The 118,908-nt window shown below is 45.7% G+C and overlaps 1 protein-coding gene and 1 non-coding gene across 2 annotated transcripts; one reads left to right on the top strand and one right to left on the bottom strand.

Annotated features, from left to right (window-relative positions):
• The first annotated feature begins 2,309 nt into the window (after positions 1-2,309).
• On the top strand, positions 2,310-113,674 carry GLG1 (golgi glycoprotein 1). The gene is made up of 26 exons (XM_049786335.1): positions 2,310-2,836; positions 51,092-51,124; positions 60,507-60,593; positions 64,026-64,241; positions 68,270-68,473; positions 69,332-69,403; positions 71,776-71,959; positions 75,631-75,845; positions 78,825-78,946; positions 80,992-81,093; positions 82,815-82,968; positions 85,817-85,954; positions 88,334-88,420; positions 90,108-90,170; positions 91,001-91,114; positions 92,237-92,325; positions 95,496-95,613; positions 96,929-97,021; positions 103,347-103,484; positions 104,580-104,703; positions 105,306-105,448; positions 107,265-107,366; positions 108,552-108,659; positions 108,956-109,076; positions 110,313-110,419; positions 112,569-113,674. The coding sequence occupies exons 1-26, from the start codon at positions 2,339-2,341 to the stop codon at positions 112,734-112,736; spliced, it is 3,600 nt and encodes a 1,199-aa protein (XP_049642292.1). The 5' UTR covers positions 2,310-2,338; the 3' UTR covers positions 112,737-113,674.
• LOC126029178 (U6 spliceosomal RNA) lies at positions 47,153-47,255 on the bottom strand. The gene has a single exon (XR_007502829.1). It is a non-coding gene; the product is annotated as a U6 spliceosomal RNA (small nuclear RNA).
• Positions 113,675-118,908: the final 5,234 nt, after the last annotated feature.

The following is a 118,908-nucleotide window of genomic DNA, read 5'->3' as shown; positions in this document are numbered from 1 at the left end:
CGGCTCCTATAAATGTTTTAATTAACATTTTCACTTACTATATAGTATTTTTTTGGTTTTTGGGCACACCCAGCAGTGCTTGGGTTACTTCCTGGTCTGCCCTCAGAAATCACTCCTGGCAGACACGGGGAACCATATAGGATGCCAGGATTTGAACCCCGTCCATCCTTAATTAGCTGCATGCAAAACAAACGCCCTACTGTTGTTTTGGGGTCACACCCATCGGTGCTCGGATTACTCCCGGCTCTGCGCTCAGAAATCACTCCTGGCAGATTGGGGTGGGGGTCATAATATGGGATGCCGGTACCACAATCCGTCCTGGATCAGCTGCATGCAAGGCAAATGCCCTACTGCTGTACTATCTCTCCCTCCTCCCAATCCTGTTTTTAAAAATTACTAGCTCTGGGGCTGGAGAGGTAGCATGGAAGTAGGGCATTTGCCTTTCATGCAGTAGGTCATTGGTTCAAAACCCGGCCTCCCATATAGTCCCCTGAGCCTGCCAGGAGCGATTTCTGAGCCTGGAGCCAGGAGTAATCCCTGAGCGCTTCTGGGTGTAACCCCCACCCCTCCAAAAAAAATTACTAGCTCTTAGCTAGAATGATAGTATACCAGGTAAGGTGCTTGCTTTGCATTCTGCTGACTTGGGTTTGATTCCTAGCACCACAGATGGTTCCCAGAGTACTCTCAGAAGTGATTTCACAGCAGGTATTTCCCTCAAACAATAATAAAAATTAATGGTTCCTAGCGATTTTTTTTCTCCTTTTTTTGGGGGAGGGGGCCCACACTCGGCAGAGCTCAGGGGTTACTCCTGGCTGTCTGCTCAGAAATAGCTCCTGGCAGGCACGGGGGACCATATGGGACACCGGGATTCGAAACAACCACCTTTGGTCCAGGATTGGCTGCTTGCAAGGCAAATGCCGCTGTGCTCTCTCTCCGGGCCCTCCTAGCGATTTTTTAATAACTTCTGGTGATGTTTCTAACCTGCCTGAGATTTTACTTATGCCCTGATTGTAAGCATCCAGTTAGTCAACACGAACAGATACAACTAAGACACCTAGCTATGTCTTAGATCAGAAATAATACTTAACTTTCTCTCTTATACACATACCTTTTTTTCCCCTGTATGTACCTACAATGAAGTTTATCTTCATATATTTATTTTGGTGTTGGGGGTCACAACCCGCCATGCTCAGGGAACACTCCTAGTGGTGCTGGGGGGGGGGGGGGGAGGGCACAATTATTTATGATGCTGGATGGTGAGAGGGAGTTTGCATGGTGAGGCACTACATAGCCTTGGAGTACTACTGCTGAATGTGGCTCCAAACCAAAAGCCCAAGCAAAACCAAGTTCTATTTATAAATTCAGCACAATAATTAACATCCCTCCCTCACTTTCTCCTTTGCTGTAGGTTGGCGAGAGAAGCCAAGAATCACACCCAAGCAACTTAACCTTCTTAGAGGGTTTGATTCCAGGCATTACATATTGTCCCCTAGGCACCACCAGCAGTGAGCTTTGAGCACCGCCAGGGTGTGACCCCAAAACCCAGCAAAAACCATGAACAAAAAAATACACATATTTAACATCAAAAATAGGAATTTTTTTTTAACTATCCCTGGTAGGCCAGCACTTGATCTTCACAATTAACAACACGCTCCATCAGGCTCTTCTTTTTCAGCAAGGACCACAAGCAGAGCAGGCTCAGAGAACTTCAAAGATTTGCCTGCTGGGCCCTTTAACGTCGAAGCGCCTTTATTTCGTCTTGGATTCCGCGTTGCGAACCTTTCCCTCATTCTACGTTCCGGGGAAGCGCGTGGAATGTCCGAGGCGGACGGGAAAGGAAGGCCAAGAGCGAGAGCGAAGCGATCGGGTCTGTATTTGTTAGATTTCAGTAGCCAACCTGCTCTTGTCAAGCCCCCTCGGTACCAATAAAGTTTCGCTTGTTTGTTTCCACTCGAGTCGCCGAACGCATGACGCGCCGTGTCGGCCATCTTGGTTGTGGCACCCGGGAGTTCCTTTTCTCTAGGTTCCCGCGATGCCGAAGAAAAGAATCGGGTACAAGTCGCCTTCGGTCGGGTCATTTACATACTTATGAATATTCATTTATTTTAAAAGGCGTACCGGCGAGTCTGTGATCGAAGCGCCGCGCGTGCCCGCTGAGGTCGAAGGCAGGCGTGGGGCAGCTCTAAGAAAGCGCGGCCTCGTCCCTGTCCACCGGGCGCCGCGCTTCCGCTCGCGGCTCCCGCGCCGGCGGCCGAGGGGGCGTGGCCCGGGGCGCGGCCCGCCCCCTCATTTAAATACGCCGCGCCGGCGGGTGCGTCGAGCTCGCCGCGGACCCAAGATGGCGGCGTGTGGACGTGTCCGGAGGATGTTCCGCTGGTCGGCGGCGCTGCAGCTGCTGCTCCTGCTCCTCGCCGCGGCCGGGGCCCGGAAACTCCAAGACCAAGGCCCGGGCCTGGCGGGAAACCATGTGTCCTTCGGAGGGCCCGGGGGAGGCGACGGGCCGGCGGCTCAGCAGCTGCTCCACGTCCCCCAGTCCTCGCAGCAGCAGCAGCAGCAGCAGCAGCAGCAGCAGCTCCAGCAGCAACCACAGCAGCAGCAGCAGCAGCAACAGCAACAGCAGCAGGCGCTCCAGCAGCAGCAGCAACTGGGTCCTCAAGCGCCCCAGCCGCCTTTCCCGGCGGGTGGGCCCGTGGGCCGGCGGGGCGCAGCGGGGGCCGGCGGGGGCTGGAAGCTGGCGGAGGAAGAGTTCTGCAGGGAGGACGTGACCCGCGTGTGTCCCCGGCACACCTGGAGCAACAACCTGGCGGTGCTCGAGTGTCTGCAGGACGTGCGGGAGGTGAGGCCGGGGCGGGCCGCGCGCGGGGCCTGCTGCGGGCGCCGCGGGTGTCTGTCTGTCACACGCCGGGCCTCCGGAGCTGGTGCACGCACACGCGCATTTGCACACGCACATTTGCACATTCACATGCAAATGCCCACACACGCACTTACACACACACACGCACTTCCACGCACATGCACGGCGGCTGCTTGTCTCTCTTTCAATCTCTCAATCTCTCTGTCTCTATCTCTCTCTCTCTTGCCCTGCCCTGGCTCCCCAAAACGAGAACCGCACCCGCGCCTTCTTCCTCCTCTTCCTGCGCGCTTTTCCCCAACGCGGGGGGTGCCTGGGACCGAGCCCCCCCATCTCCGGGTCGCATTGCGATGGGCCCCGGCCTCCCAGCAGGTTTCTCTTTTCTTTCGGATCTTTTGTGTGATGCTCCGAGCACTCTTGGTTTCCTCTTTTTTTTTTTTTATCTGCTTCTGTTTCCCCCTCCGCATCTATATTATTACTCCGTCTGGGATCTTATCTGTAGCCATTTCTCCCCCACCCCTTAACAAAAAATGGGGTTGGGGGGGTAAAGCCAACGCGAAACCTCCGCGTTCTATAAGCCGGTTAAGAATGAGCAAAGGCAAAGGTGGGGGGTTGTTTGGGGAAGTCGGATTGTGTTCACGTGTATATTGTCTGCGAGCAAGCCCGTCGTTCTGCCTGTCTCGCAACTCCCCTATCCCCCATCTTTTGTGGGTTATTATCTATGATTTGTAGATTATCTGTGATTTCTGCAGGTGTCGCGTGGTTGATGATCGCTTGCTTCCCCCCCCCCCCCAGCCCGCTCTTGACTTTTGGATCTATTGGGCACTTATTTCAAGCTGAAACAAGCTGTTCCAGTGCTTTGAGAGTTCCAGAAGCTACAAAGTTGGGGCCGCATTTCACGCGGGGACAACACATGCAGTATTTATGGTTGGCCAAGTTCGTGGAGACGTTTGGCTTCCTGATGTCCGAGCCCCGATGTTCACAGTTGCACTCAGTGAAGGCAGGATGTGATGTTTGAATGCCCTGCCTTCTAAGCGACTGAGGCTTCCTTTCCCCACATTTAATTGAGCAAAACTTCCGTTTAGCCATTCCCAAAAGTTTAGATAGGAGCCTGGCAGTGTGCCCCCCTTTTGAGGGATTTATTTTGAAGATTTAGGTTTATAGGATTAGGCCCAGAGGTTGACAAGTGCATGGAAGCTGCTGTTGGGTGAGCTTTTGTGTGAGTAAGTTGTAGCAGAATTGTCTAAGGTGTCGCTATGGGAATGCCACTGGTTGGTAGAAAATTGCGACCCTCACTGTGGTATATTTTCTTTACTTGTGTTCAAAGTAACTCACAAGAGGAAAAAATGGGAGGTGGAGTGAAGAAAGCAAGTTTCTAGAACTACCAGGAATGCTAGGCCTTGGAGACTTCTCATGTACAACTTGAGGACTTGGAAGATACAGATAATGCCTTGTTATTTTTTATTCGGCAGTTAACTCCTCTAGTAGGTACAGCCAAGACCCTTAACTTTGTTGGATTTTTTGGGGGGGGGGGCAATTTTCTTTTTTTAGTCTTGGAGGATATATCATTGATGTTGTTCCCTCAAAGGAGGAGCCTAATGTTGGTGACTAGATACTTTATTAGTGGTTTGTGGTAGGAACTGAACGTTATTATGGAAAATGGTAGAATGTGGCCCCTTGGAGGAGTACTGTCTCTGTGTGCATCTTCTGGCGCAGTCTTCCTTGTCTTTATGTAGAACTGTAGGGCCCATCTGTAATCCATAAAGAATGTAGATTTCCGGGCCAGAGAGGTGGCGCTAGAGGTAAGGTGTCTGCCTTACAAGCACTAGCCAAGGACGGACCAAGGTTCGATCCCCTGGCGTCCCATTTGGTCCCCCCAAACCAGGGGCGATTTCTGAGCGCTTAGCCAGGAGTAACCCCTGAGCATCAAACGGTTGTGGTCCAAAAAAAAAAAAAAAAAAGAATGTAGATCTCACCAGTTGAACTTCTGCTGAGTTTAGTAGTTTAGGTAATATCCTTCTTGCATTAATCACATAAAGAACCAGGTTTGAAAAAACAGTCCCAGATCTGCTTTTTTTTTTCTTTTTTTTATTCCTTTTTTTGGTGGGAGGGCACACCATGCAAGTTCCCTGGAACCTAGGGACCCCGTCGACCACATGCAAGGCAAAAATGCCTTACCACTGTGCTCTCTCTCCAGCCCCTATTCTTTTGACTTTTAGGAGCCTCAGTGGAGGGTCCTGAACAAGAGCATTTGCCTTGCACGTGGCATACTTGGGTTCCAACCCTGCCATCACATATGGTCACCCTGAGTCTTATAAGGAGTGGTCCCTGGGCACAGAGCCATGAGTCAGTCTTGACAACACTACTAGGTATGGCCCCCAAACCACCACCCCTCCCCTTCACACATATACCCATACACACACCCCCCAAAAGAAAGTCTCATCAAAGATACTGTTTCAGTAACTGACACTATTTTTATGTGGTTATTGAAAAGTGAGTAACATGAAAAGTTATATTTCTGGAGGTAGGTTTTTTTTTGGGGGGGGGGTCACACCCAGCAGAGCTCAGGGGTTACTCCTGGCTCTATGCTCAGAAATCGCTCCAGGCAGGATCAGGGGAACCACATGGGATGCTGGGATTCGCACCACCGTCCTTCTGCTTGAAAGGCAAAAAATGCCTTACTTCCATGCTATCTCTCTGGCCCCAGGACTTTTATTTATAGATTTTGTTTTATTTTGTTTTTGACCACGCCTGGTGGTGCTTAAAAGGCGCTGTGATGGCAGGTATAAAACCCTGGGCTTCAGCCCATTATATTTCTCTGGCTTAAACTAGAGCTATTTTTAAACTACCTTTTTTCTTTCCTTTAACAACGATAAAAGGAAGCGTGTTCCATTTACTTTGAGAATTAGTCATCTCATCTGATATACATGGTTCAAGGGCATAATTTAGATCAGTAAACCAGCTAGGCATATTTGGAAGTTAAACTTTGTACTTACTGTTGACAAAGTACAATTAGTTGATAGAAAAGTGGACATATGCTGCTCCATTTTCATTTTGGGTTGTGCTGGGTAGTGCTCAGGGCTGCTACTCCTGGCTCTGTGCTTATGAAATGGTCAGGGGACTTTATCTGGTGCCAGGGATCCATCTGAGTGCAACGCCATGCCTTTCCCCACTGTACTGTCTTTTCAGCCTCATATGCACCACTTTGGATATGTGCTTGGGGAAGAATTCTCTCTTTAAACTTGGCGTTAGGGTTTTATTTTGTTTCTTTTAGAGCTATACCTGGTGGTATTCAGGCCTTACTCATGGCTCTGCACGAAGGAATCACTTCTGGCAGACTGGGAATGGAACCCTGGTTGACCACATGTAAGGCAGGTGTCCTACCTGCTCCAGCCACTTGACATAAGACTTAGGAAAAGTAGGGGGCAGAAGTGATAGCACTGCAATAAGGCGTTTGCCTTGCATTCGGCCAACACAGGACGGACCCTGGTTCAAAATCTGGCATCTCATTTGGTTCCCCTAGCCTGCCATGAGCTTCTTCAAAGTGAATCAGTAGTAACTCCTGAGTGCCACTGCAGGGTGTGACCAAAAAAAAATTAGGAAAAGCAAAGAATATATTTAGTTTTTGCTGTAGTTACTTGGGGGAGGGGGGGAACGGGGCCAATACCTACCAGTGCTCAGGGCTTATTCCTGCAGACTCAGAGGACCATACTGGTGCTGGGGATCAAACCCAGGTCAGTTGTGTTCAAGATAAATGCCTTACCCACTGTACCATCATTCCACTCCCCAATTTATTTTAAGGTTATTTATGGTCACCTTTAGTGATTTTAACTTTATAGCAAGACATTTAAATTGGAATTTAGGGGCTGGAGAGACAACTGCAAAACTGCTTTGATGTGGGACAGCTAGGGTAGATCCCTTGCACATGTAGTCTCCTATGTCAAGTGACCCTGAACCATGAACTGAGAGTAGCCTCTAGCACTGCCCAGGATGGCCCAGTCTCACACAACTGCTGGTAAATATAGTAAAACTGCACTTAGAGATGAGTTCAGTCTTTCCTTAGTCATTTTGGTTTTATTTAGTTAAGATTCTTTTCTCTTTTAAAACCCTCTCAGATGAATCTATTTCGTGTGTGTGTATGTGCCTTCGTGCCTGTGTATATTTGGGGGTGTGGCACACCCTGCAGTGCTCCTGGTTCTGCACTCAGAGATCACTCTGGGCAGGATTCAGGGGACCATATGCAGTGCCAGGAATTGAACTGCCATATGCAAGGCAAGCGTCTTACCTGTTGTACTATCTGTCGGAATCTCTTGTTTTAGTCAAATAACAGACCCAGTTGAGTTAGTAAAAGTTAAATCCTAAGTGACGTAGAAAGTGGTGTAGAGCTAGTATTCAGTAGAAGTTCACTTTGATTTCAGAGAATATAATTTTCACACCAGGGAGATAGCTCAAGGGCTGCATGGGGCCCGCATGTGTTGCATGTGGGAAGCTCAGGTTTCATTCTGACGAAAATATGGTCCCCGAAACACCCTTCAGAGCCAAACTTGAGCATCCTCCAGTTTTCCTCATAGAAAACAGTCTTTTCACTGCACGTTTATAATTGCAGCTACTGAGATGAGTGTTTGACTGTGGAGAACGCCAGGGGTTCCTGAATGAGAAGGGTCATACGGGAATAGAAGCCAGCCTATTTTTAGGTTTTGGTTTTGAGCCATACCTAGCAGTGCTCAGGGGTCACTCCTGGTAGGGAGTTGGGGGTACCTATGGGATGCTGGGGATTGAGCCCAAGGCAGCCGCACATAAGGCTCTGGCTCCAGAAAGCCAACCTTTATTACTACTGCCTGGAACTGTGGCAGCAACACCTCCTGTACCCTGAGGAATTAGATTTCCCAGGCAGACAACAGATCAGCATTATCAGACACTGCTAATTTTATTATTAGTTTCCGTCCATCTTGAACCGAATTTCTGCTTAATGAAAAGACTTTCAAATCCCATCTTATCTTAACCTTGATTATATTAGCATTAGTGTAAGGCTTGGGATTTATTTCCCTGTTTGTGTTGAAGCTGCCGAAGAGCACAGAGCGTGAACTAGGCACCGTGAGCTGCTACTGCTATTAGCTAATTGTGTGACTATAGTCAAGGCATTTCACTTAACACCCTAAGTCAGTTCCTTTGGGTGTTAAAGGAGCTGTTTGGGCCATTTCTAAGTACCGTTTCTAAGATTCCCTTTACTTACCACGTCTCAGTGGTTTTCTGAATGTTTTCTGTATGTGTGTATTGATAAGCTTCTAGGATTTATATATGTAACCATCTCCTGATGCCTTATTCATTGAGGGGGATAATTATAAGAATAATGTAAAACAGCAGTGAATTCAAACGTCGTTTGGTTTTAGGATACTTGGTGATCATGTGAGTCCTAGGGAATTTCTTCCTGTGCTAACTCTGTGGGTGGAAATAGTCTGACCACACAATCAAGGCCTTATCGATCTCTGTTTCGCACCTGTCATTCCAAGGAACCCTAGTCTGCCACCACTGCTTGCAGATAGATGGCTTGATAAATAAGCTAGTAATCAAAAACATTTATGTATGGGAATGTTAGTAACTTGGTGTTACATAGTAAGTATAATTCCCTTTTTTTTTTTTTTTTTGGTGTGGGAGGGTTTTAATTTAGAGCTGTGTCTGATGATCAGTGTTTGCTGGTGGCTGTTCCCAGCTCAAGTGTTCAGGGTTGCTGGGATCAAACATGGGCCTCAACCCTTTGACATTAACTCCTTGGCTCTGTCCTTCTAATACACATTGACCCAGGGCTCAATAGGTGGTACTGATGGTAAGGCATTTGCCTTGCTTGTTGTTGGCTATGTTCGATCCCTGGCTTTGCATGTGGTCCCTAAGATTTAATTAGCTCCTCTCAGAGCCTCAGAGCTCAGGGGCTCAACCCTCCTTCCAAGTAACAGTAAATAAAAGTAAACTAAGCACATAGCTTTTTGTTTTGTTTTGTTTTTTTTGGGGGGGGCACACTCGTTTGATGCTCAGGGGTTACTCCTGGCTAAGTGCTCAGAAATTGCTCCTGTCTACCATATGGGGGAGGGGGGATCGAACCGCGGTCCTTCCTTGGCTAGCGCTTGCAAGGCAGACACCTTACCTCTAGCGCCACCTCTCTGGCCCCTCATAGCTTTTAAAGTATAGGATATGCAATATTCATGAACATCTCCAGAAATCACGCTTCCTGCCAGTGGCACATACTTTGCTTTGTTTTGTGGACACATGTGAAGTTGCTTGGGTTATTTCAGGCTCTGGATGTAGGAGTGACCCGAGCTATGCTCAGGGGACCCTGTGTGGTGCTGTGCATTTTGGAGCCAGATTTGGCGGAAGGCAAGATAGCACCTTAACCCCTGTAGTATCTTTCTGGCCCCAGATCATGTTTTGAGGATTTCAGAATTGGATTACCTCTTTCTTACAAGTCTTTTGTTCTGCTATTCTGATATACAGTGACTCAGTGAGAATTGTAGGAATAAATTTTGTGAGCTGATCATAAAACGGGTGAAAGTGGAGACGTTTTGAGACGTTCTGAGAGCTGGACTCATTGGAATGGAGAGTTTTGAGATTTTTTTTCAGAGTTCAGATTGAGTCTGTCTATGCTAGTTTTCTGAGAAATGCCTTAAAATGGGATGTTTTAATCCAGGTGAAGTAAAATTATCCTGATCAACAGTTAACTTGTAAAATAGCATTATCATTTATGGCAAACATTTTTTTGTTTTGTTTTGTTTTTAGAGCTACACCCAGAGGTGCTCAGGGATTAATCTTGGCTTTGCACTCAGGGATCATTCTTATGGTACTCTGGGGAACCATATGGGATGCTGGGGATTGAACTGGGGTCAATGCCTTACGTGCTGAATCATCTCTCTGACCAGATAATAGCATTATTGAGGATTTTCTGTGTATCTTGTCCTCAGAGATGTGATGTTTTCTGGGCATTTATATTTACTATTATCAATAAGGAGACTGAAGTTAATTAACACAGGCTGGGAAGTGGTAGAATTTAACTGAAATCAAAGGTTTGAGTCCAGTTGTGGAATCATTTCTGTCCTCCCCCACTCTTCCAGTATGGCCATCAGCAGCTCCCGTCTGTGTAGTGATTAAGCAGTTAAAACATGTATTGTCAGGGTGACAGTCCAGGGGGTAAGATCTGCCTTCTGTGTAGCTGAACCCTTACAGATCCCTGGCACAGCATTTGGTCCCCTGTATGCATCAAGACAAGAGCGACCCCTTAGCACCACCAAATGTGGCCTGAAAACTGGAAAGAAAAATAAAAAAGACAAACAGTTATAGTCCGAATTAAGATGTTCTAAGGGCCAGAGAGTATAAGCGAGTAAGGAACTTGCCTTGCACACGGCTGACCCAGATTCTATCCCTGGCACAGCACCACATATGGTTTCCTGAGTGCAATGCCACAAGTATGCCTGGGTATAGCCCCCAAACAAAACAAAGTACAACAGAAAAATGCCCATAAATGCAGCACTTGATTTCAAAGACATGTACGGGAAGAATGTAAAATACTTTAGTTTTTATATTGAGATCATTTGGGTTAAATACCTTAAAATTAGTTTCCCGATTTTATTATTTGTTTCTTTCCTTTGTTGTGCTGATGGTAGTAGTGTGCACACCCCCCTGACCCCACACGTACTTGGCCTTGGTATGGTTCCCACACGTGGCTTTTGTCATGCCAAAGAGGACGACAGTTGCAGCATCAAGGTCTAAACTGCAGAGCATGGGGTTAGAGAGAGTGCAGTGTGTCAGGTGCTCGCTTGGCAAGTGGCAACAGGTATGATCCATGACACCCCATATGATCCCCCGAATCTGCCAGGAATGATCCCTGAGTGCAGAGCCAGGAGTAAGCCCTGAGCAGTGATGGGTGTGACCCCCACAAATTTAAAAAAAAATTCTAAGTTGGTTTTACACTTGGAGTATGAGGCTAAGCCAGGTATCAGATTTTAACCTTCCACCATGTGGCAGGTATTTTGTGCTACAGAACCATTCCTGGGCCCCAATTTTGTGTGTTTCATTTTGGAAAGGGGCTAACAACTAGTGATGCTCTGCCCCCCAGACCTGAGGACCCAGTGCTAAGTGCCACCCGTGTCATACTGTTCAAGTCCTAGCAGTTGGGTTGTTGAGCAATGTCCTGGTACCTTCATAGTCAAGCCTGCTGGCGCTCAGGGTGCCGTGCAGTGCCAAAGGGCTCCAGCCCTTTTTAAAGATATTTTAATGCATGTGCTAGGAAACACAAAATTTGTGGCTCACATTCTATTTTTGTGGGTCAACACTGGTCTACAAAAAGAAAAAATATTGTGTTTATAAAATCTCATAATACTGGGATCAGAGTGATAGCACAGCGGCAGTGTGTTTGCCTTGCACACGCTGACCCAGGACAGATCTGGGTTCAATCCCTGGCATCCCATATGGTCCCCTAAGGAACAATTTCTGAGCATGTAGCCAGGAGTAACCCCTGAGCATCACCAGGTGTGACCCAAAAACCAAAAAAATAAAAAAAAATAAAAACTCTTAATACAGAATTATACTGTAGGAAGTAACATAAGAAAAGAATAAATCCGATGCTCTGGGAATAAGGTAGAGGAAATGGTTGGGAAGATCAGAAGCAACTTTCTAATACTTTTCATTATTTTAGTAGTTCATATCGAGACATTCTTCATTTAACTGCCTGAAAATGCCTCCTTGATCTGACTAATGGATGGATCTTATCTTCCACACTCCTGTGAATATATTGGAAAGGTTTTTATAGCTCCTTCAACTTAAGGGTAACAATGGTCTTATAAAATGAGAAGTCAGTAAATGATTTTTTTTTTGGTTGAATTAGATAAATTTGGAACTTTCAAGAAAGAATTTCAAATGATGGCTTTCAGAACTGTGCCAGTACTAACCCTTGTATCTGCATTAAAATAGAGTGTGGAGGAGAAAGAAGTGTGGACTGGAATCTAAAAACAATGAATTAGGAGAAGCAGGCATCTATTTTCATTCAGTCTTAATAATATTATTGCTATTAGAAAATGCAGTTCAATCTGGGATTTAAAGTACTTGCAAATGCTCCTGTTAAATAAGTCTTTAAGAGGGAATCTTTTTTTTTTTTTTTTTTTTTTTTGTTTTGTTTTTTTGGGCCACACCCGGCAGTGCTCAGGGGTTACTCCTGGCTGTCTGCTCAGAAATAGCTCCTGGCAGGCACGGGGGACCATATGGGACACCGGGATTCGAACCAACCACCTTTGGTCCTGGATCGGCTGCTTGCAAGGCAAACGCCGCTGTGCTATCTCTGCGGGCCCTAAGAGGGAATCTTAATGAAAATGGATACTGACTTGAATTTCTTTGTTTGTACCCTAGAAAAATCAAACAAATCCTTTAAATGTTTTTATATACCTTTTAAAAATAGCATGGGAGGAGCTAGAGTGATAGCACAGTGGGTAGGGCGTTTGCCTTGCACATGGCCACCCCTGGTTTGATCCCTAGCATCCCATATAGTCCCCCCAAGTCTTTTAGGGTAATTTTTGAGTATAGAGAAAGGAATAACCCCTGAGAACGCCAGGTGTAGCCCCAAAACAAAACAAACAGCAACATCAACAGCTTGCGATGTATATTTAAAAGTGTAAGAAAAATGGTGTGAAGTAAGATGATAGGTAAGAAAGGGCCCTTTGATTCCCCTCACCCACAGCACATGTTCCTAGGTATAGTCTCAAGCACAGAGGCGAGTAGCCCACAACACCTGCAGGTATGCCCCAAAATCAAAAAGATAAAAGAGGGGCCGGGCGGTGGCCCTGGAGGTAAGGTGCCTGCCTTGCCTGCGCTAGCCTAGGACGGACCGCGGTTCGATCCCCCGGCGTCCCATATGGTCCCCCAAGCCAGGAGCGACTTCTGAGCGCATAGCTAGGAGTAACCCCTGAGCGTCACCGGGTGTGGCCCAAAAACCAAAAAAAAAAAAGATAAAAGAAAAGAAAAGAAATCATACTTAAAGAAAGGTGTTTTGGTATCCAGGAAGGTCTTATGGTTTAACTTTAAGCCTTGAAGTCAGAGAATTCCCAGTTTCCAGTATTGGCATATGCCCAACCCAGGTTCAATCCCTGGCATCACTTGGCTTCCTGGGCACTGCTGGGTGGAACCTTGATGCCCCCAATTCCCAGCACCACTGAGTGTGGCTCACACCCTGAGTGTTATGTTGTATGGTGTAGAGATCATTTATTAAATTACCCACACATGATCTTTGCCTTCCCTTTGCCTTTGTTGTTGCAGATAAAGCCTTTATGTAAGAGAAATGTGAGATCTGACTGACTAATGTTTTATACCGTTTTTTAAAGTTTTCTTGGTTTTTTGAGTCCTGCCCAGCAGGATCACTTCTGGTAGGCTTGGGACAACCATATGAGATGCCTGGAATCAAACCTAGGTTGACTACATGTAAGGCAAATACCCTCCCCACTGTGCTCTTGCTCCAGTGCCTACCCCTTTTGTTCCTTTAATTCTTTTTATTCTTTTAATTCTTTCAAGACTCCTTCAAGAAAACTTTAGGTGAACTTAATTGAAGAGTAAGGGCAAAAACATTTGTAGTCTTTACTGGCTATTTAAAAAAATGTGTGTATGTTGAGATTATAAAGAGTGCAAAGGGATAAATTCTGTGGGTAAAAGGAATTCAGTTTACCAAGTGTTCTCTAGTTTACTTGGCCTAAATGATGTCTAAATTTGGAATATACTGCTACATTCTTCATATAAGAGGAGAAAATAGTTCTTATATTATGTAGGCCTTATAACTTAAGGCAGATTCTCCCTCTGGAGAATAGAATAAGAACCAGAGCCATTGTATCAGCAGAAAACAGAAGGCATTGATTATATCTTTTTTGCTCTTTATAAAATCAGAGAACTAAAAAAGATAACGGAAAGCTGACAACTTTTCAGGGAAAATTATGCTTTTTTTGTGTCTGTTTTATGTTTTGAGGCCACTCGTTGTGGTGCTCAGGGCTTATTACTGACTGCATTGAGGGGTCATTCCGGTAGACCTGGGGGAATCATATGAGGTGTCAGGAATCAAACTTGGGTTGACTGTGAGCAAACAAGTCAAGCACTCTACCTGCTGCTGTACTGTTGCTCCAGTCCCAAGGGGGAAATTATTAGGTGAAGGCTCTTTTTTTTTTTTTTGTTTTTGGGTCACATACCCGGCGGTGCTGCTGTCTGCTGGCTGTCTGCTCAGAAATAGCTCCTGGCAGGCACAGGGGACCATATGGGACACGGGGATTCGAACCAACCACCTTAGGTTCTGGATCAGCTGCTTGCAAGGCAAACACCGCTGTGCTATCTCTCCGGGCCCCAGGTGAAGGCTCTTATACTGAAAAGGTTGTACCATTTATCTAAGTGGTTAATACATAGTTAATGCATCATACTTATATTAAGGAAGTGCAAAATATTTTCAATATCTAAGCTTTTCTGAAGAGTTAATTTTGTATAGTTAGAAAGTTTTCACAATATTATCATAAAACTGATTTTACAAATATAAATTAAGTGTATAGATAGAAGCTCTTGTATTTCTTGATATGTTTTGTTTTTGTTTTCTTTTTTTTTTTTTTAATATAAATTTTTATTTTGATCTGTTTTTGTTTTCTTTTTTGGGCCGTACCTGGTGTTACTCAGGGCTTACACCGATCTGTGTGCTCAAGGATCACTCCTGGCACAAGGGACATAAAAGGTACTGAGGATTGAATGTGGGTTGACCATATGCAAGGCAAGCACTCAACCTATTGTACTATCACTCTGGCCCTCTCATATTTTTTAAATTTTCTTATTTTTATTTTTTTGGGGGTGGGGTTTGGGTCACATGCAGCGGCACTCGGGTTACTCCTGGCTCTGAGCTCAGAATTCACTCCTGGCAGGCTTAGGACCACATGGGATGCCGGGATGCTGGCAAACCGGGGTCTGTCCTGTGTTGGATGCATGCAAGGCAATGCCTTACCACTGTCCTATTGCTCCAGCCCCTTTTTTAAATTTTTAAATTTTTCTTTGTTTTTGGGCTACACCTGCCTTTCCACTCAGGATTCACTCCTGGAATCACTCCTGTATAGTGGTGTACTTTGAGAGACCTTTTTTTTGTGTGTGTTGGGCCACCCACACAGTGGTGCTTAGAGCTACTCCTGACTCTGAGTCCTTCCTGGCAGTGCTCAGTAGACTACTCAGTGTTGGATCTCAGATCCAGGGTCAGCCACATGTGAGGTAAATTGCCTCATCCAGTGTTGTCTTTTTTGTTTTTTGTTTTAGTTTTTGGGTCACACCCAGCAGCGCTCAGGAGTTACTCCTGGCTCTACGATCAGAAATTGCTCCTGGCAGGCTCGGGGGACCATATGGGATGCGGGATTCAAACCACCGTCCTTCTTTGCATGCAAGGCAAATGCACTACCTCCATTCTCTCTCTCCGGCCCCCAGTGTTGTCTGTTTTGCCCAGAAGATAAAATTAAACCTGGCATTTGGCAGTTATCTGGCTTTTTGTAAACAGAGGAAGACTAACAAGGCATAAGGACATACAATAGTAAAGTAAATCCTTAACAATAAATAGTAAATAATAGTAAAAAATATTTTTTATTCACTCATTTATTTTTTGCATTTGGGGATTGAACTGAGGGCCTAATACATATGAAAACTGCACTCTACTACTCAACTATATCCTGGTACTTTTTCTTTTCAGCTTGTTTTCTCTGTGCCACACCAGGCTGTACTTTGACTCCTGGCTCAGTGCACAGTGCTCACACATGGTGGGGCTTGAAGGGCCATATATGGTGCCGGGAATGGAACCTGCGTCTAAAGCAAATGCCTTACCTGCTGGGCTATCTCTCTAGCACGCACACCCCACTTCTGAAATGAGGATAAAGAAAGGTCTTCTTTTTTCCAGTGCCCAATGCTGACAAAAGTACTTGAACACGAGAGTTCCTAAGGTGTAATTTCATCATTGGTCTGAGGGTCAGCACATCCTGTAACTGGATTGAAACAAGTAATTTTGGAACTAAGCAATTTAGGAACTAAAAAGATTTCCTCTCAGCCAACATGTTATTTAGGGGAAAATGAGCTGCCACAGCACACCCAAAAATATCGGTGGCTGAACACAGGAGAAGTTGTGGGGTACTCCCTGCCATCTGGTCATCTGACCCTGTCTACCTCCCACCCTTCAATTTTTATGGCTCCACTTCCCGGGGCTTTGGTGGGTTCTGCTATCTCTCAGGACTAGTCAGGAGCTTGATTGCTTTGTGCTTTTTTGAAGAAGTCTTCTCTTCCTCTGTCCCATCCTCTGGTGTTTATTTTCTTACTGGAATTGCTCATCTCTCTAATCTATTGCTTTCAAAGCCTTCCCAGTATGCATACCCATTCTTTGCTTTGGTTCGGTAGTTTGTTGGGTAAGTCTCTGTCCATATGGCAGTGTGCCAGTGTGTCAGCCCCCACACTGCCAGCTACAAAGTTCTGAAGCAGGGAGCAGCACTGACTGCTTAGCACATGGCCAGCCCGCTCTCCCTGTGATGTGATGTGAGGTAAGGCTGCTCAGATCCAGGAACTTGTTTTCAAGAGGGGGCTCTTATTACTTTGCTTGTTGTTTGGGGAGCTCCAGTCTCTTAAGTGTAGAATCTGTGTACTTAATCAGTCTCCCACCCCTTTTTTTTTTAGTTAGAGTCAGTTCCTCCATTTCTCATGCAGATTGCTTATTCAGTAATTATCTAGTCAGTCTGGATAGAGCCCCTTGTGTCCGTACCAGGGATCTTTAGCTTGAATGTAGGAGCATGATGGGTTTATATCCAGCATGTTGAGGCCAGCAGAGCTGAGGTCCTCAGGGCTGACTATTGGTGTGAGTGATTCCAGGAATAGAACCTGGGGCTCCTGCTAGCTTCAGCCTATTAAGGTGGAAGAGTGCCGACTCTTGAACACTTTTATGCAGATTGGTTTAATGAACTTCTTTTTTCTTATTTGTGAAAACTAGCCCAGGTAAGGAACAAAGAGGAAGTAAGATATAATCCAACACCTTGGATGGGCCTAGCAGACTGCATGCTGATGTTCAAGATAAACATTAGATTAGAGACTGTCATTGTCATGGCCCTGTACTGTTTGGCTAAGCTCCAGCACCTTGTTATATCAGTCTGCTTCCAACTTATATCCGGGGTCATGACTCAGTACCATTTAAAAACGAATTCTGAGTTAATGCCATTGTGTCATTCTTTTATCCTTTCTCCTTTCTTTTTATTTTAGGCAAATTGCCTAAAATCAATGGATTTACTATAACACTGAAGATAAGACACAAAAGGATTGGGGTACTATTTAGTTTCCTTTGGAGAAGAAAAAATGGAATCCTTTAAAATTTTTGCAGTAATGTCATTGTCATATCCCCTCATCTATCCTGGGCTTTTTTTTTTTTTTTTTTTTTTTTTACTTTAAGTTTAGATACAGTATGAGGACAGATTGTTTCATAAAGTTACAAGGAAAGTATAGATATTTTTGTTTTATATTGCTTTTAATTTTTAACAGGTTTGGATATTAAGGGTTTAAAAGTTATTTTGAATCTCAAAATGAGTCCAGTTTAATTCTACATTTAGTGCTACATTTAGCAGGGCTATTCGATGATCTTTCTCTCTGCCTCTTTGTAAGATTCTCAGGTCAAATTTACCAGTAATTGTAGTCTATTACCTGTCTGCCTATATACCTACTTAGTAATGTTTTTTGAGTTCAGTAGTGTTCTTTTTTTGTTTGTTTGTTTTTTGTTTTGCTTTTTTGGGCCACATCCAGTGATGATCAGGGGTTACTCCTGATTATGCAACTCAGAAATTGCTCCTAGCTTGGGGGGCCATATTAGTCGCCAAGGGATCAAACTGTAGTTCGTCCTAGATTTGTTAGCACATGCAATTTTTTATTTTATTTATTTTATTTTATTTTATTTTATTTTATTTTATTTTATTTTATTTTATTGTGGTGGAGATCATAACCCACCAATGTTCAGGGACTGCTGCTCCTGATTTTTTCTCAGGATGCTTTTAGCCAGTGCTCAGGGGACTATCTGCAGTGCTAAGGATTGAACTAATATTGACTGTGTACTTATTTTCTGGCCCTAGATTTGTTTATAGGGAAATAGAAAATCACCAAAGGTCTTTAGGTAGAAGAGTGACCCAATATGGTAAAATAGTTAAGGTCATTAATCTTGGATGATACAGATTAAATGAAAGTTTGAAGGACGTCATTGCAGGTACTGCCTTTGTAATGAAATCCAGTGAACTTGAGGCTAGAAATAGTGGAGATAGGAGTGGATAATGGGAGACTAGGAAAGACAGAAAACATTCTTGTTCATTTATTTGACAAATTTGGACCAGTTAGCCCTGTGCCCCACATTCGATAATCAGGTTAATGAGGATGTCATGATTTTCCCTCATTCAGTTCCCACAAGTTTTGAGAAGGGATAGCTCAGGGCCTCCTATCTGAGAGGGCATGTACTCTGTCAATGAGCCACATCTGGCTTTGTACGCCGCCAATCCCAGTTCGATTTCCAGCACCTCATGTAGTTCTCCAAACAGAGCACATGGCCAGGAGTAACTGACCCCATTTTTTTTGAGGAGGAGGAGGAATGGGGGGGGGGGTCACACCCAGCAACACTCAGTGGTTATTCCAATCAGTTCCCAGCGGTCCTTGGGGGACCTCATGGGTTGCTGGAAATTAAACCCACGGCGGACACCTGCAAAGCAAGTGCCCTACCTGCTGCATTATTTCTCCAGGCCCATCCTCATGTCAATCTCAAACTTCTGAAATAGACCAGGAAAAAAAAAAGCACAATCCAAATCTAGGTTCTACAGAAACTATTTTGTTTTACAAAAAAATTATGGTATGCTTTTTATTTATTTATTTATTTGCCACATCCAGCTATGTTCAGGGTTTACCCCTGCTCTTCTTTATTTTTTGGGTGGGGAGGGAGTCACACCCGCCAGTGCTCAGGGATTACTCCTGGCTGTCTGCTCAGAAATAGCTCCTGGCAGGCATGGGGGACCATATGGGACACCGGGATTCGAACCAACCACCTTAGGTCTTGTCTGGATCAGCTGCTTGCAAGGCAAACACTGCTGTGCTATCTCTCCAGGCCCAACCCTGCTCTTTTTAATCCAGCACAGAGATCACTCCTTAATGGCTTGGGAGACCATATACTATGTATGTCCCCAAGCATTGCCAAAAGTGACCAATGAGCACAGAGCTACTTCTAGCTCTGCCAGGTGTCATTCTAGCTCATTCTCCCTCCATACACACACAAATGTTTTTCCTCAGTTGTTAACCTCAACTATATTATTCTACATACTCTAGTACTATCACCTCCTTTGAAATTTCCCTTTCCATGGCTCCCACAGTTAAAATTGCCCTTCTTGGCTTCATCACTGCATTCTCCTAATCTTTGAATTCTCAACCACTCCTTCTATTCCCTGTCATTCTCCCAACAAGCCTCTTTCCAACCCTCAATTACGACTCAGTCCTCAGAATTATCCTCTCCCGATGACACATTCTTTAAGAGAGCTCCACCTTTATCATTCCTCTGAAATTGGATGACCCTAAAATTTAAGCTTTAGTTAAAGATTTCGGTCTAAATCTACATCCTCTTGAGGGCTAGAGAGAAAGTACAGGGGATAAGACACTTGCCTTGCACATAGATTAGCTTGGTTAGATCCCTAGCATAGTGGTTGTGACCCAGCACCACCCTTTCACCCCTGGCAAAGACAAAGTAGAAAAGCACAAATTTACATCCTCTTGCTGGAATCTGTTTGAAATCATTTCAAATTCACCACAAGCATATGTGTGTGTGTGTGTGTAATTTTTACATTTCAATCAATTAAATCAATTCAATTTTGATTATCGCTAATTTTGCTCTGATTAAGGAAATTTCTTTAGTTTTTAGTAAAACTATACTAGCTAGAGAGCTAGTCTAGTGGTATAGTGTAAGACATTTGCTTTGTATGTGCCTGACCCAGGTTTGATCCTGGGCATCACATATGGTTCCTTGCCAGGAGTGATCTGAGTACTGCCGGATATGGGAATGGGGGCGGGAGGAGGAAGAGAAGAAAGCAAAGAAGAAAAGAAGAGAGATAGTATGGGATGAGGTGCTTGCCTTGGGTTAAGGTGCTTGCTTTATACGCAGTGATCCCTAGCACCACTAATAGTCTCCTGAGCTCTTCTAGGAGAAATCCCTGAAAACAGAGCTAGGTGCAAACTCTGAGCACAATGGGTGTGTTGTTTCCCCCCTACCACTCCAAAGGGCATCATCAAAGATTTCAATCTATTTTGCCTCAGAAAAGATGGTTTGTGGGGCCAGAGTGGTGGCTCAAGTGATAAGGCCTTGCCCTTGCAACCCTAGGATGGACCACGGTTCGATCCCTCGTTGTCCCATATGGTCCCCCAAGCCAGGATCGATTTCTGAGCGCATAGCCAGGAGTAACCCCTGAGAGTCACCTGTGTGGCCCAAAAAATATAATAAAAGAAAAGCTGGTTTATAAAAATGGAGGGGGACATACCCTCTGGTGAGTGTTCAGAGAACTTTGAAAAGCAGGGAATTGAATCTAGGGACTCTGTTTTTGTTTGTTTGTTTGGGGGCCACAACCAACCATGCTCAGGGGTTACTTCTGGCTCTGTGCTCAGAAATTGTTCCTGGTAGGCTTGGGGGACCATATGGGATGCAGGGAATTCGAACCGAGGTCCGTCCTGATTGGGCTGTGTGCAAGGCAAACTTTGCCCTACATTCCTTTTTTTTTTTTTTTTTTTTGGTTTTTGGGCCATGTCCAGTGGGACTCAGGTTCTTTGCTCAGAAATTGCCCCTGGCAGGCTTGGGGGACCACATGGGATGCCAGGAATCAAACCAAGGTCCATTCCAGGTCAGCTATGTACAAGGCAAACGCCCTACCACTGTGCTATCACTCTGGCCTCTGTAACTTTATTAAAGAGTTTTACGACTATATCAGTTCTTGGGAGAGTTATTAAATCTGGTTTAATTTGGGGTCCAGAATAGTGAAGATTGTTCTGTTTTATTTTTTTCTCTTCCTCAGAATCTTTTCATCATGAACTGAAATTTTAGCAGCAGAAATAGAGATGTTTAACCTTAATTGCCACAATAATCATGAATCAGTTTATAAAATTGTCACCATGCTGATTAATAACGCAAGGTGGTTTTTCAGTAGAACTAAACACTAGGGCTTTGTGCTCTGGATAATGTTTAGTAGGCTGGAAGGCCTCTAGGAGGAAAAAAATTCCAGAGTGGTTTAAGTGTTGTTTTGGAATAAATCCAAACAGTTGGGGAGAAATCATTGTAAGTAGCTATGGCGAAGGTTTTTGGCTTGGGTCAGGGAGATAGCTCAAAGGATTGGAGCACATGCTTTGCTTTGTATGCAGGAGGCCTGGGTTCGATTGCTGGTACTTCATGATCCCCTGAGTCCTGCTGAGAGTTATCTGCAAGCAACACTTGGCAGTATGACCCACAAACAAAAGCCCATACCGGAAAAAAAATAGAAAGAATTGTGGCTTTGAAACTGCACAGTGGCAGGATCTCAGAAAGCAAATATACTTGATCCAGCTAAGAAGTTTTCCAAGTAGTCTTCATTAGTATTGCATCAAATTTTCTCACTGTGTACACACAGTTGACCCCTTGGGCTCTGAGTGAATGTACATGATTGCTGGCAGTCACAAGGTGTTATATTGGTAGTTCAAACCAGTGCTAAATAAAGATACCAGGGCCTGGGGCTGGGGAGATAGTGTACCAGGTAGGGCACTTACCTTGCACAAGACTGACCCACCAACCAGGTGTGGTGCTAAAACCAAACAATTTTTTTTAAATTACTGAAGAAGATTCAGCTATTCTATAAAATTATGCTTTGAACTTTTATTGTGGGATAGGTGGCCACATTTCGTGGTGCTGGGGGGGGGGGTTTACTCCTGGCTCTGCACTCAGGAATCACTTCTGACAGGCTATTGAGATAACTATGGGGATCGCTATGGGAATCGATTGGTCACATAAAAGGCAAACGCCCTATCTGCTGTGCTATCGCTCCAGTCCCATATGCTAATAACTTTAAATGGAGACCTTGAGTTTTGTAAGTAGTATGTGCATTTGATTTCTCCAACATTGGTCTGCTTATTGCTATTCAGTATTTCTGGACAATGTTGAACTTTGTAGTTTAGGGTCCCAGACCATTTATCCTCATAAATGGTCTCATAAAGAGTTGACTTTCAGCAAACACAAATTTCACATACATATCTATTTCAACAAGTTAAAGATTACTGAAATTCCATATTATCCTGGAGAAAAACATCAAAGGTCTTTTCTTAATCTTGTTTTAACCGAAGGATTCAAGATTATCTATGAAAGTGGTATTTGGAAGGAATTTTAAACAGACAAACAAAGCCAGTATCTCTAGATTAGATAACTTTCTTGTGTTTATGCAACAGTATAGAATAGGAATACATCTTGAAAATGTTCCTGTGGAGCCAGAGTAATAGTACAAAGAACAGAGCATTTGCCTTGCATGTAGCAAACCCAGGTTCAATCCCCTGCACCCCATATAATGTGGCCCCCCAAAAGCCAATAAAGCAAGAACACATTAGAATATATCCTGTTTAATAAAGTAATATAGACACCTGGTTTTAATATACAGTTTTAAAAGTCAAAATACTACTTTTTTGGGTGGGGAGGGGTCACATCTGGCAGCGCTCAGGGGTTACTCCTGGCTCTGTGCTCAGAAATCTCTCCTGGCAGGCTCAGGGGACCATATGGGGTGCCAGAGATAGAACTCAGATTGTCTGCATGCAAGGCAACCGTCCTACTGTTGTGCTATCACTCTGGCCCCAAAAGTCAAAAGTATTTCTGTGTGTATAATGGAATGTTATAATATCTTATTTTTGTTTTGTTTTGGGGCCACACCCAGTGATGCTCAGGGGTGTTACTCCTGGCCATATGCTCAGAAATCGCTCCTGGAAAACGCCCTACTACTGTGCTATTGCTCCGGCCGCAATATAATCTTCTATTTTAACTCTCCTTGTTTTCAGCTCTTTTAGCTTTTTATTCTTTTTGGGTGGAGGGCCCACACCTGGTGATATTCAAAGGTTATTCCTGGCTTTGTACTCATGAATCACTCCTGGCAGTGCTCAGGGGACCATATTGGCTCCCAGGACTCTGTATGCAAGGCAAGAGCCCTACCTGCTGTATTATCATTCCAATCCCATAGTATAGGGGTGGCGAACAGGATTTTTACCCTCACTCAAAATGGCAAAATCCAAAATGTGTTTAATATATTATTGTTAAAATTATATGCTTTCGTGTGAGTGTCTGTTTTGGCAGGTCACTGCGTGGTGTGGCTCTCTGACTCACAGTTTAAAATTTTGGCTCTTTGTGTCGAACTTGTTCGCCACCTCCGCCATAGTATCTTATTTAAAAATATAATATGTATGTTGTACTCTTGTTTTGAAAATATATATTAGATCTTATCTATTGATTTTTTTTGACATTGATTTCTTACAGTGATTTGCAGTTAATCCTCACAGAACACACTTGACAATAGTCACTCTAAAAGTGAACTTCATAGAGCTAGTAACTCTCCAAAGCCGAAGATGAAGAGATTATGCCACACCATGAAGAGGAGATGAGTCAGTGGCTTTAGAATATGACATTAATTGACTGAATTCTGTAAAAACCTTTTATCTACTTTAATGAGATCAATTTGGTCTGTTTCCTTCTTTTCTTTGTCTCATTCTTGGTCGAGAACCATGAGTCATCTACATACTGGTAAGATAAAGTTTTTCAAAAATGATGAAATTCAAGATAAAATTTATTTCTGCTTAGGTCTGATTTTTTTTTTATCCTTTGGCCACACCCAGTATTGCTCAGGGCTTACTCTTTTTTTCTTGGGGAAGCCATTGCCAGTGGTGCTCCCGTATCTGGCCCACTCCTTCTGACTTAGTTTACTCGGCATATACTTGCCAGTAAGGGGGGAAGCAAGGGGAGGCTGCCTGTCCCCCACCCAGAGAAGACCCCAGAGTTCTCAGCCTGGAAACTTGTGTACCTGAAATTTTTATTGACTTGGCGTCTCTGCAGAGATGAGTCATGAAACAGTGAAGTTGGGCTGTTTTCATGGTTTGCATGGTTGTGAAGCTGTGGGACATGGGTGCAGCTTCCAGGACTTGGACAGGGCATGGACTTGGTCCATCCCCCTCTCCTGAGGGTGCCCCCAGAATTTTTATTCCAAAGACCAGTATATCTGCATGTTAGTGGCTTAGTTTGTGCATCTCTTTCCAGATTAGTGGTGAAGCTATGAAACAGGACCATTGCTTTACAGGTAACCGCTGTGCTATGTGGGTCCTGAAACCTGTTCCTTTAATCCTGACTTCACTAGTCATGGAGGTTTATATTTCTCTGTAGAGAAAATGGAGAGGCTGGAGAGACTTTGCTGTTAGCAAAAGTAAAGGAGATCATTGTCCAGAAATGGATTTTTTGTCTTGTATATTGAAGCCCTGGCTGGTGGAATATGGGCCCCTGTGTTAAAGGTGTGATCAAAGTTATTAGAAGAAAAATCTGCAAGATGGCTTCGTGGCTTGAAGAGTTAGTTTGTGTAGCAGTCTTAAAACCACAGGTTCGCCGGGCGGTGGCGCTAAAGGTAAGGAGCCTGCCTTGCCTGCGCTAGCCTTGGATGGACCGCGGTTCGATCCCCCGGTGTCCCATATGGTCCCCCAAGCCAGGAGCAACTTCTGAGCGCATAGCCAGGAGTAACCCCTGAGCGTTACCGGGTGTGGCCCAAAAACCAAAAAAAAAAACAAAAACAAAAACAAAAACCACAGGTTCAAGCCCTGGTGCTTCACATGCACCAAAGTGATCTTGTGTGTGACTTAGGCAAGAAGGGTCCAGAATGTGGTTCAGTGGCTTGAATAGGGTTCTGGGGCAGTCCACAGTGGGGGGAATTTACTTAGCTGCAAAAAGATATGCCATCCATTTTTTTAAATTAGAATTGATTTATGATTTCCTTCAAGAGGTAAAAATAATTTTTTCCTTGAACTTGGGAAATAGCAGAAAGGGTTCAAGACTTAATTTAGGGGGAGGGGCACACCCAGCAGCACTCAGATTCCTGGCTCTGTGCTTGGGGAATCATATGGGATGCTGGGAATAAAATCCCAATCCATCTCAGACCGGCCACATGCAAGGCAAATGACCTACTGCTGTGTTATCTCTCTGGTCTCCCAAGACTTGATTTTGGGGGGGGGGGGGCGATTGGTCCCACCACTACCTCTCTCTTTACTCAGTTTCACCACTAGACAGTGCACATCTCTGAATGGATGGCTATAATCTAGAAGTAGAATTTGTTGAGATTCTCATTTAAAGCTGGGAGCAAATCTTTTTTTTTTTTTTGGTTTTGGGGTCACACTCGGCAGGGCTCGGGGGACCATATGGGATGTCAGGATTCGAACCACCGTCCTTCTGCATGCAGGCAAACGCCTTACCTCCATGCTATCTCACCAGCCCCTAAAGCTGGGAGCAAATCTCAAATCTGAAAAAAGATTTTTTTTTTTTTTTTTGGTTTTTGGTTTTTGGGTCACACCCGGCGGTGCTCAGGGGTGACTCCTGGCTGTCTGCTCAGAAATAGCTCCTGGCAGGCACGGGGGACCATATGGGACACCGGGATTCGAACCAACCACCTTTGGTCCTGGATCGGCTGCTTGCAAGGCAAACGCCGCTATGCTATCTCTCCGGGCCCTGAAAAAAGATTTTTGATACAGGACAGATCTTGGATTTATTTTTTGCCCACGAGACCCTTCAAAGAGGACATATTTCCATGGTTTAATAAGAGCCTTTGAGACAGAAGTTTTGCTTCTTCATGACCAAACCATTTGGATACAAAAATATGTTCTCCCCATTGAGCTCTCTCCCTCCCCCTCCCCCCCCCATAGTGAGATGTGCAAGCTCTACCATTTTCCTTCACCTCTGGCTTGATAATACTTAGTGTTGTTCCTGTTTTTAAGATTTCCTTTTGTGGGGGCTGGAGAGATAGCATGGAGGTAAGGCGTTTGCCTTGCGTGCAGAAGATTGATGGTTCAAATCCCAGCATCCCATATGGTTCCCCTCCCCCCCCCACGCCTGCCAGGAGCAAATTCTGAGGCTGGAGCCAGGAGTGACCTCTGAGCACTGCTGGGTGTGACCCAAAAACCAAAAATAAAAAAATAAAAAAAAGATCCCCCCCCCCTTTTTTTTAATGGCACACCTGGCGATTTTCAGAGCTTACTAAAGGTTCTGCATTCAGGAATTACTCCTGTTGGGACTTGGGGGGACGATATAGGATACTACGGATCGAACCCATGTCAGCTGCATACGAGGCAAGCGCTCTCCCTGTACTATTGGGATACAGCCTCAAGATCTTGAGACTCTGGCCTCAAGATTTTCTTTTTTTTTTTTTTTTTTTTTTTGGTTTTTGGGCCACACCCGCTTGACGCTCAGGGGTTACTCCTGGCTATGTGCTCAGAAATCGCCCCTGGCTTGGGGGGGACCATATGGGACGCCGGGGGATCGAACCGCGGTCCTTCCTTGGCTAGCGCTTGCAAGGCAGACACCTTACCTCCAGCGCCACCTACCCGGCCCCGCCTCAAGATTTTCTTGGGGGCCAGAGAGATAGCACAGCGGTAGGGCATTTGCCTTGTACGTGGCCGACCCAGGACAGGCCTGGGTTCGATTCCTGGTATCTCATATGTTCCCCAAGCCTGCCAGTAGTGATTTCTTTTTTCTTTTTCTTTTTTTTTTTTGTTTTTTGTTTTTGGGCCACACACAGTGACGCTCGGGTTATTCCTCGCTATGCACTCAGAAATCACTCCTGGCATGGGGGATCATATGGGATTCTGGGGATAGAACAGAGGTCCATCCTGGGCCAGCCAAAAGCAAGGCTAACGCCCTACCACAGCACTGTGGCTCCAGCCCCCCAGGAGTGATTTCTGAGCACAGAGCCAGGAGTAATCCCTGGCCCAAAGACAAACCAAACAAAAAGATTTCCTTTTTTGTAGGGGAAGGCACACCTGGTAGCTTCAAAGCTGAAGCAGGTTCAGCCACGTGTAGGGCAAGCGCCTGACCTTTGAGCAGTCTCCCATTCTAGAGATTCTTCTAATTCTAGCTGAGTTCAGAGAGCCTGGGGGGCCTCTCCTGCTCCTGAGGTGACCTGTAGAATCCTGATTATTTGGTGATGTGGTGCAGTGTTTAGCTGCTAGATTTGTCTTCTGGAACAGTAAAACAGATGTTTTAGAGCTTTGTGTGAGAGACTTGGCAGAAGGTGGATCAGATGGGTGTGGTGGTGAATGGACTCAAACAGCTGCTCCCCACGCAGTGAATCTTGTAGTTGACAAAGGCAAAAGAAAAAGTCAATTAATGAATGTAGTTGTGTTGTTGGGATTCAAGTTTTTGTTCCTTCCATGAGCTGACAACTACATTTTCTTCATAACAAGCTCACATTCAGTATTTTATTATGCATTAAAATCTACATGGATGTTTACATTTTGCACAATGAATTATGTCTAGGAACACCATCAACTGAGATAGTCATAGTCACTGTAAAGTCAAACTGGAGTTATTCCAAGCATTGGATAATTTAAAGTGCTTTGAATGCAAAATTGAGTATGTTAATATTTACCAGACCTCAAACATCGACCACATTTTTTTGCATCAGTAACTTGGACCCTTCATTATGAGAATCTATGTTAGTTATCTTCTGAGCCTTTCTTTTGCTGCTTTTGTCATAGGGGTGCTCAGACAGTGCCTCAGACCTACTCTGGGTTCCATGCTCAGGGTCTCTTGCCCCTGACAGTGCGCAGGGACCATGCCACCAGCCCCTGAAATGAACGTGGGCCTTTTGCACACAGAGCAGATGCTCCAGCCCTGTGCAGTCACTCTGGCCCGCTATACCACTCTGATGCACCTTTGTTTAGATCTTTGCTTTTTCTTTTGTCTTTTTGTTGTTGTTGTTGTTGTTGTTCCTTTCTTATTAGTCTCTCCCCCTCCCCCTGACAGTACTTGGGGGACTTGATGTACTTACTGGTGACCGGCTAAACATAAGATCCTGACCTTTGAGCTCTCTCCCTGCCTCATTTAATGCACTTTTGAGTGGCAGCGCTCAGGGGTTACTTCTGGCTCTGCTCAGAATTAACTCTTGGCAGGCTCAGGGGACCATATCAGATGTTAGGAATTGAACCCAGGATGGTTGTGTGCAAGGCAAATGCCCTATCTGCCGTGATAGCACATTTTTTGGGGGGGCCACACCTGGTGACGCACAGGGGTTACTCCTGGCTCTGCGCTCAGAAATCGCTCCTGGCTTGGGAGACCATATGGGATGCCAGGGATCAAACCTGCGTCTATCCTGGGTCAGCTGCATATAAGGCAAATGCCCTGCCATTGTGCTACCACTCAGGCCCGATTTTTATTTATTTTTAATAGAGACTATTTTATATGGGGGAATCTATGAGGTTGAATCCCAGATATGCTCAGCTTGATGGTCTTGTGCTCTGTACCAGCGATGCACTGACTATTCTGGCTGGCAGTGTTTGGGGGCCTTAGGGTTCACTCTGATGATGCTCAAGGTGATGAGGGATCAGGTCAGATCAGTGCCTCTTCTATGCATGGCATGTGGTCTGACATTTATGCTATCTCCTTGCCCCAGAAAAAATTTGGGGGTTGTTTTGGTTTTACGAACCTATCTCTAAGAAAACAAACATGATGACATATTTCTTGGCCTTCCAGAGAGGCAGATTGTGTGTGTGTGTGTGTGTGTGTGTGTGTGTGTGTGTGTGTGTGTGTGTGTGTGTGTTTGTGGTGGAGAAAGGGGGGTTGGGCCATATTTGGTGTTACTCAGGTTCTGGCTCTGCACTTGAGGAAAATACTCCTGATGGGTTCAGGGGATCATAGTGGATGCCAGAGATTGAACCCGAGTTGGCTACTTGCAGGGCAAGTGCCTTACTCACTGTAATATCTTTCTGACTCAGAGACATTTTATTTTAAATTTACAAAACTCACAGTTGATTTGTTCTGCTGTGGGACTTGTCAGTGAGATTCTTTTGGGAATTCCCAGTCAGGGATCTGTTAATAGAAAATTCATTTAATACAAAGATATAGCATGGGTGTCGGAGAGATTTTACAGTGGGTAGAGCACTTGGCACATATGGCAGACCCAGGTTTGATCTCCAGGTACTGTATATGATCTTCTGAGCACTGATGGGTATGGTCCTAAAACAAAACAAAAAATATATACATGCATAGTAGCTTGCCATGCATGTCCAGATAAGATATCAAATAAGCAAGTTGGAATTTAGTCTTGTCGGTGCCAGAGAGATAGCATGGTGGTAAGGCGTTTGCCTTTCATGCAGAAGGTCGGTGGTTTGAATCCCGGCATCCCATATGGTCCCCTGAGCGCTGCCGAGTGCGCCCCCCCCCCCCCAAAAAAAAAAAAAAAAAGAAAAGAAAAGAATTTAGTCTTGTCATAAGCCTTGTTGGAAAACGTGATTTAGAACATTGAAACTAGATAGGTAGGTTTTAGGATATGAGAGTATGCCATGTTACTTTTGCAAGATACTAGACAGAAGTTACTATGACTGTGCTCTCAAAACTATACAGAGCCTAGGAAAGATAATAGAGCTGGTAGGTTGCTTTCCTTGTTTGTGGCTGACCTGAATTCAATCTCTGGCATCCCCTGTGGTTGCCTAAGTGCAGAGCAAGGAATAAACCCTGAGCTCTGCCAACTGAAGCCCCAAAACAAACAAACAACCCCCCCCCCCCCCCCGCAAATCACACAGAGATACCTACAGACCCCTTTCCTTTGTCAGAAAGTAGAATAGCTGAGGTTGGAGCAATAAATAGCTCAGTGGGTAGGGGCACTTGCCTTGCAAGCAGCCAACCCAGGTTAAATCTGAAGGGTGTCCCTTCAAGCTACACCTGGCTTTGCTCAGGGCTTACTCTTGGCTTTGAGCTCAGGGATCACTTCTTGCAGGGTTCAGGGGACCATATGTGATGCTGGAGACCAAACCAGGGACAGCCATGTGCAAGGCAAGAGCCTTCCCTGTTATACCAGGTTTCTGTATGTAATATTCTTACACTGTATGATGGAAACTAACAGGTTAACAATCATGATGTTGTATATGGCCTTTTTTCACAGAAACAAACATAGCTGCAACTCATTTTTTTTTTTTTTTTGGTTTTTGGGCCACACCCGTTTGACGCTCAGGGGTTACTCCTGGCTATGCGCTCAGAAATCACCCCTGGCTTGGGGGAACCATATGGGACGCCGGGGGATCGAACCGCGGTTCGTCCTACGCTAGCGCTTGCAAGGCAGACACCTTACCTCCAGCGCCAACTTCCCGGCCCTGCTGCAACTCATTTTTAAGAGAATGAAGTCTCTTATAGATGGAGTTACAGATTTAAGAGAAGCCGCAAAGAAAGCTCAGGGGTTAAGATGCTTTCCTTGCATGCAGCTGACCTGGTTAAATTCCCCGCATCACATACCATTCATTTCCCCCACCCCCTATAAGCCCTGAGAATGCTGAGCACAGAGCTAGGAGTAGACCTTGAGCACTACTCAGGCTGTGGCCCAATTTCCCCACCCCCTACTAAAAATTAAAAGTATCTATTTCCCTACCCCCTATTAAAAATTAAAAATACCTTTAAAAATATATTAAAGAACTGGATTGAAACTGCTGAGACCTCAACAACCATTTTAAAATTTGAATGACTGTTCCAGAAAATTGCCAGTTACTTTCCTCATACTGTTAATTAACTAGACACTTGTTAGAATAATCAGATTTTGTTAAAGAGAGGTCATCAAACAAGGTCCTGTGTCTCAAGGGTAAACTTCTATGTGAGTTTGTGACGTTGTAGGAGTGAAAGTTGTGAGTTTGTGAAAGTTGTAGGAGGTCCAGTGAAAGCTGGACCTGTGGGCCATGGAAGTTCTCTCTGACTCCAACCCACACTGACTGGATAAGCAGGGGTGGGCCAGGAGGGAAATCCCTGGGGTTCTTCACATTCTATTATTTTTGGGCCGTACCTGGCAGTTTTCAGGGTTTACTCCTGGCTTTACCCTCAGAAATTACTCCTGGCTGTTCATGGAGTACCATAGGGACTGTCGGGGATGGAATCCTGTCTGGCCATGTGCCAGCCCTTCCACTATGCTATCCTCCCATTTCTGTGAGTCCTAACATTTTTTTGGTGGCCCAAGCTAAATTTTTTTTAAAGAAACCTAGCAAACTTGATCTTGTTCTGAGAGAAGGAGATAAAGTTGGAGGACCTTTTTCCCTCAGCCAGAATTGTCTATACATCTGTTCACATCAATCTTTTATAAACTGTTCCTTGAATCCATCCATAATGGTTTGAAAGGTCCAATTTCCTCATTTTCAAGCTAATTTTGAAGTTTTGTTTTCTTTTGTTAAATGTGGAAGAAAGTGAGCAGGTCACATTATGATTTGGGCTGTGGTATCTCTATACTCGTCACCCCACAGCTCATCCTGTGTGCTTCTCCATTGGACTGTTCCTTATGTTGTTCTTTATTCCTCACACTGTAAATGGATGGGCCCTGCGTCCCTGAGAGATGTTATAACTGTGATTGGGGTCCCCTTGGATTTATAGCTGTATAGGGTCCCTGGGATTTGAGTCAGCTCTCCTTCCTCCTCTCACTCTATGCTCAGATATTGCTCTTGGCAGGCACCGGGGACCATATGGGATGCCGGGGATCGAACTCAGGTCTGTTCCGGAACTCAGGTCTGTTCCGGGTAGGCTGTATGCAAGGTAAATGCCTTACTGCTGTGTTATCACTCTGACCCCACTGCTATCTCTTGTTCCTTCCCATTTTCTCCAGGAAGACAAATGCTATTAAGCAGTTGTTTTATTTTTTCTTTAAAATGTGGAAGGGAGTGGGGCCAGAGAGATAGCATGGAGGTAAGGCGTTAGCCTTGCATGCAGAGGGACAGTGGTTCAAATCCCGGCATCCCATATGGTCTCCCAAGCTTGCCAGGAGTAACCCTGAGCGCTGCCAGGTGTGACCCAAAAACAAAAACAAAAAACAAAAAACAAGGAGGAAGCATTTGAAGGAGCAAGAAGCTCCAAATCTCTAAGGCCTAAAAATTTGTTTCTCGGTTCCTCCTGTCACAGGCTCTTGATAATGTTACTTCGAGGCATAGATATTCTCAGAAAATTGCAATCGAGAAAGCGTGACAGGACAGCCCAGAGTTGTTAAATTGCTTTTCAGCATTAGTGAGCTATATTGAGCATACTTTGGCTTTCTGATACTCAAAGTCTTAATTCACCCAGTATTTTCTTTTAAGGGGTGAAACTCTTTCCCCCCTGTAATGAGGGCCTCCAGGACTAGACTTACACCTGGCCAGGCTTATGAGACCACGTGGTGCTGGGGATCAAACCAGGAGCCCCCAGCGTGCCAAACACCCTCCCAGCTCTTTGGCTCTCATGCGGGCATGAGTTACTGGCAGCCTTAAGTCTTTGTTGAGTAGGTCCAGGCTGGGGGTCCTAGGATTTGTTGGCTCCTGACAATCACAGTAGCTTGTGTAAATGTTTCCAAGGTTTTCTTTGGGTGACCAAGACCCTCTCTTCCAGTGGATTCTTTCACAGCGCTCTGATCTCTACCTCTGAGCTTCTCAAAACCGGGGATCATATCCCAAAAGAGGTTTCTGATACATGACTCCATGGTGGAACCAGTATATCTGTGTTGGGGTGGGTGGGAGAAATAAAAAAGAAAAACGTCTGCCAAACAGGCAGACATGGTGGAGGGTGCATTGGTGGTAGGAAATGTGCACTGGTAAATGATGTTGAACATGGTATGTCTGAAAATCATGAACAGGTTTCTAACTATGTACCTCATGGTGACTTAAGTATTAAATAATTTTTTAACAAATGTGGCAGCAGCAAAAGGTTTCTGAACGAGTGGTCAAAAATTAATTCTAAATCTATTGCATCTGAATCGGGGGTGTTTGTGACCAAGCTCATTCACGTTGCATTTCTCTGGTAAGAAGGGGTGTTGGAGAGGGAGAAGTTTTAAGAAATTCTGTTCTGCAGGATGTGGGTGAGCTTAGCCCTTATCTTAAGAGTGTCTTGAATTTATAAAGCAACTTTTAAAACCCATTTCTGCCAGCCCAGGGCAAACTAAAAGCTATTTTTATTACCTATAAATAACCCAATTCAGGGAAAGGATCAGGCTTGGGGTTGGTGGTGGTGGAAGGCTTGTATTGAAGCAATTTTGGACGCTCACATATTGCTCCCCTGACAGAAGATTAGCTGCTGCTGCACACCACCTGAATTTGTTTTTGGAGTTCTAAGCCTAGGTATTCAAATCTAAGGCTGTGCTATAAGGGTTAAGTAGTTTGTAGGGTGAATTGAAGGTGGTTCAAACCTCAAACATTGGCTCAGCTTGTCCAAGGTGTGTAACTGCAGAATTGGAGACATAATGAAGGAAATAGGGATTTTTGGATTGGGGTCATAGGACTGTGAAGTGGGCGCTTGCCTTGCACAGTCGGCCAGGTGAAATTCCTGGTACCCTTTATGGTTTCCTGAGACCACCAGAGGTGATTCAAAAAGCCAAAAAAACAAACAAACAAAAAAAAAAAGGGCGAGGGATAGAGATTCCATTCCAGAGATGTGCTTCTTTAAACTTCTCTCATCTCGGGGCCGGGCGGTGGCGCTAAAGGTAAGGTGCCTGCCTTGCCTGCGCTAGCCTCGGACGGACCGCGGTTCGATTCCCCCGGTGTCCCATATGGTCCCCCAAGCCAGGAGCGACTTCTGAGCGCATAGCCAGGAGTAACCCCTGAGCATTACCGGGTGTGGCCCAAAAACCAAAAAAAAAAAAAAAAAAAAAAAAAAAAACTTCTCTCATCTCCTGTATCCTAATTTGGCCTTATCAGCAGTGATCCAAAGCATGGGTGTGGTCTCTGGTGGAGCCTGTACCACGTGTATATAAGGCCCAATTTTGGCCCCAGGCTTTGCACCCAGCACCTTTGGATGAGGCCCCTCTAAGAGACAAGGGTCCAAAGAGATTCAGGTGTCTGCAGTTTCTGCAAGTGCCCCTCATTTGGGTTTGATCCCAAGCACTGCATAGTCCCTGGAGCACCAAAGAGAGTGTGCCTTCCCCTATCCTCCTCAAAAAAATGTAGTATTTGGGGGCCGGAAAGATAGCATGGAGGTAGGGCTTTTGCCTTGGCATGCAGAAAGACAGTGGTGCGAATTCTGGCATCCCATATGGTTCCCCGAGCCTGCCAGGAGCAATTTCTGAACGTAGAGCCAGGAGTAACCTTGAGCGCTGCCGGGTGTGGGGACCCCCCCAAAAAAATATAGTATTTTAAAAGATGTTTCTGATACATTGCTCCTCTGTATAGTATGAAGGGATTTTGTTTAAATTCTTCAGACTATTTTCCCAAAAATTGTTGACAAACTGTTCCCTATCTTCTGTTTGAGTCTTTGCCTTTTTTTTTTTTTGGCCAAACCACCTGGCTCTGTGCTCAGAAATCATTCCTGGCAGACTCAGGGGACCATCTTTAAACTGAAAATGCATACATACACATACATACATACATACATACATACATACATACATACATATCTTATTTCATGAAAACCAATTGTCCTGTTTTAAATTTGGGGTTCATCCCATTGCATGGCCCAGAATAACTCCCTGCTCATCTGGCAGCTTCTCCACTGCTCGCACCAGCAAAAGTAGCTCCATGCAGTCTGGCTCTAGGGCTCGGGAAACCCACCAGCCATGGAACCCAGGGCTGGCTGTGGAGTGGCTCTGCGTCTCCTCCGCTGAAGAAGCCAACGTGCAACCAAGAGAGATGACAGTTCTGGGACATCACTACGTCTTGTCCACAAGTGCCAGCCCCTTCCCTTCTCAACACGAACATTTTTTGCCCCATCATGAGAACGGAAACTCTGTGGGCTGTACACTTTTTTCTTGCTCAGCTTCCTAGAGACAGGAAAGTGTGTCTGTCCTCAACTGCAATCAGCACCTCTACCCTTGATTGTCTTGACCTTCCCTGACCACAGCACCAGAAGGAAGCTTGCCACATTGGGTGTTGGCAGGAGTATGGAAAGAAGGGCACAATGTGTGGGTATAGTGTGATGGGCTGCCCTGCCGCCCTTCGGTGCCCTATGTTTTCTGGTGAACAGGCTGCTGAGCTTTCTGGCTTCCTGCCTCCGTCTGCCCTTAGCCTGCTTCATGCTGGGGCTGTGTTTATTTAGTTCAGTGATCATTACCCTCTCTACCCCTGGGTTTCACAGCTCGGAGGAAGTTACTGAGGTTCAGCCAGCCATTGCCCCTCATTCTCCTCCCTTCACTTCACATCCAGTAGTTGCCAACTCTGAGACCACCTCCTAAATTTCACTCACATTGAATAGAGTCATCCTGAACTAAGGTAGTAGTTTGAATCAAGAACCTTACAGAGATGAAGAGCCCTAACAGGATTCATTGAGAATTAGGATGCAACTGGTTGGTTTAGCTCAGAGTCCTCAGCAGAAGCTTAGCACAGCTCTAATAACAAGGTGTCTTCAGTAAGCTTCACAATTCTTTTTACAGTTTTTTTTTTGTTGTTGTTTTTTGTTTTTGGTTTTTGGGCCACACCCGGTAATGCTCAGGGGTTACTCCTGGCTATGCGCACAGAAGTTGCTCCTGGCTTGGGGGACCATATGGGACACTGGGGGATCGAACCGCGGTCCGTCCAAGGCTAGCGCAGGCAAGGCAGGCACCTTACCTTTAGCGCCACCGCCCGGCCCCTTTTTACAGTTTTTTGTTACATTTTTTCCCAATTCCTTTCCTGATGCTGTAATGCTTGGGCCTATCACACAAACTTGGATAGTGTGTGTGTGTGTGTGTGTGTGTGTGTGTGTGTGTGTGTGTGTGTGTGTGTGTGTGTGTGTGTGTGTGTGTGTGTATTGGGGGGTGGTCCAAGGGATCCCATGGGCCTATCACACAAACTTGGATAGTGTGTGTGTGTGTGTGTGTGTGTGTGTGTGTGTGTGTGTGTGTGTGTGTATTGGGGGGTGGTCCAAGGGATCCCATGACTGACTGTAGTGCACAAATATCTTAAATTGCATCCCTCATGAATTGTCCATCGCCATCCTCCCCGGAAGCCCTTGTTCTCTTTTCAATATCTTTCAGCAGAATTTTTTGTTGTTGGGTGTTAGGGGGCACACCCAGCTGTTACTCTGGGTTTATTTCTGGTTCTGCACTCAAGGATCACTTCTGATGGGTGTGGAGATTTTTAAAATTTATATTTAGAAATTTTTGACAGCTATTTTGGAGGAGAAGGTGTAAGATCAGGTTGTCTTTATAAAGTAGTGAGACTTGTAATTTCATTTAGACTTTTCTTTTAGAGATACTGGGCTAATGCATTAATACATGGTTGCTTATTCACATGGGATTTATTTTCTTGGTTGTTTCTAAAAGCTTTCTCTAAAGGATAAGCAGTTTCTCCTGGGTTTTTAGATTCAGCTAGTTGGGTGTGGATTTTATGAGAAATGTGCAGAGGCACCCCAAAAGCATTGTCTTTCAGGAACATCATTCCCTAGAACCCTCTTATTCTCCATCCTACAGTTTCATACCAAGAAAACAAAATAAAGGATTAAGGCATTTGAGAATAGAACTAAACAGTTCCACCAGAGCCTGGGGCAAGTGGACAAGGGTTCTAATCAAACAAGAATTTATTTCATGAGGGCTCTATTCTTTTCAGGAAGAATTTCAAGCTAGATCCAATTCAGAGCCCAATTAATGGCAGGCAAATTAGTTCTGCCGTGGCCTACGCTGCGATGTCAGGATTCCATCGAGAAGGAATTCAGACTAGAGATTTGAAGTTCTTGTTTAATCTCTGGTGGAATCGAGTGCTCAGTAGGTGCTATTTTTAGAATGGCAGAGCTGCTCAAGGCCTGAGAGGCAGCTTCTCATTCAGACACTGAGATTGGATATTGACTTTGAAACATTGAATTTTCCGCTCTGAATTAATTCTGATGCTCTGAAAACACAAGTTTAAGCTTTTGTCCTTGGATGAAGTCAGTCCTTTAATCTGTTGATTGCTAAGTTTTGGTATCTAAAACGATTTGAAGGCAGATGTGTTTCACAGAAGTCAAGCTCCTCTGAGAGCTGGTACTAGCAAAACTGTCCTATGTATTCAGAAGGGAAATGGGGTGATTTTAGTTTTCTTTTGGAGCTAGGGGAGGCTCATGCCTAGTAAAGCTTTGCCTTTGGGGGATCAATCACTCCTGTACCCAGTGATGGCACCCAAGGCCCTGCATACTTTCCAGCCCCAGGCTCTGGTTCTTTATAAAGTCTGGGGGGAAAAAAAGTTCTCTTGGGGCTAGAGAGCTTGTCTTGTACAGGGCTGATGGCTCTTGTCTTGCATGTTGCCCACCCCGGTTCAAATCCCTAGCATAGCTATGGTCCCTTAAGCACAGAGCCAGAAAGAACGCCTTGAGGGCTGCTGGATATAGCCCAGAACTACCTTTCCTGCCCCCTGGAATGTTATCATTCACCACAACCACAGTTCCAAGTCGAGAACTTAATAATTGAGGATGGAGTCAGTAATGAATTTTTCTCAAGTCTTTGCACAGGTTAACTAGTAGGATAAGAATAGGATCCATCAGTTGTTTTATCCATTGTGCAAAAAATTAAGTTTTGGCACAAATAAGAACTATGTATAGCTTTGATCTCGTATATGGATGACTGACAGTTTTAATGTATCTGATCTGTTTGGGGGCCAGTTTCTTATATAAGCTGCATCTCCTTGTTTTTCAAATCTTAGGCCAATGCGATGAGTCATCTTGAATGAAAGAATCAGCTGTGCTCTTTTTCTGGTTTTGTTTTTTTCTGAGATTGTTTTTCAAGAGGATCTATAATTATATTAAATTAGCTATTAGTGAAACATAGAAAAGGCTAAGGATGGTAAGTTATAGATGTTACTTTGGTTTTTAGTTTCTGAGTCACACCTGGTGGTGCTCCCAGACAACTACTGGTGTAGTGCTCCCAGCTCACTGCCCTGCCAGCTGTGCTCAGGGGACATTGTGCTGCCAGACACCAGAGCCACGCCTCCTATCTAGAAACCCAGTTTGCTTGCCCTTTGAGCTTTCTCCCTGGCTTGCTTTGTATTTAACTAAGATACTCCCACCTTCAGGTTAGCAGGAGAACAAAATACTCCCAGAAAAATTTAGGATTGTTAGTTGTCCCAAAATGAGCTGATAACAACTTTTAATCCTCGGCAAGGCAGGGGCCGGGCGGTGGCGCTCGAGGTAAGGTGCCTACCTTACCTGCGCTAGCCTAGGAGACGGACCGCGGTTCGATCCCCCGGCGTCCCATATGGTCCCCCAAGCCAGGAGCGACTTCTGAGCGCATAGTCAGGAGTAACCCCTGAGCGTCACCGGGTGTGGCCCAAAAACCAAAAAAAAAAAAAAAAATCCTCGGCAAGGCAGCAGCTTCCTGTTCTTAGAGGCTATTTTCTTTGTTCTGGAAGCAGGAACAATTTTAGGAACTGGTTGAAGAGATTAATTTGGTCATGAAAGTTGAGATCCTTTATTCAGTATTAAGCCTCAGAAATAAAGGATTGATGCCTTCACTTCCCCATCTTCCAAATTAGATCATATTGTCCCATTTTATTTCATGTTCTGAAACCTGTTTGAGGGTAGGAGTGATGTTAGAAGAGGAGGCACTTGGCTTGCATGTAGCCACTTTGATCACGGCCCAGAGTATGGTCACCTGAGCACACAGTCAGGTATAGCTCCTGAATATTGCTAGGTGTGGCCAGAGTGTTTCCCCATCCAACAAATAAATCAATACATATGATGTATGTTTGAGGGGCTGGGAGAGGGCCAAATGGTTGGAATCCAGGTTCTTTGTGGTAGGGCTGATTCAAAGTCATGGTCCTCCAAGCACTGCCGGGTATGACACCAAAAAACCAAACAAAAATAAATATCTGTTGGATAATTTTGAATTAAAGGTGTTTTTGTTTGTTTGTTTTTGTTTTTGGGCCACACCCGTTTGACGCTCAGGGGTTACTCCTGGCTATGCGCTCAAAAATCGCCGCTGGCTTGGGGGGACCATATGGGACGCTGGGGGATCGAACCGTGGTCCCTCCTACGCTAGCGCTTGCAAGGCAGACACCTTACCTCTAGCGCCACCTTCCCAGCCCTTGAGTTAAAGTTTTAAATTTACATTTCTGGCTAAAGGTTTTTAGTAACTGCTTAGTTGGTTTAAAAATAAGGGGCTGCTGGGGCCGGAGCAGTGGCATGGAGCAGTAAGGCGTTTGCCTTGCCGGCACTAGCCTAGGACAGACCATACTTCAATCCCCCGGCATCCCATATGGTTCCCCAAGCCAGGAGCGATTTCTGAGTGCATAGCCAGGAGTAACCCCTGAATGCCTACTGGGTGTGGCTCAAAAACCAAAAAAAAAAATTTTTTTTGTGTTCTGGGTGCCCTAGCTTAGGATGGACCACGGTTCCATCCTCTGACATTCCATATGGTCCCCCAAACCAGGAGCTATTGTTGAGTACATAGCCAGGAGTAACCCCTGAGCATCACAGGGTATGGCCCAAAAACCAAAAAAGGGGAGGGGGGGTAGGCTGGATGGGACCAGAGCATTAGCACTGTGGGTAAGGTGCTTGCCTTGCATGCAGCTGACCTGGGTTCAATCCCTGGTACCAGCTTGTCCCTCGAGCCTGCCAGGAGTGATTCCTGAGTACAGAGCCAGGATAAACCCCTGAACACCCCCTGGATGAGACCCAACTGTCCCTCCCCCAAAAAACAATTTAAATGCTTGAAACTTCTTCTGTTTTTTCTTTGGGTCACACCAGGCTGTGCCCAGAGCATACTTCTGATTCTGAGCTCAGGGATAACTGGCAGTGCCCAGGGGATCAATACCAGAAATTGAACCCAGGTTGACCACGTGCAAGGCTTTACTGTTAATATATAGGGAGGTGAAAAAAACATCTTTTTAAAAATGATACTAAAAACAAGATTTTAACTTTAATTTGTATTCATTTATTTTGGGGCCTTGGCATCATTCCCAGGGACACTCAAGTATGTGACTTGATACTCCCTGTGCTGTTGGTTGGATTTGGGTCTCAACATGCTGGCTGTGTAGCCCCAATTCCTGAGTTTGGGAGAGCAACAAACACTTCAGACTTAGCCTAACTCGTCTATTTTTTCCCCTTTTCCCTTTTGAAAATAAAGCTAATTTTGTTTTGGGTTATCTGACACCACTGCTTCTAAATGTTATTTTTCTTTTCCCTTTTTTTTTGGGGGGGGGGCTCACCCCTGTTGCTCAGGGTCACTCCTGGCTCTGTGCTCAGAGGACCATATGAGATGTCAGGGATTACACCCAGGTTGGCTGCATGCAAGGCAAATGCCCTACCTGCTGTGCTATGGCTCTGGCCCCAGAATGTTACTTTTCTACTTAAGACAGAATCATTTCCCCAGTAGAGTTCTGTGATGTGAATTATTTGCTAACACCTCAGTTGGGGAAATGTTTGCATGCTTTCTGAGGCTCACTGGATGTTATCTGGCATGTCTGCGACTCATAAGCATTTCGTTTGTGTCACGTTGGATTTTCAGACGCTGTTGTGGAAGTAACAAACTTTCATTAGCTGGTCGGGCATTTCAGAGGTTTTCAATCAAAGCATTTTAGACATCACGATTTCCAGGCACTTTCCTGAAACCGTAATTATGATAATCACCATTTAATTTTAATTTTATTTTAGAATTTGAGACCTACAACCAGTGATGCTCAGGGGCCACTCCCAGCTCTGTGATTGGGAAACGTGAAATATTGGGGATCAAACCTGAGCCTCTCATGTGCATGCAAAGCATGTCCTCAGCCTGTTGAGCAACTTCTCTGGTCCCATGGTCAAAGTGTATTTATGAGGGCCATGGAGCTGTTGGAGAATGATCAGAATTTCAAAGATCAGAGCATATTTGAACTCAATAGTGATACAGCACTGAAGCTCTTTTTTACAGCTCTTTGTAAATTTTTTTTGTTTGTTTATTTTTGGACCACGCCCAGCAGCCCTCAGGGGTTGGTTATTCCTGCCTCTGTGCTCAGAAATTACTTGTGACAGGCTCAGGAAACCATATGGGATCAAACTAGGGTCAGCCGTGTACAAGGTAAATGCCCACTCCATCTTGTTTCAGCTCCTCTTGTACTGTTTTGTGTTATCTTTGCACAGTGAATGTCAGTGAAAGACCAACTCACTCAGTGGATGTCACTTGTCTTGCACATGAGTGTGAGGCTCTGGGCCCAACAACCAGAACACAGAAACCAAAACAGTTCTCAACAAATAATTCTGGTGACATTTCAACTGAATGGTCAAAGTCATTGGTCTTCCTTAGGAAAGTCAGTTGGTTAGTAACAGGCAACATTTAATTTTACCACATGATTCCACTTGACTTGGGTCTGATAAGACAAGTGCGTCAACTGCCTGGGCTGGGCTAGAAACATTTCCCAAGTAAAATTAGAAAAGTGATCTTGGATGACTCCTGACCTTGTTTTGAACCTGTATTTAAAGGTATCTGCACCAACTTTAATACAGAGGTGGCTTGGAGTCTTACAACAAATGAATGAACAAAATCCAAACCAGTTCATCTAAACAGAAACCTAAATTAGAAGTTCCCAAGGGGCTGGAGAGATAGCACAACAGTAGGGCATTTGCCTTGCATGAGGCTGACCCAGGACTAACAGTGGTTTGATTCCTAGCATCCCATATGATCCCCCGAGCCTGCCAGGAGCGATTTCTGTTCGCAGAGCCTGAAGTAACCCCTGTGTACTGCTGTGTGTGACCCAAAAACAAACAAAAAAGTCCTCGAACTTACTTGGCGTACTGCTCCGCTTTTAGGGGAAAATGCAAAATGCCATTTCCTCCTTGGAAATCTGCCTTCCTTAAGCTAATAGAGCACCCCCGAGGATACTTCTGTCTCACTCATTCTTTCCAGCACCTTCTAGGAGGTGTATTTGAGAACTCTGACCCCAGATAAAGTTGAGAGATAGAATCAGATCTGTAAGTGAAGAGATGAGGGAGGGTGGAAAAATTCTGCATTTACTTATTTCTGCCAAACAAACTTGGTCAAGTGATTTTTTTCCCCTCCCATTGCGCTCAGGAATCACTCCTGTCAGGGCTCTGGGACCAACCATATACCCATGCCCCAAAGTAATTTTTTTAATTGTACATTTACTTATTAAAATGAATGAAACATTTGCTATAAAACTACTCAACTGAGGGGCCGGAGAGATAGCATGGAGATAAGGCGTTTGCCTTTCATGCAGAAGGTCATCGGTTCGAATCCCAGCGTCCCATATGGTCCCCCGTGCCTGCCGGGAGCAATTTCTGAGCATGGAGCCAGGAGTGGCCCCTGAGCACTGCCGGGTGTGACCCAAAAACCACAAAAAAAAAAAAAAAAAAAAAACTACTCAACTGAAAGTTTTTTTTTTCTCAAAGTGATTTAATTTTAAGTTTTATTTATTTTGGTTTTGAGGCCATAGGAGTGGTGCTTAGAGGCCACACTCTAGTCATGGCTTGAGGAATCAGGCTGTGCCAGGAACAAAATCCAAGGCTTCTCAGTCCTGGTGGGACTCTGGGACTCTATAGGATGCTGGGGATTGAACCCAATCACCAAGTATCCTTGGTATTATCACTCTAGCCCTGAGATAAAGGTCTTTTTTGTGTGTGTGTGTGTGTGTTTTTTTTTTTTTTTTTTTTTTTTTTTGTTTTTGGGCCACACCCGGTGACGCTCAGGGGTTACTCCTGGCTATGCGCTCAGAAGTTGCTCCTGGCTTCTTGGGGGACCATATGGGACGCCGGGGGATTGAACCTCGGTCCGTCCTAGGCTAGCGCAGGTAAGGCAGGCACCTTACCTTTAGCGCCACCGCCCGGCCCCAAGATAAAGGTCTTAAGGCAGTCCTTGACAACTGTTTCTTGCTAAGGAACTAGTCTCAAATGAAAGACTTATCTCTGACAAATAGGTTTGTAGGAATTCCCCTATCAAATGGGGAAGTTACTCATGCAGTTTTGACAGCCCCAGGCAGACTCTCTGAGACTAACCACTATCTTATGGTTAACCTAGGTAGTTATGTGAACACCGTTGACCTAGGCTAGCAGTTTTCTTGTGTAGTCTGGTTTTTTTGTTTGTTTTGTTTTTCAAAGTGGAAAATAGAACATTGTTATTTGTGGACAAGATCGATCTAGACCCAGACCACTGGTTTAAAGAACCATGGACAGTAGCTCAGTGGACTGATGCACACATTGCCTACAGGAGATTTAGCTTCAAAGCCTGGGTTTGATCCCCAACACATCATGGCTTCCCATCTCCAGTGGGTGTGGCCCCAAAAATGAACAAACAATTACAATTTTGGACAGGATGTGTTGCTCACAGGGAGAGCACTTACTTTGCATGCATGAGACTTTGAGTTTTCCCCAGCACTGTGCAAAGGAAAGAAAAAGAACCTCTGTGATGCGGCATCCAATTCCTGGGAGGCATTTTGCCTATTCCCTTTATCAAGATTTTTTGTGTTTTTGTTAATTGTTGTTGTACTAATTATGGCGTTCATTTGTTGGGCCTTTTAACCCACCTTTTCAGACTATCATACATTTCAACATTGCACCTCAAATAAAAAAGAGAATATATTCTTCATTTCTACGTTCAGAATTAAGATTGTCCAGATTAATGTGAGAGAACAGATCTCTCTAAGTACTCAAGAGTACTTGCCACATTTCCTTGCTTCCTGATTTCTTGTCTAGCTTCTACATCAGCCTCTGAGCCACAGAGTATGGAAGGTCCCCCACCCCCAATTTCAACTTCCTGTGTGCCTTTTGCAATGTGTGTGAGGATTAATGCTAGAAGGAAGGTTTTTTTGTTTGTTTGGTTTTTCGGCCACACCCATAAGCGCTCAGAAATTGCCCCAGGCTTGGGGGAACCATTTGGGACACGGGGGATCAAACCGTGGTCGCGATCTTTCCTTGACTAGCGCTTGCAAGGCAGACACCTTACCTCGCAGGCCCCTAGAAGGAAGTTTTTTTATTTTCCCTTTTTTGAGGCCACTTGTAATGTTCCTCGCTCAGGTACTCAGGGTACCATGTAGAATACAGTCCAGCACCCTAATATGCAGAGCCTTCATTCACTCCAGCCCTTTGAGTTATCTCCCTGGCCCCAACAGTTCTTTTTTTCCCCTAGTCTCATAAACAAACATATAGTCCCTGTTTTAAGTTCCGATTTGAGATTGGGATGTGGGTTGCTCCCAAGCAGTGCTCAAGGGCTATCAGAACTAATGCTGGATACATTCGACCATCTAGGCCTGACTGTTTAGTGGTTAATCCTAGCAAGTGATGCTATTCTGGCCTTCGGTAAAGTGGCCATCAGGGCTACCCACCTAGGTGGGCATGACAGGGGGCAGGAGTAGCAGCACAGTTCCAGTGATTGAACTCGGGGCCTTGGGCACCTAAGTCTGTGCTCCTACCTCTGAACTGTCTCCCTGGCCCAGGGGTCTGTACATTTATTTTTACTTGTTTTTGTTTTCTGAGCTACACCAGATGAGTAGATAAGGGTTCCTTCCAGCCTGCTTTGGAGCAGAAGGGAGGGTCTCACAGAGTCACAGCAGCTGCTCTACCACCAAGCTACATTTAAACCTAAGTAGCCACATTTAAAGTACTCACACAGTTGAGTGCCAAAAGCCCTATTGATTGATAGATGTTATCTAGTTGCTTCCGGGAGCACTCAGTTCTGGGAATCCAGTCCAGCTGCTGTGTACAGAGCATGTGCTCCAGCCCATTGAACTGTCCCACACACACCCCTGGGTTAGTTTTCTCTGGGAGGAGGGACATAGTGGGCTGTAAGAACTTGGGTGGCGGGGCCGGGAAGGTGGCGCTAGAGGTAAGGTGTCTGCCTTGCAAGCGCTAGCATAGGACGGACAGCGGTTCGATCCCCCTGCGTCCCATATGGTCCCTCCAAGCCAGGGGCGATTTCTGAGCGCATAGCCAGGAGTTACCCCTGAGCATCAAACGGGTGTGGCCCAAAAACCAAAAACCAAAAAAAAAAAGAACTTGGGTGGCAACAGGGACTGACCTGAGCACTGGCTTCACTTTACCAAGCTAACGAGCTTGTAGTGGGGAGGCACAGATTCCATGTAGCCATCTCAGTACCTATCATCATGGACTGTTTAGTGATGGGTCCTTGACCAAAATATCCCTCTCGGACAACTAAATTTGAATGTAAAATTCCATTGCCATTTAAAAGTAGTTATAACCATAGACACACAGATCGATGGAATATAATTAAAAACCTAGAAATAAGCTCACACGTTTTCACTGTGTAGTTAATTATGACAAAGGTCTATCTAAACTCATGTCACTCTTTGTACTTTTCTGTTTTTTGGATCACACCCGGTAGTGGCGCTCAAGTTACCCCTGGCTCTGTGCTCAGAAATTGCTCTTGGCAGGCTCGGGGGACCACCTGGGATGCCCAGGATCAAACCTGCATCTTTCCTGGATCAGCTGTGTACAAGGCAAACACCCTACCATTTTGCTACTGCTCCAGTCCCTCCTGTCACTCTTTTAGCAAGTACTATTGAGGAACATTGGACAGCCTCACACAAAAGAAGTAAATTGGACTGCTCCATGCATGAGAGATAAATTGAAAATGGACTAAAGGCCTCATAAGACATGAAACTAGAAAGCACATTAATAGATAACACAGGCCAAATGCCCGTTGACATTAGCATTTGTCTTGGGAGATTCGACCCCCAATAGAGGAAATGGAAGTAAAGAGAAAAGAAAAGTTCAGGGGGCCAGTAAGATAGTACAATGGTAAGGGGCTTTCCTGTCTCATGGCTGACCTGAGTCAATCCTTAGCACTTCATATGGTTATTTCTCCAAATCTGTGATCCAAACACCACCAGGAATTATCCCTGGCTCAGCCAGGATTAAGCCCTGAGCACCACCCGGTGTGGCTCAAATCTCCCTTCCCCCCAAAAGAAACAGAACAAAGAGACTATTTACTGTTTACGGAGAAAATATTGACATATATTATGGCAAGTGGATAGCATCCAAAGTATATGGAGAACTCACACAATTTAAGAGCACAGTCTTAGTTTTTAAATGTGGAGTGGGGTAGCAGAACCGTAGTATAGCAGGGATGAAGCTTGCTCAGAAAGTTGGCTGACAGAGGTTTTGCAATCCAGATACTTGAAACTTGGAGGAGGGATTTCTGAGTGCAGAGTCAGGAATAAGCCCTGAGCACTGCCAGGTGTGCCCCAGAACAACAGTAGAAAATATGTACATGATCGAAAATAGGTAGCTAGATGTCAGGAAAGAGATTACAAATTGGATGGTAGAAAGAGAATCAGATTAGCCTGTTATGTAAAGAAACATTAAATACCTGCCATCTGTTGTGACATTAAAGTCACAGACTAGTTCTTAAAATTAGTCACTCCTGCTTGTTGCTGGGGAGGCAAACCCCCCTTTCCCAGGTGTGTCTTGATGGGGGCTCTGAGTTGGGGTTTGAGTGGGGTTCTAGGAGATCAGTTGTGCTGCTGCTGCTGTTACTATAGCCTCCCAGCACAGTCCCTGGGTACCCCTGGCAGTTATGTGGCCAAAATTATCCAATACAACCAGCACCCCAATCCAATGGAACCCAGGTAACTTGCATGTGCACCAGCCTGTTGAGCTAGGGCTCTCTCCTCTTCTCTCTCTTTTCTCTCTTCTCTCTTCTCTCTCTCTCACGCTATCTCTCTCCCTCCATTCCTCCCCTTCCCCCACTCCTCCCCTCCCGTCTCCACTCTGCCCCTTTCTGTCCCTGGTTTTGTTTTGTTTGAAGAATTGTCTGTTTTTCAGCTGGCCTTTTGAATCTTTCCTAGCGGTGTTGAGGGTTGCTGGGCTTTCCTAGCTCAGCTTTCAGGCAGAATTTTGTTTTCTTCTGTACTTGACAGTATCTGTCTGGAACTGTGCCCTTTTCCTTCTACCATAAGTGCTCTTTGACAGCAAAGAGCTTTGCTGTCTCGTTTTGTCTTTTGGGTCCACACCGATGGTGTTCACGGTTTCCTCCTTACTGTGCTGCAGGTGGTGGTGGGGTGAGGTGCCTGTGATGAACCTGGGTCTGCAGGCAAGTGTCCTCCATGCTCAGGTAGTTTGCACATTCTGAGCTTCAGTGGAGGATGGGTTGAGGGTGTAATTAGGACTATCCCAGAAACTTCTGTTGAGTTCTGATGGCTATTTGTCAGTCTCTCCAGATTGTTTTCTTTTTCTTTTTAAATATGAAATGCTTCACAAATTGGCGTGTCATCCTTACGTGGGGGCCACGCTAATCTTCTCTGTATCGTTCCAATTTTAGTATATATGCTGTTTTAGCAAACACTGTTTTCTTATTTTAATCTGTCATCTTTATCTTTCTTCAAATCTGTGATCCAATAATGATTACGGTTGGGTTGCTCTTTTTACTTTTTTGTGGGGAGGGGTCAACACCCAGCAATGTTCAGGGCTTACTTCTGGCTCAGGGATTACTCTTTGCAGTGCTTGGAGGATATGTGGGGTCCCAAAGACTGAATCTAGGTTGGCCACTTGCAGGACAGGTGCCTGGCTCGCTGTAATATCTCTCTAGTCCCTAGGATACAATATCCTTAGTATATGTCATTCATTTCCTGCTCTGGACATAGAAGGTGATCATTATATTAATTTGGGGGGGGGTTGGATCACACCTGGCAGCGCTCAGGGGTTACTCCTGGCAGGCTCAGGGTGGGATGCTGGGATTCACACCTTTGCATGCAAGGCAAATGCCCGACCTCCATGCTATCTCTCTGGCCCTATAATTTTTGCTTATTTTCATCTTGTTATTGAACTAATTTCAGCTGTAATGAGATGCAGTGGCCAGAGAGGTAGCTCTGTGGACTGGAGCTCATGATTAGTATGCAAGAAGCTCAGGTTTGGTCCTTGCACCACAATTGGGGCCCTGGGCAGTGTCAGGAGTGACCCTAGATGAGAGAAGTCCTCAAGCACTACTGTGGTGGGGGGGCTAAGGAAAAGAAAGATATAATTGGCTTCTCAAAGTAAGATTTGGGTCCTAGAGTCTTTGTGACTTTGGTGAATTGAGTTATTCAGTCCCCCCCCCTTTTTTTTTTTTTTTTTTGAAATCAGCTCAAATTTATTCAGTAATTACCCTGGCTGTTGGTAATTTTATATTTTCAGAACAATGGTATAATGTCACTGAAGGTAAATTACTAAAACTGAAAGTCCAGCCTCTGTGTATGTGTGAGTGTGGATACACTGAATCAGCAGAACTAGCTTACTGCTTTCCACCGTAATACTTATGACTGCGAGTCTGTTTGCACACCTGTGTATGCCTATACTTATTATTTTATTAGAAGTTAAGGACACTGAGGATATTTTTTTGTTCCCTAGCTATGAGATTAATAAATTTCTTTTGTTTGTTTTGGGTCCACCGCCAGTGGTGCTGAGGTTACCCCTGGCTCTGTGCTCTGGTTATTCCTGGCTCTGCAATCGTGGCAGGCTCAGGGGACCATATAGGATGTTGGGACGGGCTTGGATGAGCATATGCAATGCCCAAGATCAAACCATTCTGGTCCCAAGACTAGTAATTTTCTTTTTCTTTCTTTCTTTTTTTTTTAAGACTAGTAATTTTCAACTTCAGTGTAGTTCCCGCAGAGCTGAGGAAATAGAGCTGATATGCATGCTTTGATGGAGGGAGATGTGGTTCCATACCCTGCACAGCACGGTCTCCAGGGTGCTGTGCTTGGACATACAGCCCCCTCAGTTGATCTGCATTTATAACATAAATGTTTGAGAGTAAGGGCATATGGACCCAAAACTCAGCAGTTGTGTTGTATTCAGGGGCCCTACCCCTGGGAAAGGAAAGCACTGCTCTCCACACTGCTCACACGCTCCTTTGAGCAGTGGGAAGCCATTATTTAAATGATCAGCATTGGGTTTGCATTAAGACTTTGTAGTTATCTCACCATATATTAGGAGATGCTAATAGATGCTAATAATGAGCCTCCGAAAGGGTCCCATAGGATTCTGTGATTGTCTCCCTGCACTCTGCCCAGATTGTGCCTTTATACTGCCTCTACTTAGACACCCAGCACTTTTCTGTCCACAGTCCCTAGTTTAAACTCAGCCCTTCACCACCAAGACTCAGCTGATGTCTTTCCCATCCTTCTTTGATGGATAGCAGTTTTCTTTCTATACTGTCACTGATGGGGCTGGAGAGAGAGTACAACAGGTAAGGCACTTGCCTGGCCTGCAATTGACTCTTTTTTGTTTGTGTGTGTGTGTAGATTACTCTAGGTGCAGTGCTCAGAGATGCTCACAGCAGTGCTCTTTGAGGACCGTGCAGTGCAGGGGATCAAACCCTGGCAGTCACGTGCAAAGTATTGTGCTTCCGTCGTTTTCCTTTAAAAGGTCACGGTTTCCAAGAAACTGTTGATGGCATTAGGTGAGGACTTACTGTCCCTCAGTAAAAATAAAATTAAGTTTACAGTTGCTCAGCAAAAGTTTACCAGGAGGGTGAGGTGCTTTGGGTATTTATTGTATTTATTGTATTTATAGGAGATCTGAGTGTATGATCAGGAGTTTATTAGGTTCTCCGTGAACCCGGTGAGGATTAGCAAATGCGGCCACAGACTTTAGGCTGTTGCCCCATCCTCAGAGCTGTGTGAGGTCTTCCAAGCACGGACACCTTGACACGTTTTTGTTCTTTTATCTTCTCCTAGGTGATTAATAAACAGGGTCTACCGTCCCTTAATTTAGTTCCCAGTGTGACCTGGTGGGCAATTGAGCTTCATTCTGTGCGACCATGGGGCACTCTGTCTCAGCCAGTGCAGCTCGCGGGCATTTCCATTCCAGAAACTGGGACAATGTCCGCATTTGTTTGGTGAATCTTCTCTCTTCTGCCAGACGCATTAACTCTACCATGCACCTTGGGGAAATCAGGCTCCCAGACACGGCCCTTTCTGCTGAAAACGTCCCTCCGAGTGCTCGAGTGCTCGTGGAGATTGAGATAATTGAGAACGTTCAGATTCAGGCTTTTTAGTCATTGACTCTAAAACTTGTTAGCTGTGACTTTGACCAGAGGAGAGAGACTAAGAGGAAGCACCAGGAAACCATAATGGTAACAGGAAAATCACCTTCATTAAGAGGTGTGAAGTTCAATAACTGCTTCTAATTTTATATTCTCTACATTTCAGTTGTATAGATTCACAAAACTGTAAAGAATCTCAAACCGTATTAAAGCAGCTTTTCTTTCTTTCTTTTTTTTTTTACAGAACTTTCTGAGAGCGTATGATTTTCTTATCAGAAAAATAATATACAAGAGTTTGCATTCAATTACTTTGGGGGAGTAGGTGGTGCTCCAGGCTTATTCCTGGCTCTGTATTAGAGAATCATGCCTGGCAGTTTCAGGGATTGAATTTGGCTTGGCTGCATGCAAGGCGAGCACCCTCCCTGCTGTACTATTGCTCTGGTCCCTGTATTGGGGGGGGGGGGTGTTTCACACCCAGTGGCGCTCAGGTGTTGCTTCTGGCTCTATGCTCAGAAATTGCCCCTGGCAGTTTTGGGGGACTATATGGGATGCTGGGAATCGAAGCACAATCTCCTGGGTTGGCCATGTGCAAGGCAAATGCCCTATTGCTATGCTATCTCTCTGGCCCCATATTTTTATTTTTGAACCCACTATATCATAGACTCAGGCTGCAAATATTTTAGTACACGGAGTCCTGAGTTTAGTCATGTAGTTTCCTCTAATGGTGGCGTTGGAGCAATGGTGAAGCCATTTATAGGCTGTCTGTGGCCTCTTGATAAACCCATTTCCTGATATCTCCCTGCAGGAGGCACACCAGTGACAATGGAACTTTGGTGGAGGGTCTCAGGCACCTTGGTTGGGGGTGTGTGGTCACTTTGTGTGCCTTCTCCTTTTACAATGCCGCTTTTTATTTTCTGTATTATACTGTTGATTAAGAAGAGCATATTCATCTACCTTCCTGGTACACTTTTTCAGAGCCATCTGAAGTTACACATACCCCATTTTATGCTGTATGTTGAAGAAACAGATCAGTTGAATATTCATGGTTTTATTGTTGTTGTTGTTGTTATTTGTTTGATTTTATTTTAATGGTGTTTGAAAACTTGACTTTTAAAAGAGCTAATCTTTTCTCCTTTTTCCTCCCTCCCTTTAGCCTGAAAATGAAATTTCTTCAGACTGCAATCATGTAAGTATAGATTTTCTACAGTTTGCCATCTATACTTGATATATGCACAGTGAGCATATGTGTGTGTTTATATATATGAGCTGATAGACTTTAGGGTGCTTTTTCAGTAGTCCTGAGAAGCATAATATTTTCTTGATTTGTGTTCTCTCTCTCTCTCTCTCTCTCTCTCTCTCTCTCTCCTCTCTCTCTCTCTCTCTCTCTCTCTCTCTCTCTCTCTCTCTCTCTCTCTCTCTCTCTCTCTCTCTCTCTCTCCCCTCTCTCCTCTCGTTTAATTTTTGGCCATACCCTGTGGTGCTCAAGAATCACTTCTAGGCTTGTGGGACATCTGGGGTGCTGGGGATTGAATCTGAGTTGACATTGTGCAAGGCAAATACCCTACTATCTCTCTGGCCCCAGTTCTTTTTTTTTGGAGGGGTGTCACATTTTGGGCCACATCCTGTGACGTTCAAGGATTACTCCTGGCTATGCGCTGAGAAATCAATTCTGGCTTGGGAGACCTTATGGGATGCCCGGGAATCAAACTGCACAGTTCAGTTCCTCCTAGGCTAGATGCGCAAGCCGACGTCTTACCCACCGCTCTGTCCCCAGTTCTTTTGTTTGTTTGTTTGTTTTTGTTTTTTGGGCCACACCCAGTAACACTCACGGGTTTACTCCTGGCTATGCGCTCAGAAGTTGCTCCTGGCTTGGGGGACCATATGGGACGCCAGGGGATCAAACCATGGTCCGTCCTAGGCTAGCGCTGGCAAGGTAGACACCTTACCTCTAGTGCCACCGCTCCGGCCCCTGTCCCCAGTTCTTTTAATTTTAATAAAAGTGTGATAAAACTTGTTTAAGGTCCACAATAAATCTATAGCTACTCCAAAAATGGGTAGGTTTTCTCAAAAGTGATTTATTTACTTAAAAAAATTTTTTTTGGGGGGCCGGGCGGTGGCGCTGGAGGTAAGGTGCCTGCCTTGCCTGCACTAGCCTAGGACGGACCGCGGTTCGATCCCCCGGCGTCCCATATGGTCCCCCAAGAAGCCAGGAGCAACTTCTGAGCTCATAGCCAGGAGTAACCCCTGAGCGTCACAGGGTGTGGCCCAAAAAAACCAAAAAAAAAAAAAAAAATTTTTTTTTTGGTTACATTTACTTTGTGCAAATAATTGGTTCTTTATCTGTCAGGTTTAGAAGTCCATTTTTTTTTGGCTTGTTTTGGCCCACCCCCAGAAGTACTCAGGTTTGTTCCTGCTGTGCTCAGGGATCTGGGGGGCGGGGGTTGGGGGGGGAGAAACCATGTGAAGTGCTGGGAATTCAACCCTGGTGCATACAAGTCAAGTCCCCTACCTGCTATACTATCTCTTTAACGTTTTCATTTAGTTATAATCTACTGTGCTAACCACTATATTTGGAACTAAATTCACACAGACAAGAAATAACTTTTAGTAGAGGTTTGTATCAATTTAAATTCTCCCGAGATTGGCCAGGGTGCTGGTCTAGCACATATCACCCATGTGTGACTCTGAGTACAATCCCCAGCATTCAAAAAATATCTCTGGCCACCAGAGAGAACTATAAAACATCAAAATCATTATCTATATCATGATATAATGTCTATATTGTAGAGACTTAGGGAATCAGGCGTGCAAAGAGTACTGAGTGCTTTGGGAGAAATTTATTCAGAATACAGTGCAATCACACTGTGTGTGTGTTTTGAGGGCACATATGGCAGTGCTTGAGATCTACCAATGGCTCCCACATGCACAGCAGGTACTCAGGATTGGAGAAATAGTACGAGGGTTAGGCCTGGTCTTGCAGGTAGCACACTGTCTTCCCCCTTCAGTATCCAGCATAGCATATGGGTTCTTGAGCCACCGCCATACAAAAGAAAATACTGTTTTCTGTATATATGTCTATGTCATACTATATCCAGGATATATATTTTTAATTATACAAAGCAATAAAGGAAAGGAAATGGAATAGAAAATAATTGATGAGGCAGTCAAGTTAACCAAGCCATGAGATGTCCTCTGAATTACTATAAACAAATGCAGAATTGCTCAACCTCATCATTAATAGCCAGGAAAGTGAATACAGAAACCCCAGTGAAATAATAATGCACATACAATTTAGATTGTTTAACTTTGGGGCCCAAGGTAGTACAGCAGGTAGCATGCTAACCTTGAACATTGCTGGCCCGCTGCTAGCCTTGACACCATTTGGTTCCCTGAACCCTGTCAAGAATGATCCCTGAACACAAAGCCAGGAATAAGCCCTGAGCATAGCCAGTGTGGCCCCCAAAACAAAAAAAGGAAGTATTAAGTTTCAAAAGATAAGTCTTTTCAGAGCTGTAATAATACTCACTAAACATCAGAGGCCGGAGAGATAGCACAGCAGGAGGGCGTTTGCCTTGCATGCAGCCAATCCAGGATGGATGGTGGTTTGAATCCAGGCATCCCATAAGTAACCCCTGAGCACCACTGGGTGTGACCCAAAAACAAACAAACAAAATAAAAGATTTAAGAACTTGGGGCCATCACAGGTTGCACATTTTCCTTGCATGCTTCAGATCCCTAGCATCTCATATAGTCCTGGCAGGAGTGGTTTTTTTTGTTTTGTTTTTTTTTGGTTTTTTGTTTTGGGGCCACACCCTGTGGCACCCGGGTTACTCCTGCCTCTACGCTCAGAAATCACTCCTGGCAGGCTAAGGGGACCATATGGGAAGCCAGGGATTGAAACCTGGTCTGTCCCAGGTCATCGACATGCAAAGTAAACCCCCTACCGCTGTGCTATTGCTTAGGCCCACCAGGAGTGATTTCTGAGTGCAGAGTCAGACGTAACCCCTGAGCCCTGATCCAAAAACCAAATAACAAACAAACCAAGCACAGAAGAGAGGGCATTTGCCTTGCATGTGCCAAGACCCCAATCCCTGATCCATCCCTGATTTATCCCTGATCACTGGTATCTCATATGGTCCCTCAGGCCCACCAGGAGTGGTTTTTAGATGCAGAGCCAGGAGTAGCCTCAGAATACTTCTGGGTCCAAAGACAAACAAAAAGCCAAAAAAAAAAAAAAAAGTATATGAAATAAATGACCAATATGAAATTTTGATTTAAAGATTGTTCTCCAAAGCCAGAGCCACAAAGCCTCCTACTGGAAGAATAAAGCAAATGCCAAACAGGGCAAATTATCTAATTGAATGAGCAAGCAGATTCTTAGAAGTCAGTTTTAACAATCCAGAAATAGAGTTTAAGAGATTATACATTTTATTTTATTTATTTTTAAAAAAACTTTATTTATTGATCGATTGGTTGTTGGGCCACCCCCAGTGGTGCTCAGGGGTCGCTCCTGGCTCTGCACTCAGAAATCGCTCCTGGCAGGCTGGGGGACCATATGGGTGCCGGGAATCGAACCAGGTCCTTCCCAGGTTGGCCACATGCAAGGCAAATGCCCTACCGCTGTGCTATATCTCTCTGGCCCTGAGGTTATCCATTTTAAATAACTATTATAAAGTAAATGAACTAGGCATAGCACCTGGACACTAACACAAATGAAAGCTCAGTGAAGTAAGAAAGAAAATGCAGGAGCAAAAGGAGTTTTCGCCTGAAACTAAAGCTAGAGGAGCATCCAGCAGGGCTTGGAGGGATTAGTGCAGCATGTGAGGGTGCCTCAGTTACACTTGAACCTGTCATAGATTCAAGTGCCCATGTCTCCACATGTGCCAGGCCAGATCCAGGCAGCTTTTGTAGTGAGTCTGGCATCTCCATCACCCGTGACCCCCGCAGTTCTGTCTGCCATTGATTCTGCTGTTGCCCCACAGCCACACATTTCAGTTGAAGATGAAATGACTCAAAGCATGAGGAGCAAGAGAAAAAGGAAACGTAGGGGAGGAATAAAGAAACCCTTCAGGAACCATCAGACTATATTTGCCCAAAGGGAGGGACAGAGAAAGTGGAGTGGAGGGGGAGAAAGAGAGAGAGAGAGAGAGAAACTCTAAACAAACAAAAACCAGTCTTTTCAAAGAAACCAAGGCTGAGAACTTCTCAAACCTCAGGGAAGAATTAACTATAGAGATCCAGGAATGTGAGCGAACACCCAGATTTATAAAAGCAAGAAGGCCTGTACCAACATGGCATTGGTAAGCTCTTAAATGTTAACAAAATGAAAAAAATCATTCCATGCTACACAGAGGAAAGCATACAACATTTACAGGCCCTCCTGGCAGAAGCTTAAAGAAGAAATGGTGCATTTACAATTCCTAAACATTTCCAGCCTTTGGGGCTTTGTTCTGCAGCATTGTCATTCAAACATGGTGGGGGAAATAGAGGCTTTCCATGATAAACAGGTTAATGTGGAGTCAGTGACCACCTGACCTGCCCAGCAGGAAAATTGAAAGTTCTTTTAAAGGAAACAAAACCAAGAAAGAAACAAAACCAACAAAAGAACACAAACCAGAAGCTGGTAATAGAGAGAAACATAACAGGAAAAAAAGGTGAGACCAGAGAACATTGAAGGGAAGGAAAACTAAAACAGAATTGATGTAGTCTGAGGGTGAACAGTTGATTGATGCTGGTATGCAGAGAAAGAATCTCAGACACATAAAGGCTAATACAGTGAGTCCTCGGGGTAACCAAAGACCCAAAACTGGAGCTGAGGTTGCAAATGGAAATCGAGAGAATCTCCCGTGAAAGTTCTCTAAATGAAGACACAGGTGGGAACTCGTGGGAAACATTAGAAAGCAGAAAACAGGCTAGAACGGCAGGCAAGATTGTCCCATATATCAGTGATCTTCCTAATATAGTAAGTCTACACTTAGCAGTCGTAAGGCACAGTTATTGTTGGGGTTAGAGAACCCAACAGAAAGCAACAGAAACTAGTACAAATGTGATCCTCTAGACTTTGTGCTTTTAAAAGAAATTACAAAGGGCCAGAGAGATAGCATAGAGGCAGGGCATTTGCCTTGCATGCAGAAGGACGGTGATTTGAATCCCGACATCCCATATGGTCTCCCAATCCTACTAGGAGCGATCTCTGAGTGTAGAGCCAGGAGTAACCCCTGAGCGCTGCTGAGTGTGACCCATAAACGAGAGAGAGAGAGGGGGGGGGAGGGGAGGGGAGGGGAGAAGAGAGGAGAAGAGAGAAGAGAGAGGAGAAGAGAGGAGAAGAGAAGAGAAGAGAAGAGAAGAGAAGAGAAGAGAAGAGAAGAGATATTGAGATTGAGATTACAAAGGGCCAGATAGTCTGGGGGTTAAGGTGCTTGGCTCGAATGCATGAAATCCCCAGAGAACACAGGGTGCCACTGTGGAATGTAAGTCATGGCCCATGTCCCCTCTGTGAGGGACTTCAGCTCACTTCCTTCCAGGGGTTATGGCTGCCACCTGCAGCCTGCTTCCAGCCTGCAGTTTGCAGTGTTCACTGTGTTTGTATTTGTGTGGACCCTGGGATGGACTGGTTGCTTCGCAAGAGAATGAAATAGACCTAGTCGAGAGAAGGTGCCAAAAGGCCCAGAGGGTTGAGCAGTCTCTAGGATCTAGCTGTCTTCTAGCTTGTTGGTCTCTAGCTTGCTGTTCTACCTTACTGTTCTTGCTGTTGTACCTCTGCTTCTCCCCTGAGCTGTTTTTATTAGCCAGAATTTAATATAAATCACCTGAGGATCATGATTGAATAATAAGGCTAACTCAGAAAAGATGAATGGGGAAAAGAAAAAGTGATTTTACAGGTGTCTATAATTTTACAGATGACAACACCCCAGCTTTCCTGCCTTCCTGTCCTGTTGGACTTTTTTTTTTAATTTAATTTTTTTGGGGGGCCCCACATCCAGCTGTACTCAGAAATTGCTCCTGGCAGGCTCAGGACACCATATGGGATACCAGGGATCGAACCTGGGTTTATCCCGGGTCATTCGCATACAGGGCAAACACCCTACAGCTGTGCTATGGCTCTAGCCCCTCCTATTGGACTTTTAGTTCCTCACTGAGTGAAATTCCCCACAAGCACTTTAATTTTCTTTGTTTTGTTTTGTTTTGTTTTTTTGGGCCACACCTGTTTTATGCTCAGGTGTTACTCCTGGCTAAGCACTCAGAAATCCCCCCTGGCTTGGGGGGACCATATGGGACACCGGGGGATCGAACCGCTGTCCTTCCTTGGCTAGCGCTTGCAAGGCAGACACCTTACCTCTAGCGCCACCTCACCAGCTCCAGCACTTTAATTTTCTTTCTTTCTTTTTTGTTTGTTTTGTTTTGGTGCTACACCTGGTGATTCTCAGGGCTTACTCCGGGCTATGCATTCAGAAATCGCTCCTGGCTTGGGGGAACCATATGGGACGCCAGGATATCAAACCACGGTCCACAAGATGCCTTACTGCTTGCACTACCACTCTGACCTCCACTTTCATTTTCTTTTTTCTTTTCTTTTTCTTTTTTTTTTTTTTTGGTTTTTGGGCCACACCCAGCGGTGCTCACGGGTTACTCCTGGCTATCTGCTCAGAAAATGCTCCTGGCAGGCACGGAGGGACCATATGGGACGCCGGGATTCGAACCAATCACCTTAAGTCCTGGATTGGCTGCTTGCAAGGCAAACGCCGTTTTGCTATCTCTCTGGCCCCACTCTTTTATTTTCTTAAAACACTCTCTTGTACCCCATTTTTGTATAGCTAATAGCCATTAATTCCTCCTATCCTTGACCAAACCTCCACCAGGGTCTGGTGTGCCTCACTCACCTACATAGAAGTGGCCTGTTATGTTGATGTTAGTGACATTGCCTGCCCTTGACCTTGGCTGTCATATGTATTAGGTCATGAAAGTGCTGAGCAGGGCTTGATGATAGTTCACAGGTCCCAAGTGCAGGCATGGCATATGGAATCCTGATTCAATCCCTGCCCCACATGGACCCCTGAATACCACAGGAAGTGAATCCAGGCATTAAAGCAGGAATAACTCCTAGGCATTGCCAGGTGTGGCCAAAACAAAGCAAAACAAAACCAACAGCTAAAAACATAGAAAAGGAGTTAAGCAGATATTTAGATGATCCAATGAATAATTTATTATATTCTGTTTGGGATTTGTTTTTATGCCACACAAGCAGTGTTTGGGGACTTTGTGGTGCTGAGAATTCAACTTAGGGCTCTTGGCATGTAAAGCTTATACCTAGGCCATTCCAACTGGATCCTTGCCCCTAAATCATATTCTTTTGTTTTGGGGCCACACCCAGTGGTGCTAGAGCTTACTTCTGACTATACTCATGGCACTCCAGTGGGCTTCAGGGATCGGGTTCTGGAAATCAAACCTGGGTCGATCACATCCAAGACCAGCACTACCTACTGTTCTATCTCCCCAGCCTCCCTCATTGTATTCTTTAGTTTTGGATAGAGCAGAGAGTAAAGTAAGTAAACTACCTTCATATCCCTCTTTACCCCCAAATTCCTCACCTTTTTTTTGGTTTTGTTTTGTTTTTTGTTTTTTGGGTCACACCCAGCAGTGCCGAGGGGGTAACCTGGCTCTACACTCAGAAATCGCTCCTGGCAGATTCAGGGGACATATGGGATGCTGGGATTCGAACCACCATCCTTCTGCATGCAAGGCAAACGCCTTACCTCCATGCTATCTCTTCGGCCCCCCAAATTCCTCACGTTTTACATTATATAGTGCCCCTGTTCCATCTCTCCAGCTGAATAAAGTTAAGGACACATTTTAATATTCTTCAGATATAGGATCACTTATTGAAGTTTTCTCACAAGACTATAAAGATAAAGTAATATTTAATTCTTATCTGTGAATAGTACTTGATATTAAATCTTGATATTAAAACAGAGCCCCAAGTGATAATACTGCAGTAGGTTACTTGCCTTCCAAGTGGCAGACCTGGGTTTGATATTCACCCCACCCCCACACCCTACATCCCATATGGTCTCCCAAGCATCACAGGAAATGATTCCTGAGTACAGAGCCAGGAATAACTCCTGAGCATTGCCAGGTGTAGCCCCAAAACTAAACAATAAAAATAGTCTCACAAAGATAAAGTAATATTCAGCCCTCACCTGTGAATGTCAGTGCCTTTAAATTAAAATGTAGTAAAATAGGTCAGAGCCATAGTCCAGCAGGGAGGGTTATTACCTTGCACAGGGCTGAACTTGGTTTGATCCCTGGTATCCCATATATTTCCATACATTTTGCCAGGAGTAATTCCTGAACACAGAGCCAAGATTAAGACTTGAGCACTGTCAGGTGTTGCCCAAAGACAAAAAAAAATTTTTTTAAGTTTTGTAAAGTAGATTCATAGTGTAAATAATTATTTAGTTTTCAAAGAGAGGACACAGCACACATGTGTGTTGCCAGTCATACACATGGGTGCCTACAAGCACATGTCAATCAATCATTCTTGAAATGTTCACTTGCACTTTCATACTTGAATGCTGGGAAGTGGACGGGCTCTCTCTGTCTTTCTCTGTCTCTTTCTGTCTCTCTCTCTCTCCCCCCTCCTCTCCTCTTTCCACTCTTCTCTCCTCTCTCCTCTGTCCTCTCTCCTCTCATTTCCCCCTCTCTGCTTCCTCATAGCCACCAAATCAAACCGAATTTTGCTTTAAAAAAAATAGACAAAGGCCAGAGATAATTTCGGGGTCAGGAGTTTGCCTTGTATGCACTGGGCCCTAACTTGATCCTTAAATACCACTGGGAGCAATCCTCCAGCCTGCCAGTGTGACACATTGTCCATACTCCCCACAAAAAGAGGGGGAGAGAGAAGATAGAAATTCGAATCTGTGACTCTCCAAATGTCTGATCTATTGGTTATGAAATCGAAAAACAGATCCACCAAACCTCAGCTTTTTTTTTTTTTTTTTTTTGGTTTTTGGGTCACACCCGGCAGTGCTCAGGGGTTACTCCTGGCTGTCTGCTCAGAAATAGCTCCTGGCAGGCACGAGGGACCATATGGGACACCGGGATTCGAACCAACCACCTTTGGTCCTGGATCGGCTGCTTGCAAGGCAAATGCCGCTGTGCTATCTCTCCCAAACCTCAGCTTTTATATCAGATTTCTCAATATAAAATTTTTGCTTCTGTCACCCTGTTCATATTTTCTTTGAAAACCTTAGATTTTAATTTAAACTTTTTCGTGGCTTCCTAATGACTTGAATTCGTGATTTTTAAAACGTCCTGCTAGTAAAAAATAAAATGAAGAGGTCTATTTGAATGGCATTTTGTCTGCACACTTTTTCCTTTTATCTATAAACCCTGTGCTATTTTATCTGTATTAACTGAAGTGTGGATATGCTTTGTCTGACTCTGTGCCAGGGCTCTTATCATTTATTTATAGTAACCACTGGTAAAAAAAAAAAAAATAACCACTGGTGATAAACTTCAGACTGTTCTAATCGTAGATCTATTTTTTTCCCCATCTCTCTTCTCTCTAGTTGTTGTGGAATTATAAGCTGAACCTAACTACAGATCCCAAATTTGAATCTGTGGCCAGAGAGGTTTGCAAATCTACTATATCAGAGGTAAGCAATGAAAGAATCGTGGATTTTAAAAAAAATCATGTGGGTGTGGAATGGCGTATGTGGGACCAATCGCATCTGTCGACCTGCTGATTTGAATATGGTGACTCGAGTTGTCAGCTTGGGATCCACATCTGTGCTGGCTGAGAGAGGCCAAGGCTGAGTGACGGAAACTCTTGGCTCCTGTCCACCTATACTTTCAATGGGCACTGGTTGGCAGAGAGGATAAAGATCAGACTATGGTCCCTTGAGAACAGGACATTTCCCTTCTCAGTTTGGTGCTGCTCATTCCATTTTACTTTTTGGAGATGTCGCTACATGCATCCTCAGGAGGCCCCCATACCTTAGAAAGTGTCTGTGCTTCAAGGAATCAGGAGTGAGCATTTAAAAGTCTTCTACAAATGGGGCCAGAGTGAGAGCAAGTGAGGAAGACGTTTGCCTTGCATGTGGCCAACCCATGTATGACCCCAGTATCTCATATGGTTCCCTGAGCACCGCCAGGAATGACCCTGAGCACAGAGCCAGTAGTAACCACTGAGAGCTACTGGGCACAACCCCCTCAAGAAAATCATCTGTAGAGATTGTGTTATTGATCCAAGTGAATATTGAATATGGACAAAAACTATTATCGCCTAATGGGGCATATTTTTAAGTGAATTTTCTTGATCCCACAGAAAACAACAAACGTTAAGAGTAAACATTTCTGCCATTGGAAAGGTTTAACATTTTGTTCTGTGGAATCGGTCACCAATTCCCAGTAGTCAGATTTGCGCACTGACGTGGACAGACACAGAGGAAATGGTTGCTGTTCTTCTACCTTACTTAGAGTTAGCGATTAGAGATCATGGAAAATAATTTTTTTCAGAAAAAATATTTGGGGGGCCACACCCGACCACACTCTGGTTACTCCTGACTGTGCTCAGAAGTTGCTCCTGGCAGGCTGGGATGCCGGGACTTGAATCCAGATCCGTCCTAGATCAGCTGCGTGCAAGGCAAACGCCTTACTGCTGTGCTATCTCTCTGGCCCCCAGAAAAATTTTTTATTGGAAGTTTATTGATAACTTAGTTAAGAACCACTCTGCTGAGTTTTCCATCAGGTCAGTCCTCAGCTTTTGTTCTACACTTAAGTCATTCTGGGATCTTGCATGTTCATTTTCTGTCTCAGGCTTCTTCTAACACTGGATTGAATGTGTTTTAACTTCTCTGAATTTTTATACATTATTATTTTGAGGGGTGGGGGTTAGTGCTTGGGGTTACTCCTGGTTCTGAGCTCAGAAATTACTCCTGGTGGGCTCAAGGGAACATAAAAGATGCCAGGGATTGAACCCAGTAGACAGGATGCAAGGCAAGCACCCTTTCTGCTGTGCTGTCACTCCAGCTCATTTTCCTTTTTGAAAACAGCAACTTCTTCATGTTTACTTTCAGAATACACAGCATATTTTTGAAACATTGATCTTAAGCTTTATTTTTATTTCTTTATTTATTTTGGTTTTGGGGCCACATCTGGCGGTGCTCAGGGAGTTACTCCTGGCTCTGTGATTAGAAATCGCTGCTGGCAGACTAGGGGGACCATATTGGATGCTGGGATTTGAACCGGGTCTGTCCTGAGGGTCTGAAACATGCAAGGAAAGCACCCTACTGCTGTACTATCACTTCAGCCCCGATCTTCAGCTTCAGTATTCTGGATCTCAGATTCCTGAAGCTTATCTAAAGTAGCTTCACCTTACAGTTTGGTTGCCACATCGAATTTTGGATCTAGTGTAGACAGACTTACCTAACTATACTCAGCTAGGTTCCTTCCTTCCTTCTCCCCTCCCTCCTTCCCTTGGTCTCTCCCTCCTCCTTCTTTCCCTCCTTCCGGCTTCCTTGTCATGAGGGTGTAATGATAATCCTGTTATCTTTTCATATTGTTCTAGTTTTTGAGGGGCAAGATTACATCTTCCTTTCTCTTTTTTTTTTTTTTTTTTTTTTTTTTTTTGGTTTTTGGGCCACACCCGGTGGTGCTCAGGGGTTACTCCTGGCTATCTGCTCAGAAATAGCTCCTGGCAGGCACGGGGGACCATATGGGACACCGGGATTCGAACCAACCACCTTTGGTCCTGGATCGGCTGCTTGGAAGGCAAATGCCACTGTGCTATCTCTCCCGGCCCACATCTTCCTTTCTCAAAGATGATTGATAACCTGGAATTAAGAAAACAAAATCTCAGTAATACAGCTGTTCATAGAACACTTTATTTTGTATCTTTCTCCCATCTTCTTCCTTAATTTAGGGGGGGGATCCTGCTTTCTCCTACTTTCAAGGAGAAAAGCACCACCACAAGAATTATCTGCCAACAAAACCCAAACTTGTTATTTACTATTGGTGACTCAGGCTGCATCTGTCTGTTTCTCCTGCCTCCTTTTAGCATCGGTGACTGCAGCCTGTAGAGGGCGCGACCGCCGCTGCTCCCCCACCTAAACTTAGTCAACTTCATGTGCTAATTAAAGCTTTAGTTCTCCCTCTCTCCCTCCCTTTCTCTCTCCCCTTCTCCCTTCCCCCACTTAATTTTAGAAGTGTTCTTTTTATCTTAACCAAATAGAATGGTTAGAGAAAAAGTTCTGGGGGCCGGGTAGGTGGCGCTGGAGGTAAGGTGTCTGCCTTGCAAGCGCTAGCCAAGGAAGGACCTCGGTTCGATCCCCCGGCGTCCCATATGGTCCCCCCAAGCCAGGGGCGATTTCTGAGCACATAGCCAGGAGTAACCCCTGAGCGTCAAACGGGTGTGGCCCAAAAACCAAAAACCAAAAAAAAAAAGAGAAAAAGTTCTAGTTCCAATCCTATTACAGTTGATAGTGAAATGAAACCCAAGTAGTGCCTTCAGCTATGTGCTCCATAATGTTTCCAGTGATGGCTAATGTAGCAGCTGTAGGTTCAGCTTCATTCGTGACATTTGATTTGTCTTCACTTTTGGGGGTATTGTTTGGGAGCATACCTGGGTATGTTCAGTGGCTGCTTTTGGGTCTGTGCACACGAGTGGCCCCTAGTAGTCCTAGGGCAACTATATGCATGCAGTTCTGGGGATCAAACCCAAGTCAATCCCATACAAAGCAAGTACTTTAACTTCTATACTGCCTCTCCAGCCCTCTCTTTCACATTTCAGGGGCCGGGCACACACGGCACCACTCGGGTTACTCCTAGCTCTGTGCTCAGAAATCAATTGAGTTGATGCTTGAGGGACCCTTTGGTGTGATTGAACCAGCCTCACCACGTGCAGTTTTTAGATCTGATATGAGTATGCATGACACAGTTTTCTTGAAAGCAAATATTTGGCATATTTCCTTTCATTCTCCTAACCATAGAGCTGGAGACTCAATGATAACAGATTAGCAGGCTTTCTCTCAGGAGGCTCTTTGAATAAGTAGAATACTGTGTGAAGTAGCTCCTTTTCTTCTGAGCAGATTAAAGAATGTAGCGATGAGCCCTTTGGAAAAGGTTATTTGGTATCCTGCTTGGTGGATCACCGAGGCAACATCACGGAGTACCAGTGTCACCAGTATATCACCAAGATGACCGCTATTATCTTCAGTGACTACCGTCTCATCTGCGGCTTTATGGACAACTGCAAAAACGACATCAACATTCTGAAATGTGGCAGCATTCGGCTGGGAGAAAAGGTGTGTGTTAACTACATGGAAGGGGGGCCGGGCGGTGGCGCTGGAGGTAAGGTGCCTGCCTTACCTGCGCTAGCCTAGGAGACGGACCGCGGTTCGATCCCCCGGCGTCCCATATGGTCCCCCAAGCCAGGAGCGACTTCTGAGCGCATAGCCAGGAGTAACCCCTGAGTGTTACCGGGTGTGGCCCAAAAACAAAAACAAAACAAAACAAAAAAAAACTACATGGAAGGGATTTGGCAGAGGGATTTGATGCAGTTGAACGAAGTTGAATGGAATCTTTGGAAAACTGGTATTGGGAAAATTAGGGACTAGAGGTGTGACATTAACCTTTAGACAGTCCTGAACTTGTAGATGCATTCGGTCTGTTGATTTAAAGCAATTACTGTATGGAGAATTAGTAGGATTACCTTACTATCAAATCAATAGACCATTTGTTGGTTATGATAATATTGCTCTGGCATTATTTTTTCAGCGCAGTAATTAGGTTAAGAGAGACATTTTTGAGGACTGGAGAGATACCACAGCAGCAGGGCATTTGCCTTGCACGCAGCCGATCCATGACATATGGTGGCTTGAATCCGGCATCCCATATGGTCCTGAGCATCGCCGAGTATGACCCAAAATGAAAAAAATGAGACATTTTTTGGAGGGAAAAGGGACCATACTTCTGGCTCTGCACTTAGGAATAACTCCTAGCGGTGCTCAGGGATTAACCCAAGTTAGCCCCATATGAGCACTGGGGATCAAACCTAAGTCAGCCACATGCAATGCAAGTGCCCTACCCACTGTGTTCTCTCTGGCCACTTAGAGACTTGAGTTTTTATTTTTTTGTTTTTTTGGGGGGCCATACCTGGTGGTACTCAGGGGTTACTCCTGGCTATGCGCTCAGAAATTGCTCCTTGCTTGGGGGACCATATGGGATGCCAGGGAATCGAACCAGTTTGTCCTAGGCTAGCATGTGCAAGGCAAATGCCCTACTGCTTGTACCACTGCTCTGGCCCCAAGACTTGAGTTTTTAAAATTCTTTTTCTGATTATAGCTCACAGTTATATTGGAAAAAAAAAAAAAAAAGATGTTAGTAAGAATACCAACATAAAGAGCAATGTAGGGGGCCGAAGAGATAGCATGGAGGTAGGGCATTTGCCCCCCCCCTTTTTTTTTTTGGTTGTTGGTTCTCTGTACCTCCATGCTATCTATCTCTGGGCCAGGCCAAGCTGGAATCTCACTTGAGAGGTTCAGACAGGAGGGTTAGTGCTTCGTGCTGTCTGCCTATCAGCTCTGTCATCTCTTCAGGCCACTCTGGGCACCTCTGTATCTGTCTGGCAGTCTTGCAAACTTGCCATCAAGCTCTCGGGAAGCTTAAAAAAAAGAAAAAGAAAAAGACCAGTTTACTAAATAAAGCAGGTTTATTTTTTCTCTTTTCCAGCCAATTCTAGAAGCAATTAAACCACCCAAGTCACCCCAGTGACTCAGGAAACGCCTCTAACTTTATTTAGGGTGTTTGATAAATTGCTGTTCCAACCCTATCTTTATTTACTGTGTTTTATTTTTTGATTTGGGGCCATAGCCAGCAGTGCTCAGGGCCTACTCCTAGCTCTGCACACAAGAATTACTCTGGCAGTACTTGGGGGTCAGTCTGGGTTGCCAAAGGATCAAACCCGGATCAGTTCCAATCAAGGCAAGCACCTTATTACTCGCTGTGCTATCATTTTGGTCCACAGGGAAGTTAAATTCCTTCAGGGAAGTCTTCGGGTTTACTTTGTACTTTGTGATGACATTTTTCCGTACTGTGGCCAGTGGGCTGCCCAGGGGAATGGACCATTCTGCTTTACCTCCCACCAGCCATCTGATTAGTCACTGGGAAACCGCCTTTCTCTGCACTGACTGAAATGGCTATAGAAAATAGCAGTGGTCGAGCCCAGCTGCATGACAGTAGGGTCATTTTGTCAACTCTTTTAAAATAGCAAAAATTGTCCAGAAAGAAAGCACAGCAGGCAGGGCATTTGCCTTGAAGGCAGCCAACCCAGATTTGATCCCTGGCACCCATAGGATATCTGAGCACCATCAGGAGTGATTCCTGAATGCAGAGCCAAGAGTAAGCCCTGAGCACTGCCAAGTGTGGCCCAAAAACAAAGCAAACAAACAAAAAATGAACTAAAAATAGCAAAAAGTTTTCTTCAGACCATCATCGGTACTTTTGGTCACTTTTATCTTTTGCAGTACTTTCCTTTTAGCCCAGCCCACCCCAGTGTCAGAGCTTTTCTAGTGTTACAGAAACTGAGAGATGGAATCTGTGCCTTTCTGAAAATGCCTGTTCCTTCCCATAGTTCACTGTATGAGGTCTGGCCTCAGGCTTTCCTTGCCCTTTCTGACTTTTGTTGACTTCTGATGATAGACAAACAGACTCAAACAGTTCCAAACCATTGCCACTGAGACGGGCTTTGAACTGACCTCCTCCCAAGATCAAAGCAGAGGGCTCATGGCTGAGCTGTACTCTGCCTTCTCCTGCATGTGGAAATGTCATCATGCAGAACTAGAAACTTCCTGCGGGTGTGGGGCCAGGCAGCCACTCAGTGGTGCTCAGGGATCACTCATGGGACTCTTGGCAGTGCCAAGAATCAAACCTGGACTGGCCATAGCCAAGGCAAGTACCCCCACCCACCGTACAGGGTTACTGTGTGTCCCTCAATTTTTTTTTTCAAAATGTTAATGCATATATGGGATAAGAGAGATAGCACAGCGGGAGGATATTTGCCTTGCACGCAGATGGAAGGTGGTTCGAATCCTGGCATCCCATATGGTCCCCCGAGCCTGCCAACATCGATTTCTGAGTGCAGAGCCAGGATTAACCCCTGAGTGCCGCTGGGTGTGACCCAAAAACAAAAACAAAATGTTAATACATATAAATTTTAAAACCATTTATTAATAAGACACTAGAATTTGTAAATATTGTTTAGAAATTTCAGGTCTCTGGGCCCAGAGAGATAGCACAGCGGTGTTTGCCTTGCAAGCAGCTGATCCAGGACCAAAGGTGGTTGGTTCGAATCCCGGTGTCCCATATGGTCCCCCGTGCTGCCAGGAGCTATTTCTGAGCAGACAGCCAGGAGTAACCCCTGAGCAACGCCGGGTGTGGCCCAAAAACCAAAAACCAAAAAAAAAAAAAAAATTTCAGGTCTCTAAAAGCTCAAGGTATATTATTTATGTCACCTGAAAAAGAGTATAATGTCCCCAAAACAAGAGTTGTAGGTATGTGGAACATTATTACTACTTTCATACTTTTCATTCCATAGTTATATCATTGCATTAATTCTTGCCCTTTGTGTGGTGGGTGGGCCACACCCAGAAGTGCTTGGGGATTTCTCCTGACTGCTCAGGGATCACCAACTGGCAGTGCTCAGGAGTGCCATCTCTGGTGCCAGGGATGCAAGGCACATGCAGAGCACTTGCCCTATGTGCTATACATTTGTTCTAGCCCTTCATTTCTTTTAATCAATTATTTTAATTTATATTTACTTTATTCTCTCACAGGCAATGTCAAAAATATTGAATTGGAGAATGGGTTATTGGAGAATGGGTTATAGAAGAAATGAATATTGAATTCTTGCTTTTTGGAAATAGTCTTTTTTTTGTTTTTGTTTTTGGGTCACACCTGGCAGTGCTCAGGGGTTACTCCTGGCTCTGCGCTCAGAAATCTCTCCTGGCAGGCTAGGGAACCATATGGGATGCCAGGATTCGAACCACCGACCTCATGCAAGGCAAACGCCTTACCTCCATGCTATCTCTCCAGCCCCTGGAAATAGTCTTATCATTTGCAGGACTTTATTATTTTAGTTTTGGGGCCACATTCAGTGGTGCTCAGGTATTATTCCTGACTCTCCTCTTAAGGATCACTCCTGGCAGGATTGGGGGACCTTGGAATGCTGCGTATCAAACCTGAGCTAGCCACATACAAGTATGAGACCTTTCTGCTGTACTGACTCTGCTGCCCAAGTGTGGACTTTGAAGCACTTGTATTCTTGCTGTTTTAGGATGCACATTCACAGGGTGAGGTGGTCTCCTGCTTAGAAAAAGGCCTGGTGAAGGAAGCAGAAGAAAGAGACCCCAAGATTCAAGTCTCTGAGCTGTGCAAGAAGGCCATTCTGCGAGTGGCCGAGCTGTCCTCTGACGACTTCCACTTAGACCGGCATTTGTATTTTGCGTGCCGGGATGATCGAGAACGTTTCTGTGAAAATGTGAGTAAGCTCAGAAGCTGGTTTTTTCTTTTTTTCTTATAAAAATTTTTAATAGCTGGTTCCAAACATAAGCCAACACAATCCCTCAAGTGTAGAAAAGCTGCTGGAACGCAAGGTGAGTTGGACCTCTTATAATAGCGTGGTACTGAGTTCATAGCCATGATGCCTCAGCAGTAAGCAAACTTTGGCTTCCTACTGTCTCCACATGTTGTTTTTCTACTTTTCCATTTTTTTTCTACTTCTCTGCTTTTCCAGTTCAGCTCTTAGAGGTCCACTTTACCTATAACTTTACCAGAGAATCCCATTTGTTTATACCACGGGTAAAATTTTGCTATATTGTTTACTTCTATGTTTTTGGCTAAGGGGAAGAAAACAGCAAGAGGTTAACATTTAAAATCAACACATGGCTGCTACCTGCAGTCTCTTTAAAGCAGTTTTATAACCCTTTAAATGGAATAGGCTCTATCCTTGTAACAATGAGCGGAAAGGATCGAAAGCGATGCTGCTTGTATTTTGAATTAGCAGCTTTCACCATCACAGTTGGTACATGATGTATTGACCTAAGCAGAAGGTTAGGGGAAGGGACGTGTCCGACACCTCTCCTGGGTCATTTATTTATTTAGGGACAAATGACAATAGCAAGAAATCTCAGGGGAAATTTTCTCATCTTTATTGCATCATTTTTGCTTTTATAATCTGATCTTTATTTGCATTTTCATGTAAATTACTTAGAGATTGAGCCATTTGTTCAGAAGTACACTCCATCATAGTAACCAAAAGTTCGTCATGTGCTGTGGCCCAGAGTAGCTGCTTAAATTGTCATCATCATTGTCATGCTGTGTGTGTTCTGCTTTACAGACACAAGCTGGTGAAGGCAGAGTCTATAAGTGCCTGTTTAATCATAAATTTGAAGAATCCATGAGTGAAAAGGTAAGTAAGCCGGTATTTCTTCTATTTCCAAAGACTTTCTCACTCTTTGAACAGTAGTCTTCTAAACTCATTCAAAGTGTAAATGGCTACTAAAGCTTAGCTTTCAAGAAGTGAGATGACTTGGCTCTTGGCAGGGAGCCAAAGAATGTTTTACTTAAAAAGAAAATGAAGGGGTCAGAGAGATAGCATGGAGGTAGGGCACTTGCCTTGCATGCAGAAGGACGGTGGTTTGAATCCCAGCATCCCATATGGTCTCCGAGCCTGCCAGGAGCGATTTCTGAGCGTAGAGCCAGGAGGAACCCCTGAATGCTGCCGGGTGTGACCCAAAACAAACAAACAAAAATGAAGCTTTTAGTTCTTGGCAGTGCTGAGAGTCTGTGCTTCTATCTCTGCTCTCAGGGAACACTCAGGAAACCATATGAGGTACCTGGGATTGAACCAGGGTTGATGCGTGCAAGGTAAATGACCTCCCTGCTGTGCTGTTGCTTAGGTCCCCTCCTCTGCTCTGGAGACTCCCCATCATCTCTCTCATGTCTTTCTTTGCTGGAAGTCCTATGGCAGCTCTGGGGCTGGATTCTTGTCAAATGTTGAACCACTTTCAGTTTGCAGTTGCTGAAGGGCTATCTTATAAGCTTGAGGAGTGTGTGCCTTTTCAAGTCAAGCATCTTTATTACACATTTTCCAAAAAATGAACATCTTTTGGTACTTTTTATTCAAATAACTATATGCAGTTTATGGGAATTTATGAGAACCTAAGTGGTAGGGTTTCTACCTTGCAAGCAGCTGGCCTGGGCTTGATCCCTGGCATTCCATATGGTCTCCTGAAATTCCTGAGTGCAGAGCCAGGAGTAACCCCCTGTGGCCCCAAATTACCTCCCCCCAAATAACCCAGTATGCAGTTTATGAGGATGCTGTGGATCCCTGTCATATTTTTTGTGACCTGCAGGAACACTTTATCAGGAATTCTTAGATGAAGTAAAAAATTTTTTTTTCTCTTTGAGGGAAGGGGAGGGAAGGGAAGAGCAAGGAAGGGGGGAAGGGGCTCGCAAAGTAATTTTTAATGAATAAAACTTGCTTAGAAAGATGTAAGAGAGAAAGAAAGGAAATAAATATGTATTCAAGAGAGAAGTAAGCAGGCAAAGAAACTAGTATTCGAGCCCTGATTGACTTGTGGGAGGAGGACTAGGGAATTTTTATGTCAGTTGTTCTGAAGCCAGCTTACTCTCTGGAAAGAGACTGGCTAAACCATGTGTTTCATAGTTAACTTTCTCATTTTTCAGCAGCTGTTTTATTTAAGCAATTTAAATTAATTAATTTTATTTAATCTTTGTATATAAGCCAATTCACTGCTATGGGCTTCTCTGTCTTGGGTATATACAATAGTTCTCACACAACTTTTGGTTTATATCCTGTGTTACACTTTCCTGTATAGCCTAAGGAAAGTGTTTTATTTCAGGTTCTTTTTTTTGTTTGTTTGTTTGTTTTTTGGGTCACACCCAGGGCAGTGCTCAGGGGTTATTCCTGGCTCCAGGCTCAGAAATTGCTCCTGGCAGGCACGGGGGACCATATGGGATGCCTGGTCGAACTGATGACCTCCTGCATGAAAGGCAAACACCTTACCTCCATGCTATCTCCCCAACCCCTCATTTCAGGTTCTTGTTTCTGTTTTGGGGCACTCCTGGAGGTGCTTAGGTGTCTGTGTGGTGCTTTAGTTTAAACCCAGACCTCACAGAGAAAATGTTCCAGCCCCTTGAGCTATTTTTCTGGCCTTCGTTTCCATTTCTTAAAGTATTGTCTATGGAGTAATTTAAAAAATAAACGTAAAAGAAATAATATTTATTGATTGCAATTTTTATTACTGACCACCTTGATTCTGGTGACACATGCCCTAGGAATATTGCTGGAGTCAGGAAAAACTGCTTTGTTGGGCCAGAGTGATAGAGCGGTGGTAGGGCATTTGCCTTACATGCGGCTGACCCAGGACAGATCTGGGTTCGAAACCTAGCATCCCATATGGTCCCCTGAGCGTCACTGGTGTGACCCAAAAAGAAAAAAAAAAAAAGGTTTGTCAAGCTGATCTACAGAACCTACCACTAACTCTGCTACTTGCTCAGGAATAGTCAGCTGTTCCCACCCCATTTGCCACTACTTTAGCCACAAGTTCAACACACTTCTGCTTCTGTTTGTTTATTTAATTTTTTTTTTGCTCTTCCAAGGATCAAACCTAGGGAAGGAATGTGCCCCACAGAGCTGTGCCTCTTCCCAGGGCTAGAGCTCAATTCTAATAGAATGCTGGGCACAGCTGGGCACACTGAGCCCCCCAACACCCTCGCCTTCGCTCCCACAACTCTTTCACTTCCCTCTTTCTTCAGTGTCGAGAAGCGCTGACAACCCGACAGAAGCTGATCGCCCAGGACTATAAAGTCAGCTACTCGCTGGCCAAGTCCTGTAAGAGCGACTTGAAGAAGTACCGATGCAATGTGGAGAATCTCCCTCGGTCTCGAGAAGCCAGGCTGTCCTACCTTCTCATGTGCCTGGAGTCAGCTGTGCACAGAGGTAAGAATGTCTCTCTGGCCTCCCTCTTCCTTTTTTGGGTTCCTAGACTTCTTAAACCTGCACATATTAGTTCCCTCCTACATATGCTTTGTTTGTTTTGGGGCCATACCTATGGTGTAGTGGAAGCGTTATATCCCAATCCCAGGGATTGGAGAGACAGGGTCTGGAAGCAAACACCAACGCAAGAAATAATCCACTCATGGTTAATGGGATAAAACAGATTTAGGAACTTTCACACACAAGCCTTCCTTCTGCTCCTCAGATGCTCAGTGATAGAAAATGAAAGCACCAGTGGTATTTCCCTAAAATCCGGGGTCTTTATTAGGAAACGCCAGACCATATCCTGAGGTGGAGAACAGGTGGTTTAAGGCACCAATCCAAAGGATGCTTCCATCTGAAGGTCCTTCCATTCAATGAGTAAAAGGCATATCCTGAATAGATGGAACCTGGTTAACCTTGCACCTCAGTATTCGGATTACCCCTGGCTCTGCACTCAGGAATTATTCCTGGAGGACTTGGGACCATGGGATTCCAGGGATCCAACTTGGGTGGGTCATACTCTTATGACAGGTTTCCTGTCACTGTACTATAGTTCCAACCCTGATATATTTGCTTTATTAGAGTATGCCTGTGCCTGAAACTTGAGATTCAGGGGGCCGGGCGGTGGCGCTAAAGGTAAGGTGCCTGCCTTATCTGCGCTAGCCTTGGACGGACCGCGGTTCGATCCCCCAGCGTCGCATATGGTCCCCCAAGCCAGGAGCAACTTCTGAGCGCATAGCCAGGAGTAACCCCTGAGCGTTACCGGGTGTGGCCCAAAAATCAGAGATTCAGGAGCACAAACTCCAGTTTGAAGACCTGTTCTGTGCTCAAACTACCTACTGAGTACATTTGTATTTACTTTTCTTACTATTTTCAATACTCATTTTTCTCATTTATAAAACAAAAAGTAGTGCTGCCCGTGTTGAGAATTTCTTCTGACAGCTGAATGAGTGATTGTGCATTTAATAGCCAAATTATTGAAATAGTGGTGAGAATGGGGGCCAGAGGAATAGCATGGAGGTAGGGTGTTTGCCTTGCATGCAGAAGGACAGTGGGAAAGGAAGGAAGGAAGGAAGGAAGGAAGGAAGGAAGGAAGGAAGGAAGGAAGGAAGGAAGGAAGGAAGGAGGGAGGGAGGGAGGGAGGGAGGGAGGGAAGGAAGGAAGGAAGGAAGGAAGGAGGGAGGGAGGGAGGGAGGGAGGGAGGGAGGGAGGGAGGGAGGGAGGGAGGGAGGGAAGGAAGGAAGGAAGGAAGGAAGGAAGGAAGGAAGGAAGGAAGGAAGGAAGGAAGGAGGGAGAGAAAGAAAGGAAGGAAAGAAAGAAAGAAGAAAAAAGAGAGAAAGGAAGAAGGATGGATGGATGGATGGTGGTTCGAAGGAAGAAGGATGGATGGATGGATGGATGGATGGATGGATGGATGGATGGATGGATGGTGGTTCGAATCCCGGCATCCCATATGGTCCCCCGAGCCTATCAGGTGCGATTTCTGAGCATAAAGCCAGGAGTAACCCCTAAGTGCTGCCGGGTGTGACCCAAACAAAACAAAAAATTAGTGGTGAAATTAACCCCTGGTAGGGGATGCCCAGAATGATAATATAGTAGGGCATTTGCCTTGCACATGGTGAATCCAGGCTTTATTTCTGAGTGTGACCAAATTAATAAAAAGAGGGGGGTGGATTAAACAGGGCCAGATAGATAGTATATCTTACATAGAGTGCTTGCTTGCATGGGGCCAACCCTGGGTTTAATCCTTGGCACCCGCATATGGACCCCTGAGTGCTGAGCCACAATTACTTGATCAATGCCCTGAGTATTGATCACCAAGTCATCTAAAACAAACAAAAAAAGATTTAAAAAAAATCTAACTGGGGATAGAACAGTGGGAAAGTTGCTTGCCTTGCACTCAGCCGACCTGAGTTTGATCCCCAGCATTATACTGAGGTCTTTCCCTACTCCTCATCCCCCCAGCAGCACTACGAGGATCCCTGAGCACAGCCAGGTGGGACACAAAGCAAAACAAAAATAAATACAAGAAATTGAGATAGGATGTGTCCTGTGAGGTCAGACCTCTGGTCTTTTTGATCCTAAAACCTCATTGACATAGGAGCCCAGATGATGCTGAGAAGGCCAGTCATAGTTGTCTCTCTGAATAAAAGCTGCAAAAGTGAAATGTCCAGATTTAATTAAATATACAGTGCCAGGATAATTGTTTAGTCAAGTAGAAAATAAAAGAATTACTAAAACTCAAAATTTGGTGGTAAATGTTTTCATATGTGTTAAAAACTCACAAGCTCAAAATGTCAGCATTGGGGTAGCAGCTGTAGACAGTGGATGGCCTGGATGGATTACAAAGCAAAAGGCATTTTGCAGGCAGATGCTGGCTTTTTACTTTGGATCTGGGTGTTACATGAAATTTTTCAGAAATGAAAAGATGGAAATTAGTGCCTATTATAAGCATATTGTGAAGCAGTATGCTTAATATGATCCAATTTCAACAGTTGCCAAATAGAGTAAATATTTTAAAATGTAAGTTATGAGCAGATAATTCAGAAGTCACTCAGCCAATGTTAAACAGACTTAAAATGTAAGGGAACTGAAGCTTATCATACCTTGATAGGAATTTATTTTTAATTTTGGCTTTTGGGCCACATCTGTCAATGTTCAGGAGTTACTCCTGGCTCTGAATTCAGGAATTACTTCTGAAGGTGTTTGGGGATCATATAGAACACCAGGAATCATAGGGGATGCTGGGGATTGAATCCTGATTGCTTGTGTGCAAGGCTCAAGTGCCTTAGCTACTATGCTATCACTGGCTCCCATTAGTAGTGAATATTTGGGGGTTTTAGTACTGTGTGGTCAGCTGCAGCCCCTGCAGTCCAGAAACGTTAGGTACAATAAGATATTTTGAGAGACAACATTCACATAAATTTTATTATAATACATTGTTTAATTAATTTTATTGCAGTTAATCTTTTACTGTATGTTATCTTTTGTTGCTTTGATAGACCCGATTTAAACTCCAGTTGCCTACATGCAAAGCAATAGCCTTTCCCACTCTACTATCTCTCTGGCCACTGTGCCTCATTTCTAGAGTAAACCTCATCACAGGTGTCAGGGAGATGGTTTGAAGTGCTGGAGCATATGCTTTGCACTCAGGGGTCCTGAGTTTGGTCCTCAGCACCTTAAGTTCCCTGAGCACTGCCAGGTGTGTCCCTCAACCACCAAACAATAATACTGTATCTCAAATATGATGTGTAGGAAAAGATAGTTTATGAGGGGTTTGATATCATCTTAGATTGCAGGCATCCTGCGGAGGGCTTGGAACATGTTCTTGTGCATAAAGGAGGGACTGCTATAGTGTTTCCACGGGCTTTACTTTATGTAGGGATAATTCTGATGTGTAATTTACCCCCATTATTTTATCTTAGTAATAAGACTTCCATGGGCAAGTAACTACATTATTGATTCATTAGTATAAAATCTCAGTAATGTAATACAGAACTCCTGCATGATAAGGCCTAATTTGTTGAGTTACTAAATTGTCGGTTTGTCGTGCAGCATTCTAGGGAAAACCTTGTGCTTTTGTGTGTGGTCCTGTCTGACCCATCCTTTTGTCACGGCTTCCTCTAACGCAGGGCGCCAGGTGAGCAGCGAATGCCAGGGGGAGATGCTAGATTACCGGCGCATGCTGATGGAGGACTTTTCTCTGAGCCCCGAGATCATCCTGAGCTGCCGGGCAGAGATTGAACACCACTGCTCGGGGTTACACCGGAAAGGCCGAACCCTGCACTGTCTGATGAAAGTAGTTCGGGGAGAGAAGGGGAACCTTGGGGTCAACTGCCAGCAAGCGGTAAGGACAGTTTTTCTGCCACTTTCAGAAATGTCACTCATACTTGTTGAGTAGCTGCTCCAGGGAAACTTGTGGCTTCTTCTGAGTCATTTAGTTTTGTATAGTTTTGATTTGGGGGCCCATATGTGGTGCCATAGGTCAAACCTGGGTAGACTATGTGCAGTGCAAGCACCTTAGAAGAGCACCCTTTTCATTCTCTCTGGCCGTTTTTTGGGGGGGTGGGGTGGGGGTTACACTTAGTGCTCCGGGCCTGCCTAGACCTGGTGGTGCTCGAGGGATCATATGGTCCTGGGGATGGAGTCCTGGCCTTTTGCATGCAGTACATGTGGTCCAGTCTATTGAATCATCTCTCTGGCCCAGTACTTTAGTTTGCCTTTTCCCCCTATTTTTAGAGGGGGTGTGGGGTGAATTGGGGCCATACCCAGTGTTGCACACAGTCTTGCTTCTGGCTCTGTACTCAAGAGTTTGTCTCAAAGTTGCTTGGGACACCATCTAGTATCAGGGATTAGGATTAGCCACATGCAAGTCAAGCACCTTAAACCTGGAACTATCTGCCTGTCCCCAACATTGGACCCCTAAGAGTACACAAATGGATCATATTTTAGATGTGTATTTAACATTTTCAGAAATGGGTGAGCTATTTTCAAAAGTGGTTGCATCATTTTAGATTCCTGTCACCGGGGCTGGAGCAGAGTGGGGGCTTACCTTGCACATGCCTGACCCAGATTTGATCCCTGGTATCCCATATGATTCCTGAGCACCTTCAGAAGTAATTCCATAGTGTAGAGTCTGGAGTAACCTAGAGTATTGCTGGCTATAGCCCAAAATAGATAAGTAAAAATATGACTGCCCAGTTTACTCTTTAATCATTTCTTGGAAGCATTTTCCCAGGAAGTCAAGGACTGGACTAAATGTGTGACATTTAGCACTTCAGGTTCATTAGGGTCATTCCCTACACTGCTGACTCGGATTCCAAAATAGCCTTGATCCCTTGAGCCATTTACCTACTGGAGACTAGAGGACATTTCTTTCTTTTTTTATTTTTTGTTTTTGTTTTTGGGCTACACCCGGCGGTGCTCAGAGTTTACTCCTGGCTGTCTGCTCAGAAATAGCTCCTGGCAGGCACGGGGGACCATATGGGACACCGGGATTCGAATCAACCACCTTTGGTCCTGGATCAGTTGCTTGCAAGGCAAACACCGCTGTGCTATCTCTCCGGGCCTGACATTTATTTCTTTCTCTCAATAGTCACTGTCCAATATATTCATTATGAATCTCAAGTTAGCATGTCAGTCATAGACTGGTAGCTAATACATTTATTTTCTTTTTGGTTTGGGCCACATCTGGCGGAGCTCAGGACTTAACTGGTATCTCTGCCCTCAGGGATCATTCCTGGCTGTGCTCAGAGAACCATTAGGAATGCCGGTGATTGAACCTTGGTCAACCACATGCAAGGCAAATTACCATACCCACTATACTCTCTTTCCAGCCCAGGACATTAGTATTTTAGTCTTTTTTTTTTTTTTTTGGTTTTTGGTTTTTGGTTTTTGGGCCACACCTGGCGGTGCTCAGGGTTTACTCCTGGCTGTCTGCTCAGAAATAGCTCCTGGCAGGCACGGGGGACCATATGGGACTCCGGGATTCGAACCAACCACCTTTGGTCCTGGATCGGCTGCTTGCAAGGCAAACACCGCTGTGCTATCTCTCCGGGCCCAGTATTTTAGTCTTGTCAGCAGTCCTATAAGTGAATTTTGGTTGTTGTTAGACAATAATCTTCTACCAACTGACTACCTGCATTTTCTTTCTTTTTTTTTTTTTTCTTTTGGTTTTTTTGAGCCACACCCTACAGCACTCAGGCTGCTTTATTCTGGCTTTATTCTCAGAAATCGCTCCTGGCAGGCTTGGGGGGAACATATGGAATGCCAGGAATCGAACCTGGGTCTGTCCTGGTCTGCGGTATGTAAGGCAAAATGCCTTATCACTGTCCTATTGCTCCGGCTCCCCAGACCTGCATTTTCTAACTTCTCCTAAACCACTCAAAAATTAGTATAAGTAACTTTCATTCCAGAATGTTGAAAATCGTTCATATTTCTTTCATCTTGTTTACTGACTTCTGTTAGGATGGTAAGAACTGAAATTGCCTTTCTTCATTTCCTTTGTTTTATGCTCTCCAGTCAATAGTGACGGGCCAGTGCTTTTATAGACATCCCTATAGGATAGCAGGTCAGATGTGTAAGGTTCAGTGAAGGTGCCTATAGAGGCTGAATTCATGACACAGAATTTCCAATTCTTTCATTTAGATAAAATAGAAACGTAGTTGTCAACTTTGCTTTCTGTTACTTAATATTCGCACCCCAAATGCCATCTGCTACCCATCTGGAGCAACGACACTTTCTACATCTGTAAAACGCTTTGCAGTTTACACAGCCTTCTTCTGTATGCTGTTTTCTCATATGATCTTCATCAGTTAAAAAAACTGGAACTTTGGGTCAGAGAGATAGTACAATGGTGAAGGCGCACAGCTGGCCTGGGTTCAATCCCCATTGTGATCCCTTGAGCCCCATCATAAATGAGCCCTGAGTGCAGAGCCAGGAATAAGCTCTGGTCCCAGCTGGGGGTGGGTGAGGTAGGTAGGGTGAAACCAGAGCTTAGAGGTTAATCTTCTTGCCTGAGTTCTTATATATCTGAATTAATAGTTCTGGTCCTTACTTTAAAGCTTTTCTCAGTGTTCCAAATGCTTTGTTCTCTGAAGAGTAATTTCACAGGGACCAGGGTAGGACAATGGGTAGGATGCTTATCTTGCATGGAAATCATTGGAAAGTATTTGGCAAGATCTTTTCAAGTTTGGCCAGTGACAGTTGTAGCCCCTTGTTGAAAATATAACTTGTGATGTGCCAAACTGATAACCTGAATACATAAAAAGATGACATTATTTTTCCTGTGTGTAAATTACTTCTTGATTTTTTTTTCCTAACCCAGCTGCAAACACTGATTCAGGAGACAGACCCTGGTGCTGATTACCGCATTGACAGAGCTTTGAATGAAGCATGCGAATCTGTGATTCAGACAGCCTGTAAGCACATCCGATCAGGAGACCCAATGTAAGTTTCTGTTTGCAGTGTTTATACACATTGTGTTTCCTTTGGCAGTACAGCAAAGGGTACGTCCCTTCAAATGATTTTTGGATGGTTGAACATTTTAACTGAAAGATTGTTAAATAAGAAAATGTACTAACCTTTGCCGAAGCTAGTCTTAAAATAGAAACCTTAGTGATGTCTCACTGGTGTTCTAGAAACATCTAGTGCCAGCATTGTAACAGTCTTTATTATAATAACTAATAATAATTATGCAGGGGAGCTGCAGCAATAGTACAATGGCTAAGGCCTTGCACACAGCCAACCCAGGTTTGATCCCCTGTAGCTCATATGTTCCCCTGACTCCTCCAGAAGTGAATCCTGAGTGCAGAGCCAGGAGTTAGCCCTGCGCACTGCTGAGCCAAAATAGTAACAACAAGCCACCCCAATAACTGATAATATACAAGGTTTTATCATGTTAGGTCACTAAATAGTTTATTCGTAAAGTTAAAGCATTCTAGATGCAGTGAAATGCACTTCGGCTCTATACTTTTCTATACATCTTGTAGGCATTAACTATTTGATCATCATTAAAAAGTAATTGTGGGTGCCAGAGTGGTGATGCAAGAGGTAAGGTGTCTGTCTACCTTGCCCACAGTAGCCTAGAACAGACCGCAGTTTGATCCCCCTGGCATCCCATGTGGTCCCCCAAGCCAGGAGTGATTTCTGAGTGCATAGCCAGGAGTAACCCCTGAGCATTACTTGTCGCCCAAAAACCAAAAAACAAAGTAATTGTGGACCGGAGTGATAACACAGTAGGTGGGTCATTTGCCTTGCACGAGGTTGACCTGGGTTCAATCCCATATGGTCCCCCAAGCCTGCCAGGAGCAACTTCTGAATGCAAACCCAAGAGTAACCCCTGAGCACCGCAAGATGTGGCCCCCAAAAATACAAAAATGGTAATTGTTATAGTGACATACGTGCTACCATTTTATTCCATTTGACCTATAAATAGCTTTTAAAACCAAGTTGATTCTAAGAGCAAATTTATCATTCTGCAAATACTTTCATAGCCTGCACCTGGAAAAACCCAACAATAAATGAATAAGACAATGTATATCATTGTTCTGTGAATAGACAACCAAATTCATGAGATGGCAGAGGATTTTATAAAGCTGCTTTTTCTTAAAGCTGTGTATGGTTAGAGGAGACAAACACTTTTAAAGCTAATTTAGAATATTTAAGAGGGCCCAGAGCAGCACAGTGGATAGTGCGCTTATCTAGCATGCTCTGGGTTTGATCTGTCCCAATCTGGTCCCCAAACTCCTAGGAGTGATCTCTGAGCACTGAATCAGGAGTAAGTCCTGAGTACTTCCAAGTATGGTTCAAAATATGTAAGTATTAATTAAAAAAAAAAAAAAACCTGCATCAGCCATGAAGCAGGGTAAGGAAGAGGAAGAGGAAGGAGGAAAGGAGCTGTTACAGGTTAAAATTGGTTTAGATCTCATCACTTAAATGAAATGATATATTCTTTATTGGGTCCCAGCTGAGAAGGGAAATGAAATAAATGGGGGGAAATGATAGGATATTATTGAGTTTTAATTATTTGCCTTTGGCGGGTAATGCTGTGTTGTCATTGTAGTAAGATTAACAGTTTAATACAAATAAAATTATAGGTTATATGGAGTTTGCATCAGTGTCAGCAAAGCGGGAGCAGAGTTCAACAATTTTGGTCATTAGTCCAGCTATGGAAAGGAATGGTAGGCATGAGACAGTTCTCCTACTTTGGCATATGTAGGAAAACTTTTATAATGAGCAGTCAGAACGGAAGCAGCTGCACAGAGAAATTCGTGCAAGCTGAGAACTGCCTGCTAAGTGGCTGTGAAGGAATTGAGTACATTTGAAGGAGTCTCAGAAAGTCAACCCCAAATGAGCTTGGAACATAACTTAAAAGGTTTTTCTGAAGGGCTGAGGAAATATGGATGTGAGAGGTCAGCGCCTGCTGTCCAGAAGTCTCTTAGTTTCTGTCTGTCTCTCGTTTTTTTTTTTAATATCGCCCGTTTTCTCAACAGGATCCTCTCCTGCCTTATGGAGCATCTCTACACCGAGAAGATGGTGGAAGACTGTGAGCACCGTCTCTTAGAATTGCAGTACTTCATCTCCCGGGACTGGAAGTGAGTGTTTGGGAGCCAAAAAGGGGCACATCACTTGCTTCCTCTCCTTGGTGTCTGGTGCCCTTGTGCTCTCAGATAATTGGTCAGAATTTGGCATTTTATTCCATTCTGGGAAAATGGGTCTGTTCCCAACCCCCACCTTCTCTTTTTTGCTTCCAGAGTTGTTTCTAACCAGGTCTGTACACGTGTCCCCATTCACTTTGGAAGTTGAGATTACTTGTTTTCAATTCCACAAACTTCTGGTTAGAAAAAGTTCAGGTTCTTGGGGGGGAGGGGGTGTCCTAGGATAGCAAATGCCCCTTCATGTGTGTCTGGACCTCATTGTGCTTTTTCAATTAAATTAGCAAATGTTCTACCTGAAGAGGCTCCTCTCAGTAAGCGATAGCTTGATTTTTTTTTTTTTTTTTTTTTGTCATCCTGCTAGGCTAAGAACGGGTGGGAGAGATGAATTCGAAGAACAATGTGTTTGATCAGATCACTGTCCTCTCTTCTTGTCTTCCTGTCCCACACTGCACCCTTCTTCTTGCTTCCCTCATTGACCAGCTTCCTCAGTTTTTTCCGGTGTATTGCTCATACCCTTTTAGAGAGTCCTTCAGGATTCCTTAGAAGTGTCACTGTGTCTATCTCTTTTTCTGTTTCCTCAGATTAGCTCAGAAAAGACCTGTAGAAGTCTAGGTGGGAAGGTTCCTGTTCTTACTTGGTTTCTCTAACCTGAAGTAGCATTTTACTACATTAATCAAAAGTGTGCTTTTTCATCATCTTAATTCCTTCACCGCTGACCCAGGAAAGCTTCATAGTCTCATAGGCTGCTCGCTTGCTATGAGCCTTCCTGGCCAAAGCTTTCTCCCAAGGTTGATATTATAACACAAATGAGATTCAGCACCAGCTAGTCTTACTTAGAAAATCAGCAGTAGGGGCTGGAGAGATAGCATGGAGGTAAGGCGTTTGCCTTTCATGCAAGAGGTCATCGGTTCGAATCCCAGCGTCCCATATGGTCCCCCGTGCCTGCCAGGAGCAATTTCTGAGCCTGGAGCCAGAAATAACCCCTGAGCACTGCCAGGTGTGACCCAAAAACCACAAAAAAAAAAAAAAAGAAAATCAGCAGTAGCAGTGAGGTACTTAACACTATCTCCAGCTTAGACATTAAATTTTATGTGTTTTAAATGGATACGTGTAAGCAGGTCAGCTAAATATATAACTGTCTGCGCAAAAGAAGAGGGACAGTTTTGCTAGAATGGAAGTTATGTAGATTTCTTTACCTTGTGATTTCTTAATCTTTGTGAGTCTAATATCTTCTGGATTAAATTTCATATGTAGAAAAGGCATATTTGAGTAAGAAATCGGGGAATTGCATGGTAATAGATCCAACACTTGTTTGCTGATTTTAGCCAGGACATATTATTGCTGTGTTGTGGGCCTTTCATCACTGTCAGCTTTACTTAGAACTTGTATTTTGATCACTATGAGAAAGGAAACGTACCCCAGTAGAGTATATGCTTTTTATATTTGAGACCTGAGTTTTAATCCTTTGCAACACCCCAATACCACCCCTCTCCCCAAATATAAGATTAGACTTTCAGAATCTTTGTGCTTACCTGCAGTCCTACACTGCGGCTGATTAAAGCCCTGCTGCCCCAGCAGGGCCCTAGCATGTCTCAGAAGGGGCCAAGGCAAATCTTGAGTGGTTGCCTTCAAATGCTTTAACTGTGCTAACCTTTTAGGCTGGACCCTGTCTTATACCGCAAGTGCCAGGGAGATGCATCTCGGCTCTGCCACACCCACGGTTGGAACGAAACCAGCGAGCTGATGCCCCCCGGAACCGTGTTCTCTTGCCTGTACAGACATGCCTACCGCACCGAGGAGCAGGGGAGGCGGGTATGCACTCAGCACTGGCTTTTTAAGCCAGTGAATCTGCCATGCATTGTTCTGACTCGGTCATCCTAGGAAATGGTTTTCTAGCATATCTGGCAGGGATGGCCATGCTTGCTGTACCACAGGGCACTTGGTTTGGGCTTCTTCTTCCCAACTAGACTGCATGGATTCAGAAAAGCAGATAAAGGGACCTGTCCAGCCTTTTCTTTAGGTTGCTAAAGTCTTGAGTTTCAAGAAGACTACTCTATATATATAGCTTTAAAAATTTCATTCAGGGGCTTTCAAGATAGCACATCAGTAGGAGTGTTGCTGGGTGTGACCCAAAAAATAAAAATAAGAATTTCATTCAGACTAGAGAGAGAATACAGCAGGAATAGTGCTTGCCTTGCTCATGGCTGACCTGGGTTTGATCTCCAGCATCCCATGTGGTCCCCCATCCTGCCAAGAGTGATTAATGAGCACAGAGCCTGGAGTAACCCCTGAGTGCTGCCAAATGTGGCCCAACCCTTTCAATAACATTTTCATCTGGGCTGGAGAGAATACAGCGGGTAGGGCACTTGCTTTGCACATGGCTGACCTGGGTACTGAACCCGGCATCTTATACAATCCTCTGAGCACCACTAAGAGTAATTTCTTTTCTTTTTTTCTTGCTTTTGTTTTTGTTTTTGGGTTATACCCAGCGATGCTCATGGTTACTCCTGGCTCTGTGCTCAGAAATTGCCTCTGGCCGGCTCAGGGCATTATATGCGATACCAGGATTCGAACCACTGTCCTTCCTGGATCGTTCACATATAAAGCAAATGCCCTAACACTGTGCTATCTCTTCGGCCCACTAAGTGCTCGGGACTGTATGGGGTGCTAGGGATCTAATCCTGGGTGGTTCACATATAAGGAAAATGCCCTATCCATTGTACTATCACTCTGGACCCTTAACCATCTGAAAGAGAGGAATTCAGTGGCAGTTGATGCTTTCACAGTGTTGTGCAACCACCATCTTTTTTTTTTTTTGCAACCACCATCTTTACTTCCAGAATATTCCATGTCTCTGAACAGAATGTCCAGGTCCATACTTGCTCTCCATCCCTCACATTCCAGGTGTGTTAGCTTTTTTTAGGGACAAAGGCTGTTCCTGCATATGACAGCATTCTCACATTTCCAAAAATAATTAATTTTCATCTGTTTCTTCCTCTGCTAACAGTTAAGTCAACCAGAAGAATCTGATCCTGATCAGTTTGTTTGTTTGTTTTTTAAGGCAGGGAGTGGGACCACACTCAGCACTGCTTAGGGCTTTCTCCTGACTCTACTCAAGAATCACTCCTGATGTTGCTTGGGGGGTTATATAGAATGTTGGGGATCTAACACAGGTTAACTGTGTGCAAGGCAAATGTCTTCCCTGCTGTGCTCTTTCTCAGGCCTCAGTGACAGTTGTTCCTGATTGTTTTCCATTTGATTAAAATTGAACTGGTCAGAGTGATAGCACAGCAAATAGGGAGATTGCCTTATACATATGTGGCCGACATGGGACAGACCCAGGTTCGATCCTCAGCATTCCATATGGTCCCCTGAGCCTGTCAGGAACGATTTCTGAGCGCAGAGCCAGGATTAACCCATGAGCACTCCCGAGGTATGGTGCCCCCCCCCCCCAAAAAAAAAAAAAACAAATTTTAACTTAGTTCTCGATCCAAATCTATGTGTTTATTCTCTCCTGGCTTGGATTTTTTTTGTTGTTTTTTTTTTGTTTGTTTTTGTTGTTGGGCCACACCCGGTGGTGCTCAGGGGTTACTCCTGGCTGTCTGCTCAGAAATAGCTCCTGGCAGGCACGCGGGACCATATGGGACACCGGGATTCGAACCAACCACCTTTGATCCTGGATAGGTTGCTTGCAAGGCAAACGCCGCTGTGCTATATCTCCGGGCCCTGGCTTGGATTATTTTCCTCTAGCCACTGCATCGTGGCAGGTTAACTAAGCAACAAGCAACAAGCTAAGCAACAAGCTCTGTAACCAAGAATCCAGCTTGCTTTTTAAGAGGACACTCAGAAAAAGATATTTCTTTTGGGGGGGCTGGTTTTTGGGTCACACCTGGTGATGCTCAGGAATTACTCCTGGCTCTGCGCTCAGAAATCACTCCTGGCAGGCACGAGGGATCATATGGGATGCCAGGATTTGAACCACCATCCATTCTAGATCGGCTGGATGCAAGGCAGATGTCCTACCGCTGTGCTAGCTCTCCAGCCCCTGAAAAAGATATTTCTGTGTTCCATATAGAAAATGCTGAATGTAGGCCAGAGAAGTAGCACAGTGGGTAGGGCATGTGCTTTGAACACAGCCAACTCAGGTTTATTTTCTTTTTGGTTTTTGAGTCACACCTGGCAGCATTCAGGGGTTACTCCTGGCTCTATGCTCAGATATAGCTCTTGGCTGGCTCAGGGGACCATATATATGGTGCTGGGATGCGAAACACCATCTGTCCTGGGTCAGCTGTGTGCAAGGCCAACGGCCTACCACTATGCTATTTCTCTGACTTCACAACTCAATTTTGATCCACAGCATTCCGTATAGTCCACCAAACCTGTCAGGAGTGATTTTTTTTTTTGTTTTGTTTTTTTTTTGGGGGGTTTGGTAACCAACCAACTCCCGAGCATCGCCAGGTGTGGCCCCAATGTCTGATTCCATTTCTAGATGCTAGTTAAAGATGCCCCTAGAACACGCCAGTGTTTTTCCGGAAGAAACCTCAGGGCGCAAAGCTTTGCACAGTAACTGTGAGGTCGTTTGTCAGTTTCCTGGCAATTGAGTTGCTTTATGTGGTGAACTTGGAGCCGAGTAAGCATTTGCCTGATGTTCCTTGTACAGTTGTCCCGGGAGTGCCGAGCTGAAGTCCAGAGGATCCTGCACCAACGTGCCATGGATGTCAAACTGGATCCTTCCCTCCAGGATAAGTGCCTGATCGATCTTGGCAAATGGTGCAGTGAGAAAACAGAAACTGGACAGGTAAGAGACTGAGCTCCTTAGTTACCCAAAAATCACAGTTAGTGCACCAGCATTCAAAGTTACTGTTTGAGAGAGAGGGTAGCCACCAGGAAGTCTGTCTCTGCTTACTTGATTATACTATTTCAACTTATCTATAAGACTTGGAGTAGTTGTCACTCCTGGCAGTGCTCATAGGACATGCCGTACCTCGAATTGAACTTGGGTCCTCTCAGATGCCAGGGATCAAACCTTTGACTTCGTGCAAAGCAAATGCCCTCCCTGCTATGTGCTATTCGCTCTGGCCCTTCCCTTTGGTCTCTGTCTGAGGATCATTGTTTCCAAACAGTTAGTTGTCTTTATATTACAGTTACTATATTTTGTAATTGATTATTTTCCCTGTGTTAGTTAAAAAGGGGGGGGGGGGACGGAGAGATAGCACAGCGGCGTTTGCCTTGCAAGCAGCCGATCCAGGACCAAAGGTGGTTGGTTCGAATCCCGGCGTTCCATATGGTCCCCCATGCCTGCCAGGAGCTATTTCTGAGCAGACAGCCAGGAGTAACCCCTGAGCATCGCTGGGTGTGGCCAAAAAAAACAAAAAAACAAAAAAAGGGGGGGGTGGAAAATTCTGGATCCCAGTCAGGCAGATAGCGCAAAAAAAATGGCTATGTACTGCTGCATGGTGAGTGTTAGCTGTGAGGCATGGCCCTAAAAGTGACTTGGAGCTCTCAATGGGAATTGGCTCACCCCTAACTCCAGTCCCTCAAAATATCCTAGAATTAAAGGTCTGCATTACCTTTATCAAGGTCTTTCATCTTATAGTAGGAAAATCAAGCAGCAAAGAATAGCTACTTGTTTAAAACCCCATTAACAACAAATTGAGGAGTGAACTGAGTTTCCAGGTTTCATTTGTGACATCCCCAACCCCCAAAAATAAACTAACCCACAACTCAGAATGAAGCTGTCAGGAAGTCACGTGTCCAGAAATAGTCTTTTTTTGGGGGGGTGTCCATGGCTACAGCAGCAGTGCTCAGGGATTACTCCTGGCTCTAGGCTCAGTAATTGCTCCTGGCAAGCTCGAAGGACCATATGGGATGCCAGGGATCGAACCTAGGTCCATCCCGGGTCAGTCGCATGTAAGGCAATTGCCCTGCTTTTGTACTGTTACTCCAGCTTCCAGAAATGGGCCATTTTAAAACAGAAGCTTGACCCACGCAGTTGTGCTATTATGGGGAATGTTAGTCTATTTCCATGTGGTTCTCGATTTGTCAGGTTTGTTGTAAAAGTTCCTGTAGGGGCCGGAGAAATAGTACAGTGGTAGGACTTTTGCCTTGCAAGCAGGTGCCCAGGATGAACCTGGGTTTGATCCCCGTCGTCCCATATGATCTCCCAAGCCAGGAGCTATTTCTGAGCACATAGCCAGAAGTAACTCCTGAGCATCACCAGGTGTAACCCCCCCCCAAAAAAAAGTTCCTGTAGTTTAGCTTTCTGATATCTCTGGAGGAGGGAGGGGGGGAGAGAGAGAGGAAGGAAGGGGGGGGGGAGAAGAGAGTGAGTTAGTTCTGTGAGAAGTCTCCCTTTTCCCAGAATCAATGCACTCAACCCCCAGGGTTTTGTAGACTTTCCTTTGGATGAAATCCTTCCTTAAAGGAATTATGATTTGCACTCACACTAAGACATGCTGCCCAATACATACAGCTTTTTTCCTCGTCCTCCTCTTCCCGGTCCTAATCCCAAGTGTGAGTTAGACTGTGTCGTGGTGCACACTGCTGAGAGACAGTGTGAGAGAGCAAACTGACGATCCTCCTGAGACATCAGGAGTCTCAGTATCCGTGTTGTTTCACTAGGAATCTCTCATTTAGTAATCGTTAGCTTTTGAATGGGAGACAAAGGATGAAAACGACACAGGTCGCCATGAAGTGCTGCTGCTGCTGGATGGGAAGGAAGGCCTGAGTGGGCAAGGACTCAGGATGGTGCTTGTTGGACCTTTGGAGGGTCTGTGTTGCCATTGTATCTTCTTTCCTCTTTGAACCACGCTATTCCCTCAAGTCATTACCTTCCATATAGACCCATTTGGGGGAACAGATAAAGCTCCAGGGTTCTGTTTGGTGAAACAGTTTTAGAACAGATGGGGCTGGAATAATAGTACAGCGGTAGGGCATTTGCCTTGCATGCAGCCAACCCGAGATGGACCCTGGTTCAATTCCTGGCATCCCATACGGTCTCCTGAGCCTGCCAGGAGTAACTCCTGAGCACCGCCAGGTGTAGATCCTCCCCCTGCCCCAAAGAAAAAGAACAGAAAGAAGCAACACAACCATGCAGGAAGGAGGAGCCCTGCCATCCATCCCAGTGTCTTTCCTTTGAGGCTTTGGCAAATGCATTGCTCGCCCATCTTGTCTGCAGGAGCTTGAGTGCCTCCAGGATCACCTCGACGACTTGGCTGTTGAGTGCAGAGACATCGTGGGCAACCTCACTGAGTTGGAGTCTGAGGTAAGTGGGGGTGACCCAGAAGCACTTACCTTCTAAATTCCATCATTTCTGGACTCGTCATTAAATTAGAAGCATCCCAGGGATTAGAACTCTGGCCCCCATCTCTTAGCAAAGCCAGTTGTGGCTCCATGGGTACAGGCCAAGCATCCCTGTTCTCTTTTCGTGAGATCTAGAGACCATTGTGTCATTTGCAGAGTTTGTGTATGCATCGAAATCAAAGCCTTGAGCTTCTATTCAAATGCAAGACTGAATGTGTGTGTTTATCCCCATTTCATCCTGAAAACAACAGACACAAAAAAATACGGGATTAAGAAGCTCATGAGCAGAAACACGTTATTTGGAAATAGAGATCTAAAAATGTCTTAAACTTTCATCTTGTGGAGGCAGAATTCAGCCAAGCAATGTCTGGATATTTTTGGTCCCAAGGCTTTCAGAATTACTTGCATTGTCAACATCAGCAATACTATAAAATATTTCTCAGCCAGCCCATTTTCCTTCTTCACTCTCTCTCCATCTCCTGCATCTCTCTCTAGCCTCTCATCTCTATCACTTTCTCTCGTTGTCCTGGGGGCCCTTGAGCACTTTCTGAGAGACTCTTTCAAGAAAGGTCCCATTTCCGCAGCTGGCTTTGCATGGGGCTTAATCTGTCTGCTTCAAAGCATTTCACATGCTCCCCCAAAGGCCTCTGGTTTAGGGGCTTCTAAATTAAGGGCAGATGTTGGGTATCCCAGTTTGCATTGTGATCTCGCATTTTGGAAAATGTCCAAAGGCTTTACATACTAATATTGTTGTTTTATCTCCCTAGCATTCTTTTTTTTTTTTTACTTTTGGTATTTGGGCAGTGCTCAGGAGTTACTCCTGGGTCTGACTCAGAAATCACTCCTGGCAGGCTCTGAGGACCATATGGGATTCCAGGGATCAAACCTGGATTGGCCATGTGCAAAGCAAATGTCCTCCCTACTATGCTAATTATCCAGGCCCCCTAGCATTCTTGATTGGGGGGGGGGGGCAAAGGAGTTTACACTAAACTTGGCTTTTTTTTTTCTTTTTTTTTGGTTTTTGGGCCACATTGGCGTTGCTCAGGGGTTACTCCTGGCTGTCTGCTCAGAAATAGCTCCTGGCAGGCACGAGGACCATATGGGACACCGGGATTCGAACCAACCACCTTTGGTCCTAGATCGGCTACTTGCAAGGCAAATGCTGCTGTGCTATCTCTCCGGGCCCTACTCCTGGTTCTTTTTCAAGTTTACTCCTGGCGGTACTTAGGGAACCATAGGAGGTCCCAGGTCAGACATGTGCAAAGCAAATGCCTTTATTTTTCTGGCCTGCCCTACTAGTCTTTTTTTCTTTTTTGTTTGTTTGTTTTGGGCCCACACCTATCGGTGCTCTGGTTTATTCCTGGCTCAATGCTCAAAGGGCTGTTCCTATGTGGTGTCAGGGCTCAAACCAGGATGGGCCTACCTACTATTCTTAGTTCTCTCTTCTCATTCTCAGAAGGAAAATCTGTCTCTAGAAAACTGGTCTTGCCCAACGTAGTAAATGAGCAGTTTTCTGTGTGCCAGGGCTATCAAACTTGCGTACTTCAAGTTGTCTCCAGTATGTCTGTCTGTGAGGTGATGGCTCAAAAACAGAAATTACTTTATCTGCTCCCACAAGAAGAGTTGTTGATGCTTTTCATATTCCGCAGGATATTCAGATAGAGGCCTTGCTGATGAGAGCCTGCGAACCCATCATTCAGAACTTTTGCCACGTAAGTGATGTCTGGGGAAAGAGTGGTGAGAAACGGAACTCCTTAAATTTCTTCTGTGCTGACCCCCTCTCCTGGTGTGTTGGAGTCATAGCACACACTTGACTCCTTGACAGTAGAGTCCTTCAGCTCCTTACAGTACACATGTTCGTACATACATGTACCCACACACGCAGTGTTGGAGTCATAGCACACATTTTACTCCTGAGACCCTCGGCTCATTACAGTTAAAAATGGAAAGTGGGTCTCTGCAGGTGCCTTCATCCAGGACACAGTGCATCATCTACTGTATGAGACCCGTGTTGCTGCTGCCTTTTATGAGTGGGTCAGGAGTGCCCCATATAGGAGACAAGTCAGTTTCTACACTGGCCAGGGCCATGCTGCTGGTCCAGCTCATGCTCTTCCTACTGGATTTTACTCACCTATTCAATTACTTACACTTTGGGTGTGAAAAAATACAGCCTGTGAGCTGCATCCTAGTTTGAGAGGAGTCCAAATACTATGTGAGACACGTGGAACAGCTGCTGTGTAAACTTGGCTCCTCACATATGATTCCCTCTGATTTGTTTATTTGGTGGCAATACCAGCAGTGCTCAGGACTTACTCCCAGTTCTGTGCTCAGGGATTACTCCTAGAGGGGTTCAGAGGATCCTCTGTAGTACCTGATCTGCTGTGCCGTTTTTCCAGCCCTATCAGGTGGCTTGGGTATGTGTTTGGAAGTACCTTCCTCTAGAGCCTTTAGAAGGAGCTTGTTTATATCCTTACGAGCTGGCCATCGACTTTGTTCGTTGCTCGTTCCAAGTGACAGTGTGTGTACCCTCTGCCTTCCCCAGGATGTGGCAGATAACCAGATTGACTCCGGGGACCTGATGGAATGTCTGATCCAGAACAAGCACCAGAAGGACATGAACGAGAAGTGTGCCATTGGGGTCACTCACTTCCAGCTGGTCAGTTGCCTCCGGTGTACACTGCAGTGTTGGCAGTGTGGCTGGTTCCTGAGCCCCTTCCTCAGTCAAACCAGTTCCCCCTTCTGTGGAAAGTCGGTTTTGGGGTTTGTTTTGTTTTTGTGAAGCAGGGGGAGCCACATCCCGCAGGGCTCAGGGCTTACTCCCAGCTCTACGCTCCGGGTGGGCTCTCAGGACTATGAGGTATGGGAGATCAAACTTGGGTTGGCAGTATAGGAGGATAGTGCCCTCTCCCCTGTAGTATCTCTCCAGCTCCAGTGATTTAAAAGAATGACACAGTCTAGTGGAACAGCTGGGTCTTTTTTTTTTTTTTTTTTTTTTTTTTTGGTTTTTGGTTTTTGGGTCACACCTGGCAGTGCTCAGGGGTTACTCCTGGCTTCATGCTCAGAAATCACTCCTGGCAGGCACAGGGGACCATATGGGATGCCTGGATTTGAACCAATGACCTTCTGCATGAAAGGCAAACACCTTACCTCCATGCTATCTCTCCAGTCCCGGAACAACTGGATCTTGGGGAGTTTCCACTGTCACTTGCTTGCAGGCAGTGTTTTTGCTTTCCTTGCTGTTTGGTATTACCATGTGACCCAACGACCCAGAGTGTAGGGGCTGAGTAACTGTAGTGCCTGTTTCTCTGTAAATTGTGCTACCCGAACCTGGCATCTGTCTGTGCTAGAAGGTTAAATCCTGAGGTAGTACAGAGTGCAGCCAGTAAGAGGCATCTCTGAGGAATAGGCCTCACTCATCCCCCAGACCCTCTGCCTCCTGACCAGGCCCAAAGACCAGCACTGGGCACTCACCCTACCCTTGCTGACTGTGAATACTAGTCAAGAGACTCAAAGCACATCCACAGATAAGTATATTTCTAGCTGGGTCAATGAGGAGACATAAAACCATACAAGGTTTGAGGTTGAAGGAAAACTTCAGGAGGAAGTGCCAGAGAACTGCCAGGTGGTAACAGGAAGGTGTATGTTGCCTTCTGGGAAGGTGTCCATGGACAGCATCCTCGGGAGCTGGGTCAGATGGGCAGGTCAAGCATGTCCTTTCTGGCTTGGGAAGGATCGAGTGCTGCCACCAAGCTCTGGTTTGCTTTCTTGTCACTTGCAGGTACAGATGAAAGATTTCCGGTTCTCCTACAAGTTTAAGATGGCCTGCAAGGAGGACGTGTTGAAACTTTGTCCCAACATAAAAAAGAAGTAGGTTGTTTTTTTGGTGGATGCATTCTGCTTGCCCTAATGTCTCTCCAAAGCGCTGAATGAGAGTATTTTCCCAGGGTGGCTGCAGCCTCTTACCCCTTGGAGATTGGCCCTGAAGGCCTCACACACTGCTGTGGGGAAGAGCAGGCTGAGCCCTTGGACCATCTGCCGAGATCTCTGTAGCCATGTTGGTAGCAGTGATTCTATCCTGGGTGGTCATTGGCAGAACGGGGCTTACAAACTTTAAACCACAACTGCTTTTTTTGCCCCAGCAGTGTTTGAGCAACCCCACTTAGGTAGGTATATAAAATAGGTATAAAAGGTAGTAAGAAACATTTCAGATTCTAAGTATAAGTGATGACACATAAACATAATGATTCCTAATTTTAAATGTTAACATTTTAAAATTTATTAATAATAAGTCATAAACTTAATTGAAGACAAGTGTCTTGCTATCCCAACATTTGGTTTGGATGCCAGATGGGGTCATGACACACTGTTTAAGAAGCAAGTGTCCGGGGACAAGTGAGATAGCACAGCAGGTAGGGCATTTACCTTGCACATGGCTGGCCCAGTTTTGATCCCAGGCATCTCATGATCTCTCAAGCCTACCAGGAGTGATTCCTGAGCTCAGAGCCAGGAGTAACCCCTTAGGTGGGTGTGGCCCCCAAACCAAAATCGAACAAGAAGCAACTGGGGCAGAGCAATGGATGGTACAACAGATAGGATGTCTGTGTGCCTTGTACATGGTCCAGCTGAGTCTGATCCCCAACACTTCATCTAGTTCCCTGAGCATTCTCAACAGTGTTTTCTGAGCACAGAGCAAGAGTTATCCCTAAGCACTGCTCGGTGTGGCCAAAAAAAAAAAAAACTCAAAAAATGGGAGCAACAGCTAGGAGACCACTGTTCCAGGCTCAGGTAATCTAACTATTGTGGCAAATACAGATATTATACTTAAGTGAATAAAGAAATGAGCCCACTCACATTCAAAATCATTCCATTATGTTATTCTTTGGGGAAGCAGCAGTCTTTTGCTCTGTTTGAGATCTCGTTAAGAAACAAAAGCTTTGGGCCGGAGAGATAGCATGAAGGTAGGGCATTTGCCTTGCGTGCAGAAAGACAGTGGTTTGAATTCCAGCATCCCATATGGTCCCACGAGCCTGCCAGGAGCGATTTTTTTTTTTTTTTTTAGTTTTTGGGTCACACCTGGCAGCACTCAGAGGTTACTCCTGGCTCTATGCTCAGAAATCACTCCTGGCAGGCTCAGAGAACCATATGGGATGCCGGGATTTGAACCACTGACCTTCTGCATGAAAGGCAAATGCCTTACGTCCATGCAATCTCTCCGGCCCCAAATATATTTTGTTTGTTTTTGGTTTTGTTTTTGGGGGGTCACAACCAGCAGTGCTCAGGGGTTACTACTGGCTCTATCCTCAGAAATCTCTCCTGGCAGGCTCAGGGTACCATATGGGATGCCAGGATTTGAACTACCAACCTTCTGATTGCAAGGCAAACACTTTACCTCCATGCTATCTCTATGGCAGGAGCGATTTCTGAGCATAGAGCCAGGAGTAAGCCCTGAGCGCTGCCAGGTATTATCAAGAAAGAAAGAAAGAAAGAAAGAAAGAAAGAAAGAAAGAGAGAGAGAGAGAGAGAGAGAGAGAGAGAGAGAGAGGGAGGGAGGGAGGGAGGGAGGGAGGGAGGGAGGGAGGGAGGGAGGGAGGGAGGGAGAGAGAAGGAGGGAGGGAGGGAGAGAGAGAGAGAAAGAAAAAGAAAGAAAGAAAGAAAGAAAGAAAGAAAGAAAGAAAGAAAGAAAGAAAGAAAGAAAGAAAGAAAAAGAAAGAAAGAAAGAAAGAAAGAAAGAAAGAAAGAAAGAAAGAAAGAAAGAAAGAAAGAAAGAAAGAAAGAAAGAAAGAAAGAAAGAAAGAAAGAAAGAAAGAAAGGAAGGAAGAAAGAAAGGAAGGAAGGAAAAGAAAAGAGGGGGAGGGGGAGGGAGAGGAGAGGAGAAAGAGAAAGAGGAAGAGGAAGAGGAAGAGAAGAGAAGAGAAGAGCTTGGGGCCCGGAGAGATAGCACAGCGGTGTTTGCCTTGCAAGCAGCCGATCCAGGACCAAAGGTGGTTGGTTCGAATCCCGGTGTCCCATATGGTCCCCCGTGCCTGCTAGGAGCTATTTCTGAGCAGACAGCCAGGAGGAACCCCTGAGCACTGCCGGGTGTGACCCAAAAAATAAAAAAAAAAAGAAAGAAAGAAAGCTTGAAAGCTTGAGGCATTAAAGAACTGGGGCAGAATAAGGATGAGCTTTTACTTCATGACTTCTTTTTTTTGGGGGGGCCACACCCAGTGTTGCTCAGGGGTTTACTCCTGGCTGGCTGCTCAGAAATAGCTCCTGGCAGGCACAGGAGACTATGTGGGATGCCGGGATTTGAACCACTGTTGGTCCTGGGTCGGCCACTTGCAAGGCCCTACTGCTGTGCTATCTCTCTGGCCCCATGACCAGGGCGTGTTTAATGCAAACCTTACTCCATTTTTGTTTAGGGTTTGTTTTGGACCACACCCGGTGATGCTCAGGGTTCTTCTCCTGGCTCTGCTCTCGGGAATCACTCCTGGCAGGCTTAGGGACCACATGGGATATTGGGATTGAACCTGGTCAGATATGTGCAAGACAAAAGCCCTCCCCAATGAAGTATGGCTCAGGTTCCTTTGCTTAGGGTTTTGCTTTCAGGAAAGGACGTCAAAGGTTATCAGAGCTTGCAGTCTTAAAAGCAATATTTTTCTCTGCTTAGTTATTTGTTTTTTGTCTTTTGGTTTGTTTTGGGGCCATACCTGGAGATGCTCAGGATTTAATCCTGGCTCAAGGATCACTTCTGGCAGGTTTGGGATACTGTGTGGGATGCCAGGGATCGAGCTGGGTTTGGCCATGTGCAAAGTGATTGCCCTCCTCGCTGTGCTATTGCCCTCTGCTTACCTGTGCCTAAACACACAAGCATTGGACTGTTCTCACACACATCCATCTGTGGCCTCCTCTGGGCAGGAACATCCTCAGCATTCATGCTGTGACTTAATTTACTTAGCACTACTCTGAGCTCTTGGGAACAGCACAGCTTTCAGGAAAGGATGCATTTCAGTTGTGAGAAGCAGTGCCCTCCAACCTTGGCCCTCTTCTTTTTGCAGGGTGGACGTGGTCATCTGCCTGAGCACCACTGTGCGCAATGACACTCTGCAGGAAGCCAAGGAGCATAGAGTATCCTTAAAGTGCCGAAGGCAGCTTCGGGTGGAGGAGCTGGAGATGGTAAGATCCAAGCCACTGCTGTAATGCCTAGAACGCCAGAATAGGCATGGAACAGGAGCTCTCTGTTGTATAGTCGGAACACCATGATCCCTGACTCTACACGTGGGCAGAGCTAGGACCAAGTCCTCAAGGGTAAATGGTCTTTCTGTCCTGTTGTCCTTGGCTCTCAGCTTCCTGAGCCATAATGAGTAGGCCGGAGGCACCATGGCTGCCTGTAGCTGCCAAGCTTTCCTTCCAGGATTCATCTATTACAGGCAAAGGAAAGCAGGAAAGAGCAAGAGAAAGTCCTTGCACCACCACCACCACCCCCAACTCTCACATGGAAATCTCTGCCCACTCACTGATCCAGCCTTAGCCTCCAGGCTCTGAGGAGCTTGACTGGGGCCCACAGGGTATTGGGGGGTCAGCTCTGTATGAACTAGAAGAGGAAATATCTTGCTTTTCCTCTGGAGGTTAAGCCCAAACCATGCCAAGGATACAGCTAGATGTGTGTTCACTCAGTGTTGAGAACGGTTTGTTTGTTTGTTTTTGGACCATACCTGGCTATGTGCTCAGAAATCGCTCCTGGTTTGGGGGATCACATGGAATGTTGGGGATTGACAGACCCAGGTCTGTCCTGGGTCAGCCACTTGCAAGGCAAACGCCCTACCCCTACCGCTGTGCTCTCTCTTTGGCTCCAGTGTTGACAAATGGTACTGATTTATAGAGAAGCTGATATGCAAGATAACATTGTAGTCACCAAAGGTCACCAGATTTTCTTGGTCTGTTTCAATTAGATGATGATTGCCCTTAATGATACCTGTCTTTTTTTTTTTTTTTGGTGTTTTTGGGTCACACCCGGCAGTGCTCAGGGGTCACTCCTGGCTGTCTGCTCAGAAATAGCTCCTGGCAGGCACGGGGGACCATATGGGACACCGGGATTCGAACCAACCACCTTTGGTCCTGGATCGGCTGCTTGCAAGGCAAACGCTGCTGTGCTATCTCTCCGGGCCCAGTGATGCCTATCTTTAATTTGGAGGTGGCCTCTAGTGTAAAAAGCTTCGGGGGCTTTTGAGTAAAAGGCTGAAGTGCATAGTTTGCTTCGAATGCAGGCGCTGGCACTGCACAGTCTCCAACATTTCCAGGAGCAGCCCCTGAACACCAGGTGTAACAGAACTCTCCCTTCCTCCAGGTGTTTTGATATTTGGGGGGAGTTTCTATCTTTGAACCTAGCTCTTTCAGTGAAATCATACAGTCTGCCTATCTGTACTGGTGTAAGCATGTAATAACACCGGTGTAAGACAAGCTCCCCTCTCTCTGCTGGTCCCTTCTGCAGACAGAGGATATTCGCCTGGAACCGGACCTGTATGAAGCCTGCAAGAGTGACATCAAGAACTACTGTGCTACTGTTCAGTATGGCAATGCCCAGGTACTTGCACTCATTTTTAGTTGTCAAAGTACAATGAGGGTTAATATTTTAATAATTATTCTTGGAGCCAGAATGGTAGTAACAGCGGGGAAGGCTTGCACATAGCCGACCACATTCGGCTTGAGATGGTCTCTCAAGTTCACTCGGAGTAATTTCTGAGTTCAGAACCAGGATTTAGTCCTTAGCACTGCCAGATGTGGCCCCTCAACACAAAATGATTCTCTGGTATGCCGGGCACCTCACTTTTGCTCATTCCATCTTTCCTGCTAGGCCTCCCCCATTGCATTTCCCAAGATCCTCACCTGTTGGCTTTGCTACCTGACCATGCTTCTTCCTCTTTCTGGTTCTCTTGTTCTTCCACCGGGCCTGTGTCATCAGCAACTAGTGAGCATTCAAAGGCCTTCTGACTTTCCCAGGACTTTGCACCTTCAAGATTACTGTCCCTGTCGCATAGAAATGCTTAATGAAGAGCCAAGTAAGAATCCCCTAAGGATGATTCTTCTTTCAAAATACACAAAACAGGCCCTTCCCAGAGCTTATGCAATAAAATGTACATGAGCAATTTCTCTCATTCTTCCTGACTCAGCTGCTGCTCGTGGTGTGGGCATAGCTCTCTCTATCCTTGTGATAATGGCTTCATGGTCTCTGAGGTCCTCTGGATTCCTCATCTGAGTTCCTCTGTCATTTTACTGGGGTATAATTAGCCATGTGTGATTCTGAAGTTGTTTTTTCCTGCTGGACTCTCAGGCCTCGGATTCACATCTTCTAGGAAATTTTTCTTTCATTGTTCTTTCCTTCCTTTTCCTTTCTTCTGGAATTCCTGTCAGACAACACTGGGATGCTCCCAAATCAGGCCTCCAGGCCTGGGAACTTTTCTTTCCATTAGTGCTTTTTTTTTTTTTTTTGGAAGGGGAACTGTAACAAAAACACCTTTCCTCCTGTTGTGGCTCAGGAACAACTCTGGCCAGACAGGGAATTTTTTTCTGTGGAAGGATTTACTAGGACAAAACAGGTAGGAAGAAGGGTCTTAAAGCAAAGCCTGTTGGAAAATCTGAATTTTCCTATAGCAACCACTAGCATACTAACTCATCAACGGGATTCCAGCTTGGGTTCTTTTGCCCCAGGGCAACTGCTTCTCAGTTTGATTGAGAGAGAATCCTCTCAATCCTCTAATTGAAAACCTCTTTCTGGGGCTCGATCTCCAACAATTCCCCCTGTCTTAATATAAAGAAAAGTTTTTTAGGACATGTTCAGATTCAGATTAAGTGTCTAGTGATTCATATCTGAAGGGCTGCAGCCATTAATGACTTCAGTCTGCACAGAGCAGTCAGAATGTTGCCAATTTCTTTGTAGGTTTAGGATAACATTTGGAGGATGCTGATTTCAAGCTGGTTCAGCTAGGCTGGACATGAGCTGCAACTCTTTTTCTTTTTTCCTCTTGATTATTTTTAATATATGTGTGTGTGTGTGTGTGTCTGTGTGTGTGTGTTTGTGTAAACCTTCACCAGTGCAAAATTCCCATCACCAATATCCCAAGTGTCCCTCCTCCTCACCCCACACCGGCCTGTACTCTAGACAGGCTTTCTACTTCACTCATTCAGTCACATTTTGTTTTGATAGTTCTCAGTGTAATTATTTCTGTGACTGCACCCAACAATCTGTGGAGAGCTTCATGTCGGGAGCTGTACCCTCCAGTCCTCTATTTTGTCTCTGAGAATCATTACACAAATGTTTTTCATTTTTCTCAAAACCCATAGATGAGTGAGATCATTCTGTGTTTATCTCTCTCCCTCTGACTTATTTCACTCAGCATAATAGATTCCATATTCATCCATGTATAGGAAAATTTCATGACTTCATTGCTCCTGAGAGCTGTATAATATTCCATTGTATATATGTACCACAGTTTCTTTAGCCATTCATCTGTTGAAGGCATCTTGGTTGTTTCCAGAGTCTGGCTATTGTGACTAGTGCTGCAATGAATATAGGTGTGACGAAGGGATTTTTGTATTGTATTTTTGTGTTCCTAGGATATATTCCTAGGAGTTATAGTGGTATGGGAGCTCAACTTCCAGCTTTTGGAGGAATCTCCATATCGCTTTCCATAAAGGTTGGACCAGAAGGCATTCCTAACCCTAACCCTAACCCTTTCTCTCCACATCCCCGTCAGCACTGTTTGTTCTCATTCTTTGTGATGTGTGCCAATCTCTGAGGCATGAGATGGTATCTCATAGTTGTTTTGATGATTAGTGATGTGGAGCATCTTTTCATGTGCCTTTTAGCCATTTGTATTTCTTTTTTGTCAAAGTGTCTGTTCATTTCTTCGCATTTTTTTGATGGGGTTAGATGTTTTTTTTCTTGTAAAGTTCCATCAGTGCCTTGTATATTTTGGATATTAAAAAGAGCTGCAACTCTTTTATTCTAAGGGTGGATTGGCACTCTATGGACAGGGAAACAGAAAAGAAAAAGAAACATTTATTAGAAAAGGAAACTAATAACAGTGTATGAAACTTACCAGAATTAGATAATTTTTCTGAATGAACGTGGTGTATAGAAATAGCCTAAAAAAGAAAAAAAAATGAAACATCAATTATTTGATTAGAACAAAATGCCAGGGGGATATTGAAAACTAAGAAAAATAAATGAACCTGAACCTCTGAAAGATTAGGAATTGGGGTGACGTTATCTTTTAGCAATTTACTGCTGATGTTAAAGGGTATTATGGGGTAGTCAGAGTTTAGCTTATTATCTGTCTCATTAAGGATATGGAATAGTAATAAATAGAAAAGAAAAAGAAAAAATTTTTCAAAAAGAAAATAAAGGACTACTTTTTGATTCCTGTATTCAAGGTTGAAAAGTTCTAACAAGATGTAATGGAAACCGTATTTTTTGGGAGGGGACTGTTTTTTTATTTTTATTGTTTTTTGGTTTTTGGGTTAAACATGGCAGCGCTCAGGGGTTACTCCTGGCTTCTTGGCAGGCTTGGGGGACCATATGAGATGCTGGGATTCGAACCACCATCCTGCATGCAAGGCAAACATCCTGCCTCCATGTTATCTCTCCGGCACCGGGACTGTTTTTTAAAAAACACATTTATTTATTTAGGTTTTGGGCCACCCCCACTGACGTTCAGTGGTTACTCATGGCTCTGTGCTCAGGGGATCATTTGGGATGCAGGGAATAGAATTCAGTTTCGTCCAGGGTTGGCCACTTGCAAGGCAAACGCCCTACCACTGTGCTATCCCTCTGGCTCCCTTTGGGATTGTTGTGAGTAGAAATATATATATATTCTCTTCCTCTAATGGTCAAATTTTCTGGTACCCAGTCTTTATCAATTTTCACCCAAATAAGCAAATTGTTTCCTGAGCTTGTAGGTCTTTCTGGAAGTGTTTTTCTAGCAGCAGTATAAGGTTCTCCTGTGACAAGTTTAGAATTTTTAGAGAAAATAAAGATAGGATAGAAAATCAAGTGGAGGCACTACCTGTTTTATGTTTTTCAATAATTGGGTTGGTTTTTTCTGTTTGGTTGGTTGGTTGGTTCGTTTTTGGGTCACACCTGGCACCGCTTAGGGGTTACTCCTGGCTCTACACTCAGAAATTGCTCCTGGTAGGCTCGAGGGACCATATGGGATGTCAGGATTCAAACTACCGTCCTTCTGCATGCAAGGCAAAGGCCTTGCCTCCATGCTCTCTCTCTAGCCCCCAATAATTGGGTTTTAAGAGTCCTATGCATATGTTCAACTATATATTGGCCTTGAGGATTATGAGTTATTCCTGTAATTTGCTTAATTTGCCACACATTATAAAAAGATTAAAAAGTTGGGGCCAACCCCCAGCTAACATCATGTACAAAGGTAAAATCCAAATGGATTAAAGACCTCGATATCAGCCCCAAAACCATAAGATATATAGAACAGCACATAGGCAAAACACTACAGGACATTACAGGCATCTTCAAGGAGGAAACTGCACTCTCCAAGCAAGTGAAAGCAGAGATTAACAGATGGGAATATATTAAGCTGAGAAGCTTCTGCACCTCAAAGGAAATAGTGCCCAGGATACAAGAGCCACCCACTGAGTGGGAGAAACTATTCACCCAATACCCATCAGATAAGGGGCTAATCTCCAAAATATACAAGGCACTGACAGAACTTTACAAGAAAAAAACATCTAACCCCATCAAAAAATGGGGAGAAGAAATGAACAGACACTTTGACAAAGAAGAAATACGCATGGCCAAAAGACACATGAAAAAATGTTCCACATCACTAATCATCAGGGAGATGCAAATCAAAACAACGATGAGATACCACCTCACACCCCAGAGAATGGCACACATCACAAAGAATGAGAATAAACAGTGTTGGCGGGGATGTGGAGAGAAAGGAACTCTTATCCACTGCTGGTGGGAATGCTGTCTAGTTCAACCTTTATGGAAAGCGATATGGAGATTCCTCCAAAAACTGGAAATCGAGCTCCCATACGATCCAGCTATACCACTCCTAGGAATATACCCTAGGAACACAAAAATACAATACAAAAACCCCTTCCTTACACCTATATTCATTGCAGCTCTATTTACCATAGCAAGACTCTGGAAACAACCAAGATGCCCTTCAACAGATGAATGGCTAAAGAAACTGTGGTACATATACACAATGGAATATTATGCAGCTGTCAGGAGAGATGAAGTCATGAAATTTTCCTATACATGGATGTACATGGAATCTATTATGCTGAGTGAAATAAGTCAGAGAGAGAGAGAAAAACGCAGAATGGTCTCACTCATCTATGGGTTTTAAGAAAAATGAAAGACACCCTTGTAATAATAATTTTCAGACACAAAAGAGAAAAGAGCTGGAAGTTCCAGCTCACCTCAGGAAGCTCACCACAAAGAGTGATGAGTTTAGTTAGAGAAATAACTACATTTTGAACTGTCCTAATATTGAGAATGTATGAGGGAAATGTAGAGCCTGTTTAGGGTACAGGCGGGGGTTGGGTGGGGAGGAGGGTGATTTGGGACTTGGGTGATGGGAATGTTGCACTGGTGATGGGTGGTGTTCCTTTTATGACTGAAACCCAAACACAATCATGTATGTAATCAAGGTATTTAAATAAAAAAAAAATTAAAAAAAAAAAATGAAGATAAAAATAAAATAAAAAAAAAAAAAAAAAAAGTTGGGGCCAGAGCGATAGTGCATTGTTGGGCATTTGACTTGCACTGGCTGACCCAGGACAGACCTGGATTTCATACCCAGCGTTCCATACTGTCCCCCAAGCCAGGAGCGATTTCTGAGCGCATAGCCAGGAGTAACCCCTGAGCATCACTTGGGTGTGGCCCCCCCCCACCCTCCACAAAAGATTGAAAAGTTGGTCATTATCTGTTTTGATACTATTAGGTTTGAATGGTGTTCAGGTTCCTGTTCGGGCAAATGAGAGGGATGTGTGTCTTAGTTTGCAGTTTCTCACAAGAAATCAGAAGGAATCACAGTAAAAGGTGTATTTTTTTTGGCCAGGGCCTTTTGAGCAGCATCTTGGCTCTTCTGGAGCCATCCAAGCTTCTTTTTCTTCTGCTTTTCCCTGCCACTTTTATTAGCCAGTTTGAAATAAATCACCTGAGGGGGGTCGGGGCTCATATAATTAAGGTACTAATTAACTCAGGAAAGGTGAAGGTAAAAAAGTAAAGTGATTTTTTTTTAACTTAATTTATTGATGATTGGTTCTTGGGCCACACCCATTGTGCTCAGGGGTTACTACTGGCTCTGCACTTGGAAATTGCCCCAAGCAGGCTGGGGAACCAATTGGTTTTTTGTTTGTTGGTTTGGTTTGTTTGTTTGGTTTTTTGGGCCGCACCCATTTGATGCTCAGGGGTTACTCTTGGCTAAGTGCTCAGAAATTGCCCCTGGCTTGGGGGGACCATATGGGACGCGGGGGATCGAACCGAGGTCCTTCCTTGGCTAGTGCTTGCAAGGCAGACACCTTACCTCTAGTGCCACCTCGCCAGCCCCCGGGGGACCAATTGGAATGCCTGGTATCAAACCAGGTCCCTCCCTGGCGGGCTGCATGCAAAGTAAACACCCTATTGCTGTGCTATCTCTCAGGCCCTATAAAGTGATTTTTTTTAAAGTATATGATGACAGGGGGCCACACTTGGTGGCGCTTAGAGATTACTCCTGCAATGCAAGGCAGATGCCGTCCCCGATGTGCTATGGCTTTAACCCTTTGTGCTTTCTCTCTCTTTCTCTCTGTACTACTCAATGTCATTGTATTCCTCAAGTAATTTCTCAACTCAGTAATTTGTGCTGCTACTATGTCTTGCGGCCTAGATCATTGAGTGCCTGAAAGAGAATAAGAAGCAGCTGAGCACCCGTTGCCACCAGAAAGTTTTCAAGCTGCAGGAGACGGAGATGATGGACCCAGAACTCGACTACACACTCATGAGGGTCTGCAAGCAAATGATAAAGGTGAAGGTTCCAAGCCGGGGGTCAGAGCTCAGCGTGAGTCAGACCAATAGAAATGTCCAAAGAGGGTCAGAGAGATGGCATGGAGGTAGGGCGTTTGCCTTGCATGCAGAAGGACGATGGTTCGAATCCCAGCATCCCATCTGGTCCTCCAAGCCTGCCAGGAGCGATTTCTGAGCGTGGAGCCAGGAGTAACTCCTAAAGATTCCAGAGGATGTTCACACATGCTCAGAACACAACCCCTAGACCTGTAGCCTCAGTATCACCCAGGAACTTGTTTGGCTGTGAGTCCCACCCAGGTTTGCTGTATCCAACTCTCAGAACATCAGAATCCACTGTCCTCTCTTCCTCTCAGAGCATCAGGATGTCTGTTATATGGAGCTGAGCTCCAGGTCAGCGTCAGGAATACCAGGCCTGTTTGGGGGCAGGTGTTGTTCCTGGGAAGGCCAACTCCAGTCTCCCATGTTTCCAGAGTTTGTCCCATGCAAGGCAAACCAGGAGCCCGGTGGATTTGAGACTCACCCAAAATGGGTGTCTGACTCTTGGGTCACTAGCACCACGGGCTCTGCTCGTCTACAGCCCAGGCCTTGTTGACCCAGTGGGTCAGGTATTCCTTTCTTTCCCCACTGGGACTGGATGGATTGACCTGTCGGGTCTCTGGCCCCCTGCTGAAACTCTTGAAGGCACAATGTCCTGAAGGGCAGCCATTCAGGGAGGGGAATCAGTCCTGTGAAAAATAGCAGGTGGAAGGGTGTGGGGGAGACATGGTAGACATAAATGTGAGGTACCTGCTCAGGAATGGGTGAGGTAAGGGGCTCAGTGCAGAATTGTTTGTTCCAGCATGCTGTTTCTGGCACAAGACTCCCAGGACCAGCAGAAAGTGGAGACTGCAGGTGGGAAGTGCCGGACACTGTTTCCTGTACATCTCATGTACTGTGTCCTTCCGCAAGGGAAACAGCAATAGGCACCTTCAAGGGATTCTGTCTCCTACAGTTTCCAGGCTATGGGTGGGCAGTCTCCACAGCAAGGGTGATATGGAGACAGAGGGAGAGAGAGACACCCCTACCAGTTAATAGCAAAATCTTTCTTTCTTTGCAGAGATTTTGTCCAGAGGCAGATTCCAAAACCATGTTGCAGTGCTTAAAGCAGAATAAAAACAGCGAATTGATGGACCCTAAATGTAAACAAATGATAACCAAGCGCCAAATCACCCAAAACACAGGTAACTTCTGGGAGTGGCCCGAGCACCATGGGGTTGTGGGCCCCAAAACCATAAACTGAAAGAAAACAAAACAGAAACAGAAACACGGGCTTTGTTGCCTGCACAAAGTTTAATGCCACTGTCTGGATGGATCCTCTTTTGCTCCTTTGAAGATCACCTGGAAGAAGGGACTCATCAGGGGATTAGGGGATACTGAGACAGCAGATGTTTCCTGAGTTGGTGATAGTTAGGCTCCAGTGCCTTAAAGGCCTAGAGTTGCTAGACTCCCCCCACGCATGTGGCCCTAGAATACATGGGTTTTGTAACAGGAAATGAGGTGAGACCTCGTGAGTTTTCTGATCCCTTCTAATGCTGGCTGTGGTCCACTTGGTCTTTGCACAGACCACTGAGTCTGGTGCCATGAGACCCTTTAGGACCCCACAGAGCTGGATTCCTGGGTCTCACAGCTGCTCTCCCTCCTTTGACCTGTAAAATACATTCACAGGTGAAAATTGGTGGTTTATTCTGTCATTGGCGAATGTACCCCTATTTGGAAGGTGGATCTCTAAGAACGCTGAGTCCTGGTGGGTGGCATGTCTAACTGTTTTTACCCTTCTCTCCAGATTATCGCTTAAACCCTGTGCTGAGGAAGGCCTGTAAAGCAGACATCCCGAAATTTTGTCACGGGATCCTGACGAAGGCCAAGGATGACTCGGAGCTGGAAGGCCAAGTCATCTCCTGTCTGAAGCTGAGATATGCTGACCAGGTAAGCCCCCAGGTGCCCCACAAGGGAGTTACAACACAGTCCCTCGGCCTGATACTTTCCTCTCACTTCACTTCCTTCGATCCTTTTCACACCTTCCACACTCTGTTTTGTTTTGTTTTGTTTTTTTAATTATATTTATTTAAACACCGTGATTACAAGTATAATTGTGGTTGTATGATTACAGTCATGTAAAGAACACCCCCCTTCACCAGTGCAGGATTCCCACCACCAATTTCCCAGATCTACCTACTCCCCACCCCACCCACACCTGTACTGAGACAGGCTTTCTTTTTCCCTCATTCATTCACATTGTTATGATAGTTTTCAGTGTAGTTATTTCTCTAACTGCACTTATCACTCTATGTGGTGAGCTTCATGTCAGTAGCTGCACCTACATGGGAGGATGGGGGGAAGTAAGGGTTGGGACTGAGGCAGTAAAATATTAGAAATGAGCTTTGTAGGGCAGTATCAAGGTCCCAATACAAGATGGATATTATGGATATATAGAATATATGCACACATTACTATCAATATGAAAACAAAGAAAAAATTTCCACTGACTGTCCCAACATAAACCAGTGCTAGAACAGCCTGCCCTCCTTCCAGAGCACATTCCCATTAGTGTAGGGAGAGATAGGGGGAAAGCCTGTTGACCCCTATAGAGTCCACCTAGACCGGTGCCCAGGGAAAGACTGAAGTCCAGGGGAGAAAAACCCTATACCTGGCAAGAGCTGGTCTCCAGAATCAAGGAGGAAATCGGAAGCCAAATGTCTGCCCGCCCTCCTCCCCATGCACCTCCCCCCTGGAGTACGGAGGGAGGGGGGAACCTGAGGACCACTAAGAGTCCACCTGAACCCACTTCTGGCCATCTGAGCTGGCACCCAAGGAAGGCCTGGAGTCAGGGGAAAAAGACAAGGACGGCTGGGGGCCTACCAAGCCTCCCAGCACTCCTCAGGCTAGGAATAAGGGCCCCGGTAAGCTCAGTTTTTCTGAACTGTTTGTTCAGTGTGAAAATTTCTAATTTCAGTTGACAAATCTTCTTTTTTTTTTTGTTTTTGAGCCACACCTGGTGGTGCTCAGGGGTTACTCCTGGCTGTCTGCTCAGAAATAGCTTCTGGCAGGCATGGGGGACCATATGGGACACCGGGATTTGAACCAACCACCTTTGGTCCTGGATCGGCTACTTGCAAGGCAAACGCCACTGTGCTATCTCTCTGGGCCCGACAAATCTCCTTGATGCTTAATTTTGCTCGTCAAGTTTATCGATGCTGGGCCCGGAGAGATAGCACAGCGGCGTTTGCCTTGCAAGCAGCCAATCCAGGACCAAAGGTGGTTGGTTCGAATCCCGGTGTCCTATATGGTCCCCCGTGCCTGCCAGGAGCTATTTCTGAGCAGACAGCCAGGAGTAACCCCTGAGCACCGCCGGGTGTGGCCCAAAAACCAAAAAAACATAAAATAAAATAAAAAGAAATTAAAAAAAAAAAAAAAGTTTATCGATGCTTTTTTTTGAGCTCCCTGAACATTTTCCATAATTCTACTCTAAACTTCTTATTTGAGAGGATACCTATTTGTTTCCTACTTTTTAGATTATTAGAGGAGCCATCTTGATTTCTGTAAATATGGGGTGTACTGCAAAATTACTCCATTGGCAAGGCTGTAGATTGCTTCTTAAAATGTGCAGAAATGGAATTCAGGGGTGTGGGTCCTGAAGAGGTTATAGTCCTTGAAGTGTAGGCAGGCTCAGCAGAGAAAAGGCCACACTCTAGTGTTTTTTCTCTCTTCTCACTTGCTGGTGTGTTCTCTCCATCACATGTAGCGGCTCTCCTCAGACTGTGAAGACCAGATCCGGATTATTATCCAAGAGTCTGCTCTTGATTATCGGCTAGACCCTCAGCTCCAGCTGCACTGCTCAGATGAGGTAGGAGCCGGTATGGAATTGGGGTGGCATCTGGTAGGGAAGTTGGCTTCTTGTTCTTAGTTTTGGGCCCACACCCAGCAGTGCTCAGGTGTTATTCCTGACTCTGCACTCGAGAAGCATTCCTGGTGGGCTCGGTGGGCCCTATGATACTGGGGATTGAACCCAGCTTGACCCAAGTGCAAGGCAAACGCCCTCTCTGCTGCACTATTGCTCTGCCCCTGCTGCCTTTTTTGGGGGGAGGGGGGCACACCCAGAGGCGCTCAAGGGTTACGCCTGGCTCTGCCTTCAGAAATTGCTCCTGGCAGGCTTAGGGGACTATATGGGTTACCAGGGATCAAATCCGGATTCATCCCTTGTCTTCTGCATCCAAGTCAAACACCTTGCCACTGTGCTATCTTTCCGGCCCTCCTGCTTTTTTTAAAACAGAATTATTCCTTTATTATTTGTCGGCAGAGATATTTCTTATTCTCATGGCCAACCCAGATCTACCTCCCAGACTTGCCAAAAAGAAACAAGCATCAATTCACCAGCCTTTGAGCACCACTGTGGGGACGAGATAGTAGCCTGCCTTTCCCCCTGTCCCCCGTAAAAGGGGAAAAAAGTGTATTTTTTGGAAACATTTTTATTTTCTAGCTAGAAAAGACCATGTTGAAATCCTTCTGAACCTGTATTCATATTTGGGGATTATTTCTTCAAATTATTTATTTCTCTGAAAGTTGTTTCCAAGAACCTCATAAGGCTGCTCAAAGAAGGTCAATGTTAGATTCTATTTTACTTGTTCTTATTTAGTGACATTGCTGGGGATCAATCCCTGGGCCTCACACATGCAAGACAAGTTGCAGTCCTGGCCTAACGTTAGAACTTATTCAGCTGTGGGCCATATTTTGTGTGTGTGTCTGTATCTATATGTACACACACACAATCACGTTGCATGTCTGGTTGAGCCCCACCTCTGCAGTGTGTCACATTGGATTTGGTATTTGGCCCTGGACCAGATGGACTCAGCTCTTGGGGCTGACAGCCGAGGGTCAGGCATTCAAGTTCCAGGTTCCTGGCTGTAAATCAGTTCTAGAGTAGCACACGACCTCCATACCCCATGCCACAGTTCGATGAGACACTGCGTAGGGGTCGGCACCCTGGGGGGCCTGAGCCCATGGGAATGTGACGTGGTGTCTCCTCGGGCAGATCTCCAGTCTCTGTGCGGAGGAGGCGGCAGCCCAGGAGCAGACGGGGCAGGTGGAGGAGTGCCTCAAAGTCAACCTGCTCAAAATCAAAACAGAAATATGTAAAAAGGTAACAGCATCCTTCCTTCTCCTCCATCTGCCCTCTTCATCTTTTCCTTTTCAGTACTCCATCGGCACGTATTAGAAATAAAATCTGTTCTTTCATTTCCTGAGTTCTGTGATGACCTTTCTCACCAAAGTTGGCTGACTCTGGACCCTTAATTACCCATGACTCTTCCTCCTTCTAATCCTTTTGCTTCTATTATTATAGTGGGGACAGGATCATGCATGCTGGGTGTTGGTGTGGCCAGCCAGGTTGTAGGGTCTGTGTCCTCTGAGCCCTCTACACTGCTCTTCCCCTCTTAGGAGGTGCTGAACATGCTGAAGGAGAGCAAAGCTGACATCTTTGTGGACCCAGTGCTTCACACAGCCTGTGCCCTGGACATCAAACACCACTGCGCTGCCATCACCCCTGGCCGTGGCCGCCGTAAGTTGTCATGCCCATGTGGACCCCACACACGCTGCCTCCTTGGGCCATACTGAGATGGGGCCAGGGCCTTTCTAACAAACATCTAATAGGCTTTCGCTGACCTCGCCGGCCCTCACCTAAAGATGTGTAGGAGGGAAAGTTGAGCAGTGCTGCCAAAAAGCTAAGGTCTGCGCCATCATCACACCCCTTTACCCCTTGTGCTTGTCCAGCTGTCCAACCCCCATCAGCCTCTCCAGAGGCTCACTGATCTCTCAGGACACAGGTTCCTAGCTTCTGAGCTAGACCTACCTGACAAGAATGGGAAAGGGGGGGGTCGGAGTGATAGTAGAGCAAGGAGGGTACTTACACAGCACTGGCCTGAGTATGATCCCTAGCATTCCATGTGGTTGGTTGCCCAAGCCCACCAGGAGTGAGTCCTGAATGCAGAGCTAAGTATGGCCCACAAACAAAGATAGGGAATGAGGGAATGAGAACAATTTGTACCAGGGATAGCACAAGGGCTAAGACCTCAGGGCCAGAGAGATAGTATAGTGAATAAGGCCAGTGAGTCTCTGGAATCCCATGATTTCTGGAGCCCTGCTAGGAATTATTCCTGAGTACAGAGCCAGGAGTGACCCCTTGAACCTCACCAGGTATGGCTCAAAAACCAAAGAAGGAAAGTTTATACCAGAGAGTCTAGCAGAAGTTGTGAAGGCTAGATTCCCAGCACCTCCCGGGAGCCTCACCATCAGCAGGCACTCTGCGCTCAGAGCTGGGAATAGACCCTCAGCACTAAGGAGTATGGCTCAGACAAATAGTTAATAGCTTCAGATGGTCCTGTGGGTCAAATTTTAGAAAAATTAAAGTTTTCAGAGCCAGTCTGGACAGCCAGGCCTTTGGATAAAGTGAATCTCATGTTTTTAGATGTTGTATTCAAAAAGTAGTTTTCCGGGGCCGGGAAGGTGGCGCTAGAGGTAAGGTAAAGCCTTACAAGCGCTAGCGTAGGACGGACCTCGGTTCGATCCCCCGGCGTCCCATATGGTCTCCCCAAGCCAGGGGCGATTTCTGAGCTCATAGCCAGGAGTAACCCCTGAGCGTCAAACGGGTGTGGCCCCAAAAAAAAAAAAGTAGTTTTCCTGGTGGGATCGTGTTTGCCCGAAAACACTATTCTCAAGCCCCCATTCACCCAACCCCCTTCTCTCTGCTTCCAGCCCAGTCTCTGTCCCTTACACAGACTCTTCTGTTCTTCCTCAGAAATGTCTTGTCTCATGGAGGCGCTGGAGGATAAGCGGGTACGATTACAGCCCGAGTGCAAGAAACGCCTCAATGACCGCATTGAAATGTGGAGCTATGCGGCCAAGGTACAGACACATCCTCTTCCCTTCATTGTGTGGGTCTCCCCCAGGAAAGCTTGCACACACACACACACACACACACACACACACACACACACACACACACACACAGGAAAGCTTGCACACACACACACACACACACACACACACACACACACACACACTCTGCCACGTGGGGCGCTCTCTGCCTCCCCTACCTGAGTCCACTGCAGAAGGGTGTGTCCAGACAAACCTCCAGTCTGCACCACGGTCACCCAGACGGGAAAAGAAGAAAATCCAGCCGCTTCCGTCTTGAATTTGTTTTCCTTTTGAGCTTAGAATTTGTAAGACTAGAGCAGCCTGAAGCATGGAGGAATGTAGGCAGAGAGATGGCAGCACGGTCAGGAATGTGGTTGCTACCTACATCAGTCTCTAGGCAGACTCATTTCAGGGAGCAGAGACACCGGTCTGGCTGGGCTCTCTCCTCTGCTTCCTGCTGCTTCAAAGCTTCAGTAACTCCACTGCTTTCCCATGGAAGCAGCGTTGCTCGATTCATGAAATCCCATTCTCCCTGCTCTGTTTGGGTTAAGGGGTGAGCATTGCCAATCATGATGCCCCTTCCCAGGTACCTGGCTCCCATGCACCTGGGTGACCTCTGAGCCCTGATTCTTCCAGGTGAGAAAGCAGAGAGCAAAATTGGGCGTGACATTGGTTGGACTTAAAAAAGTCCACAGTGGGGGCCAGAGTGATAGCATAGGACGTAGGGAGTTTGCCTTGCAGGCAGCCAGCCGACCCGGGTTCGATTCCCAGCATCCCATATGGTCTCCCTGAGCCTTCCAGGAGTGATTTCTGAGTGCAAAGCTAGCAGTAACCCATAACACCACCAGATGTGCTTCAACCCGAAGAAAAGTTCACGGTGGGAACGGTGCTGAGGAGAAAAAAGTCCACAGTGGGGGCCAAAGAAACAACACCATCGGGAGGGCATTTGCCTTCACACCATAGCAATCCAGATTCAATCCCCTGCACCCTAGAGGGTCCCCTGAGCCCACCAGGAATGACCCAGAAACACCTGGTGATAGGATTGTATCTCAGCAGTTGCCTTGTATGGGTGAGGCCATGGGTTCAATCCCTTAGTGTTTCAGAAGCAGAATATGATGAATACGTGTCTGCACATGCTAGGTCCATTGATGAGCAAGTATCTACAAGTCCTCAGCCAGTCTCAGTTTTGCACAATGTCCCATGGACTAGAGCAGTGAGTGAGGGAAGTTGGGGGAAACAGGACAGTCCCAGTGCTGGCTTCTGCTTACAAAGGCAGTAGCAGGAAGAACAAAGTTGGAGCCGGAGAGATAGCATGAAGGTAAGACGTTTGCCTTGCAATCAGAAGGTCGGTGGTTCGAATCCCGGCATCCCATATGCTCTTCCCTCCCACCCCCGTGCCTGCCAGGAGTGATTTCTGAGCGTAGAATCAGGAGGGCCCGGAGAGATAGCACAGCGGTGTTTGCCTTGCAAACGGCTGATCCAGGACCAAAGGTGGTTGGTTCGAATCCCGGTGTCCCATATGGTCCCCCGTGCCTGCCAGGAGCTATTTCTGAGCAGACAGCAGGAGTAACCCCTGAGCAATGCCGGGTGTGACCCAAAAACCAAAAAAAAAAAAGAATCAGGAGTAACCCCTGAGCGCTGTCAAGTGTGACCCAAAAAACAAACAAACAAAAAAAAGAACAAAGTCTATCACCATTCACAGGGACTGTGCAGGTTACTCAGTTCCCCCAATCCTCCTGCTGGGGGCCGTTTATCTGCCCTGGAGAGAGCACTTGAGAATTGTGGGGCAACCGATGACCGAAAACACGATGAACTTGCGGCTGGAGTCATAGCACAGTGGGGAGGGCTTTTGCCTTGCACACTACCAACCCAGGTTCAATCCCCTGAGACCTGCCGAAGTGATTCCTGAGCGCAGAGCCAATAACCTCTGAGCACACCTGGGCCTGACAGTGTAGGGTGGGAGTGTCCCTGAGTCAGCGCTCCCCTCGTCCCCACTCTGTGCTTCCATCTCTCTGAGTCTTCTGCGTTAGCCTGGCCAGGAGTGAGAGCCACCTGCCCCTGCCCGCCGCCCCCCCTCCAGAGAACATGTGTGCGGTGCAGCTTCCCAGGAGGATGACACTGCGGCTTGTCCTTTCAGGTGGCCCCCGCCGACGGTTTCTCTGACCTCGCCATGCAAGTGATGACGTCGCCCTCCAAGAACTACATTCTGTCGGTCATCAGCGGGAGCATCTGCATCCTGTTCTTGGTTGGGCTCATGTGCGGACGCATCACCAAGCGGGTGACACGCGAGCTCAAGGACAGGTAGAGCTGCCCTGGGCGCCCAAGGAGCGACCTGCCCAGCGCCCCGTGTGTACAGCCCTCCTGTATAGTGTCCTCCCCACGCACCCCGTTCTCGAAGAAGTGCCACCAGCGCCCCATTAGAACAGCAGGTACCCGCGTGCCGCCCTGACACCTGTCCATGTGTCTGTGGCGGCCACCACCACCTGTACAGCTGCCACATTGGCAAACTCGGGCCCGGTGCCCACAGCCGTGAGTTTCGTGCCGATGGAGCCACCAGTACTTCCAAAGCCAACTCATCTGACCTGCAACTGAAGCGATTTTTTTTTTAAAAAGCAACCCCCCCAAAAAAGAAAATTTTTAAAGAGAAGGGGGGAATTGTATATAGTGACACATCTCCAGGTGTGGCGTGGGCAGGGGAGCCTCTTCCGTGTGACTGGACCACAAAGGCAGGACTTCCAGGGGAGACTCACCTTCAGTGTGCTGTGACGGAAGTCGTGCTTGTTTCTCAGAATCACCCAGGGACAGGAGGGCGTGGATTTGACCAGCTCTGGGTCCTGTTTGCTTCCGCTCTACCAACGAGGCTTTCTGCGCCCCCTGTCTCCTCCAGCTGAGACCCCTCACCTCAGCGACGTCCCGCATGCGCCTCTCCCATCCACATGGCCAGGGCCAGGAGGGTCAGAAGTATGAGCTGCCCCTTTTTCGGGCCCATATGGGTCACACTCTGGTGGCCTCTGTGGGCACTGGCGCTAGGAGTTGGGAGCTGGCAAACACTGGGAGCAGGGGCAGAGACTGACTTCGGTGCAGGAGCTGGAGGAGCAGCTGTCTAGCCACTTGAGCAGGGTCAGAGCAGGAAGCTGTAAGGGTCTCTGGATGCCCACTGGCCTTTCATGGCCCGAAGCCGCCTTCCTGCTCATCTCTGTACCTCTGTGCGGAAAACTATTACATTAAAGACAGAGGCGTCTCCATTCTCTCCCTTCTGTCCGTTTGCAGCAGACACTCCCTACCCTTCTTCCCCCTTGCAATGGGCTTGGGCTTGACCAGACCCAAGGGTCGATCGTGCCAGAACCGAAACTTCATGGAAGCAATATATGACCTGGGCGCCCTCTCGTGTCCCCCGAGTGCAAAGAGGCCCGTGAGAGGCAGAGGAAGGGATGCAGGCACCAGGCTGGGGCAATCAGAGAGGGCGGCATGTACAGGGGGTATATTTATATAATATATATTTTATTAACCTGTTAGACAGCCAGAGTATTATAAATCACGTGCCTACAACCGTCCACGCAATTCGTGTGCCCGCCCGATCGCCTGCCTGCCTCTGCCTGTCCTGTCTCCCTTAATGTTACCCTCAGTCCTGTTACTCCCTGTCTTAGCTGACTTTTTTGTTGGAAAATTGTGGTTTCCTTTTCTTGCTCTTTGCTCCCTTCCCTGGAGGCCACATGAGGGGTCTGGAAGCCTAGAGTATGTCCCTGCTGTGATCCTCTTGGTCATTTGTGAGGATCCTCAACAATTGTTTTGGGGTTCTTTAGTCTTGGAAAACTTGAAACTCGGTGTGTTGAGCGACACCTCCCCACTCCCTGCAGCTGATCCAAGTAAGCATCTGGGCTCCACCTGCATGCCAGGTACTGCCAAGGCTTTACATGGAAAACCAGGGTGTCTCGCAGAACAGCCCCAGTACCGTGTGCTGTGACTGACAGGAGGGCGGCTCTTGTTCACCTCTGAGACGCACTCAGACCATCCAGCCCTGGTGTCTCGCTCATTATTCTGGTACATTTCCTTGACAGAGAGAAACTCAGCACTGTGTCCATTAGCTGCAGTCGGTCTGGAGGCTTGTCATGAGCCTGTTTCTTAAAACATTCATCGCCTTTGGAAAGACCAGAACCAGCAGAATCTCGGAAGTATTTGTTGCAACAAAACATCTCATCCTTCAACTCAAACCGGTGTCAGGACAGCTGAGTATTCTCAGCGTGTTCCTTGTCACCTAAACTCTCCAAATGCCCTCAGGCCCTACTGTTGACCAGGGACAGTCACCTGTAGGAGAAATCAAGTCCGCACGGTGGCAGTGAGGACTTGGGCCTGGATGTCTCTTGCTGTCTCATTCCTGATCAACACAGGCAGCAGGTGAGGGCTTTGCTCCCTACACTTGGAGACAGTTTCAGTAGTAGCAGGTCCCTCAGTGGCCTGGGGTCACCACTTCTCCACCATGTGCACAGCGAAGGTTGGTGGCATGGGAAGGCCAAGGACTGGACAAACTGGGAACTAGACTCACTGCCTCTCAAAATACTCCCATGTGGTTGAGCCCTTCTTCTTGGGCCATGAGCTACACTGACATGGGGACACTCCCAGCCAGGGCCTAACTGTTCCCTGACAGCACAGCCTCTGCCTGTGTCCCTTGGCACCCCTGTGACGTCCCTCTGCAGCTAGGTGGTTCGGCAGCTCTTTGTGAGCCAGTGTCCTTGTCTGTGCAAATTCTGCCATGGGAGTAGGCGCTGACTTGGCTTCACTGCAGCCTTGTTGGGACAGAGCAAGGCAGAAGAGAGGCGGCGCCTTCCTACAAAATGTGATAGGAATCTTCTCTAAGGCTCCCCTGATAAGGAGACTCCCAGGTTGAAGACAATGTGGCCTCCCAAGTGGTTTCTCTAGATGGGCAGGGCCTTCCGCATCACCTTACCCTGAAGAAGAATCTCACTGTCTCCTGTTGCCCATGGAGTAACTCATGGGGAGGGGGAGGGAACTCCCAATCCCATTTCTGTCTTTTCCACATATGACAGTGAGCAGAAAGGGAGAAGAATGTTGAGAGAGGCACTTAGGAAGCTGTGTACATACAAATAACACACACATACACACACACAGATATATTCAGCTTAGAACAAAGATATGGCTCTTAGATCTTGCATTTAGTATGTGTTCTGGTCCCTAGAATTTGGGAAACTGCAGATCAGTATGCTCCCTGATCTTTGTCTTTGAGCACGTCAAAGCCAGCTTTTGCTGCACAAGCTGTGCCCTACGTGTCTCTGAGCCATAGGGGACAGGCTACATCTCTCCTGATCCCCCACTTCCCTTGGGCTCATTCTGTCCTGTCCCTCCACCCTCCTGTGAATCAAACACACATGGGGAGACCAGTGCAAGGCCAAGCCCCCTAGCGGCCCAGATGTGAAACAGCCAATGAGACGGCAAACCCCTGGGAGCCTTGGGGTGATGAGGACTTAGGGTCAACAAGACCATTATAAATGGGGCCATCTGCTGCTTGTTCTTCCACCACCTCCGCCACCATGTCCAACACGCACAGTGGGGTTTGGGGGTCTGTGCTGCTGGGCTAGGAGTCCACTCACCCCCTAGTGCCTCTCCATGCACAACCCCTCTCCTGGATCCCAGAGCCCAGCATGGCCGGGCTAGAAGTGCAGGTTTGGAAATAGGTACCCATGTCAGCTGCAGTGGAGAATGGTACCAGGGACAACTGTCCCAGCACAATGTCCCTGGACAAGTCAGTCCAGGTAGGGTACAGGCCCAGCCCTCGCTGACTCTGTGAGGTCTGGGGCCTTGAACTTTTTTTTTAAAGGAGAGAAAAAGGAAAGCGAAATTACCGAGCCTCTTTTGTAAATGGTTTTCCTTTCTATGTGTAAAATCCTGGCAGTTTCTTGTTTTTACATGTTCATGCTGTGTAATTTTGAGATGTTACTGAGATTCTGAACTTAATGTGCATTTTTTTCTGTACAGAAGAAATGGGAGAATTTAATAAAGAGTTTGCAGGGTTTTACTTGTTAAATCTGCTCTGTGGTGACTGGGCGGGTGCCCCTAGAGAGGCGAGCACTATCACTGCTTGTGACACTTCTGGGGGCTCGGTGAGGGAGTATGGGAGGGCTAGGATCTGGGCTTACAGGGTCAAGAAGAGTATAGAAGGGGGACTGCAGAAGTGACATGGGGGTGCTCCACACTCGGGCTGTGGGTAGAAGGGTTCTCTTCCAGTCCTTGGGGTCAGCAGCTGCTGGACACTTGGTCCTCACATCACCTCGTAGCAAAGCTGATCTTTGCCGGGGTGTGAGTTAGGAGCTGTCATGCGCCGTGGCCAGTTGTCCAGGGCAGGGTCTGGCCCCCTGAACCCAGTGAACACACTGTCCTGGCTGGAGCTGTACACGCATTATCAAAGGTTCCCATGTTCTGTCATGCAAGATAGCTCATAAAATTCACACCAAGAATTCAGTGCGCCTTGGATTAAGTGTGCACCAAACCCATGGTATTGGGAAACAAGGTCTAATGAGCTCAGTTTAACATCAGCTCTGGGAGCCAGAGTGATAGCACAGCGGGTAGGACATTTGTCTTGCCTGTGGCCAACGTGGGTTTGGTCCCTGGCACCTCATGTGATCCCCTGAATAATTTCTGAGTGCAGAGCCAGGAATAACCCGAGTGCCGCCGGGTGTGGCCCAAAACAAGTTAAACTAGCATCGGCTCCCATAGCACTTGAAGACAGGGCTCAGAGTCTCAGCCCCAGCCTCTGTCCAGGACTCTTGAACCTCAAACTGATGTCTCAGTGACCTCGGACGCAATAAATGTTGCTCACCACCATTACCCCAAGGCTTGGCACTTGAGCTGCGCGGACAACGTAGCTACTGTGCACTGAGATGCTCTAGTAACGGGTCAGCAATTTTGTGCCTCTACCCTGTTACAAAGTCCTGGAATGAATGGTCCATGTTTTCACGTAGTAAAAAGTTGAAGCCGGATAGCCTCCTTCATTGCCCAAACAGATATAGGTGATGTTTCTAGGAGATAACGCGGGACCCGCGCCCTCAGGCCGCCACCCGACTTGCTCAGAACCCAGAGCTGCTGTGCGAGCTCACACCTGCTTCGGCCAACCCCTCCTCCGGGACCTGCGCCTGAGACGGGCGGAGCCTCTCGAGACCCAAACAAGCCCCGCGTGGGACGTCCCGGACCGGCCTCCCGGTGATGTCACGCCGCGCCCGGCCGCCGTCCCCTCCCCGGCGCAACTCGTGGAACCCATCGACCAGGAGGACACTGGCTTTTTGCCTTCGGCCCACTCGGGTTTGATCCCCTGCATCTCATATCTGGTCCCCTGAACACCAGAAGTGAGTCCTGACTCGTGTAGAACCAGGCTTGATCCCTGAGCACTCTTGGGTGCAGTCCCCAACACAAAGATAAGAGGCTGGAGGGGGGGGGGGGGTCAGAGAGATAGCATGGAGGTAGAGCGTTTGCCTTCCATGCAGAAGGACGGTGGTTCGAATCCTGGCATCCCATATGGTCCCCCGAGCCTGCCGGGGCGATTTCTGAACATAGAGCCAGGAGTAACCCCTGAGCAAAGACGGGTGTGACCCAAAAACAAAATTAAAAGAGGCTGGAGCGATATAGCACAGCGGGTAGAGGGCGTTTGCCTTGCACGCAGCCTAAGCCTACTCAGGTCCGAGCTCCCGTAGCACCGCCTGGAGTGATTTTTGAGCACACAGCCTGATCCCTGGCACTGTAGGGTTTTTCCCTTTTCTATAAACAAACCGTTTCTTCAGGTCTATAAGAATGACTTTTCAAATGCTACGACATAGATTTAGGGTCTGAGTTATGCCTGAACTGATTTTTCCCCATCTTCCTGTTTCCTGTTCTCATTCTTTGTCCGGCTTCTCCTTCCCAGATGCATATGCTAAAAGGAGGGAAAAATGGAACTTGGGTAAAACTGGCCCCTGAGGTCAGGGATGCTTGATAAGTCACTGAAAGCTACCACTTCCTTTTTGAGTTTTAGATGCCAACAGCCACGTTGGCACCTACAATTGAGGTAGGTCTTCCTAGTCTAGGTAGAGGCCCTCCGAACCCAGAGATTGCTTAAGTCGTACATTCCCCCCCCCCGCCCCCCACCCAAGAGCTTGGGGGACACTTTCTAATTCTCATTTAAAGGAAAATGCCCTACGCACTGTGCTATTGTTCTGGCCCTCTATATTTGTTTTGACCTTATTAAGAATAAACTGCTGGGGCCAGATCAATAGTAGGCCTTACATTCAGCTGAGCCAGGTTCAGGCCCCACTAGGGTTAATCCCAGAACACAAAGCCAGCAGGAACCCTGAACACCCCTGGGTGTAGTCCAAAAATCGAATCTCAATATCCCATATGGTCTCTCGAGCCTGCCAGGAGTGATTTCTGAGTGTAGAGCCAGGATTAACCTCTGAGCGCTGCCGGGTGTGAACCAAAAACCAAAAAGAAAAAAA

The sequence above is a fragment of the Suncus etruscus genome, chromosome 14, assembly GCF_024139225.1.
Source record: "Suncus etruscus isolate mSunEtr1 chromosome 14, mSunEtr1.pri.cur, whole genome shotgun sequence".
In the NCBI taxonomy this organism is placed as follows: domain Eukaryota; kingdom Metazoa; phylum Chordata; class Mammalia; order Eulipotyphla; family Soricidae; genus Suncus; species Suncus etruscus.
The sequence above is the reverse complement of the archived record's forward strand: the minus strand, read 5'-3'. Positions and strand labels throughout refer to the sequence as shown.

Bases quoted from the DNA above. Each gene is read 5' to 3' on its own strand.
- GLG1 (XM_049786335.1), top strand. From the start codon at position 2,339: ATGGCGGCGTGTGGACGTGTCCGGAGGATGTTCCGCTGGTCGGCGGCG. The intron at 105,449-107,264 runs GTAAGCCCCCAG...CATCACATGTAG, and splicing joins AGCTGAGATATGCTGACCAG to CGGCTCTCCTCAGACTGTGA. The intron at 107,367-108,551 runs GTAGGAGCCGGT...CTCCTCGGGCAG, and splicing joins AGCTGCACTGCTCAGATGAG to ATCTCCAGTCTCTGTGCGGA.